Source organism: Netta rufina (genome assembly GCF_964035555.1).
Source record: "Netta rufina genome assembly, chromosome: 5".
NCBI classification, from domain to species: Eukaryota; Metazoa; Chordata; class Aves; order Anseriformes; family Anatidae; genus Netta; species Netta rufina.
The window spans coordinates 48,469,701-48,581,005 of record NC_140128.1 but is presented as its reverse complement, the minus strand read 5'-3'; the positions used below and the strand labels follow the sequence as shown (position 1 = coordinate 48,581,005).

Here is a 111,305-nt window from a genome sequence, read left to right as displayed (position 1 = left end):
ATTTTGATGTCTGCAGCCATAGCTGCTTTTTCTATCCAAGAATTGGATGGACATTTTCCTGACATTGCTGTGAGAATTAAGAATAGCAGAGCTTCATGGTTGCATGCTAGACCTGAGGACAGCAGGCTAACAACAGAATCTGTCAAAAGATTCCAGGGACCTTTGTATCGCCAGGCAATTGTAGTAGCCCCTATGCCATGTGCTGATGGTTTTGTGATTGACTGCAAGATCTCTTTGTTCTTTTCATCACAACACATCACAACAATGGCAGAAATTCTACAAAAATTTTTTTTTTTGATCATATCATCCCTAATGAAATTAGGATGTCACAGGCATCAGTAGATTCTAACAAAACACATTCATCTTTCAATTTATATTCACAGCAAAGCAATGCTACTCAAACTCAGCCTCACTATAGATTACATCATGCTAGAGAAAAATAAATGAAATACATGCCTAAATATATGGCAGCTCTTCAAGGGATCCATTACTTCAGGAATGAGGGCTGTCTGCTTAGAACACTGCGAGTGTAGTGACAAATTTCCAAGAATTGTGGAAAACTAATTCCTTTTTTTATGAAAAAGATTGGCAAGCTACTAACAATGAATAAAAACTAGCCAAAGAAAGCCAGATGGTTGCCACAGCGCCTTTAGAAACTTCTTGTAGAGCTCTGAAATCACAGCCACAGATGGTTGTGATGGCAGGAAGAAAATCCGGCTTTTGAAATCCAGAATAGATTGTGCATCTAGGCTTCCACTACTGCAGCAATAATTGTGGCTCTTTTAGGGTGCTGCTGATATCATGTGTGTGGCAGCTTGTAGTATCCTACAGTCCTTTGTAAAATGTTAGCAAAGAATTGGTAGATCAGATGTGGAACAGGTTGAAGTTGCCTTCTGTGTTTCACAGAATGGCTGAGGTTGCGTGGGCACCCTGGAGGTTTTCTTTTCCAACCCCCCTGCTCAAGCAGGGCCTCCTAGAGCAAGTTTCAGCACGTTAAGTCAGTGCACATGATACATAAAACATTGATCACCTATTTGTAAATTTTTACATATTCTTGTAAAATGGCTATCTATAGCCTGTTCTTTAAGGTTATTATTGGAAAACCACATTTTCATGCCTTCTCTCGCAATACCTCAAAATGGGAGGTTTTTATTTCCTTAGTTCCTGCAGTTCTTAAAATTCTTCGCATGTCTGACTCTCACACAAAGTGAATTCAGGGTGCTGTCTGAGCCAGTAGCACAGCCACAAATTTCCTCATTCCTGATATTGTTCCCTGTCCCAAGAAACAGCTCTCCTCTTGGTAGGTATCTGAGATGGTGCTCCCAGCCTACTGTCAGCTACCTCAGCACCTAGGCTTTGTTAGCTTCTCCTCCTTATTCCTTGCACATGAATTTACTTTTCTTCAGCTCTAGCCAGTCTAAGTACTTTGCAAAGCTGCTTATAAAATATTTGGTTGTGCTTACATGTTATTTTTACCTGGACAAAAATGACCTCAGTGTAGATATTGACAGTCTTTAATAATTTAAACTCCAAAACAGCAGGCTGAGGAATGAATAATTCCCTTAGGGCTCTGGATCTTCAAAATCACATTTATATTTATAAGGGCATTGGCTAGCAATGATTGAAAAGAATTGATGGTGATGATTTGAAAATATTTTCTAAAGTGAGTGGAAATATACTTTCAAGTCATCAGTATTAAATCTACCCTTTAACATCCTGAAACACCACTGTTCCACTTGACATATTTTAGTTCTTTCTTTACTTCCCCATTTCCCCTTAGAGTGGCCAGTAACAGTCCCTAGTTTGGTCCTATTGGTTCTTCTGCTTATCTTGTGATTCCCAGTTAATGTTGCTGGGGTAACTCCTCTTTCAGCTCCTGCAAAGAGAGAAATTGAGGAACATAAACAGCCATTACCTGCCTCAGTTATGTTCTGTGCTTTGATGAGAACCCAAGTTTTTGATAATGCCTCCAAGCCTTTAAGCAATTATTTTGGTCCTTGCCTCTTCAGTAATCACCGTCTCAACAGATCGGGCCCCATTATGACTTTAAAACCTACTAAACACCTTTCCCTCTCTGCTATTACTTCAAATTATGTCCTTGCTGATTCACCAGATGTGTAGCTTGCATGTTCCAGCACACAAGCCCACCACTGTGGCCCACCACTACCAGCCTTTGTGTCTCATGTCACTTCAGCTTCTAACTTCAGTGAATTTGTTCCATCCCCTTTCAGGTTTGTGAGCGCATTGGGGCTGCTGCTGTGGCATTCATTGCCTCCTTGAAGAAGTCATGTCAAGGAGGTTACGCCATCATTCCTGCATTTGCCTTGGGTGTGAGTACTCCTCTGTTGCTTTCTAGTTCTTCCAGAGAGAGAGACCACTGCTGTTCCTTCATCTCCTCCCTGTATCTTTTGCTCAGTTATCTTTATTATTTGCCTCATGCATTTAACTCTGTATTTTTCTAGGGACCCAGACATCTATGAGATACCCAGTCTTTCCTCTTGTATTTTGGATTCTGTTATGCTAATTCTGTCAGGAGACTATGCAGCTGGCCTAAATTTCAGCACTTGAATGACCATCGCACCCTGTACCCAAGGTTAAAGCTAGGTTTTCTGGGAGTTTCTCTCTGAATGTTTTCTTTCAGATCCCAGCCACAGAGCCACGGTAAATCACCACCACCCCCCTGCATTCAGATTGATCTAAGGCATGTTAGCAAATATTGCTGGAGTTTTGTTTATGTTTTGGTAATACAGTTTTGTTTCTTTTTAATTTTCATTCAGATTTTTCTAAGACAGCTTTTTTACTAGCTGTCACCAAATAAAATGAACAAAATGGAAAACCGTATTTCAGAATCAGAGACTGCAAGGGCCAAAGCTATCTCCTGGCCACCTTCCTTTTTCCCTGGCACCCATTGTTTGCAGCTCCAGAGCCTATTTAAAGTAAACCTGCCCCACAGCTGAGAAGTTGGTTGACGAACAGTAGAGTCATATTTACAAGAAAGCTGCTTAACGACAGTCCCGAGCAAAGGAAGAGAAAGAAGCCCTTTCCTGATTACCATGAGTTTAACTCCCGTATTGTAACCCTGTAAATTCTGTTATTCCCATCCCTCGGCAACTCGGGCTTCCGAGGGCGGTGAATGGCGGAGCTTTGTTGGTGGCTGTAGTGGTTGCCAGGGGACTGCCTGCGGACGCTGAATCACGCCATTTACAGTCAGCCTCGAGGAACATTTGGAAATGCTCGAGCTTCGAAATTTCCCTCTGTGGTCTGCGCTGCTGAGAGTCGAGTGCTTTGTGGCTGTGAAGAGTGCTTTAGAAACACACACCGTGATAACAGGGGCGTTAAAAATTCTGGTGCCTCTAGCTGCTTGTACACTGATGGTGCTTTAAAATGTGCTGGTGCTTCTTGCTCCTCCAATGCTTGTGTTTTGAGTTAGGAGCTGTCAGTGCGCAAGTGGTGTGAAAACAAGTTGTTGCAAGTCACATTACATGCTACAAATGTGTATTTTCCACACTTGTTTGCTGTAAGAGGCATGGTTCTGAAATACAATTGTATTTGTGTATTTGAATCTGAGCTTTCCTGGATGTATTAATTGGAATGTATTTTTTTTTGCCTGCTGTGTGAAGGCAGCAGTTTCAGGTGCCCCAGAAATGAGAACTCGGCCTGCAGTGGGAGCTTTCACAAGGGGTCTTTGATGAAAGCCAAGTAGCTAAAAGAGCTGACACCAGAAACCAGGTCACGGTTTGGAGAAAGCACCGCAGGCCGGGCTGGGGCTGACAGGGAGGGGACACAATTCCTGAGGGGAGAAAAAAAGCATTTGGCTTGGGGGCTAAGAGCGAGGGCGTCTCCTGGGCCTCCCGGCGCTCCAGGGCAGGCTCCGGGGCTCGGGCGCCACAGCCGGGCTGGCCCTGCCTCAGGCCGCGGCCCCCGCTCCCCGCAGCGCCCGGCCCCGGCCCCGGCCCTGGCCTGCAGCACCCGCGGCGGCCGGCGGGGGGGGCCGGTGCTGCGCCCAGGGAACGGGCCCGGGCCGGGGAACGCCACGGAGCGGGGCCGGGGCTGGTCCCGGGGCCGTGCCCCCGGGCCGAGCCGGCAGCGTGCGGCTCCCGGCCGAGTCCCGCGCCGGGTGAGAATCCGGGGCTGTTGTAACTGTGCTCCACGGCGCAGGACAACCCCTCCCTTAATTGTCTCACGGTTTGTGACCCCCATCTGACAAAGCAACTGTTCCTTGATTTTGAGGAGTTTCTGGAGGCTCCTACAAACGGGTCTGATTCAGGCTGTGAAAAGGAGGAAAATGTTCTAGCATTTGTATTCTGGCTTCTCTGAAGGGGTTGTGTATTTTTCAAATACTATTAAGTCTTTTTTCTTTTGACTATTCATTAACACAATCATCCTCCGCTGTAAGCGCCGCAACAGCTTTAAATTTTATTTAATGAAATATATTCACAAGACAGGAGATCACAAGGCTTGGAGAAGTTAAATTATAGCAGTCTGTCTCTCTGAAGTGTTGAGAAATAATTAATCATTCCCCTTCTCGACATACCTAAGCAGTTGTTACGCTTAAAAGCATGCTGCTTGTCCTTCTAGCTACAGCAATGTCCCTGCAGCCCCCTTCTTTTTGGGGGCGGAAAAGCTGAGACAACATGACTCCCACAACACGAGGTAAGCGTGATTTAACTGCTTGTACCCCCGGTACATCCTCTCAAGGACCGTGGAGAGAAGTGGTTGCACCAGGTTGTAAGGGGCGGCTCACAGAGGTCAGGTCTCTGGTATCGTGTTGGTCCACAAGGTTAAGGATCAAAACATGCCTTTATTATCATAAGCATGCTTAAATAGCACATTCACAAGCTAACTGAGGGCTGTTCCTGTATAATAAATAGGATCCATCCAAATGCAGACCTGGAGGTTTGGGCTGCCCCTGGTGTCTTTAATAAGGGCAGGGAGGTTTTCCTCCATGTATGCTTCCCCCTGTGGGGCTGGGCTAATGAAGCAGGCAGTGAGCAGGGGTAGTGCAGGCAGGAAGGTGCCATCTTCCCTCGGGCTGACCTCGCCTCAAAATGGCTGATGGGGGGTGACCAACTCGGGGCAACCCCTGCTCTCCAGCGTGGGGGAAGTTTCCCTTTTTCAGATGCCCACATGAGGTCTCACCACCCTCCCACTAATATATCTGTGATTTATTGCCATGTTTCCTGATTAACACTGACTCTACCTACACAGCTGCCTAAAATAAAGATTCTGGTGAAGCAAATCATTAAAACTGATCTTATGTGGGACAAGCAGGCTGCTGCAATGAACAACATTGTCTGTCACTCCGTAATGGATTGCTTACGAACTGCTCAGTTCCTACAGGCAAAACAACATCTGTCCCTCCTGACAGAACGGAGCTGCACACACGTGTGCCCACATCCCTTCTCGAAAACAGGGGTGGGAGATCCAGTGGTCAGTAAGAAAAAGAACTGCAGATATGATTTGCCTGATTTGGTAAGATCCAAAATGCGTTTTGTGAGCTTGCTGTGATTAAACAAGGCATAGCCAAAATGCACTTTGGAGGGATTGATGCACAGAGAAAGACTTGTGTGTGACAAATAGAACATGCTTGTTCTGGGGATAAATAAAAGGTGTAGTCATCCAGATACAACTAAGAAACAGAAAAACTCCATTAGAATTACAGGAGAACCTCAGATTATCTGGAATTATTATTTTTTAACAAAAATAAGGTAAGTTCTGCTCCTCCCCGCTCCCCCCCCTCCCGGGAAATAATTTGCCTGCTGAGCGATTGCTGCGGGTGCTGGGCAGCAGCGGGCCCAGGGGCTGCTAGCCACGGGCTGCAGCCACTAGCCAGGAGCCAGTAGCCACGGGCTGCCAGGCGCGGCCCCGCCGTGCTCAGCCCCGCCGAGCAGCGCTGTCCCCTTGGCAGCGCTATCCCTAACAAACCACCTGATGCTGCGTGGGGACAGCCGAGTGCTGCTTGCCCCTCGCTTCGTTTTACAGGCAGCGGGCGTGGGCTCGCGCACACCCCCCATTTTTTCCGAGATTTCCCCTTTTTGCTCGCTGGCGCTGAGCGGGCACTCAGCCGCCCCCGCACCCCCCAAGCGGCCACCTCAGGGCCGGGCGGGGGCACCCTCCGCCTCGCCTCCTCCCGCCCCCTCTCTCCCCCCATTGGCCCGCGCCGGCCGCTCGGCGGCTCCCATTGGCGGCGGGCGCCGCCCGTCACGGCGGCGGGGCTGTACTGGCCGGGGCGAGGCCGCGCCCCGCCGCAGGTAGCAGCGGGGCCGGGACGGGGCCGCGCCGCGCGGGCTCCGGGAGCGGCCCCGCAGGAGCCTCCGCGCCCACCCCCCGCGGGCGGCCGCTGCCTCCCCGCCTCAGCCCCCCGCCGCCATTTCCCGTCCCCGCTCCCCTTCGCCGCGCTCCGCCGGGCCGGGGGGCGATGAGGCGCGGCTCGCCGCCGCTGTAGGCGGGCGCTGCCCGGCGGCGGGGCCATGGGCTCGGCGCCTTTGTCTGCCGAGTGAGCCGGCCCCGCTGCCGCGCCCTCCCGGCGACATGGACGTGACCGTGTCCGAGCTCCTGGAGCTCTTCCTGCAGAGCCCGCTGGTCACCTGGGTGAGTCCGGGGGGCAGGCGGCCGCCGGGCGGCTCCCGAGGCACCTGCCTCAGCCGCGGCGCCGCTTTGCCCTCCTTCATCCTTTCCTCCCCGGCAGGTGAAAACCTTCGGCGCCCTGGCGAGCGGCAGCGAGGACAAGCTGGGCATGTACATGGAGCTGGCGGACGGCGTGCTGCTCAACAGGATCATGCTGCAGATGTGAGCGGGGCGCCGGGGGCGGGGGGGGCTGCCTGCCTTTCGGAGGGGAACAAAAAGAAAGGGGCGAAACGCAGCCCTCCGTCCCCACCGGGTTTGCTTTTGCTGCTTCAGCTCCCCCTGGTTTTGCAGGGTTTTAGGCGGCTGCCCGGTGCTGAGCGTGCTCGTGCCCCTCGGGGGAGGCTGTGCTGCAGGGTAAATAAGGAAACGAAAGCGCCTCATCGGGTGAAGCTTTACTGGGGAGGTTGCAGCTGAAACGTGTCTGTGTGGTCTTGTGAGATTTGGCGTTAAAAACAGGTTGGCAAAGGGAAAACTTCACTTTGGTAGCTGCTGTATCTCTCAGGCAGCGCTGTAGAGATATGTCTTGAGGAAACTTACAAGTTGGTTAAAAGCCTGAACTGAAAATAACTCTTTTCTGTTAACACTGAAATAAATTGTCGCTAAAGCACCCATTTTTAACCACATCCTTTCCTGCCGCTGCTCCGCTGCGCGCAGATCCTGGCTGTTTCTGTTTCATCTCTGTAATTGCTTCTAAATACTCTGAAATGCATCTGATAAAGAGCTGGCAGGGAAAGGTATTTGACTTGCAGGGGAGGAAGCTTCCAGCTTCACCCAGTTCTGGCACTGCCCTCTTCACAGAATGAAACCGAGTAAGGCTCACCCAGTGACTTGTGATGTTAGGCCAACTTCAAGCATGTAACTGAAGAGCGTGTATTAGGTATTAGGGTCTTTAAATGTATTTTTTTTTTTTTTTTAAGTAACAAAAAAGTATGAGAATCTATGCCCCACCTGCTCAAGTTGGCAAGTTCTGTTATCTTCTGGTACCTGGCTGCTCCAGCTCTAAAGACAATCGAGCTTTCTTCTGGTTTTGTTATTACTAACGGTGGAAATTCTGTACTGGAACTTGGACAGTGAAGCTTTGAAGGTGCAGATTCATGATTCAGAAAAGGACCCAGATCAGTCACCCCACTTGGGGTTGATGCAGTAGTGGTGTAAAATGGAGTAAAGTGCTAGTTGTAAAAAGAAGATGCAAATTCTAGCATTTCTGAGGAATAATTATGCTTCCAAAAGAGAACTTTCTGCAAATTGGAGCCTTGAGCATGAGCTCAAAACGCAGATTTGTACCTTTTCCAAAGTGTGGGAAACAGAACTTTGCACCAAACGCAGTGGTCATATATCAGAGCAAACCAACCAAAACGTCAAGGACCCACAGTGATTGTGAGTCTGCTGCAGATTTAACTAGACTGTCACCGTTCTCTAATGTGTGAAAGAATTAATTATTTCAAAACAAGGAAAATGAACTTAGTCACTCCCAATTTTGGTTACTAAATGGGCAGAAGATTTGTGATATTTAATAACTGTAAGATTCTGAAGCGAGTGATAGATTTGAGAAGTGCTTTATCGGTTGACATATACAATAAACAAACTTAAGTATTCTGTAATTGGCCAGTTGTAATATCTAAGGTGACATAAAGTTGTTCGGGTCTGTGGAGCAACTTAATGGTGCTGTGGGGACAGGGAGTGAGCAATAAAAGCTTCTTGAAATGAGGAATTTAAGTGTATCTACTAACAGTGCAGGGACGCTAGTTGGAGTTTTCTCAGTTATCATGTTGGTGAGAAATGCCCTGGCATGTTTACTTGCCTTAGGGAGTCAGGAAAGTAAGTTTGTTTCTTCCAGAAGATAGATCTCTGCCAGCAGTGCCACAGTGTTCTTGAGGGAAGCACAGGCAGGACTGAGTAGGAAACTGACCCATTATTCACAATTGAAGCTTTTTTTCCCCTTTTTAGGCAGCTTTGGCAGTGTTTCTAATGATGGCGGGGGAGCTTGAAATTAAGACATTTCTACTGAGAGCCTGAAGCTGTTTAACTAAGGAAAGATCCTGGCTGTATTTATGTATTCTGACTGAGCAGGGTGCTGTCTGTGACCTTCATTTGTTCTGACCTAACCTTTAGAACTTGCAATGCAATTACTCCTTACCTGTAGATTGGGAAGGCTTTTCAAGGAGTGTTTCTGCCTTGCAAAGCTTTCAGAATAAAAAAAAATAAATGTGTTTTTAAAATGCTTGCTCACCAGTTTGGCAAGCCTTGGTCCCTGAGGATGACTCTTAGTGCTTGGCTTGAGATTTGATCCTGGTGAAATTGTATTAATGAGGGCCTTTAAGAAATATGATAGAATTTGGTATGCCATGATACCCTTCATTGCCTGAAAGCACGTGTGCCTGCATACATGTGCGTGCATGCAGAGAGTCAAATAGCTGCCCTCATGTTGTGGGTAGCTGTATTTCTTGCCTGTGTGTTGTTTCAGTTTTAGTTATTCAGGTTACTCTGTTTGCCTACTTACTGCAGCACAAATAACACGGGCATATGACCCTACATCTAGACACCGGGTGTGATGCAGTGCTTTGCTGCAGACCAACAGGTTTCTTCTGATGAAGGTTTCAGAAGCCAAATTCTTTTGAATTTCCTTATTAAAACTAAAATGCTTGTTGTCCTCCAGCTAAGCAGAGTTGAAGTTTCATATGTGGCTAGAAAGTCTGGTGGCTCTGTGAAGAAATCCAGATATACCTGTTGAGAATGAGTTCACTCAAAAGCAGGGCTGTTTGAGGTGCAGGGAGGGCTGTACTAGTTCAGTCACTCTCCAGTTCCTGTTGTAATAGGTTGGATTTCTCCCAAGTCTGTCAACTTGGAATGGGTGGAGAAGATCCCAATGCTGTGATGTTGTGGCGTTGATGTTTTTTAGATAGTGGGTTCATATCAGCAAGGCGACCATGTCACTGGGGGGGTGGTAGGTGACGCTTGTCCCTCTTCCTGCCTGTTGGGTCCCTGCTGTGTGGAAGGAGTGAAAGCAGGGCTGTGTCTTCACCCTGTTCTCCTTAGAGATGAAGCAGGCTCTGGCCATGGCCTGGTCAGTAGACAGCCAGCTGCTGGGCTCTGCTGCATGGCTTTTTTAGATGACCCCTAATGGCATGAGACCCTTCTAAAAAGGTAGCTAGAGATTGCCTCGCTTTGAATTGTGGTGTTTATACAGGTAAATCCAGTAGGAAGAGGCATGCAGCAGCCTTTGGATTCCCGCTTGTATCTTAAAGACTTCACTTTTTCAAGGCATTTTTCCGTAAATGGGTGGTTTCCTCTTCCTGTGTTCAGTCCACGTGTCTACCCCAACGTGTTCGTGCATGGAGGCTGCGTTGACTTTGCACATTTACAGTGACAGGTTAACGCTCTGTGTGCGGAAATGCTTACGTGAATGTTCATAGCGGATCTGCTGTGTTTCTGGCAGATCTGTGTGTGTCAGGTAAATGAGCTTCTCTGTGGGCAAATTTTAAAGAACTATCTTAGGTGGTTGTGTATCACTTCCTGGTATGAAAGGAGCACGTGGTGACACTGAATAAACTGCCTTCAGCGTTACGGTTGCAGCTGTGGCATAATACCCCTGAGTGTAAGCAAATATTTACCCTGTTTAACTTCTTATTGGAAGCTCTATTTGGGAAATTATGTGAGGGGTTTATATGTGCAGGCACCTCAGCGCTCTAATATTGACTTGTTCTAATCCCTCTGACTGACTGTAGGTTCTGCGTTCCTATTAAAACGTTCAGGAAGCAGAAGTGTGTGTCAGGAATACATCTGATTAAACCATTTGTATTAAAACCACATAAAAGTTCACAATAATGGATTTCTTGATTTCATTTGCAGCTGCCTCGGTGTGAGGTAGTCACTCTGCCTTCTTTAATTTAGACCTCGTGACAGGAACAGCCAAGGGGCTGGTGCCTGCTTCTTGTGGTTTGCAGCAAGCAGCATGAGGAATGGGCAGCTAAAGATACACATCCGTTCAACTTAAAATCACATTTGAGCTTTCTTCCATTTCTCAGGCAATTTAGAATCCCCTTCAGCCTTCAGTGTCCTCGTTCCTCCTTAAGTTAGAGGAAGAAAGAGAATTATACGAGAATTGGGCTAACACAGGCCTGGTGCATTTGGGGTCAGCGAGCTCCCTGCGAAAGGAGGTGCAGGTGCTGGCTGGGGACACGGATGCGGGACACACCTGGCATTCTGATCTGTGCTGACATTTGATGACCCTTCAGCCTTTGAGGGCTTCCCCATTAATTACCTCAATTATTTGTCAGAAACTGCTCAAATAGGACTGTCATTTTGAATGCTAGAAACAAAATACATGTTTTTTTCCCTGATTTGTTGCTTTTAGTTGATTAATTAGTGGCTTAAGGGGGTGAGCATTCAGGCACTGGTGCTGACAGCCCCACATCCTCTGAGCTCACGGTTCAGCTCCCACCTCCCTGCCCTTCCTTTCCTCTTTTTCAGGCTTTTTATAGGGGTGAAGGCATACAGATCAGAGGACTTATTTGAAATGCTTGTGTATACAGTGAGGCCTGAGACCTTCCTTCTGGTGGTTTGGCTTGTTTTTTTTACTTGTTTGGTGAGAGCCGCCCATGGTCACGCCTGTCACACTGCCTCCGTCCTATTTAGTGAAGGTCTTTGATCGTGAGGAGTAGGTGGTTTTTAAAAAAACATCAGGGCTGCAATTTTTATTTTTGCATAAGGGAAAGATGAAACATCAGAACTGGAAAAAAGAAAATCTCATTGAGGTTGGTTTCACTGATTTCCTTCAGATACATTCAGACACTGATTCTTTTGGTTTATCTGGTTACTGCTGCCAAATATCCCTCTTCAGTTTTCAGTGTGACTGCTGGGAAGAGTTTCTGCCAATAAAGCTCATTTATGAAGGAGCGTCACTAACTGAACAAGGCTATAATATGTGCAGTGTGGTACCAGCAGCGCTGTGTATTCAAAGATAGAAATTTATTTAAGCACAGAATTTGCCTCTTGTTGTGTGATTTTAGCCAGGCACTTTTACCCATTTCGGACTTCGTTTCATCTTCCCACCTTCCCCTGCAGGTTGTGCAGTCTGTGGTGTTTTGAGTACGTTGCTGTCTCTGGCTTCTTAGCTCCTCTGTCTCGTGCACTGAAGCCATCTTTGCTTCTCTTGAGGTTGTGGCTGTGGGATGCTTTTGGCACCTCATTCCTTCCTAGGCTTTCTCTCACCATAAGCAGGACACCTCAGACCTGCTGTGTCAGCGTGTTGTCCATTCTGATCCAGGGTTTAAAATAATAATTTGAAGAAAAGGATGATTAAGAAGCAGTGGGATGTTGATTGATGAGAAGGAACTGTTGGTTTTCCCTGTGGAGACAATAAGCCATGTGGTGGTTTGAAGTATGCAGTGCTGGCCTTCCATAGCTTGTGCAAAAGGGTCCTTTCTGAAGGCATCTGCAGTATGAATTTAGCTATACAGCATATTCAGCAATCCCAAGAGTCGTTTTGACTTCTGTGTCTGTGAGGAGAAGGTGGGATGCCACCCGGGCTGCGCTTGGCTCCAGGTTAAGAGAACTCTGAGGTCAGGGCATTAAAAGCTCTTAGAGCAACTGATTACCTTTAATGAAGATGATAGGATTTGCCTCAGAATTGCTTCTGCGGGCCCTTGCTTGTGTTAGTTAAGGGATGACCAGCTTCAGTGCCAAAAGACAAGCAGGTCTCGTGTTGAAAGCAGGATTTTTCTGTCTTAGCTGCTTGTGAAAGCCAAGTCTATAACTGCTGAAGAAATAGCCTCTCCTTTGCTGTGTCTGGTGGGTGTGTTTTGTGACTTTTGCCATGTTTTGTGAGTGTTTGGGGAGCGTTGTTTTTAAACAAGCTTTTTCTGGCTCATCTTCCAGTCCTGCTGGTGCACCTTGGGGCTGGAGTTGTGGCTGGGGTGGCCCAGCAGGAGCTGCTGGGTGCACTGTCTGGCTTTGCATGGCATCTGAGGGGCAGGGGAAAGGCAAGGGGGGGGGGCTTGGAGGCTGAGGCAGCATTTTAGAAGAAATGAATTTCAGGGCTGGGGAAACTTAGGGGGAAGAGAAAGCAAACCTTAAGTGGTTGAGTCACCGGAACTGCTGTACAGAGGGGACTCAGAGTTAACTGCTTAGTGCTATCTCCAATATGTGTACGAAGTGTATTGTTGTGAAATTGTAGGATTTTATTGTTTAACAAAGTGCTTTTTAGCAGATAATGTGTGAAAACAGCAGCATTTTCTTTCCCCATTGTTCAGTACGGCAGCTGCTGCCAAATAGTTGAGGCTTTCTCTTCCTGGCTGTAGACCTGGCTCTGCTGTCTGCCTGTGGAACAGGGGAATTTCAGCTTGCCCTTCTCCTTGGCCAGCTTCTCTCTACTGAAAGTTTCTTCCCTTTTAGCTTCCTGGTTTGTTGTCATGACCTTGCCTAGAAAGGCTAAGCTTCCAGCTTCCTTCAGGATCGAATTCTGTCAACATCTGCTCAGAGAGCACTTGGAGACACCGTAATCTCCAAGCCATTTACACGTCCCTTGCTGTGTTGCTGAAGACCAGTATTGCCAAGCAATGTCTGTGTATGGCTTCCACACCTCTATCTGAGCATCAGTGAAATGGAATTGTTCACACTTCTGGTGTGTGAAAACCAGAAACTGTTTGGAAATCCTTAATACAGATTTTACTCTAAAAGCTTGCTAGGCTTGCCTCTGTTCTCTTTTTTCATACTTGGTTACAGTACCAATCAGCACCGCAAATCCTTTCCTGGTGTAAGGGCTGTGGAGAGCCCTGTCAGCTTACATCAGTAAACTGTTTGAACCCTGGTACATCAGCTCTGTCTCTGATTTTATCTGCTGCCAAGACAGTCTTCTTTCTGTCTCTGGAATCTCCCTCTCTATATTTATACATAAAGCACTGCTTTCACTAGAGGAGTGCTTTGGGATGATTGTGCATTTGAAAAGAAATGTAAAAGCTCTCTGACATACTCATGTAAACTTCGAAAGATAATTTTTAAAAATAAATATTGGATCAGTTCCTCTCTTATTTCCTTGTCAGTGCTAGAGTTCAATATTTGGCCCTGGAAGAGCTGTGAATGGCTTAATTAACAGCCAAAGCAGGGCTCTGGGAGGCAGGTGTTTGGATTGCATAGGAGTTTGCTGATAAGAGCCTTTATTATGGGTAAATGCTTGGCTTTGATCTGTGGTATTGGCAGATAAAGATTTTCAGGTTTTCTTGCCAACGTGTTAGGGTGCGCACAGAGGATCTGACGTACATATATTAATCATTTGCAGCCTTTTGCCTTTTTTAATGTCAGAAGTAAAATTGCCTTGGGTACAGTTTTGACTGACTTACACTAAAATCTGACAAAAACTTTAGATCTTTCCCTTATCTTCACACGACTTTTTTTTTCCCTTGTCCTAGAATCATATGCCTATCTGAGTCAATATTTATTTGAAATATAAAAACTTTGAAGCCTAGAAAAAGAAGACTTGAAGACTAGAATTAGAGCTGTTATTTATGGCACATGATATATGAGAGAGAATCTAACACGATGATTTGGATGTAGTAAAAGTGCAGTGCTCCTTTTTCCCTCCAGTTCCTTAGTGTGTATAATATACCTGCGTTTTACAGTTTGCAGGGTGATCATTGATCAGGGGTTAACACCCTCCTCTAGTCCTAAAACCCTAAAGCCAAGGTTTAGTTGTCTTCTCTAGGCTTCCCTTTCTTTGGATAAGATAAACCCATTATTAACAAATACTGTTTCAGTTTAGTGTGCACACACTAAATATACTCTATGCTTCAAGGAAATGTAGGGAAGGAAGGAAGCTGCCCTGAATTGCTGTGTGGGTTAACTTAAAGTAGGTGGCATGCAGGAAGACTTCCCAGTTACACATAGGTCCAAAGGTAATGAGCTTTCTGTGTCATGAATTAATATATACGTGTCACGCATACTTATGTCAGTTCACTTAATGAACAAGTATTTTAAGGGTCTTCCTAATAGTGCATTAAGGAGATGTTAAGTTTTAGAACCAAGAAAATGAATAATAATTGATTTTATTTTTCTTTTGCTCGTAGAGATCCTCGGCCAACCAACCAACGTGTTAACAAGCATGTGAATAATGACATCTATCTTCGGGTTCAAAACCTGACCATTTTAGTCAGAAACATTAAGACTTACTATCAGGTAAGATTCCTGCTCTTTGCTCCTTGGTCTGTGGTGATTGTTTTATTGTTTCAGTTAATGCAGGAGCTGGTGGCTTGAAAAGAAACTTGCCACGGGAAACAAGAGGAAGTTATGCTAGTGTGAAAGTATTTTCAGCCATGCTTTTCTTATCAAATAACACTGTGCCTACCTTCTGTATCCCCCATGGCTAGAGGCTGTGCTTCTGCCCACACTCTTATCTCTTATTTTTTTCACTTTTTTTGTCAAAAGAAGGTGTGCTTGGAGGCTGTGATACCTCTTGGTGATACATGTAGTAGAAAGACTCTTGTGAAGGTGGGAGAGCTTTACTGAAATTGATAGTGCTTTTGGGTATAAAATGTGTATAAAACAAGTAAATTTCTCTTAACAGGGTTGCCACCAAAATTCATTATGTGGGATTATCTTCAATGCTAGATTTATATACAAACACAAATTTATATATTAGGAAAAATGAATTTGATCTTATTTTCAAGACAGACTTCATGCACTGTAATTTTTGTTTTTGTTTTTTCCTTTTCCTCATCTTTAAGTGTTAAGCTAGTTGTAAGTTCTGGCCACCTTCTGCTTGATCAGAATTAAATGCAGTAACAACTGTAAATTCTCACAAATAGTGCACTTCTTAGGCGACACCCTTGAACTGACCGTCAGTGTTCCTCTACTGTAACAGTGTTCTCCTAAAGCCAGGGTGGTGACAGCTGAGCAGTTCTGTGGCCTGAGATATGTGTTGGGGTCTGCTGGAAAGCCATAGGAGTGAATTCAGTTGCTCTAAATAGAATTTCAGCATGCACACTGTTGTGTATATTTTGGCTCCTTGCTGAGAGAAGTAACTGTTCTGCTGTTGCCTTTTATACAAGTTTTGCCAAATTTGAATGTTGCATGGTATAAACCAGATGGGGGAAAAAAAAAAAAACAAGGATTGTTGAAATGCTCCTGTAAATATGTCTCAGTGGACATTTTGCCCTATAATGGGCAAAACTAAACTGAGTGTGCTAATCCTGGACACCTTGCTTTTTCTGTACATACAGAAGAGAGATTGTGTACTCTGTCTTCAAAATACAGAAAAGATGCAATGCTTAACCACAGTAGTGTCTTTTGATGCCACTGTCTTCCAGAGCCCCACCTACTGCTTCCCATGTTATTGCCACTCTGCTTCTGGATTTATTGCAGAAAGCCTAGTGGAGAGAGAGGGACTTGTGAAAAAGTCACGTGGATGACTCTTCATGCAAGTTCTAGCTGTATGAGGAAAACGGAGGGTGTGGCTTAGTTTTGAGCTGTGGGAGGACACTGTATTTCTGAAGACATCTAACCTGTGTCTCCGTTGTTGAGAATAGGAGAAGCTGATACAATGTGATGTCATTCCTAAGGCTTGTGACTTCTAATGGGAAATTCCATTTGGTCATAATCAGAAGCTGAAGCTTATTTTTTCAGTTTCTCTGCTACCCACTGAACAGTGTTGGTGTATACAGAGTCTACAGTGAAAAAGGACTAAATGTGGGGACAGTAGACACGACTAGGTTCTCTCCTTCCTTCCCCATCCACTCAAGATTTACATTCTGAGAATCTGGTTCTTCAGGTCTTGAAACTCTAAGGCTTTTTATTCATATGAGTTCTTTGTCTTGATAATCTGACCTCTTTTAATAGTATATGAAGAGAGAACAGATTCAGAAAAAAAAAGAAATGTGGTTCACAATTGTGTGATATGTTCTTTGGTATCTTGTTGACCTAGCTGTTGGGCTGTGTAATCATAATCCAATAAAGATAGGAACTGCTGAAATAGGTTAAGATGCAGAGTTTTCGATTAAAAACAGTAGTTGAGGCTTTCAGGAGGCAAGGAGTGATATGCCTCTTGTAGCCCAGAAATCAAGTACTGTCAGTCTTGCTGCCTGAAGACTACGTATACTATATGTGAACAGAGCAGTCATGAGAGCTGATCATTATTTGCATTTGCTCCTGAGAATGTGTGATTACAGCAGAGCTTCAAATAAAACTAGTCTTTCGGTGATGATGACACTGTATAAGAAATTTATTTGTCCTTGTCACTGTCAGATGTTCAGGGTCAATCCAAGATTTCAATGCCAATCTGAGGTTCCCTTTCTTGTGATGCTGTGTGCGGCCTTCAGCTCGCAGTAGTTTGGGAGGAGTTAACACCATCTATACTGTAACTGAGTTCTCTCTGTGATTGATGTAGAGTACATCACCTATGTACTAATGTTAGATATTTAGAGGGCTTCTATTGTTTTAGGATTTGAGATAGTTTTGATTAGTGTTTTTTCAACACGCAACTAAACTTTTTAATATATATGGCTTGGAATATCTATTGTTGGGCCTTTTCTAAATATTAGAGGTTTTTTTTTTAAACGGGTTGAAGTTGTGTGCATTGTTTGCAGTAATATTGATATATTAGACAAGGTTAAAGTGAAAATTCACACGTTGTGAATTTTTGTTGCAGACTAAAGTGGGAGGGAAAAGTTCCTGACAAACAATGGGAACATGAACTTGCTGCTTCCTCAAGGGAAGCGAGCTCTAAAAATACAGTGTTGGCCTTGACACTTTACATTCCCTTTCACTTAACGGACCCGAGTCAAGTTTATGGCTTAGTTACTGAATTTGGTAGGCTGGGTCTCCTAGAATGAGAAAATGTCTCTTCATGCTGTACAGAGGGACACTGGTAGGAACGAAGGAGTATTGGTCTCTGTGTGCTAGGCGGGAACAATCAGAGAGATGGCATTAATTCATGGTACTGGAATCCATGTATCTGAGGAAGGTGACATCAGTGGCTACTAAAATAAATCTGATGTTCAGAAGCTAAGTGACACTTCAGATCATAATTGCAATGAAGAAGCGCCTTTCCAGTTCAAATAACCTCTCATTTTTGGAAGCTTGATAGCTGAATTTGTTCATTAATAACTTCTTAGAATTACCTTGTCCGTTTTCACGTACACAAAACCTGATTGTTGATGGCTGTGAAGATAAATGTTAAGACTTTTAAAATGCGGATACAACATTGGTTGCTACAGTTGTATATATATTACATACATATAAGTATATATGCATGTATATACAATATATGTATATATACATATATAAAAATATATATACACATGTGTGTATTTATATATATATATATAAATATATATACATATATAAATATATATATTTATAGCCAGGTATGTAAGAATGGTTACTCTTGGTAACAGGCAATAACATCTCTGTATTTCTTGCTGTTTGAGCACTTGCACTTTGCAGGTTTGTTGCTGGTCTAAGAGCCTTCTCTTTGGAAATGAGGCAAATTACTCATTTTGCTGTGGGATTTCTTGAGAGTTCAAAGGAATCTGTCATTAACTGTGTTTAATAACTGCTAAAGCACTGGGCTGCTGGAGAAATGGCTGGCCATAAAACTTCTGGAGTTGGTGCTGTGCCTTAGCAAAGGGCTGAGCAAGGCAGAATGTGTCTGCTGCTCACAGTATGAGGTTTATGTGTCTCGTCTTGTTCAGACTGAATTGAGGCCCTTTAAGCCAAAATTGAGAACAGTTTTGTGTGGAACAGCACGGTAGAGTGAGAAACAGCCCCTGCCTGAGACTGCATTGAGGATGTTGGTTTAAAGCGTCACGAGAGAGCTGAGTGTACCGGAGAAGGGACACTTGCCCGCTTTTCACTGGGATGGATGTGCATCCTCAAAGGGTGAAACCTACCCCCATAATACTGCAGCTAACCTGTGTATGTGGAACTGACTGACCTGCTGCCTTGTGCTGGTAACATGATTGGGAACAGCGGTCTCATGCTGACACTGGCATGCCTGGCATGACAGAGGTGAAGTTACCTTGATATTCCTGAGCGCTCTCTTCACCTTGAAATGTTTCTGTTGTGGGCTTCCCTAAGGAGCCACTGCTCCAATTAAATTGGCTTGAAAACAGTTCAGGTGCAAGTATCACAAAACCTAGCAGTTTGGCCTCACTGAAATAAATGTGCTTGACCCAGGTTCACACTGAGTCGTGTCCTTAATTGCCCCGATACCTTCTGCTGCTTTTCTGGAGGTTGATTAATCCCAGCTGTGGCAACTGACTTCATTGTGGTGTGCAACTGTCGCTGCTTCTGGCAGAGTTTGTTAGCAATGCTTAAAAACAAAATAAACCCACAAACTGCAGCAGCCTGTGCAGGAGTTACTGTTGCTGGTTCTGTCCAGTCCAACAAGGAAAGGAGAAAGCTCGAAAATTGGGAGTGTTGGCCCATCTCTTTGCCATGCTGCAGAGAATGTGTAAAGCCTGCGGATGCTGGTACTCAAACTGTCTGTGTGTGAGGAGCTGTCCTGATCTCCACAGTGCTTGGAGAACATGCTCACACTCAGTTTTGGAAGAGACTTAGGCAGGCTGGGAGGGGAATCGTGAAGTGTCTGTGTTGTGCTTCCTCTACTTGTGTGTCAGTGCTTGGATTCAAGAGTTTGTTTTTTCTAGCAACTAAAAATCACTTTGATACCAGTTTGCTTAAAAAATAAAAGAAAGCTGAATTAACAGGATTGATGTCAGCTAGTTTCTTAGCCTTCAAAAATGCCGGTAATCCCTCTAACTGTATATGCTGTACTCTCAAGCAAAAATTCCTGCAATTTACATAAAAACTTGAAGCTAGTGGAGAAGAGAGGGGGGAAAAAAGAATGTGAAAATCGTCCTTTGGCTCAGCGCATTCATGGGTATGATGACCACAGACGGAGCATGTGGAGAAGAAATGCTACAGTGTGGTCATGGCCGTGTGTGTTGCCTGTAGTTCCTGTAGTTGTGGCCACTGATTGCTTAGCAGATTGATTCATGTTTCTAAATAGGTTGGAAATATATCTTTATTGAAAAATTAAAAAAAAAAAAAAAGCAAGCCTATTTGTAAGAGTTCTGAACTGAGATATGACTGAGGCCTGTGCCTCGATAAAGGCTTGAGTAAGAAACTCCTATCCCTTAGTATTTTTATTAAAGCGAGAGTATGGGGGAGTACGATGGAGACATTCACTGAAGTTTTAGACTTGCTATCACCTCAAATCCTACCCTCCATGCCTAAACTAACTTAGCTGGGCACAAAGAGAATGGTGAGCAATGATGCCATACTTCCTAAGGCGTGTCTCTCAGGCCGGTGTTCTGCTTTTACTTGTCTGCTCCATATTGCTATAAAACAAGTACAAGCAGCAGGGGTTTTTATCAGGTAAGTAACAATGTGCAGATGAATTAAAAGGAGTTAGCTGCCTGGAAGCTTGGCTGTCGCTGTGGGCTCTTTGGTACTGGGGCTGTAGTAGTGCTGTGACGGTAACCTCCATTGCAGAGGGGCAGTTCTGTCTTCAGGCTGGGTCAAAAGCTGTTCTCCCTGTGGGTCAGCTGAGGTCTCACAATACCAGTAGCTTCCAGATCAATAAACAACTGCTGCTTCTGTAGCTGAAGCACTGAGTCAGGTTGAGAGCTCTTGGTTGGGCTGCAGAGAGGAGTTGAAGCTTTGAGCTCCAGATTTGGGCACAAGTTTTGAACTGGCAACTGTATTGGAGCTATAAATAAAGTCCTGGAAGTGGCTATGTCCTTTTCTGTGAGCTGAAATCTTTCCCTACTAGGCAGGCTAATTCTAGTGGCCTAGGAATCCAGTCTTTAGCAAAGCAAACACGAAAATGCTAGAAATACACATAAATGCCCATTTTCTGAAGTGGAAAAACATCCCTCTCTCTGAGGGGAAGGATTCATGCTCACAGTGGCCTACTGAATTAGATGATAAAACTGAACTTGTATTTTTGCTAATCTTGCCCATTTGCTGTGTTAAATACAACGTGCCTGGGTGACTGCTTTTCTTTGATTCCTGTTCCCTAGAAATCTTAATTTAGTAACTTGGCAGTGTGTGGGGGGGGGAGCCTTTCATCATCTCAGGCTTTAAATTCCAAGATTATTAACCCAGAATGTCAAGAGCAAGACATGAAAAGCTTCACCAGATAAGCTCTTTCTAATTCAAATACTTTGCTGATCTCATGCACTCTTAAGTGTACATTCTCTCCCTTTTCTGTCTAGCCGAGTGGGCTGTATGCATACAGCCTCCTGAATCATGTCTGTGTGGGGAGCTGCATTGGTGCACCTACCACAGGTAGCATACAGGTTTCTGCGGCCTTATGTTGGCAGCTGCACATACAAACAATGATGAGGAGCCACTGAGGTGCTTTTTTTAATATAAGTGTACAGTAAGTAAGTTAGGATAACAAAGAAGTCAGTACTAAGACTCTGTGTTGGAGATGCTCAGTGTTTCACTAAGGCTGTAGGCTGAGACTGGGGAGATGCTGCCCCAGTTGCTGACGTGACCTGGAGTATGATGTTGTCAGCACCACGTTTGTTTCTGCTCCTATTTTTCGTTTAATTTTGCTAGTCAGTTTGAACATGCCACAGGCGCAGGCTCTTTGCATGTGTGTTTATGCAGTGCTTAGCTCCAAGAGGCCTTCTTGGTTCTGCAGCAACAAATATTTTTGGCTGGGTTTTCTGTTCTGCAGTAGCATGATCACAAAACGTGAAGGTTGTACACAGGGCTGGCATTGTGAAGTTGGGCAGTTATTGCAGTGGTGGGTGCTGGGCACGTGAATTACTACTAGCCATGGGGTGGGTGTCCTGGGGGATGCCAAACTGGTGATGTGGCCTCTCCGCCTTGTGCCTTTGCCTGGAAGCAGCAGCACTGCTCTTCTGCGAGTGGAACGTAGGACCCATCGCCAAGATTGTAACCTTTTTATGTAGGTCCTGCTATCAAGCATTTCAGAGAGAAAAGAACTGGCAGACAGAACCATTTCTTCCCTGGAGCTGAAATAAATTTCTGCAGAAGTCAGTTTGAAAGGTTCCCTGTGCTGTGAGAGCTACCATCTCAGGTGGTTAGTGGTACGCTGTTGGACGCCTCATTGGGATGACTGGCTGTGATTCTGGGATGCATTTCAGCTGATACATTTAATTGTGTCAGAAAGTTTAATGGAGGATTGAGCTTTAAAAGACACATCTTTCCCCCAGAGGCTCCGTGTGTATTTTAATACTGAATGAAACAGTGACCTCAAACAGATGGAAGAGAATAGGTTGGCGTTTAAACTACTTTATTGCCTGTAATTTCCTGGAGCTACGATATGGGAGAGGACAGAATAGGCTGTTGTTGCTTCCCTTAATAAGCTAGAAGGGTGTGAGCTCCTGGTGCAGACAAATGAAGAAACCTAGTTAAGGAGAGAGGAACAGTGTCCTAAAATAGAAATACATTTATTTGTGTGGTGGTCAGAACAGTGGGGCAGTGTTCACAGGTAGGGTTCAGAGTGTTGTCAAAGGCTGGTTGTCAAAGATGTGACTTGAAAGCATCATCTGTTAGTGCAGGCTGGCTGGGGAAGGGAAGGTGTCAGCTACTGGCACTACCTGCTTCTTGGTCTGGTCTCCAGGTTTTTAATGCATTTTTGCTGGCATAAAAGAACAGAGTGAAGATGACCCTATCATATACAGGACTGACCGCTGTAGAGGCATAAGTACAGGGGCAGAATCAAATGGAGGCAATCTGTAGAAGTTTCACAGTATGGAATAGCTCCATACAGCAGTATTTACTTTACACCTGCCCAAACTTAAAGCCAATGTCCCATTTTGTGTCAGCTGAAATTTTGCTGATGAGAACTGAGTTTGGTTTTTTTTTTATAGAGGCTGACAATTTCAGGTATGTTGGAAACTGGGCTGCTTGCCCTTTGATAATAGGTTTGAGATTTATTTTTGCTAAAAGATTGTAATGAAAATTAAATAGTGCATTATTGGTTTTGTTTCTGTAGTGGATTCGGTGTCATTTAGACCTTTTAAAAAAATATTGAAAGAGACGAGAAGATAAATTCCACAAAAATGTAAGGTATTGCAAAACAAATCCCCGAATTGCATGGCAGTTCCTTAAAAAAGGGATTTCTGCTTTTTAAGGGCAAGTAGCAAATCAAGGTGATTTATTTTCTTATATTTGCACATTCTGTCTGTAAAGGCATTCTTTAATCCAGGGTGGCTTTCACTGAGATTGTCACATGCCGCGCTGTGGCACACTGGCTTGTGTCCTCAGTCTTGCTCTTACACAGCCCTGTGTCTGGGGTAAGGTTTGGGGTCAAGGCTCGTTCCTGTCAGTTCCAGAGACATCTCTGACCCTGTTGAGCAAAGATGTCATTGCTCTGCATCTCAATCAGCAGGCCTGGGCTTTCTGTTCTAATTGCATGTAAACAGCTTTTGTTAGAAAGGTTTGTAACAAATGCACCTTACCACACACTGCTTTTCTTAATAGTTTTTTTATACTTTAAACAGTACTTTTCTACACTGTCTTGATCTGAGGCGGTTGCTTGTGCTGTGTTTGAAAGCAGCAGGGATCATCATTTTGAAGGAGCAATCATCAGTTTCAGAAATTAATGGGAGATCTCAGAGCATTTTATTCAAGTGCAGAGCTGCATTTCCTTCTGAAAACCAAGTTTGGGTTGCTTGCTAAAGGTCTGCTTGAGCTTTGTGTTGACCCTCAGGACTTCCAGCAAATGTGAGTGCTATAGGGCAGAGAAAACCTGTGGAGGCTGTGGAGTTGGCTGCAGGAATGGCTGCATCTGGCCTGCAGGGCTCCTTCTTGGTTCCGAGGCAGGAGCAGAACTGGCTGCTGGGGGACGTTTTAGCATGCTTGTCACCATGCTGAAGACAAACCACAGGAAAGGGTGTATTTCTTTCTTTACGCAGGGTGTACGGGCTTTACAGCAGCATAAAATAGGGAAGACATCTGCTTGTGAACACACTGAAATTGCAGTGCTGTCACTCGCTGCTGCATGCATCTTCCACTTGCAAATTATGTTTGTTTTCCTATAAGGAAGGATTTAAAAACAAACAAACAAACATCTCCTCTATAAAGAGTAGATAAAGCAGATTTTTTGGTTGTGCACTAGACTCATTTTCACAGCTATTTAAGTGAGCAATTTGAATATAAGCCACGCGAGAGCTGCTGCCTCTCCTGTTTCACATTATGATTGAGAGAGAGCTGAAGGGGAGTTAAGCTCTTAAATTCTGCTGGGTCCTCATATGGCCACTAAAAATGCCTAAATAAAAACCTGCTCAGCAGACTGAAATGGTCCCTGTGGAGCTGTCACTTGTCTGTTCTCTTTCATAATTAGCATAATTAAAAGTCTCTAGATGCTTATTTAATTTTATTTTTTTTTAGACTGAGAATGACATTGCTAGAGCCTGTTAGGTGATCAAGATAAGTGACAGGCATCTGCTCCTTTGGGGGTGACAGTGGGGAAGACTTGTAGCCTTTGTACAAAGGAAAATCTGGTATGAATCCCATTTAAGTATCTTGGGGTATTTAGTATTTTAAAAACTTTTAAACAACAATAGGTAATGGTTTTCCCCTAGAAAAATGTCACTTTTGATCACTGGCATTAAAGAATTAACTTTAAGAAGGTCTAATTAATCTGCTGTGAAGTTTAGAAGCAAAAGAAGAAAAAGAAGTTCTCTGTGGCACCCTAAGTAGTTTTTCTGTTGTTTTTTAATGGTGAATGGATATGTACTATATCCACTGGAAAGGTATCTGTAAGGGTGTCTGACATCATGGTCTGAACTTTTGGGTAGACCTGTGCGGTGTCAAGAGTTGGACTTGATGATCCTTAAGGGTCCCTTCCAACTCAGGATATTCTATGATTCTATGATTCTATGACATCAATTTCGTATGCAGAAAGCCCTGTTTGTTTGGTGTGCAGTGTGTTAGAAGAAAAGGGGAGGGTTGTACTGAGGTTAATGCCTGGTTTATTTTGGAGCAGCTGTGTTGCAGTAAAACTAAGTGGCTGGAGTCCCGGGGGAGGCATAAGCAATTACCACTAGAAACTGGAAGGAGGTGAATTTCTCTTTAAATTTTGATATTAAATGAAGAGTTTTTTTATATTAAATGCAGAATTGAAGGATCACTTCTCAGGATACAGATCACAAAGAAACAGGATCAGTCCTGAGAAGTTATCTTAAAAGTGAAGTACACTTCACTTGTTTTTAATAAGACTTCTAATTTGACTAGTCACCTTGAATCTCTCAATACTATAGTCACAATTCAAAGCAGAACTGCAGTTTAACTACAAGGAGTTTCCTTTTAATATAATCTGTTTCTTTTTTGCTCCTTGGATTTTGATCCTTCAAAAAGGGGGAAAAACAATCACCCTTTATATTGTTTTTAATACAAAAGAGCTGTGTCAGTATCTTTTTTTGTCTTTGTTTCCAAGATTTGTGGCAAATACTTATCTGAACAGCATGTGTATATGTCTTTATAGTTGTACAAGCAGAAGGTACGATTTGGTAGTGGAGGACTACAAAAGCTGCCATTATTAGAAGCCTTGCTTACACTTCAGTGCTCTGACGCTTAATCTGGCTCCCAGATTCCAGTCATGCAGAAGAAACAAAACCAGAGTGCTCCATTTTAATCTCAAGCTTGGGTGAGCTGCCCTGTGTTTCTTCCAGTATGCATTTCCTTTGTAGCCTGAGCCAAGATCTTGATTTGGAAAGGTGATTTTGATCTCCCCTTTTCACTTAGCCCTTTCTCTTTATAAATTACTGGGTCTGCATACTCAGAATTGAGGGATTCAAATTTCAGATATTTTGTTACTGCTTGAAGTCTCCTCTCAATAAGATTCAAAATCAGTTCGGCCTCTCCTTTTTTAAACCTTCTCAGTTGCAATTGCACTTTCTTTTTATGGCGTAGGACCCGATTATAAGCAGTACTGACTTGATGCAACTAGAGACGCTGAGCACCTTGCAGATCTTTAGGCGGTTTTGCTTTGATGCCCTTGGACGTTGTGAAACCAAAGCCGGCTGCCAGATCGAGGTTTGTTTTGGCTCTTCTCCTTGACAGCGTGCTGCAGCCTCTACCAACGTTAAGGTGCTTATTGCAATTTGCCAGTACTTGGAGACTGCAGTGTTTAGCAACCATCGGACGCCCACAGAAGGTCCCATCCTGACGTCTTCTCCCAGCCTTGAACTGCTCAGAGAGCTGCGTCCAGCTCAGGGCTGGGCTGGGCTGCCTCAGTGAAAGGCAGCAGGTTTTCTTGCTGAACCACTCTTTGTTTCCAGCACGCAGGCTTTGCAGTCAGAAGCATACTCTGCTGCCCATTTATAAAGGACAAATCGCTAGAAGTTGGTTTGATTTGTTTTTATAAACAAGTAGAAATGCGTTTGTAACCAATGGCTTCATCCCTTTTGATGCTCAAATTTATAACCCTTAGCATCCAATTCATTAAGATAAAACCAACTTGATCTTATTGATACAGAAGTCTCTGCAATCAGGCTGCTTTAATCTTAATTCCTCAAAGGCCTCTGTAATCCAAGAAAGTTAATAGGGAAGAATAATTTAGTTGACTACATGCTATGGAACAATGCTTAAAATACAAACGGGTTCCTGATTCCCTCTGCTTTTTGTAACAGATTATGATACAAGGCCCAGTTTACAATTTGAGTATAAGCTGGGATTTTGGCTGCTCCACCAACTGTATTTAATACACAGAGCTCTGAAGGAGGAGAGAAGCAGCTATATTAAATGCAGCACAGTTGTTTAAATGAGCTTTTTATAAAGTAGTTTTTTAACATACTGCTGCAGTACCATGAAAACATAGGCTATAGCTTGCCAGTTGGGTACATTGTACTTTCACGTGGGTGAATGTGCTGTTCTAGAGCAGTTTGCTGACCGGTGTGCCGATGGACGTCATCAGGTTAGCCCTAAATTTAAGCCACTACAGCCATTTTTTGGAGTCACGCTTTGGGCAGTTTGTGGTTTTGTGTGGTGTAGCTGCTGGAGAGGTGCAACTAAAATGTGTGTGTAAGCCAAGAAAAGGCGGGGAAACACTCAATCCTTGTCATTTTAGCCCAATGTTAAGCCATATTTAAAAACAAGAACAAAAGGAAAAACAAACTTTTATTGAAGATTTACACTGAAGTCTGCTTTTTTTGAGCGGTCTCCTTTTACTTTTTTCTCTTAAGTAAGAGTAACCGCACCGTGTGGGTATATGCTCTAGCCTCACAGTTGCTTTCTTGCCATTCTCTGTCTGCTGCTGCCAGTGATGGGGAGTGGTTGACAGCCTCAATATTATTTCTCTGGGCTGTGCACAACTATTGTTTTTCTTCACTGGGATGTTAAGGAACAGTTCCTGGCCTATACAGTACCAACGCATTGTGTACAACCAAGTGTACAAGTGTGGACATGACTTTCTCACCAGGGATGACTGTTTTACTGTCCAGTTGTCCTGAGAGCTATTGGGAAGTGCACCTGGGTCTAAAGGAAAGTGCTGAAACTGCAGAATATTTCATACCTATCAGCGCAGTTGTGAGATGTTTGAGGTGTCCAGTGCAACAGTTGTCTAATGTTTGAAATAGACATTTATGATTCTACAACAACAAAAAACTGCTACGAATAAATAGCATGTTTTTTAAAAAAAAAAATCCTTTTCATGTGCTGTTTGACTGTTGTCTTATTCCACTTTTAATTAGGACAGTGATTATTTTTCTTATTTTTCCTTATTTCCCACCCCTATCCTACTTTCCCACCCTTGAAGTGAGATGTTTAATTTGGTCTGAAATGTTTTCTTTGGTGCACTTCTAAGAAAAGCAAAAGAAGTGAGTTCCTGGTTTTACAAAGCAAGAAAGTGACATCAAAGTACCTTATTGTGTCTTATGTGAAATATGCTCAAAATAGCAAATAATGAAGTGGAACCACTGTCAGAAGAGGCTGGGAGCACCCTGCCCCCAGCATACCTGCACTGTGTATATTGATGACTACTTGGGAGAAGTAGTCATCTCTTCTCTATCTATTTCTTCTTTGCTGGGTGCATGACCAATATCAGTCTAACAACTTTGAAATTCTTGCTTTATTGGCAGTGTCTTTGTCTAACTTGCCTAAAGCACATCCCAATGAACTGAAATGTACAGCTTGCTTCCCAAGTTTCAGAAATTTGCAGCATAAGCCTTCAGTCTGATGATGCCTGTAAGAACTGGTTCTCTCCATCTGTCGAGTGGTGGGTATCTGGTGTTTGCAGGCAGGGTATGTGACATAAGGCAACAGAAAATTGGCCTTCAGGAGCAGTGACCTCCTCATCAGAGGCAGCATAACATGTTCGTGCAGGAAGGCTTACACCTTCCCTGCTTCAAGAGACCAGTGTTTGCTCCCTGTGCTGGTGTCCCGCTGCTTTGCAATATAAAAGGATCTCCCATTCCACTTTCATTTAATGGCTTGAATTTTTACGGGGAATTGGGCCATCCAGTGTTCCCCCTCCTCTTCCAAGTTTGGCTGGTGCAGCCAAGGTCAGCTGCTACAAGGCAGCTCCTCCCCACGTACACAAGTATAATAAGCTTCATAGTTTATCTTAGTAGGTACTGCGGGTATCTAGCTGGCTAGCATAAGACCTGCCATTCGATTATTCTGTGTATATGCAAAGTAGGCAAAAGCCATGCTGAAATTACAGTGCTGCTCTTTTTGCTCAATGCTCTGAAAAGTCTACTAAAAGGGTATCCTCTGTTCCTTCTACTTGTCTTAAACCTTCTGCTTGTCTTAAAGGATGTTGAAGATTTCTGTACTTTGGTGCAAATATTAAGGCCTCAGGGAACTTGCATGTTAATAAACAGGTAGAATTTAGCTCTTAAATGTTAACTGAGATCCACTCACTAAACTTAAAACAATTACGAGGCTGGAGAGAAGGAGAAGTTTTTTGTGGTGGTTTGAGCGCTCCCAGTTTGTTTAACCATCATCCACTCTGTGTGGTGCAGACCCTTTGAGTTCCTCCTCTTTGGCTTACACTGCTGCTGTATCAAAGAGAAATTATGAATTGAGCAAACTGGTTTCCTGGCACTTAAGAAGCCGAAGAAGTTTGTGGTTAGCAGAACAACTAGGCTGACTAATGTCATACACACGCAGCAGCATAAAATCATCTCTGTTTGCAGAGATGAGCCTTTTTTTTTTAAATGCATCATCTAAATAATGATTAAACAGAGAAAAATACCATTTTTAGAAGAATTCCTGCCCTTCTAAGGGATGAAATAGAAGAGGGAAGAGTTTAACTACTGCCTCTCACCTTTTAATGAGAAGTCATTAATTTTCCTTTGAGATTCAGAGCAAGTCTGTTCCAGTTCTCATCCCAAGACATATGCTGTATGCCCCCAAGGGTGAAAGCAGTTAAGTTACAAGGAGTATTATGCAGAGTAGAAATAAGCAACCTGCCGAAGTAATAACCTCCTAAGTCTTTGCATGAATCAGGGCTTTAAAGTGGTGACTGAAATACGAGGAATATGTCATCTTTGAGATTAACAAGACGGCTGCACTTGGGAGAGGAGGAATACATTTATTTTCATGTTCTGCAACACTGATCTTCATGCAGGAAGATTCAGACATGAGTAACCACTTAGGCTGCTGGCTCAGTTTGTGGGATAATACGGCTCTTCTGCTGAGGCAGAACAAGGCACGGGTTTAGCTGAGCATGCTTTATTATGCTGTAGCTATGATGTTGTGAAGTCTGATTTCCTGAATGCATTAGCTGCCTGAGATTTTTCTGAGACTTCTTCTGTTGCAGCACAGTCCATTAACCAGCCCCACCATTAACCTGCTTTCTAAATCTCGGAGATGACTGTTCTCTGTGTCCTGTTCTCTAGCTTCATCTCAGACAAGCAACCCTGGTGAAATGGTTTGTAGGATGTTTAACATCCTGTGGTACAGGAGCACCTCCTGCTATGGTGCAGTGGCTAGTCCTTGGCTACTGGATTTCCTGCCGGCTGATTCAGGAGGAGCTTGGGAACACTGTGATTCATTTTTGACAAACGGCTGTGAATCCATGTTTCATGCCTATCTGGACTTGAGAGCACAAACACTGTCTGCTGCATTAGCCACTGGACTGCTGCCTTCCTCAGTTACTCGTATGCATGTGAAGAGAAGCACATTTGATGAAGCAGACGCTTTACAAACACATCAAAATACACATTTTAACATGTAATTGCAAATTTATTTAATGAAAAGGTTACCCTTCACTAAAGATTCTGTATTAAGAGTTCAGAATTTAAAGTTCATGTTTGGTTACTAAATGCATTTCTTTAAAATAATATAAAAAAATCCAAGAGCTGTCCAAAGGGAAACTAAAGAGCTTACCCACCTAGCTCTGTGTAACTGAGACAGCTCTAATCTATAGCAAGGAGTGGTGAGTTTCAAAGCAGTGGAAACCACTTTGCATTGTGTGCATTCATAAAGAGGCGCTCATTAAAAATGCATTTTTAGTCACCACCTGTTATTTGTTTAATATGCTGTGTGCTTTGCTGCACTGTTGTATTTTTGTTGCTGCTCTTTTCCAAAGTGCATTATTCATCGCTTTGAACCATATGGGCAGAAATATATTCCGAACATCTGATTTCTGTAGTGGCCATTCCCAAAGGAAGGGCTCTAATGTCCGTGTTTGTGACTAACTAGCAAAGCCTTTCATGTCGTGTTTCTGTGAAGATTTCATACCTTCTGCATACCGAAGATGCAATTAGGAGACTTACATCTGTGATGCTACAAGGAGATAGCAAGGGGGGGCTGCGCTTGAGTATGTAGCAAAGGCCTCTTTACTTAAAGTGTTTAATCAAGACCTCTTTGGGGGACATTGGAGAGCTTTCAGCAGGTCCTGTGTGGCCCACAAGCTCTGCTTTCTTTCACAACCCCCAGCTGAGAATAAGCACGCGTTGGGCTTAGTTTGGAGCAAGGTATCTGCTGACCTGGCTCCTGTCTGCTACAGTGAGCCTTGTTTTTCCTTTGCTGGGAAGAAAATTCAGAGTTTCACCAAAACTTGTAAACGGTTCAGCTTTCCTGGCCCTTTACCAATAGGTTTACAGCTGTGTGCGTTGGGAGGAGTTGCTTCATGGGGAGCTGATTTAGGGAGAACAAGTTTAAAACATGAACCAACTCCCTCAGCTTCCCTACAACGCAGAGCCTTTGTTTGAGCTATGTCCCTAAGGGAACAACCAATACCTGGTACTGGTCTGTGGTCATGGAGCGTCAGCTACTACATTTGTGCTCTCCTCCTAAAACCAGGGTATTTTATCAGAGCAGAAACTGTTTTCTGAGTTACTCTTACTTGCTTTCCTTAATGGCTCCCAATGTTCTCCAATATGGAGGTAAAATGGGGAATAAAAAGTCTGACGAAACACGTTATACACACGGAGCAACTATGTCTGGCGTGTTTTGCAAGATACTCCCTCTGATGGGGAGGAGGGGGGCACAGCAAGGGAATAAGTGGGTGGCCAAGTTTCTTTTTCTCACAGTTTGATGTGAAATTCTATATAGTGTGTCCAGTGGGCAGGTTTCCTTCCCGTTCTTCCGCATTCTGCACGTATCTAAAACCCTACCACTGAACCTGGACTTTGGCAGCTCTGAGCTGAATTTTGTCAGCAGCACCATTTGAAGAAGCTTGCTTAGTTCCTGCCCACGCTGTGCAGAGCTGATTTCAAAAGGGCTGCTGCCTGTACCTCAGGAGAATGGCTTGCAGTCAAAATTCAGAAGGAACCGTGTATCTGCTCATCTGAAATGCAGCAAATGTTTTTTTTATTTTTGGTTTCAGTTGTATCACTGCTTAGAAATTGACATCAGTGACTGCACATCACTTCAGGGCATTTTTTTTTTTTTTTTTTAAATATTGTGCATTAATTTTCAATAGTGAATTTTGGAGACCCAGCAGACCTCTCTCATATTTACAGTAGCAGTAGAAATTGCATAGCTTAGTTCAAACTTCAGTGCCTGATCTTAGGACCCTGTATGTATCATGCATCTTACCGTTGTGGAGGTGCTGAACATCTGCAGCTTATGCCAAGATTTATGGGAACGGTGAATTCACATAGTGCTACCAAGGTGCCAGAGCATCTAGGCTTGCATTCAGGTACCATATCATAACTCTTGGTGTTTTTTGATTGTTTCCTAGGCCGTAAGCGTCTGCTCCTCCCTTTAAAATTAGTGGGAGCCTCGCGTTTTCTGAGTGCTCAGAAGTAAGACTCTTTAGTTCAGCAGTCCAGCTCCGAAGCATTAACTCTTGCAGTAGGTTTGAAGAGCACAAATTGTTTCACTGCCTCATGTCTGCTGGTGAGTGGCTGCACGAATTCCCATAGAGCTCCGGTTTCTGAGCAGCCATTCATCACTCAGCCAATTCACGATGCTCTCAGCAAAGAACAGGTTTGTCCAAGTAACTCAATGCTGCTGCCAGGGTATGTTTAAACAATGATGCAGAGCAATTTTAAGAAGTTACGTGGAAAGCTGTTAGTAAAACAGAACAAAAGAATCCTTACCGTACCACTTAACGTCAACATTTCGGAGCTTGTAATGGGCCTGGCATTGCTCGTTTCCCTGGTGTGTGGCTTGATCTCTTTGCCAAGGTTTTGTGCTTTGCTGAGGTGAAGCGTGGAAACCCTCTCTCTGCAGATAAAATGCTGCTTGTGCAACCTTTCTCTGATTTTTGTGCCCCTTAAAACTTCATCTGAAGCTGCCTCTAGGAGTCAGACTTTCTCTGGACCATCAAGAAGCCCCAGCGCACTGAATTTTGCTAGGCTTAGGTTTGCTGCTCAGGAGTTACAGCAATCAAAACTTTGGTGTAGCTTTTAAAATTCTAATAATTCTTCTTACAGCCTAACACAACCCGCGTGGGCTGGAAGACAGGAGGTGCTCCTGCTCTCTGCAGCCTGACGCTTGAATCCCTCTTGCCAGCAGCAGTCTTTCATCAGCGTTTTACCCTCCCCTGCTTTTCTTTCAGCTAGCTGAGAGGTCAGCCCGGCGGAGTGGCACTTCTGTTGTTTGTGATCGGGTGGATGGCGAGCACAAGTCACTCGATACATCAGATTGTGTTTCTTCTGATTATGTTGCTAAAAAAGTAAACCTGAGCTGTGGTGATGTAGGTAAGGGATCCACATGTGAGGGAGCTTGGAAACTGCCTAGAAACATGTGGGGCTGCCACCTTCACATGCCGCTGAAGGACTCTGAAGATTAAGAAGTATAATTGAAGAATGACACTATAGTGTGAAAGGCTTTTAGTTGTATGCATAATATTTTTGTCTTCATCCATTCAGCTTTATCTGGGTTTTAGCCTGAGTGGCTGCTGGTGTTTGCTGTGTTTAGTGGTTCTTGTTTTCTTTTGAAATGTTTTGATTGTTTTTAAGCTTTTCCTCAGTAAATGTGAAGTTGTGAAAGTTACATTTGCTTTCAGTTATGGGTGAGGCTTTTGTTATGAGCATGTGATCTGTGAGGTTGTCTTTCAGGAAAACACTGAACATCACAGCTCAAGAGGAAATTGTATTTTGTTGACACGGAAATCCCATGGTCAGAAGCCTTACAACTGGCATAGCAGGAGCATTAGAAGTTAATCTTCCCTGGATATTAATAATAACACAGCAGCACATTCTGTGACAGATGGCAGAAAGAAAGGACCTTCTAGGATGCAACTGCATCCTTCTTGTTTTTTTTTTTTTTTTTTTTTTTTTAAGATAACACAGGAATTCCTAGAGTGTTGTATGCCTTCAGCGTGCCATGACCACCTGCAAATATTGATGAAGAGAAGTCAAAAGCGAGGAGAGAAACTAAGCTTTCAAAAAGCACAGAAAGCACTTCATGCTGTTCTCCATCAGAGGCACGTAGTTGCTGCTGAACTCCCTGCTAGTGCTGCCCTGAGGGAGAGCCCTTGAGTGGAGGTCTGCAGTGTGAGGCAGGTGGGGGAGCAAAAAGGGCAAAGCTTTGCTGAACTCATCAGTGGTACCAGCTATGAGTTAGCTGCACGACTCACAGTAGATCACACAGATTATATTAAATGGTGCTAATCAGTTGTTTCAGATACCTAAAGGAGCATTGTTAAGGACTGACAGGACTGGAAGCTCTTCTTGCAGAAAGTGTTTGCTGTTGAGGACAAATGAGCACAGAACATCCAGAAGGGGAGTGAGGAGGGTGTCAGAGCTCCTCACGGCGCAGGGACCCTCTGTCTTCTTCCTGCCTGTTTTTTTTTTTTTTTTTTGCTATTAATTTTTACTGCAGCTACTTTCTCTGGTCTGTTTCTATTTTTGTTTGTTTGTTTCTGACAGCATTACAACCACATCCCAGTCCTAATGGTAAAACTGGCAGATGTGACCCAGTGGTTGTTAGGAGTATTTTCTTCCACAGAGCACTCAGGTTACATTGTGCAAACCACACTTGAAATTCTTTGCATCTTCTCCACCTCTACAATGCAAGAGGCATTGCAGGCCTCTGAAATCCTGTGTGTTACCTGCCAGTGGTAAGGTGACTGCTGGCTGTGAAGAGAAACACCCTGTAGGCTTGTGCATGCTAGAGCCGCTTGGTCTTTGAGCTGGAACTTCTCCCTCCACTGTCCCTAGGGAAAAAAACTTGAGGCTGTTGCTTGCAGCAGCAGATCTCCTAGCTAAGGGGTGGCTGGTGTTTGCTGAACTCACCAATATCAGGTAATGATGGTAATGCAGCGATATGTTGTGGTAATGACAGTGAGTGTAAATTCTTCTACTTTAAAATAATTGTAAAGCTCATAGCGTCACCTGCAGTAACACCCCTTAAAGTCTTCTAGGAGTATTTGACAAGGACATGCCTGAACCCAGAGGCCTCTCTCTCTCTCTCTCTCTCTCTCTACATGACTGGTATTTGAGTTTTTAGCGTTCCTGTTAACTGCTGGGTAACAGGAGTTTGCCTGCAATAGAGCTCTCTGTGAGCAGACACCATGCCGTTGCCAGAGATGAGTAAGAAGCGAACTCACATAAACAGATGAGGAGTGTTCATGAGGAACTTTGTTTTAGCCTGCAGACATGATCAGTAGCACCACCTTTCTTTCCCTCCCTGCACTTCTCCCAGCCACCTCCTTTGTCCCAGGGCATCTCACTGTCTGGTTGGGTGTCCTTGCAGGTGGGGACCGTGTGTCCCTGCAGTCTCTCTGTTGTCCCCCAAGGCCAGCCAAAAGCTTGCCGCCTCTGTAAATCCAGCATGTGCTTCTGTGCTGCTGTCTGCAGGGCCCACCTCTTGGCCATGCTGCCTTTCCATGTTGGAGCTAGACAGTAAACTGCTTGGCATGGTGACTGGGTTTGCATGATTTCTGAAACAATTCCTCCTATAAAGCAAAAAGTCACCAACGTAAGCTGCACAGGCATAAGAACGTTTAAGCTTTTTGGAAAGTCATGTTGGAAAATCTTTTTAAAAACGTAGGTGTTAAAAGTAGTTTAATTTAAACTTGATTTTCTTCTTTACGCTTACGTATGTGTTTTGGTGGTAGAGAGGAGTGTGAGAGAAGTGCTCGCAGACCAGTTGCTCAGTTTTCTCTCTGGAATTTCTCAAGTGCTGTCACAACTCTTTTCTTCACTGGGGAGAAAAATTGTCTTGGGATGACTGTTTTACCTGAGTTAGCCTGAAAGATTTCATGCCTGTCAAAGTGGACAATGTTAGCCAATTGTTAATTTTGTTAACCATTAACCTGTGTTTTATCACATAAAATCCCTGTAGGTCATCAATGAATGGTGTCGTTATATTTACTGATCCTCAGTGCCGGGTTTAATTTTCTTAGTTTCTCCAGCACCATCCATGGAAATTGTTTACCAATGTAACGTGAATTAAAATCTTGTTTATTCAGGGAGTATTATCCTGGAAAGGCTCAGCAGGCCTATGCTTGTTTCTAAACATTTAACCACTTTACATTCAGACAAGCATGAGGATGTTTTGGATGCAATAAAGGCCAGGCAAGGCACTTCTTACTTACAGTAAGAAATACTTTTCTGTGATACGACCTCAAGGCAATAAAGAGGCGTACTGGACAGTAGGCTCTTACTCAGCATTAATAGGAGTGGCAGAGTACAGCAGCCTGTTTTGGAGGGAGCTAATGGATAGACTGCAAATTGCTAGTGAGCTCCTGCTTCAAACAGGACAGTCTCGGATTCGTAGCAGCCAACCTGCATGCTTGTTGGGCTTTTATTACCCTTAGTCACTGATAAAATTTGACTGGTGTATTTGTGCTAAATTTGATTGTGTCTGCTAGGCCTTCTGTTTGCTACCAAAACCTTGTTCATAAGAAGCAGTTAGAAATCTTGAAAGTATTCCATTCTTTTATACTGCCTGCCTCCCTCCCATTCATTTTTGTAGCTTTACAGGTTTGATTTCTTATTTAAACTTTGGTTTTGATTTGATTTTTCAATACTTGTGCTACAGAACCTCAAAATGCTTCTTGTTACAAATGCTTCTTGGATTAGCAGCATTTTACAGAGCTTTTCCCAAGTTGCATCATTCTTTATCAGGCAGCATTTATACTAGTAAATAACCTCATGATTCTAGGACAAGTGCAAAATGTGTGTGTGCTTATGCTACATAGCTTCTGCCCATCATTCCCCTATAGGAAGGTAGTATTGCTCTGATGTGTAACTGGTATTCCCACTTGTGCCCTTCTCTAACTCCTTTCTTTCACTGTACTTCTGTGCTTCTGGCTGCTGCTTCCCTTGGGCACAGTCAGTGTCTCAGTGATGGTCACATCAGTGGGCGTGTTGGAGCTCTTGGTGCTTTGTCTTATATTGTGGTTGGAATACAGATTTCTGGATCTGAACACCTAAGTAATCCCTAAACTTGCTTTGTGTTTGCTCAAGTTAATATTTTTGCTTTTCTTCATGACAACATAGAAACTTTATTAACAGATTCGATGCATTTTATCTGAGCTATTACCATGTACCCAGTTAGGTGTTTACTGTGTCTCTTCCCTATGAACATAATAGGAAAAATACCCAAGATTTAGAAATACTTGCCATAAGAGAAGTGGTAGAAAACTTATCTTATACATAACCTTTATAGACATCCATTGGGTTGGTGTTTGTTTCTTGACTGGAAGTTTCATTTTAATATTGTAACTTTTGTTTTCATTCCAGTGAACAAAGAACAGTGGAGCAGAGCTTATCCCCAGGAGCTCTGCATGGCTAACGTAATTTGGTAGCAGGCTTCAGTGTTAAAAGCTGAAAAACACTTGATCAGTTTTAGAATTCAATATGAAAACTTTTGGCTTTATTATATCAGCAAAATGTCCTTAAACTGCGTTTGGGAAAATTGGCTTGCTTTTTATGTAAGTGACTGTGCCTGGTGCTGAGTTTCAGAGGATTCGGAAGTGCTTCAAGTCTGCTCTGATGGGCCGTGGTGTTTCTTTTTCATGTGTGTTAGGCTGAATTATTATGGCCCTTAGAGACCACCACAGATTAGCTGGAAGCGTGTAGAACAGATGGATTGCGTTTTAGCTGGTTATATTAGTAATGCCAAGTGACAGGCCTTTAACGCACCACATTCCTCATTCCCTGTTACTGCATAAACCACCCCAGGACAGCTCTAAGGTGGAATAAAATACATGTCAAGAGTAATTTGTCTGGACACTGTCATAAATATCTGAAGTCACTTGCACATGTTTTGAAGAGAGAAGCTGAGGATAAATCAATAAGCTTTTCATTTTCAGCAGGTAGGTAAATCAGTCAAAGTGCTGCTGGCAATAGGAGCTGGGGGAGACGGTGCTCCACAATTGGATTTTCTCTTCTCTGGGTCAAATCAATAATGCCTCTAGGCACAGCTACAGGGCTCTGTGTTGTATTAAAATGGGTGATTCATCTTGGAGTCAGCCACGCTAGGCTAGGAAGTCTGCCACCATGTAGCCGCTGAAGATTTTGCTTCATATTTTAGAAGCAAATGTACATATTTACATTCAGTTTGATTTAACAAAGAAAAATATTGCTTCCTCTGCAGCTGGGGATGTGGGGGTGGCAGCTTCCATCTTATTTATTCCACTGGGCTTGAAGTAAAACTATGTGTGTCCTAAAATGCTTTTTACATAAAGTACCTTTATTTAAATGCATACAGAACTCTTGTTGTGGGTTGTAAACAATGTGCACTGCAAAAGATTTGAATTGGTCTTAAAGCAAATGTTCTCATCAGGGCTTGCCTTGCTCTCTCAAGTGTGGAGAGATTTTGTTGTATGCTGCTCCGGAGTAGGTAATTTAACCAGTTCATAAAGCAGTGAGAGAGTGCACAGTGGATCACATCATAACCATGGAATAACCACTTATTGTCATTGTCTTCACCCATTGCTTGTTACTGTTTTGTCGTTGGCCTATTGATGCTTTGCATGTATGTGGCAAGGTCTCTAGGTTTGTACAGCTTGCAGTGGATGAGATTTTACTCTGGTCTGGGACCTCTGCGCTGCTTTAATACAAATACCAAAACCTGAGCCATAATAGTCCTTGATGTAAGAACTGGGTGGTTGATTGTGCCTGTTTTTTTGTTTGTTTTTAATTGTGTGCTGTCCAAATTGCAGGTGTTTATTGTTTTGATCTGAATAAAACGTGATCTTACTCCTCTGTTCAGTGTATTTTCATCAGTTGGTTAGTTACCCATGCACTGCACATGCTGAGAGTGGTTAAGACTAGGTAAGATTCCTCCACATTCCCTCCCACTGAGATGCCAGCCTATGACTGTGAGAACTGATCGTTTTCAGCAGATGAGGCAACAGTTATTTTACTGGCTTTTGGATTTCCACATGAAGGATCTTTAGAAGTGTTCTTTGTAGTTTGCTGTTTTTCAGGAAAAAAAAAAAAAAAAAAAGCCTTTTTAAGACAGCTAATCCCCTAGTCCATCACCCAGCGAATACAATTGTTGCAGAGATGAGCGAGGTTCTTAACCAAATTTTGTCACGTATATAACGTGTTGGCAGGGGAACAGCAGGTACTGAGTCACACACGTGGTATCATCAGGTGTGCTGGCATGGTAAGATGCACACAGAAAACGTCTCAACAAAAGATGGGTTTGTGTTTCACTTCCTTGTCATTACCCTGCTACAACTTGTTTCATCTTGTCTCATCTTTTGTGGGACCCTGTCATACAGTTCACTGTCTTGTTGTAAATCGTTTTCCTGACACCACTAATAACTCCTCAGATGATTACAGCAAAATAATAATAAAAAATATCTGAAGTGTGTATACAGTGGTAGATCATTTTTTCTTCTTTTAAAGCATAACTTGCCTGTTGTAGACTGCAAAGTAACTTGCTGTCTTTGTTGCATAAAAACAAAACTGGAAATTAAAAAATCTATTTAAGGAAAAAAACTCAAAACATATCTGAATTCACTCTTTAAAATATGTTTTAATGTTAAAATGTGTTTCTTGCCTGCCTGTTCACTGTTCGAGTTCTGTTTCCAGATGAGCTTAAATTTGACCCTGAGCACACCTTGTGTAGGAAGTGCTGACCCATCCCATATTCGTGGTAGTGTCCCATGCTGCCATCCCTGCCCGGCAGGCCCTGAACTGTGGACAGTCACAGGGAATTTAACAAAGCAGGTAGGGTCCCTCTCCAAGTGCCCTTTTGGGAGCTCAGATCCATGCTGAGGTTACTGGAGAAAGGTGGTGACAGCGCTGCATAGGTAGGGCTCTGCTGAACTTTCCCATTCCGTGGGTCTGAGTTGCAGTTGAAATTAAGCCTGTTTCTCTGGCCAGGGAATGTTTGCTTTTAGTGGTATAAATAAAGCTGTTGATGGTTTTTCCTCATGGGCATTTCAAGTAGGGAAGCACCATTTGGCTCCCAGTCAGCTGGGCAATTAGCATTTTATAGCCAAGCAATATACTTAAATGGAATGGCTTGGCTTGAGCATTGAATTACAATGGCCAGTCGGCTGCTGTTCTTCTTACATAATTTATTTGGGACTGCTCCTTGTTTAGGTTTCAGACAGAGGTTAATTTAATTCTGCATGAGAAGCTCGTAGTTACTTTACATTGACGCCGTGCTGTACTGTGGCACAGAGTCTCTGTAAAGCTTATATTTGCCTGGTGTCTGAGCCATGGGAAGGACAGTTTTACTCACTCCTCTCCTAGCAGTGCTTTCTTTGCTGGAACCACTGGCATGCTTTCACTGGCATTTAAAAACGCAGCCAAGAAAGATACCTTAAGACCATTTTCTTCCATGCTGTTGCACGTGTATTTTGAAGGAGCAAATGTGCATTACGGGCCCGGGAGGCTTTGTTCCTGCAGGATTACAAGGGGCCCATTTACCCCACTGTGGGTAAATAAAGTGTTAATACACGGCCAGGGTGACTTGAGAGTGAGAGTTGCCACTGCCTATCTGCTGATGACCCAAGGCAGACAGCACATACCCTGCGTGTGTGATCTTGGGAAGATAAAAACAGCAAGTAAAACATGCCTCAGCACTCCAGAGACAAATTGGAAGCTCTCTGACCGAGGCGATGAGGTTGCTGCAGTGTTTGCTCATGTTCTTAATAAGCCTAAGGGCTTCACTCAGCGCTTACAGTTTTATCAGGAATCTTGTATGTGTCTTGATTTTCTCCTAAAGTGCTCAACTTGTAGAGTCTGTGGGGGGGGAATTTCGGCTTTTTTTTTTTAAGCTCTCTTTTTAGCTAAGTGACCACAAATGTGAAGCAAGCGTACGCCAAGGCCTCAGAGGTCAGAAGGCTACTGCCAAGGACGCAGCATTTATATACGTGTTAACCTCATGATTCCTGGGGAACTTCAGAGTAGTTTTGAATCCTCAGGGTGCCGGTGTGGAGTGCCTCGCTGCTCTCAGCAGAACTCTGGCTTTGGCAGCCAGACTTGCTCCCTGTTGCTCCTGCCTGCTGGGTGTTTCAGCCTGCCTCCCTCCACGCCGCTGCGGGCAGGCCCAGCAGAGAGCAAGGACTGAAGAGGCAGCTTGACCTTCGCATGGGAAGGTGTCCCGCTTGATACAGGGTCATGTAACTCCCTGGGCAGAAACCTTTCTGGGCTTTTCCTACTGGGTTTGGGGGGTCTGGCTCAAGTAGCATGAGTTTTAGCTGCCAATATTTCTATGTTGTGATGGTAAGCAATGACCTAAACTAAAAGCATCAATTCCTGCAGCCATCACTGCTGACAAAAGAGCTGAGAGTTTGGACAAATCGTGTCAAGTTTAAAATATCCTCTTTGGAAGAGAATTTCAGGCACTGACAGGAGTTGTGCTAACGCCTAATCATGATCTGTTTTTGAATAGTGTTCCTTAAACCAGACTGCTGATAGCAACATTATTTTGTCATGGAAATCTCATTAACAGCAGTTTAAAAAAAAAAAAAAAGCAAACAGTAGTGTGGGAAAGATGATTCCTAACGTGCAGTTGTTGGCCTCCAAGCTGGTTAATGGCCTCAGTGTAAAGCTGACAACTCAAGCCCTAATTGTTTTAATAATTAGGGAAATTGTTACCATATGTTGTTGCTGTAACCTTTACCGTTTTAATCAAGCTTTCCTTGCACTGTAAAAATGATTAAAAGGTCTCTCACAGGAGAAATTAGAATTTTTGCTTGTATAGTTGTTCTCTGGAGTATTGTGGGGTTTTGTGGGCAATTTAAAGTGCTCGAAAACCTCGCTTTGCTCTGCAGCAGCTCCTGGCCATGCCGTGCATCTGAGGGGGAACAAATACATGGCATCCCTGTCTTTGCTCTTGTGACTCAGAGCTGTGTTGGATTCCACATGTAACAGCATCCTTTACATAATACAGTCGCTTGCTGCCCTTGGGGGGAGATGTCACATTTTATCTGCTATTTATTTCCCTGATTGGGCTCCAGCTGTGTGGCCGGGTTAGCCCAGTGGCTGGTGTAGGGGCTGGTTGGCTCTGTGGAGCGCCTTGATCTGTGGTGAGGGGTCACAGCGTGGTGGGGTTAAATGTGAGGGTTTAAGCAATGCGTCTGAGACACCATCACATTGCCCCAGCTACGGAATCACTACGTGTCAGCTGAGCCTTAGTAAATTTGTGTGGTTTTAGCCTGTATAAAATCAGGGGTATAATTCATCAGCATCGATGTAAGAGCTTTCAACTCACACACTTCAGCTCGCCCTTGTAGCCAGGTGGTGTGTTGGTAAATCTCACTTAACAGAGGGTAGTTCACTAAACTGAAGTAGCTTGATTTCCGTGATTCTTTCCCATTCTTGACAAATGAGGGCAGTGGCATCGACCTTCCTTTACAAAGCACTGAGACCTACCAACGAGCTGCACAAGGTAATGGTGTTATCGCAAATAATAATCTTAGGTGGAGGCGTTTAAATGATAAAGATAGTTATCTGTGTATTTTAAATATAAACAGATCAGCGTCTCACCTCTTGCAACAATTGGGATCTTTCAGTCTTGAATTAAGAAATCACTCCTCACTGCTCCAGGGCCGTTTCTGCTTACGTTCAGCTCCTGCCAGATGCGAGGTTCGGGCGGCCCCGGGGGCGTGCAGGCAACGTTATGTTGGATGGTATACTGCAATAATTTTACGGGAGGAGTGCATGGGAATGCTAACAGCAGAAAGGTTAGCCCTAATGTGCTTTGTGTCTGCGGGTTAAGTAGCTGGCGATCTGATGATTACACAAAGACAAACCGAATTCTTTATGCATTCCTGCCTCAGTGCCACTCCATGCGCTGGGTGACTGGAAACAAAATTCTCCCTTTTTTTTTTTTTTTTTTTTTTTTTTTGCCATGGAAATCGCTGGTTAAAGCCCAATACTTCGGCATATGCAAATTTTGAATTTGTTTAAAGCCTCGGTGCCCCACTGTATTGCCATAACAGATATTGCCACCCAGCTCTGCGTGCTTACCAGCGATATGGCTTGCAGCTGCTTGGATAACAGGTGCAAGCAGACTTCTGTTTAACATGCACAAACTATAAAATGCATTTGGCTGATGGCTAAACAAATGCCTGGTCCACATTAGCCAAACTTCACATTGCAGGAAGAACTGTAGAGCCTGCCTTCTGAGCTGTGCTGCTGAGATATTTCTACTTTATCCGGGAAGTTACTGCTGAGGAGTGTATCCTGAGCATGGATTGGAGGAGCAAAATTGATGTGTGTTATGTCCAAAACTTTTTTTAAAAAAAAGCATCCACTCTGATTACTTATCAGATGCTGCAGGCTCACTGGAATATTTCCTCTTTCAATCACGTTTAATTTTTCTTCCTACAATAACTTTGAAAGCAGAGAAATAACAACCCAGTAACTTGGAGAGGAAGTGTTTGGTGAATGGGTGATTGTTTTAGGAAATGTGTGTCTGTGCTTTGTGCCTGGCTGCAGTGTTTTTTCCTCTGGTGCTGAGGATTTCACGAGTTTTAAGGCATGAGCCCTCCCCATGGTTGTGGGGGAGTCTGGGATGTGGAGACGAGCGAGGAAAGGGCACCTGCCAAACATTTGGTAGAGTCATATGGGGAACCTTTGTTTCCTGAATCTCAGCACGGTGCTTTCACCACACAGCCATTTTCCTCCCAGTCTTTTTATGTGAAATATATACTTAACAGCATCATGTTTTATTCCAGTCATCATAAATGGGTGCTAGTAACCACAGGTTGAAGCTAGGAACCGTACTGCTGTGCTCTGTATGTTACTAAAAATTACTTGAGTGTGTGGCTGAACACAGCACGGTACAGAGTTCCCTTTGCAGTGTGTTTATTTGTCCACCTTTGGGCATTTTGCCTGCCCCAGGGCTTGTAGCTTTTCCTCTCTAAGCCTGCTCAGTCATTTCAGAGTAGCTTCAGGCAGCTGACATTTAAGCGATTCTGACTGAACAATGCACCTCCCTTCCCTTATCTCCCCCCAGGATAAAAGGACATTTAAATGAGGTTCACAACATTATTAAGCAAATGTGTTTTTTCTCCCCATTAAAAACAAAGGAAGCAAATCTAGGACTTTAAATCCATTTGCTCTGAGCAGTGCAAGAAGTCTGTTCAATAGCTTTCCCCCCACACCCACTTCCCAAGCCCATCATTAGAATCTCAGACCCATGAAATAATTTGACCAATTATTTGAATTACTCAAACTTCACAGACAGGCTTAGGTGCCTTTGATGAACCCGCTGCATTTGTACGCCTTGGAACATGACAACTGCTGTATGTTGAACATCAAATGAATACAGGTCATGCCTGGGGCAAAGGCATGACTGATGGGTGTGCCTGGCATGGCTGTGCATTTATTTTGATTAGTACCACGGGACCCTCCAAGTTTTCTCTCTCCTCCATTGTTAAAAGAGGCGATTAGTGTATGTTAGCTGTGCAACCTGATGCCATCTTCAAATAGGGATTTCTCTCTTAAGTGGGGCTTCCTCTTGTGACCTCTGAACTGCCAGTATATTAAAGGCTTTGTAATCGATGGAGCTCTATATTCTTTGTGGCGTGATTGATTGGGATTCCTTCCCACTGAACTTTGTTGTTCTCTTTTGTTTAGGAAGTCCTCCAGCAGCTGATTGTAATGAATTTACCAAATGTTCTAATGATTGGCAAAGATCCTCTTTCTGGTGAGTAGTTTGTTGGGTTCTTCACCTCCCCCCCATGCCAAATGAAATCTGTATTTGTTTTATTCTACTTATCTGTATATACAAGTGCAATATCTGACATGTTTGTGTATGTTTTGCAAATATACACCTATACACACGTGTGATAGCAAGTTCTCGCCAAAGCAACAACTGTTTGCTTGGAAGTCACGTCTCTTCGCTTGTTTCTGCAAGAGACCTAGAGCACAGTCTGCCGTAGAAGACCCATTTGTCCTCCTAGTTTCTATCTCTGCTGTAGCACAATACCAGCGCCAAGGACAGTGAATCTATTTTTACCAAAGAAGGAAAAATGAATGAACCCTGTCAGCAGTGACGGGGAATGACATGGTAACCAGCATCTCCAGAACAAACAAATGGCAGAAACCTTGGCAGAAAATTCCATTGTGCTGCTCTTGGCAGCTGTAGCGTATGTACATACACAAAGGGATTATATCAGAAAAGAATATTAACTTACAGATACCAGGTCACTGAAACTCACTCTTGACATTTTTGTGGTAAAATCAAGCTGAGAGTAAGGTACCACTTCTTCAAGCACAGTAAACTCTGAAATGCCAGTCTTAATTTTTCTGCACAGGCTCCTGTTACAGCTACAGAAAATACAAATGTAAGAGCTGTTGCTTTTTTCAGTCATATGGACAGTGAACAAAAGCTGGGGTGCTAGCTAGCATCAAGAGTGCTACTGAATAGAGACGTCTGGGCCAAAAAGGCAAACGCTGCTGGCTGTGTCAATGGGAAAGGCTGTCTGGCTTCTTGTAGTGGCTGGTCCTGAGTGACAGCTGGCAGGAGGCTCATAACAGTAACCACAGCATTGGTTCCTGGGGAAGCTGCACACTTGAAAGCTGTCGTGTACTTATGTATAATTTCCCACCGTTGACTTGGTGCTTGTCAGCGCCTTAAATCAATCTTTCTTTGAAGAAAACACCTGATGTGTCTCTTGTAGGAAAGCTATTGGCCAGCTCCTCTAATTACAACCAGACGTTTGCCTTACTTTCTGACATCGTTTGAAATGTGGTGTTCTCATTGGTTTTCTTATTTATCTGTCCCTGACTTACTGCTGACATTATTTAGTAGAACATGAGAAAGAGGATAAAGAATGTGAGAATATAACAGCGAGATGGCAGAAAATGATGGGATGTGTGTGTATTAAGAACATGAAGCTCTTGTTTAGCCATATCATATACTGCTTTTGAGAACCAGTTACAGCTTAGGCACTACACAGGTAGCTGTTGTGCAAAGGAAGACTTGAGATATGCTTGCTCCAAAGAACATAAGCAAGTAGACTTCTGGGGAGAGGATTTCAAAGGAAGCTTGTCTTAATGTTACCCTTAGAGGTAAAGGAGAATGTGCTGAAGAAATAGTTAGGGAAATAAAGAACGAGGGGAGTTCTCAGAAAGAGACCTGGCTCAGGGCTGATGGGAAGCCTGGAAAGAAGCAACAGGGAGGAGAGGTCTTTAGAACAGTTACTTAAAACAATAGAAAGCAACTCACAAGAAAACCTAATGCAGGAGTTGGCTGTGTTATGTGTATGTGAGTGGTCACTGTTGGATTGATGTCTTTGTTGCTGAGTGTTTTGCAGGGAAGAGTGAGAGGAAGGCAGTGACACATGGGAGGAAAAGAAAGTGAAATGAGATATTCTTTCTGTCAGTGAGAGAGCTAAAGGAGGGCTGCAGACTGAATAGAAATGTGAGGACAAAGCAGTCGTCAGCATGGGAAATGGTGCTTTTGGCATGAATACAGAGAAACCCCAGGGAAAGCTGACAGAGGAGTGAGGAGGCTGGGCATGACAGCAGTATGGGGAGAAGAGATGAGGCAGATATGAATTATCGGAGGCTAATGCTTAAAAGTGATGAGAATAGTAGAGGAAAAACCTCTTTCTGTCAGCGGTCCAATTCAGGACAGAGTTGGGGAGGTAGGGCAAGGAGGGTCCTGGAGGGAGCATCTGTAGAGGCAGTGCTGGGCTGGGGGCTGTGGGGACCAGCTGAATCTGGAGGCTGAAGTCAGGCAGGCAGACTGGCAGGGGTGGATCTCAGAGGCATTCATCAAATCCCAGTTTTTGCTTTCCCGATGTCATAAGTAAGGCAATCATGGCTTGAGTTGGAAGGGGCCTTAAAGATCATCTAACTCCAACCCCATATCTGAATGAAAGATACCTCTTGCCTAGAGGAAGAAAAAGTTATCATATAATCACATTCTTGGAATACATAGTATGTTGTTATGTACTGTTTGAACTGGGATGGCTCCTAATGACTGTATTAATTCCATAGATCCTGGACCAGAGAGCTGCTAAATCATTCCATATGATTTGATCTGTAATAATTTTAGTGACTTCTTCCTTGTAATGAGCCCACACAATGTTTTACTAAGCATGTTTTTCAGAGCTGTCTGTTCACCAGTGCAATCTGCAAATTTCACTTTGTCCTAAAACAGCCAAAAGTGGTGTTACATGTTTTAAATTATGAACTGCACAGCTCTAAAGCTGAGAATGCTGTTCTTGCTATGTAGCACCCATTTGGCACTCAACATTTGGGACTACTCAGGTCTTCTACAGCTGTATTTGGAACATGAGACTGTTGAAAAGACAGAGCCACTGCTGCTAAAAATGCTGTTGCAGCTGGGCGTTTGCACAGGAGATGGTGCATGTCTACTAGGTTTAGGGGCTTTACGAGCTTCCATGTACTCTAAATCGTTTTGTTCCAGGCTGTGGCAGGTTTGCCTGCTGCAGTTCATTTGTTCCATATGCATTACAATTACAAAAACTAGTTTGTGACAAGATGAAGTCTTTGACTATTTTCTAGAAAGCAAGGAGCTGAAAAGAAACCTGAAAGTTTAGTTAAAGAGTTTAGAAGACTTCCAGGAATCTGACTTGCAAAGTCATGCATCTGACATTACAGGACTTACTCCTCTCACTGTGCTGTGCAGTAGACAACTACTACCATTACAATTCCTCTCTGTTTTTGTCTTCCTCCAAGTTTTTTTCTTGAACAGTCTTTTCAGTTTGCTACTGCACCACCAATTCCTTGTGTTCAATATGAAAATCATCAGCATATTTTTCATCAGACATGGTTCTTTGGGGCAGGGGGCATTTAACTTCTTTCAGAACAAGAATGGAAATGAGGTCTTGTTTGCCTGATTTAGGCTCATTTCTGCCTCTTCAAAACAAAAACTTTGCTATTTAGACTATTTAGATCCCCTTTTCATTTTACATGCGAAGTTTGTGAATGAGCAAGCCCCAGATCCCTGCTAGTAAATATCTATAGAAACTGGTTTTCATTAAAATCCTAAAAGATGTGTGCTCCCACTGGAGTATTTTTTCATGTCTGGTTTCCTTCCTCATTTTGTTTCATAATCCTCCAGACACACAAAGGTTCATAAAGTATGAAGTTAATAACAAAACACTGCCTCAATAGCGTAAATTTAGAATTCAGGCTTTTCTTATCCAGGATGTTGCTACAGCTGGGAAAAACAGCAGTTGTGTGCTTCACCCCTTCCCAGCTTCTCCACAGATCCGCTGGCATGTAGCACTACACAAAATATCATTCCTCTTGCCTGTTGGAGGAAAGTTAACATTAGAAAGTACATGAAGAAGCTGCACAAACTCAAAATTTCTTGTGCTTGGGCTCCTTCTCTCTCTTTTTTTTTTCTTTTTCTGTTACATCTTTCCTTCTCCTACAACCCCCCTGTCATTTTTTCAGTCTCCTCTATCATCTCTGTACCTTCATCCTCATCCTTTGTTGTCTCCTAATCTCTTTGTCCGCCTTCTCCCTGAATCATGCCATCTGTTTCTCACCCTCTGTCTCCTGCAAGAGCAGAGGGGCCTCCAGGCCCGGTGGCACAGGGCGGCTCCTGGGGCACGCAGGTGGTGTTGGCTTTTTCCCCTTTCCAGACAACCCGCTGCCAGCAGCAGATGGGCTTTCTGCACGTCCCCAGGTTGCTGGCTCCATCGCAGGCCCAGATATGTAGCCTGCAAGCAGCTGCCCAGGAATTCTCAAAAAGGTGTTAAAAAGGAAGAGAAAAAAAAAAAAAAGACAAGCAACGCATCAATTTTTTTTGTTAGCACCTCTGTTTAGGTGCTAATTGAATGGCTTCAGCTTGTGGATATCTGCCTGTCGAGAGCTGCCCCAGACCTAAGTGCTTGCTTCCTAGGTTATAGGAGCATGCTCCTGGTAAGGTCAGCTAATAAGGCTGCCAAATGTTAGCTTTTAAACAGCAGCAAACTAATAAACTCATGATTGCCTTCAGTCTTTTACTTTCTCACTGCTTTCCATAAGCTGCAGTTGAGCTTTCCCTGCCAAAGGGACTTTTGTCTCCCTGGGGTTCTTTTTCTGACAGGAGAGCTCAAGTGAGGACGAGGTCTCTAAGTGGTGTTTGCAGGCAAGGTCAGTCCCTGATGGGAGAACAGGCTGACCTCGTTAAGTCACCCTGCTAACGGTATTTCACCTCACAGGGTCATGCAGCATCACCAGTGCACATCTGTCATCTCACAGAGAAGAAAACAAAACCTATTTCCTTCGTCCCAGACAGCGTGGTTTGAGTGGCTTAAGTAACTCACCTGGCTTTGGGATATATAGATGCACTTGTTGGACATAATTTCCTAAACCGAATAATTCCAAGCCACCGGGCTCACCTGGAGGACAGCTGTGATGCTATGGTGCATGGGTTGGGTTTGGGGACCCAAAGCTGGGGTTCGAGCACCTGTCTGGCATGATCTGGAGTCAGCAGGACCTGCTCCTTCAGTCTCCTGGAGCAGGTGTTGCAGTAAGTCTGGGAGAAACAGAGGGACACCGCAGTCACTCTCTCTCCTTCACTTAGCAACTTGCTCTGCATTTAATACCTAGTCTGGATCTGCCCAGAAACTGATGCAGAATGAAACCAAACGCTGAAACTTTAACAGAAGCTCCACTTTGGGGGGCAGGGTGGGGAATTCTGACCACACTTAGTGTCTCCTTCGGCTAGTGGTGTTGCTGCAGGGACTGTTCATGAAGTAACAGATCTCTTGTGTTTTTTTTGTGTGTGTGTATGAGGTACTGAAATGTTATTTGTATATTAGATTGTAAATTTTCAGAAGGGATTAAGTCAGGTATGTTGCTGGATGGGGGAGAGGGGTCAAGGAAGATTACATGCTTTTCAAAAATTCTGTAGGGAAAAGAACAATGAAGTTGTTGAAAAGGTGTTAAAAAAGTGAGGTACACCTAAAGCCTGTGCAGAGCACTTCTCTTTTAAAAGAATATGAGAAAACAAATTATTTCTGAAGCTGTCCGTGCGCAGTGCTGTGACTTTTTGGGCTGCAAGTAGGCCCTGTGGTGGCTGCGGTCAGTACGGGGCTATGGGGCTGCGGGTCGGTGCAAGGCAGGCCGCCCAGCCTTGGTCCCGCACGTGGTGCTGACAGGCTGCTGGCCCAGCCTGGGGGCATGGTGTTGGTGGGGGACACAGGGGCACTCAAAAGTCGCCATCTTGTCTGCTCAGCGCAGGGGATGAAGTGGGAATGTTTATCCCACAGTTATGTACCCTGTTGCAGGAAACAGTTGTATAGGGATGAGAGAGAACTGTATGTGGCCTATTTGTTTCTCTCCCCTTCCCCTGTGTGGATGAAGACTGGCTTTTCCTGAACATCTCATTTTGAACCTCGGTTCTTTTATAACTACATCATTAATTTTGATCTTCTGTGAAGCTCCTTGGCATCCACCTCCCTGCTTCTACCTTTGATATACATAATTTTCTTTACCGCCCAACAATCCACACACAAATTTTGTTGAAAGAAGATCTGGAGCTGGCTCAGAGCCACGCCAGTTCCCCAAGTGTGGCTTCCTCTCTCCTAACCTTAGGAGGTGGCGCGGGGCTGTCGGCCGTAGCAGGGTCCCCTGTGGTGAAAAACCTGCGTGTCCCTCCTCGCCCCCCACAGTTCCTGAGCATATGGCTAGCTGCCTCTCCTCCCTTCTGCAACGCTCATTTTTCATCCCTCTTAGCACATGGGGCTTGCGCTTCAAAGTGAGAACAGGCTTTGATGCAGAACAGAGGCAGCGTTAGTTGCTGAAGTATCTCTGCTAAGGAGAGGATTTATGTGCACAGAATGGCCTTCGCTTTTGGGGAACGCTGAGCAGTAACTTCAGACACAGAATTTAGGATGTGTTTGTCTTTTTAGAGCAACTGTCCTTTGCCTTCTGCCCAAGGTGTGTTTTGTTTTGGTTTGTTTTTCACCCTTGTCAATCACAAACCAAGGGACAAGCATTGGGCATATTATGCACAAACCATTTTAAGGAAAAAAAAATTTCCTGCATGAGTCAGAAAAAAAAACACTAAGAAAATGTAAGTAAGGGTAGCACATGGGGGGAAGTCTCGGTGGATTTGGGATTTTAAATAATCCATAAGAGTTGTACTGTTAAATGGAAAGTATGGTAACAGTATAATGGGCACATATAGCAACAGGCATTTGTTCAAAGAAGGTATTTCTCTTAAGGAGGATATTTTGGAGATGATGATTTGCAAGTACTTAATTTATGTTGCATATACATACTGATTCCCTTTTTTCCTCTCTAGGTAAAAGTATGGATGAAATTAAGAAGCTGCTGTTGTTGGTTCTGGGATGTGCTGTGCAGGTGAACATTTAAAGGCTTGAAAAATACTCTTTTTTGAATCTTTTCAATCTTTTGTTATTTCTGGACTGAGAAAATCCACCCAAAGATCACTGCTGTATGAAAAAATCCCCAGCTCAAGATAAGTTGTGAACTAAAATTGTGAAAAAACACAATAGGTGAATGAAGTAGATGCAGGGAAAAAGACAGCACAGGGAAATGAAGCACGGTTTGTGACAGAGTAACCTCAATGTTACCAACACTTAAATCAGATGCAGGATGTGTGCTCTTGCACCTAATTAGCCAACTTTGATAACAGAGTTTGAAAAGATAAGCTTCGAACAGTGTTCTTGATATCAAGATTGGTGGTTTATTTTTTTACTATTTGGAAATGCGTGTGGAGCAGTACACAGTGGATGCAAAACAAATAGATAAGCTAACAGTCTAAACATTTGTTTAATGAAGCCTGATTTTGTTTGCATAATCATTTGATTGGATATTATATGTAGAAAATCTAAGCTGAATAACTACTTTGTATATTCATGTGGGGATTTTTATGTGGCGTTTGTTAAAATAAATGGACAGGCAACGTATGTGGGAAAATCCCCAGAAACAGGCGACAGTTACCAGATAAAGAAATCAGTGTTCTGCCCACCAAACCTCCCTGGTAGTAAACAATAGATGCATGGTGGGCTAGCCTTTGCTTATAATTGACCTTGTTTGTAGGTCTGCCTAGTGTTTTTGTCATGCCTTAGGACACTTACCCTGCTCAGCTGTGTCAAGTCAATTATGTCAGAGTAACGCTGTCTTCATATGGCTGCTCTGAACTTCATCTCGGTGCTACATTGCAACACAAAGAACGGAAGTCTGATTTGGCAAGCTGCTGTGCATCCTCAGTCCCCATTTACAGTTCTGAGGTTCTTCCCAGTAAAATGAATGGCGAGACTCAGAAGCAAACCCCAAAGAAACACTGTAAATGACAGAAAAAGCAGTTTAAAAAACCTTAATGTTTAACTTTTCTATTGCCTTCCTGTAACAACTGTGCATTGTAATGTTATTAATGTACAGTTCCTGATATATTGATAGCAGATGTTTGACCTTAAAAACTTTTAGTGAAAGATTTACTAAACTGTTTGTCTGAGATGTCACTCATTTTTATCCAGAAGATTTCCCAACCCTACTTTTTATCTAAAGCACATGTTGATTTTGTCCAACAAGCAAAGTGAAGCATTGATGTGAATAGTATCTAAAGAGATGCATCTTTTTTCATTGCCAAAGCCATGCAAAATGCAGACAGGTTAAATGATGCACTGTAAATGTAGGTCTTGTACTCACCTGGTTTATGTTTGTGCAGCTCTGTTAATGAAGCTGTGATAATTTCCTCCAGCTGTTGCACCACCTCTTGGTCTCTTTGCATTTTTAACTTGTTTATAAAGAGCAAAACCAGACTTTTAACTTAGCCTTACTTGTACCAGCTATAAAATACTTGAAATAATTTACAGCATGATTCAGTGCATGCTCCATATGGAGCAACAAAGTGTTATACCTTCTAACATGGCAACATGTAGATCTTGAATATTTTGTCATTAGCAATGTAGCAATTTTTTTTTTTTTTTTGGGGGGGGGGCAGCTGGAAAATGTTGTAGTAAGTTTTAGGATGTAGCACTGTTTCAGGGAGTGTTTTCTTTTAACAGTGTGAAAGAAAAGAAGAGTTTATTGAAAGAATAAAACAGCTGGATATTGAAACCCAAGCTGCCATCGTGTCACACATTCAGGAGGTGGGATTCTCAGTATTTTCTATTTTGATTTTTTTTATCTTCTCCTTTCCTTGACTTGACACATCAATGTTTTTGCTTTAATATGTTGATGCTTGAAAGTTCATGCTGGATTCATGAGCTTCAGAGAAAAAATAATCGTTCTGTGGATACGATATTGTAATCAAATTGTAAGGTGAAAATGTCTACCATTTTTTAAAATGGTAGACATTTTTTTAAATGTTGTGCTTGCTGCTTATACGCTGTTTAGAAGATATTGTTGTAAGGATGTGTGTGTAATATTTTCAGAAATCATGTCTGGCTTAGGAGCTGAAGACCCGTTTACAGTAATGATGTGGGCACATAGTCCTTTAGTCCTGTGACAGATGAGACACAGATTCCTCAGAGGTGTGCTTGGGTCAGTGGGGCTCCAGCTCAGATGGTCTTTAAAATCATCTCTGATGCTGAAATTAGACATATACTTTGTTTTTAAAGAGAAGCCTGATTCAATGGCAGGTGTATTCATAGACTTCTAAGATTTCCGTAAAAGGAAGGACTACGTGTAGCTGTGAGGAATCAGCTTGCTTTGGAGATCCAAAGAGAAGCCGTAAGGAAATGCCCTCTGCTTGGGTGTGCCTCACTGGGAAATGGGCACTGGGTGAGGTCTGATGTCCTGAGGTGCAGGTGTAAAAAGCCTAATGCACTGAGATTTAAGGATCAAATAGTGGAAGTCTTAATTCAGGAACTTTTCCATTAACATTGAAAAAAAATAATCTGTGTAAAAAAAAAAAAAAAAAAAAAAAAAAAGATAAGCACATAAGCAGGAACATTCTTTAACTGATTGAGGTTGAGAGCCTTTCCACTTGCACTGCATTTCTGCTAAATGATTTATATGAAACCAGTGTGACTAAGGTATCAGTGAATAGAAACACTGCTAGCAAGAACCGGAGATATGTCAAATAGTCTGATTCTCTCAGCTCTATCAGCTGCAAATTGCAAATTCATTGGAAACAGAGCTTCTCAGTCTTAGCAATTCCTTCTAACTCCTGTAGTGACTGCTGCAGTGCTTGAAGTAAGACAGTTCCTAACACATTTGCCAATAGGACTTGTGCTTGCCTATACCTGACCACATCTAAAAATCATCAGTCTTTATAATTAAAAAAAATAAATAAATACTGGAAAATGCTGGGTAGTGTCAGAGTTAACCTAGTCAATGTCTGTTATTTCCAACCTGTTTTTGGTGAAATGTGGTATGTTTCTTAACAGATCAGTAGGAAAACCTGGGAGATGTGCCACATACAGCAAAAAAATATATATTAAAAATCAACCAGTGGAAACTTTTCTTTTTCCCCTTGTCCCTAGGTGACTCACAACCAGGAGAATGTCTTTGACTTGCAGTGGCTGGAGCTCCCAGACATGGCCCCAGAAGAACTGGAGTCTCTCTCCAGGAATATGGTTTTTCACCTCAAGAGGCTTATTGATGAGAGAGATGAGTGCACAGAGGTACCTTGACTTCTCTCTCTTTTATATAGTGCTGATGTAGAGCAGCACATGCAGGCTCTCTTCCTTCTGTTGTCTTGTTTTTGTTTTTGTTTTTTTTTAAACTGGGTTTCTATTTTTTCTATACCTTTGAACTACACCTCTCAAAATCTGTAGAAAGTTTCTTTTTCATTCACATATAAACACTGAAGTGTGGTGAAATTATTGGTAAGAAGAGTGCATGCAGTAAAGAGACCAAAGCATTTGAAGTTGACTTCGTTTTGAGATTTTTATCTCTGTATGTCAGCTCAACCATTCTTCTTTGTGATTGCTTGCCTATCTCTCCAGTGATATCTACCATCAAGGGTTCCAGTGTATTTGCTTGCTTTTTTTTTCTTTTTTTTTTTTCAGTGTGTTACAAGGTCTATCTGTTGCTGACTCATAAATTCATCTTACTTCATAAATACATCTTACTATCTCTGCAGGAGGCTTCTCCCCTTCTTTCTAGCCTGTTAATCTTCTGTCATGCATTTGACTTTGTGAACGTGTTAGTTATAAATTGTAACAACTAACAATTTTATGAGTTCTCCAACAAAGTAGGCTGCTTATTTTGAGCACTGGAAAGGAAATGTTTTAGTGGTCTGAGGATGGTGGAGATTGCTCATCTCTTCTGTGTGACCTTCCCACCTAACAGTTGAATTCTGTATAATGACAGGCTAATAGTTTTCTACATTTATACATCAATTTTAGATGCTTGAAAAACAATGTTTAATTATTACTATATTTATCCCACTACCCTACATGCTTCTCTGTATTTCCAGGTAATTGTAGATCTCACACAAGAGAGGGACTATCTACAGTCTCAGCAACCCCCAAGTCCTCTGAAAGCACCAACTCCAGATTCTTCACCAAACACAGCTAGCCCTCTTTCTAATGAAGACAAGCAACACATTGCAGTTGAGCTGGCAGACACAAAGGCTAAACTGAGAAGAATTCGACAGGAGCTGTGAGTCACCAGTGACTTTTACTTCTAGAGAGACTTGTGTATTAAGTCTTGGGCATCCTGAAAGTGCAGTTGCCTATCAGCTTCGGTATACTGACTTCTACAAGAGCTCTCAGTATCATGTCTTTCACAATTTTATTCATATTAGTAGGCAACCTATATGGATGTTCCATCTTTCTTAACTGTTTCTTTAAGTACAGGGTGATGGCTACTTTTTGTCTCTCATCTCTCTCTTCCCCATTTTAAAATGCTAGTGGTTACCTGCACTTTTAAATTATTAGTGAGAAGTCCAGAGGACAGTAAAGCTAGCTATGATGTCAGTAGCACCATTAAGCACCAGACTTAGAACAGTTGTACTTAATATTAAAAAAAAAAAAAAAAAAAGTTGCAGTTTCACATCTGTGATGTATGCGGTATCACAAGAAAACATACCTTACTTCTATGAAGTTGTCATGTCCTCAAGGAGGCTCTGTGTTCAGTATATACTAGGAGGTTTCTGTCCTTCTTTCCAGTTTCCCAGCAGGATCCATGCAATCAATATTGTTTCAGAACAACAACAAAAACATTCCTTACTAATTTTTTTCTAATCCTTTTCAGGGAAGAGAAGTCTGAGCAGCTTGTCGATTCTAAACATGAAGTTGAGCAGCTCACCCTAGAGCTGCAAAAAATAAAACAAGAGGTAAGGTGGGCTTAATTCACTGTGACAGACTTCCCTATTTAAAAATACCTCTTTCACTGTGAAACTAAAAATGGTGTTCTGTGTATTTTTAATTAGAAGAACTCGAGTTACTCCAGCAAGCTGTTTGACAATTATGACTGTGGCATAGCGATGATACACTTTCCACTTAACTGGTGAGAGCAGTCTCATCTGTTTAGCTTGCAAATAGCCTAGTAATGCTTGCAAATAGCCCAGTAATGCCTGAAGCTTTTGCAGCATCAGGCATTGGAAATGGCAAAGTCCTGGCAGGCTGAAGTACATCTCAGTCTTATAGAGACTATACTGGCTAGTAGGAGAATTTTCTTACTCCTGCACCAGGGGAATGTTATTTGCTTACTCTTAAAAACAAACAAACAAACAAAAACAACAACAAAAAACACCCGTAAGTTTAAAGAACATATTTTCAACTTGTATTTTTCTACCTGCTTATCCCTCATGTCTCTCAGAATATCCATCTGGCCTCAGATGCTCGCTCTGCCCGAGCATATAGAGATGAGCTGGACTCCCTGAGAGAGAAGGCAAACCGTGTGGAGAGACTTGAGATGGAACTTGTTCGGTGCAAAGAGAAACTTCATGATGTGGATTTTTACAAAGCTCGCATGGAGGCAAGTGAAAATCAGGACAAAGATTTGCTGAGTAATCCTTAATGTTTGGCTGTCCTTGTGTTACCAGTTCATGTGTCATTTGTCAGAGAGCTGACTGTAGCAAAACATGAGAGCAAGTGGAAATTTCATAACATATGTTATAGTTATTGACTTAGCAACATCAAAACTTCTTTCAGTGGTAGGAAAGACTTGGTGCACACAAAGAATAAATACCCATTACTTTTAATAAAGCCTGCTTAGTGCAGCATGACGTGGCTAAACAGGACAGACCTTTTCTGGATGCTTCTACAAGATCCAGACCTTCAGTCTAGCCTTGAAAATTTACTTAGGTAAAATGTCTGTGTTCCAGACTTGATCCTTTCACCAGCATCTTAAATGTCATATGTAAATGAGCTAAATGAATGTCTGGCTATTTTTCCGTAGGGCTCTGTAGCAGCTGCAGCTGTTTGTTAAAGTGGATGGGCATGACCTCAGATGACAAATTCTAGCCACCCCTTTTTTGCAGCTGTTGCTTGTAGTAGAAAGGGAAAACTTGGTTCTTCCCTAGTGCCCTGAGTAGGGTATCTCAGTGAGAAGTGTATGCCTGTATTCCAATAGTAATGACAGTTATTCATCTTAGTTACCTGCAGCTATGCCCATCCTGCAATTACTAGATAATTTAGGTTGGAAAGGACCTTGGAGATGATCTAGATAAACACATTGCTCACAGCATGGCTGACCTTAACTTTAGGTCAGATTGCTCTTATTTTTTTCCTTTCAGTCCTTTGAGCCCTCCTCACCTAAACTGTCCAAAATCCAGATGTGTAACACTTCAGCCAAATTCCAATAAATATCCAGACTTGCTAAACACATTGAGGTTCTGTAATTGATCCCCCCCCTTGACTATAATTAGATAAAATCCCAGGTCTGAGATAGAAGAGCAATGTTGAGACTCACGTTTGCCAGGCTGGGAACACGAATTATTTCTGCTCTATAAACCCTACTTTGTAGGTATTTCTTTTTCCTCTCTAACCTAAGGGGCCAGCTAGCTCTTGGTTCTTATGAATAGGTTCACAAAGATGGCTGGTTATTAGATGCAGTAATAGCCTGCAAAAGCTTGCCTCCATGCTCAGGAATTCCCAGTTTACACTAGAGGGTATGAAGCCCTGCCTCTCTCTGTCTTCCTCCCTCAAGCTGGCAAATCAGTCATGCATTAACCTGCCACAGTAGCTCTCAGGATAGTATCCTGATCGTTCTCTTTTGACTGTGCATTGAAGTTGCTTAGTTTCTAATGCAGTGTAGCTTAGTAATGTAGTGCAGCTCTGTTCTGTGATTTTATGATTCTACCTCCTGCTCAGAGACTTTTAGCTGGAGCTAGGAGAAGTTACGTTTTTAGCCTTGTCTTCATCTAAGGGCAGGGGCATAGTTATTTCTTTTCTGGAGTTCTCAGCCTCCTTGTTTGTCCTGGAGCCAGCAGTCTTCTGTTCTACTGTCTGCATGCTAATCTTGCTGTCATTCAGTAAAGAGACCTCTGCTTCAGTTCCTATTTTGTTCAATTTTTTTCGCTCCCTCTTTCCACCCCAGCAGTTTTTGGTGAAAGCGTTGAGTACTGGAGATGAGTGCTGTCTTTCCAAGGATACCTCTCTGAGATACGGGACAAAGAATATTTCCCATCAATATTGCACTTTTCTAAGTCTGGGGAACAACGTGGCCTATAGCAAAAGTTGTTGCTGCCATAGACACTGACCTCTTGTAATATGTGGCAGGATTGCACAGCTGTTTGTAGGCTGTTCTTTGGTCTAGGATAACCAGAGTGTTTCACATTCTCACCACTCCCTCTCTTGATCAAGCCTTGGCGCAGCCATCCACTGGCAGGTTTATGCAGTGGCAGCATGAGGCAAACTGCACTGGTTTCATGCTGGTTCATTCAGGGGGTTCTATGGGGCACTAGCCTGTCTTTGTTATGGTCACAGAGTAACCCAAAGGCTGTGCGTAGTAGCCAGTATCCAACTCTCCATGGTCCCTCAGTTTTCTGTCAGTCTCTCTCAAGTCTTGCACCTATCCAAAAAGAAGAACAAAGGCTGGGATTCTGTTCAGTGTCTGCTCAGATTCTTCTCAATCCCTCAAAAACCTTTAGGTTTACCATTCCAAGTTGTGTAAGATTTATACAGGGATGCATGATGCTGGAGATTTTTACCACTAGACTGTACAGTGCCAATTCATCTTGTGACATTTACTGGTTGGCCTCCAGAGCTCCAGGTCTTAAGATCTGAGCTAATTTCACACAGGCTCAGCAATGAGTAGGTGTGTAAAGGACAGTGTAGAACACTTTTCTATGCTAATATGATACCTTAAGGCTCATAGGGTCTTGACAAGGTTGTTAATAAGCAGTGCCAAATCAGTAAGTGAGATGAAAAGTGGTTTTAACTTTGTGCATCAGTGCAGAAAGCTATTAAATGGACGCTCTTTTCCTTCCTGCTGTTCAGATACACATTTGGTAGTTTGGGCAAATAATATGGAAGGTGCTCTGTGTATGATATTGTGATGAACTTTATGAATTGTGAGCAAGCTTTTAAGTCATTTCTGAAAGCATGTAATGCAAATCATTTCTGGCAGCAGTAAGAGATTTAAGGAGCTATTGCAGAAGGGAGTGCAAAAGGAAAAAGTCTTTTTCTATGTGAACCTAATGCCTGTAAGCACGTGCATTGTTTTCCTTCTCTATTTCTCTTCTTTCAGGTTTTTTCTGAAAATACCTTCTAGTTTAACCATTGTCCAAGGAACATGGAGATGAATATGCTCTAGATAGACATCTTCCTCCTGGGGTGGTTTAATGAGTTCATAACTGTGAATGTGGAGGAGCAGGCTTAATGCAGGGCTTCCTCCACAGAGGTGCTTCTCTTCAGCAGAAAGCTTCCCTCTGGCATTCCTCTCCATTGAACCTTGTGGTGCTCCAGAAGATCAGGCTATTTTCAGAGGCCAGAGAGTCTGCCTTGCCCATTGTTCTTCCTTCTCAGTGCAGCCACATTGCAACAAAGGATCATGGGAGGAATTTCTGTGAACATCTTAAAAAAGCAAAAACATCTCTTGTGTGTTTTCATATAGCTGTCCAAGGCAATGTTTGATTGTCACAAGATGATAACTGTATCATGGCTCAATAGGGGCAACCTCTGAACTGCCAAAGGGAGTGGTTTGAACTGTGTTTAATGGCTAGGTCTGGATGTGTGTGCAAATTCTCTAGTTTCAGATTTAAATGATCTGATTGCTACTTTAGTTTCTGAAAATGTCTTCCAGTAGCAACACACCCTGATTGTGCAACCACTTAGCCCCAGAGTTAATTGTAACCATATGAGCATGTGATGCTATTCTTAAAGCTATTTCAAGGCACAGTGATCCAGGATAGGAACACAATATATAATTTATTTCAGCAACATAATTACAAAAGCAGGATTATATATGTTGCATATTAAACCATCACAATTTAATATAAAGCAAAGTAGGCTTGAATCTCTTGCTTATTTAATTCAGTGTATTTTCAAAACAATTATTGCTGTTGACTTTAAAAACAACAACAACCCAGTTTAAAAAATAAATTAATAGCGGCAAAAAACAACACATAATTCTGGTGAAAGCATCATCACACAACCACCTGCTGAATTTTTGACTAACGAGTAATTTGTAGATGGACACAGTTTTAGGTGGACTGTCATATGCAGTGAGCTCTGTGACATGGTAGTGCTGACATGTTGTAGTTAGAACAGTTCTGCCTTCCAGGCTTTGAGATGGAACTCTACGAAGATCCCATGGAGTAATTATTTAAATTATATGAACTTTCCAATGTTAAGGCAACCTCAGATCATGGGTATACCAGTGAGCAATGTTGACCTCACCATAGCAGGCATTCCCACCAGGTTATTAATTTAAGATTTCATCAGAACTGCTTTGAACTGACGTGTCCACCCCTCCTGGGCACTCAATGGAAAGTGCTTGTCTTCCGTATATTGCAGCTCCCAGTGCTGTGTGGTTTGTACCGGAGCCTGGATGTGTGTGTGTACTTGGAAGATAGCTTGACTCTTCATGAGACTCTGAAATAACTAGTTCCTGCTTGGTAAGCTGTTTTGGGCATAGTTCTGAGGCTGTGTTTTTGAGGTCAGACTCAACCTTCCTGCTTAGGGTTGTGGTCAAGATTGAGTGTGACAATCTAGCAAAGTGAACTGGTGGTGTTGCCATTTCGTTACGGACATTCCAGCAGATTAAATGACATTCAGCACATTTTGTGTTGTGTACTTCCTCTGGTCTGTCATCTGTGTCAGCCTTTTCACCCACCCTGAAGTGGCTTGGTTAGATCAGATTTGGCCCTAAATGTTGTTTTTGTAAAATTAGTACTTCATTATTATTATTTTAGATAGTTGCAGACTCAGACATTTTAATTGTGGTAGTTGAACCGCTTCAAAAGCACTAACAGACTTGTCCTTCTTAATGCTGCTGTAGTGAGGAAATTATTCTACTTGTATTTTGCAAGTTTGTAGCTGACCCAGGGAGAGATCAAGGGCAATGTGGTATGCGTACGGTAGACTTCCATACTATGCCATCTACAGTGAAGATGCAGGAAACAACTGAGATTGCTATATAAGGCTCTTAAATCATGTTTTCCCTCTAGTATCAGGAGGCAAGGGGAGTAACTGTCACTAGACAGTCTTAACTTGTGCTTTGCAGCTTTTTTTTTTTTTTTTTTTTTTTTTTTTTAAGATAGCTGAGCCACATGAGGCTTTTTAAGTATGATTCTACCCCCCAAAAACGTGAAGGTTGTTGCTGGTTAAGCAGTGAAAGCAATTTGCTCATGCCTGGTGATCTTTCAGGCATCTACTTGGTTTGGATGTTTGTGGTCTGAGAGAGCAGACATGAACACTGATGTCAGCAGAGACTTTACATTTTGAAGACTGTAGTCCAGGAATAAACTTGTCAAGCCATAAGCATTTCATCCTGCCTGCGTAAACATTTTGTCGTCTTGCATGTTTAATTGAAGCAGAGGAAGGGAGTGGAGGAAGGGAACAAAGGGCAAAAGAAAATGTCTTTAGAAATTGAATGGTCTGCCTCAAACCCTATTGTAACGCTTCTGGGCAAAAATCCTTCCTGTACCCATTTAATCTTTTAAATGCTGATGTGTTCCTGCCACAGAAAATAGTATTTATGATTCAAGGCTTATGTAAGTATCATAAAGAGTAAAAGCAGTGAGGTGCATTATAACTTGAAATAACATATAATTTAATAAATGTGTTTAAAACATGAGCAAGGACACTGGCCAGATTTTATGCTTTGGACATTTCTTATTTCTGGAGCTAAGATATTTGAATGCACAGATCTTCATCTGTTGTTTTGCTAAGAGTGCTCTATAATTGTTTCTAATGCTGTGGCTGCAGCAGAGTTAAACTACTCAGTAAAGAGATCCAACAGCTTTAGTGGTAAATGACACGGCAATACTCGTGTGTTTATTTGGGAAGGCAGGGTGGGGGATGTTAAGTGATAAGTGTAAAACAACTTTTGTTTAACTGATTGGAAATTCTGTTCGTGAGAGAAACTTTGTTGAACAGACGTTTACATGTAAGTGTACTGAAGCAGAGATAAGGACATAGTGATACTGATGGATAGTGCTCCCCAACATGCTTTGAACACACTGTAGCATTTATTTAAAATAAATGTAATGTAATTTGTAACTGGGAAAACTGAGTCAGGGACTGCAGTGAGTTGGGTAGGGAAGTGGCATTATGACAGTGTAACTGATCTGAACAATTCTTCTGTCTTCTGTCTTTTTGATGCACCTCTTGATCTAGCCCTGTAAAAAGAAAAAGGAACTCTGTTAGTATCTAAAATTCAGGAAAGAACAGTAAGGAAAGCATTAAATTTACTTTCATTAGTCATTCGCAGATAATTAAACATGGAATCATCTCCCATTAAAATATCAGGTTAAGTCATTTTTATTAAACAAAGAAAAAAGTCATTTTTTTTCCTGTATTTTACAATGTCAATTTATGAAAGTCACTTGGTCTTTGAAAAGTCACTTAATGTAAAGAGATTAACAATGTTACTTTTTCTCTCTAGGAGTTAAGAGAGGACAACATCATATTAATTGAAACAAAGGCCATGCTAGAAGAACAGCTGACAATGGCAAGAGCTCGTGGTGATAAATTGCATGAATTAGAGAAGGAGAATTTGCAGTTGAAATCTAAACTTCATGATGTAGAGCTGGTATGCCCTCTTTTTTTCATTGTGCTATTTTTTCAAAGTTCTGTTTTTATGCTACGTCCCCCAAGTTGATGCCTGAGAAATCAGTGGAGACAGGCAGATAAATCAACAGTGCTGTTAAAGATGTCTGTAGTTTGAACTTTGTGTACGTGCATTCTTAAAATATTATAACATTAACAGTTTAAATATTGCCAGTGCTACGGTGTGAGACAGTTTGACAAATCTGATTTCGTGCAAGGAGATATATCACAATTTTAAAATGGAGATTGCTATCATATATACTGATAAAGTAGATGTTAGTATCTGTCAGTTAAGTAGAAATCTGTTAGATACAGAAAATTAAATCTACTGCAGCAATTGATCTTTTTTTGCTGGAAACAAAACCCACAGCAATCACAGCAATTTTAAGAATCCATTGCTGCTGTGATGAGAAACAAAATTTTGGAATTTTTTCTATGACATAAATTAGAGACATGGTCTAGACAAGCAGATCTAAGAAGTGGCAAATTGTGTACAAACAAGAAATGTTAGATTTTATAATCCCACTAATAATAAAAATACTTTTTCATCTCTCTCTTGTATTTTACTTTACAGTTCGCCTTTTGCCACTATGTTTTGAATTATTGTGGGTTTAACTGTATAAAAACAGGGTATATTGGAAATAAAGACATTGAAGGTGCTGTGTTTATTGACTTCCAAATAAAGGGTAACATGAAGCTTCAGCATTTCCAAAGTGGCTGGTGATTTTGCATGCTGCTTCTCTGGGTGACTTGATGAAATTTTGGGTAATATTTTCTCAAAATTTGAGACCCTTGAAGTATGGCTTCAGGTCTCACAAACGTAAATGACCAAAATAATTATTGGAAGCAATGGTAGCCTCATTTTCTGGATTTGTTTTCTGGATAATTGAAATACTCCAAATTATGAGGCCAGATACCTACTTGCTGATCCATATGACTGGATCCACATTTAATATGAGTCGAAGAAGCTCAGTAGAATTCAAGGTTATATTTTCAGTGTCTCCAGAGTGCCGATGCATTTTGAAGAGCTTAGCTCAGGATACATCTTGAAGCCAGCCAATCTTACCACTCCTGTTTTCTTACCAGTTTTCATTCATGTGTGTCTTGCACAGGATCGGGACACAGACAAGAAGAGAATTGAAGAACTTCTAGAAGAGAACATGGTCTTGGAGATTGCTCAGAAACAGAGCATGAACGAATCTGCACACCTAGGCTGGGAACTAGAACAGCTGTCTAAAAGCACAGATCTTGCAGATAGTGAGTACCAGCTGATGTAGCTGCTGTTGTGCTTCTGTTTGTGGTCTCTGAAAGAGTAGAGAGGTTACTTGATTGCAAAGGGAACAAGAGACTCCAAGATGGGTGGTTCATTTTGACAAGTTCCCTTGCTGAGCCACCTGACTTTGAACATAGTTTGGGGGAACTTATAAAATGCATTTCTCCTAGCTTCTTTTGCTTTCTTACAAAAACATTAAAATGTCTTTTATTTTGTTTGTCACTGAAAGAGTGACTTTAAGTTAAAATATAAAAAAATATATATATTAAAAAGCAAGGTTTGTAAATGACACAGCAGAAATGCCATACTGAACATGGGATATTTTTAACTGAATGGCTGTGAGGGAGTCTGTGATCTTTAGTATTCTTTAGTACAATTAGTACAGACAATTAGCACAGACAATTAGCTGGTCTTTAAGTTCCAGGAAGTAGTGGATGCTGAAGTCATTTATTTTTACTAGGTACTGAAAAATGTGTATGGGTAGAATAACTGGCTGATTATTTTTTTTGAATGGTTGATTTGATTTCTGTAACTACCACAAATGTAACTAATGCTCACTTCACTAGTCAGGCCTTATCATTGTTTTCCATGTCTAACATTCATTCTGTTTATAATACCAGCCTAAACAACAATGCTAAGGGGAACTTGGGAAATACAAAATATTTCATGCAGTCCAGTGTACAGATTTTATTGATTAATTAGTCACCTGATTCTGCGTATTTGTCTTTGTGTACCAGAACAGTTTAAATGAAGACAAAGGAATAAATTTGAGTAATCAGATGTTCAGTTTTACTTAAGTTTTCACTAGCTTTAGGAACTGCATCATCCTTTGTGTTTTCACAAATAATTCTTAGTGTTTTACTTTCTGCCTTGATTTATTTCCTCTTGTGGAAGTATGAAAGGCTATCAAAGTCTATTTTGCTATTAAAATAAAATATGCAGCTAGCATGTTTAAAGTGGCTTCAGGAGAGTTAGGAAAGTAAGTAGCTTTTAAGATGGTTATCTGTTCAGCTACTTCCCTATTTATTAAATGTTTTAATTATCATCTGTAGAAAGGGGTTCTATTTTAAATAAAGTGTTTACTTAACAGTCAAGCTGAAACGATAAGGATCTAACTGCAATTATCTTCATAAAAGTGAATCTTAAGGACCTGGAAAAGAACATATTTGTGAATTGATTAGAGCCACCTTCTGATTCTCATGTTTCAACAGCTAGAAAGTCTTTTGTGTTTGAGTTGAATGAATGTGCTTCGAGTCGCATACTGAAGCTAGAGAAGGATAATCAGAGCTTGCAGAACACAATCCAGGAGCTGAGAGATGCCTCCTTGACCTCCAGAGAGAGCAGTCTAAAGTTTGTGGAACTGGAAAAGGAAAATCAACAGCTTAGCAAAAAGGTAATCCTTGTTCACAGGAACAAACAGAGCTCTTGGGTTTTTGAACACAGTGTGTGCAGAGCTTTACAGCATTCCTGAATGATGAAGGATTGGAGGGAATTCACCAATGTTCTTCAGTAAGACTGTGGATGTTTTGGGGCCCTTCTAGTTAATCTTATTCTAAAGGTGGTATATTCTATCAACTTCTACTTCATTACTTAAGTACATCATTGTAAGCAAAAGTGATTCTTCCTATTTCATATAAGCAGTACTCATTTTCCAGTCAGACGGTACTGTCGATTTTGTCCCTTTTGTTGTCTTACGGCAGTCAGTAGCACTTGCTCTACCAGGTGAGAAAGCCCTGGCCACACTGAAATTATTTTGTTCGTTTGAAAGTTTTAATATTTCTATGCAAGTCAAATAAAACACACAGGTGAAATCAACTTAGTATATTTTTAAAGAAGTCTTATTTTCTGGCAGTAGTCCTGCATCAGTTCTTTCTCCTTGTCTTGTCCTTTTGGCTCTTATATATTCTCATTCTCTGCAAAGATCTGGCTGCTTTTAATCACTGGTAACAAATATGCATGTTGTCACTTTTTAAACATATTTTTATATATATATATATATGTCTGTGTTACACTCTGTTATTAACTTACTACAGTTAATTCAAAAGCCCATGTCTCTGTGAAACACAGTGCTTGGTTCACCTCCAACTGCTAGCTCCGTTGTTGTCTGGCTGTTGACTTGCATTCTGAATTCCGATGAATCAAGCCAAATGCCAGCAGGGAAAGGATGCTTGCTATTCTGAATAATTTCCTTGTCAACTTTTTCCACATTCCTACCTTTCCTAAATCACCCAGGATATAAACCCCATTTATCTCTCCCCCATTGCTGCTGTGTCCTGTGTGTATGACATCAATACAAGGATTCCAGTCCTCTCTGGCCTGCTTATGGGGCAAGAGAACGCTTTACCAGGGCAAGGGGAGAAAGAATATTTATATGAAATGCTGGTCGTGGATTACTAGATCAAAACTAGAAGAGTGTCAGATTCTCTGCCAAGGAGAACAGGGATCCGTCACTGAATCAATCCATCTCCTGGAGAGATTCTTTTGCCACCAAGTTGAGAGACCAGTTCTGCTTCTTGCCTTTCTTCTGTGCACAAAGAAAAATGCAGGAATTCAGTTCAGTGTACTCCTCCTTCCACACTCCCATTTATGACCTGTTGTATATGAATAATTCACTCCAGCTCTAATTTACATGCTTAAAATTTGAGATCAAGAAATATAAAGCAGTCAGCAGATACCTGTGGTATACAGTAATTTAAGTAATTTAAACAGCTGTGGTCAACCTTTGGCTTTGCCTCAGGCACATTCCTGTGGGCACCTCCAGTTATGGCACTGTTTTGGTGCCAACAGTTGTGATTCCAGCATTAGTCTGATGTTTTCAGTGATGATGAATGCATTGACATGGGAGGGTCATCTACACGGCTGGTAGTTAAATAAGACAACACCCAGTAGTGGGGAATGCCTGTGAGGTGCGAAGGGGCCGCTGTACGCATCAGACCAATGAGAGAAAATGGCAGTTAAAAATACTGCTATCGAGAGCAGCTGAAATGTGTGGAAGGGTGTAAATCAAGCTCTACTAGAGAGACAAAGAGTATGATGGGAGCTGACTTAAGTCTGTAAGTTCTGACTCAATACCACAGGCCACTCAAGTTGCTGACTAGCTTCACATCTCCCATTCAAGAAGCTTTGGAAAAAAAACCCACAGTATTATTCTGTACTCTGGGAGACATGCAGTTATGTCTCAGTGTGCAGAAACCTGATACATAAGTAAAAATAATCCTGATTTGAGGTGTTTGTTTGCATTTGCATTTTTAAATCTTTGTTTGCTCCACTATACTTCTGTATTTCTCTGACGTGTATTGTCTTAATTAGAGGGTATGGCTGCCCACGGGGGAAGTCTCTGTGACTAATGACAGAGTGGTTACTCTGCAGTAGGCAGAGGAGAGGGCAACAGTTCTCAAGGACTGTTAAAGACACTTCGTATGAACTCTGATTTCATTCTGGAGTTCACACAGAGCAAGAGAGAGAGTGATTTTCTCAATTTAGTGTGCCTTTATGCATGTATGTGTATTTTTTTTAAATAAACTTTCCTGAGATACACATAGTAAAGTCATTTAAGACAGTTAAATCATTTAAGAGTCAGATTTCATCCGCTGTCCAAGAGTTTCAAGAACTGTTACCAGAGTATGCTTTGCTATCTACTGCTTGCAAGGATCACGTTGCCAAACTAGATTATTTAAATAGTACAGGGGGAGATGATATGAAGGAAAAGTCCTCTACATCTGTTTATTTCTTTCTCTCAATGTTTTTTGAGAAACTCTTAACAGAAAATCATTTTCTTGGGCACAGTCTAGTAGCAGCCCAAGTATTTGTTTTCCCTGCACTTCTAACTCCTTGGACTGAAACAAGTTGTAAACGGTAGTTTCTTGCTTGTCTCCAGTATTCTAGGAGGTGCTAATGAAGACCAGCTATTGCTGAATTACTGAGTTTATGTTCCAGCCTTCTCTGAACGGCTCCTTTGAGACCAATGAACCTTAACATGGTCACATTTCTAAATGTTAAGCCATTCTTATCTTCAATCTGAGCGGCCCCTGCTTGTTTAAACACTTCCTGTAATGAGGCACATGTTGATATAGGCAGAGCCCAGCCTCTAGCTATTTCCCACTTGTGAGAATTATTGTTAATACCTTTTTCATTGACATTTTCACTGTTGGCAAAGTTTCTAATACCAACACACACAAAATAAAAGCCAATATTTATGCACAGCTGAAGGTTTTCACAGCACTTTACAAGGATAAGAAGGAGTATTTCCTGAAATGGGCAGCCTACCTCTCGGAATCTCTTGCTTCTAAATACTAAAGTGGTGCTACTTCGCTGTGCTCAGTTCATTATTTGTACAGCTTTCAAAGTGAGGGACTAGGAAGCCATCATTCATTGTAGGGCCCTTATTCACAGATCATTGAAATACAGCATTGTCACCTGCTGGGAAAATGGGACTGACAGACCACTGGGAGAGGGAAGGTAAACTTGGAAACTTCAATGCTTTTCCTCTGTTCTCGACTGTTTAAATCCTGTTGCTCAGTGAATTGCTGTAATAACAGTGTCCACTGTTTGAGTAAGGCCATCAGTGATGGAGAAGACAAGTCACTCAGAGAGGTGAGTACCAGAAACTGTAGCCACTGACAGGAGCAAAACAGTGCGCTCAGGCAGGTGAATTGTTTTCCACTGCTGTACCTTACTGTGAGAAAATTCAGCAGTCCCTTTCACCCTCTTAAGACTGGCAAGCAGCAGAAGATTTGTATCTGTCAGCCATAGTCCTCATTTCATTCCTTTCACTTCTTCAGAATACTTTAAAGTGTGAACTGTCATTGTATCAAGCTGTGACTGATACATTTTTGTGTGTTCTCTCCACACAGATTGAGAAGTTACAAAATCAAATTGAAAAAGAGAAGCAAAGTAATCAAGATCTGGAAACCTTGAGTGAAGAATTGATAAAAGAGAAAGAACAGCTACAAGTTGTCATGGAGACACTAAAAGCCGACAAAGACAGACAGGTGGAAACTTTACGAATGTAATCTAAAAGTATATGCTCAGTAGTGGTAATTTGCTGATGCCATTTAGAGCCTCTGGTTCTCTCAGGGATACAGGGCAATTTGAGAGCTATTACATGTAGGCTCAACTTGTTCAAATGTAGGTAAAATGTTTCTTTGTGCAAAAAAGCCCAATATGTTTTGGTAGCTACTACTTCTGTTGCCATAAGGGCATCTTCAGGCTGTTGGTTGTAAGAGCAGATCTCTTCTTCTTTGAGAAAAAAAAAGCCCTGGGTGCTACTAAACAGGCACTGACTGATTTTAGGATGTGCAAATAAAATCCTGTTTTATTGCAGAAGAATCTGCCACCAGTTGGATGTCCTGAATGCTTTTTTTTTTTTTTTTTTTTTTTTTTTTTTTTTTTTTTTAAGACCACTTAGTCTATTTTAAAAAGATGCTGTGAAAATATTTACATTTTCTGGACCGATATTTTAAATGTCCTTCAGCTTTTAATATTGTGTTGCAGTTCATGTGCAATGCTTTGAAACTACTCTGTTATAGGTTCATGCAAAGTATCATCTGCATTAAGTAGACCAATGGCTAAAGAAAATGCATATACAGATCGTTGGTGGCTGGGATGTGTATTTTCAATATTTATTGGAATTTACTCCAAGATTTGTGGGATGGAGGTTAAATACAAAATGTTTTATGTAGTGCTTTTCATCCTGAAGCATTCTTACACAGGCTTCTACCTGGGAAACTGCACTTTACCAACAAAGTCATACATTTCAGAGCACATACGAACTCTTTGAGTTTGCAGTTGATGAATGATTCACAGGTAGGGCAAGAAGTAAAAACAGAAGTCAGTCACTGGAAAAAGGCAGATTCTGAGTTTTCAGGCTCAACTCCTGCTTCATTTTTGGGGATGTTGTTTAGATAAGAATCAGATGCAAATTGCAGTCTAAATTGCAATTTCTTCATCTGGAATTTGGCCAGGAGGTAAATGTACTGCTTTTACAGAAAGTGTATCTTTAATGAGATCTATAACTGCTAGAAGAAAAACTTCTGGGGTTCTGAAGTGTTATCAGGGAAAATTTGTGTCTTCAGATCCCAGAGACAGGAATGTAAACCTAAACAGAAAGGTAACATTTATTAGGAATGATTCATAATGAAACATCCTCTCTGAGGTGTTCTCTGAAAGTCTATTGTCCACTTTTTATCTCTGCTTAGATCTTGCCTAGTAGGAAGAATACAAAACCAATTTTTAGTTCATTAGAGTACCAAGATACAAGAGGTAACAATTTTATCATTAGTTTGGATTGTTGGTAATCAGGGAAAACTGTTCTGAAATTTTTCTTGTGTTGAAGAGATGCTTTTGTTAATCAAGACTAAATTATAGTGTATGTTGTAAGGTGGATGAGTAGCATTTGTGTTTTTTTTTTTATCCTTTATGTAGATAAAGGACCTTAAACAAGAAAATGATCACCTTAATCAAGTGGTGTCATCTCTGAGACAAAGATCTCAAGTAAGCAGTGAGGCACGAGTGAAAGATATTGAAAAAGAAAACAAGATCCTCCATGAAACGGTTACAGAAACTAGTACCAAACTGAACAAGTTGGAATTTGAGAAGAAACAATTGCAGAAGGATTTGGACCAGGTTAAAGAAAAAGTGGAAAGAGTGGAAGAAATGGAAAAAGAGCTCCATCGTCTGGAGAGGGAGAATGAGCAACTCACAAAGAAGGCAGCAGCAATGAAAATAGTGACAGAGAAAGTCGAAGTTCTTGAGCAGGAAAATGGGAATCTGGAAGTGGAAAATAGGAAACTAAGAAAATCACTGGACACGTTACAGAATCTTTCTATCCGTCTTGGGGACTTGGAAAGGGATAACAAGCAATTAGATGAAGAAAATCTGGAGCTTAGGAGAGTGGTGGAGACAATGAGATTTACCAGCACAAAAATGGCACAAATAGAGGCAGAAAATAAAGATTTGCAGAGGGAGAAAGAGGACTTAAGGAAGAATGTAGAAATGTTAAAAGCGTTGAGCAAGAAGTCGGAGAGGCTGGAGCTAAGCTACCAGAGTATCAACTCTGAAAATCAGAGACTTCAGCAAATGCTGGAGAACAGCAACAAAAAGATCCAGGAGCTGGAAAAAGAAGTGCAGGGCATGGAGAATGAAAATCAGGTCCTTCAGAGAAACCTTGAGGAGCTAAAGATTTCTGCCAAACGGCTAGAGAGGTTAGAAAAGGAGAACAAAACCCTAGAACAAGAAGTATCTCAGCTTGAGAAGGACAAAAAAATGCTGGAGAAAGAAACAAAACGGCTTTGGCAACAAGTGGAGCTGAAAGATGCCATTTTGGATGACAGTACAGTAAAGCTGGCAGTTGCTGAGAAAGAAAACAAGACACTAGAAAAGGAAATTGCTCGATTCAGAGATTCATCCAATAAGCTGAAAGAATTCGAAAAGGACAATAAAGATCTCATAAAGCAAGCTACAATTGATAAAAGAACACTAGCTACATTGAGAGAGGTAAGCAAAATAATACTACTGGTTTCAGTACACTTCTGTTCTTTTTCAGCCCTGTGAAGTAGCAAAGAAAGTCATCTGTCCTATGACTGTTCCTTGACAGCCTTACTTGGCGTCACTGGATAGTGTTGCTTTGGAACATGGAACCTTCCAAAAACTACAACGTACCACTTTGTGTCCACAAACAGTGTCTCCAAATGACATCCATCTTCACGCAGAACAGGGTGTTAACACAGCTCCCATGTTGTAGCTGTAACCAATGACTTCGATGCTTTCTCAAATTCTGACTTCAAAATTGTTTGCTTACATGAGAGCTTCCGGTAAGGGAGATGGACTCTTAACCTTAGAAATGAGAGCACTTGTTGAGGACATATTAACATCCCAATTCTAAAACAGACATAGCTGGGACAAGACCTGTCCCAGGTGACCAAGCTGACCTTTTCAGTAACGGCTGTACCGAGCTTTGCTTTACATTTTCCTACAGAGTGAAAGCATCCTAAGCAGCTCTGTTGTTAAGCAGTAGCGATCTCTTCCAGCAGTCCTCTCCACTTCAGCATGCAGCATTCACAATTTTCTTAGTAGTCATCTTTTAAAAAACACACAGTTCACATTAGGACCTTGACAAACTGATGGTGCGTGTGTCAGAGCCTGCCACTTTGTAGATGGCCTATGAGCTGATACAGGTTATTGCAGCTTTCTCTTATGGCCTGCTGCTGTCCTAGCAGAAATGGGATTCCCTGTGAAAGAACGTTCAAATGAAAATTGTCAGTGCTACAGCAGCTCAGTGAAATGAGTAAGTTTAGTAAGGTTAATGCAATTACTTACTTGGAGATTTCCTTTGCGTTTAGTTTTTGAAGCAGTAGTGTAATTTCCAGGATGAAAAAAAATGTTATCAGAAGTATTTTAAACAGTCACAAGTTGTTTCTATCTAGTTTTCCTTAAAAATACATAGAATAATAGCTTTTCTGAGAAGAAATCTTTTTAATTTTTCCCTTCTCAGACATCTGCAGACTTCCAGTGATGCAGCACATGCATAAGCATATCTTCTCCTTTTCTGACTTATCTTCTACAGATTCTATAGAATGAGCTCATGGATACTCAAGAAGGGACCTGTTTTTAGACTATAAACTAACATTGACCTTAGCATTTTTCCTTGCCATTTAAACACGTTGGCTAAATTTGTGATAGCACAGAACTGTTGACTACTTACGGTTTGTTTACTTTTTTTGTATTTCTAGTATTACCTTTTTGTTTGTTTTGCTCTTGCTTCTGTTTGATATTCAGGATTATCTTTTCTTACTTGAAGTGCTTCAGTAATTTTGTTGTCCTTTCCCCACGCCTTGTTTAAGAAAACTTTTGAACAGAAATATGAACAGTGTAGATCTTCATGATACCTTTGCATTTCAGAAAATTTTGAACATCTGTAACATTGGAACTTGGCAATGCACCAAAAATGATCTGTCCTTTTTAAACAGGTTGGCTGGTACTATGTCTTTTAAGGTTATTTCCACACAAAGCACTTTTATGGCGTAAAAGCAAAGCATTGCCCATACCATCTTGTAGGGCTCTGTCAGATGCCCTTCCCATATGACTTCTCTTTCTAGTTCTGCTTAAGTTTCTTTAAGAAACCTAAATGAAACCAGAATGCACCCATACTTACGAGAGTAAGTACCAACTGGAGAACTGTAGTCTCCAGAGCTGTCCTGTCACATATGCAGCAATATAATTATGGTTTTATAATTTTGCCAGTGATTTTCCATATGTCAAAAAGTCAGAGTCAGTAGTGGAAATGTGTAAGTCCCTTGGTGACGAATCTTAACCATGTTATCTCAAGAAATTTCCATACTGAAGTCCTGTCACTTCTGTGTGTGTGTGTGCCAGCCTAGGCTGGACTTTTGGCAGGGCTTTTCATCCTAGTTTCTGGCTGGACTCAGAGAGGTGGGAACTCCCTCTGCTGGTGCTGTGTTCCCTGTCCTGTACACATCCCATCAGCTGGCAGGTGGGCAGGATGTCTCCTGTCCTGTACATGTCCCTTTTTTTTTTTTTTTTTTTTTTTGGCAGATGGGCAGGATGCACATGTTGGCAGAAATAATTCAGTACAGTGAGCGAGACAAAGGTCAAAGATAGCGTTCTTCAGATTTATTCTGAGTAAGCTATAAATAAAAGCAATCAGTTTAATCCAGCCTACAGCTGGCACTGATGAAGAATTTTAACTGAGCTTCTTGGGACTAGGATTTTATCCAATGACTTTTTAGTATCCTTTAAAAAAAATCTATTGTGCTAGATAATTATCACTATCCTTTGCAGAGGAACTAATCGTTTAGTCCTGTTACAGGATTTGGTTCTGGAGAAGCTGAAGAGTCAACAGTTGTCTAGTGAGCTGGACAAACTGAGCCAGGAACTGGAGAAGATAGGATTGAGCAAAGATCTGCTGCTACAAGATGACAATGGCAATGATGACACGTGAGGAAACTGAGCTCTTCTTGTCATTCTTTTGACTCTGCAGGCTTTTCCTCGGCCAAACTCTTAGGCCCTTTGTCTTTTGATTCAATTCTCATCTGTCTCACTTCAGTTACCCTTACTTATTTTGGACATAAAGCATATTTTTCTGTAGCAAGCTTGGCAGTACATTGCAAGCTTTGCCAACCCTTTTCTTGGTAGGAAGGAAGAAATGTCATTCTGTCTCCATATCTCCAGTATTATCACAGTACCCTTGTAGAGCAGCTGGGTAGCTATGCGTAGATTCCTCCTGGTATTCTCTTTACAGGTAAGAATAGTGCCTAAGAGTAGTCAGGCATTGGAATGGGTTGCCCAGGGAAGTGGTGGAGTCACCATTCCTGGGGTTGTTTAAGGAAAGTTAGGACCTGGTGCTTAGGGACATGGTTTAGTGGGTGACATTGGTAGTAGGGTGATGGTTGGACCAGATGATCTTGGAGGTCTTTTCCAGCACTAACAAGTCTATGGTTGTAACTGTCCGTTAGTTGGTGTTTGTCATGACTTCAAGTAATTGGTGATCCAACCACCTGTTAATATAAACATAGATGTTGCCTAAGAAATTATTGATCGCAAGCCTTAGAGCCATGAATGAAGAAACTCCAATGACATGTGTACAGGTCTTTTGGGTAAGAGCTAAATAGAGAAACATACCTATATTGCAGGAATCTTTAGGGACTATTGCTGACTTTTCTTCTTGTCCAAAATGTAAAAAAGAGACATGAGAAGAAATTTCTGCAGTGTAATTAAGGGAAAAAATAGAAAAAAAATATTGTTAAGTTATGTAGCTCTTAGATATCTCTATAGGACCGTGTTGGTTGTAACCCCTATTCAAATTCCTAAAGCAGCGTCTCTAGCTATAATATATCAGCAGAGATCTGCAGCAGTAGGTGAAATCGTGTTCCTGAAGCAAACACATGCAATGTAACGTATGATGGTATTTGGAATGGATGAAGGCAAAGTCTCCTTTATAGATGGTGGCTCATTTCACAGTGGTAGATATTGGAAAGCTATTCTCATGTCTTTCAGGAAATACAAGATTCTGGAGAGCAAAACTGAATCAGCACTAAAAACAACACTAGCTGTGAAAGAGGAAAAGATTGCAATGCTGGAAGCTCAAGTGAAAGACTCTCTGAACTTGAACCAGCAGTTACAGAATGATCTAAATATGGTAAGAGTTGTTCTGCATATTCACATGCATTTCATAACTGAGCAAGAACAAGTTGTCCGTACATTTTTCCCCCACCACATATGCACACTTCCCAAAAAAAACCTTTTTGGCCTAGCTGCTTTCTCTTGTCCCATTCAATATAATGGCACAACTTTCAGCAAAATTACTGGGCTGGGGTCTATGACAGAAGTTTTTAAAGGTAAGGACCACCTGCAGATCTCTGTTTCTCCATGTTTTTTCTTTATCACCGTAGTGTTGTTTTTCTGCCTTATGTTCCTCAGCCTATGCTTTCATTAACTGTGCTTTAAACTTCCCACCTAAAACCAGCCTGTTTTGTAGGTGACAGTGAGCATGAGTCAAAAGGCACCTGACTGGAAGCTAATGGACATTGATTTCTCTACCTGTCTGTGTCTCAGCTTCCCCGTTTGTGAAGTGAGGGGAACAATTCTTGAATCCCTTTAAGTGGCTACAGTGAAAGAGAAGAACTTCACATCCTACATTCATTCATGTAAAATCCCACTGTTAAATCAGTAGTGAAGGTTGTTCCTTGTTGGCTTATGCAGGTAAAGAAGGAATTTGATGCGCTTAAACAGACTCAACAGGATGGGCAGCATACTCAGAATTCACTGAGGTATTCTACAGAGAAACTCATTCCCAACCACCAGATGAATGAGAAATTGGAAACAGGACACCGAGAAGCTACCATGGAGCTGCTGAAACTGAAAGACAGGGCAATTGAACTGGAAAGGAATGTAAGCCTTCTATTTCCTGTTATCCCTCAGATTTCCCTTGTGACCATGAGTGGGTTGTTGGGACCTGGCTTTCTGAGTTTACAGGAATCTGGTGGGGTTTTCTGGAGCACCTAACAAATTCCTCTGGTATCTCTCAGGGCTATGTGGAACTTTAATGTCTTGTATAATATTTCCACTTGGACAAATCCTGGGTGTATCGTCTGTTCTGTCTCCATTTAACACTAGGAAGAGTCTGCTTTTTTATATTTATTGCAGAATGATTGTCACTAATTCTCATCTTTGATAGGACTATAAATGATCAGGACAGCCGTTTCAGTTCTTCCTGTTATCCTCTTCATATCCCAATCTCCCTTTCAGAATGCAGCTCTGCATACTGAGAAACAGTTGCTTAAAGAACAACTGAAGCATTTGGAAACACAGAATGTCTCCTTCAACAATCAGATCCTGACACTACAGAAGCAAAACATCTTCCTTCAGGAACACAATACTGCCTTGCAGACGCAGACAGCCAAACTCCAGGTCAGGACAACCTTGTACTCCTGTGCCAGGAGACTGGATTGCATTCTAGTAGCATGGAGAAGATAAGAGCTGACAAGAAAATATTTATATTGGTAGGCTAATGTAGTAATGTAAAGATGAGGTCCATAAGGTGGAGCTTAAATTGAGATCTAAATTTCTCCGAGCTAGGAGGGACATTGAGTCTACAGCTACTATATGGACTTTTATTTATTAAAAATTTAGTTATTTCAAAAGAAATTCTTAAAATTAATTAATGATGCAGCAAAATCTAGATGTGTTATTTCAGAAGCTACCATAAAATAAGATATATGCTGTTTATTCTGTTAATGCCGTGTCTATAAAAGAGCTTGGAAGAAATGGAAAGAGAACACAAGTCATATCCAAAGAGGCATTGCAAGAATGTGTTCTGATCACAAGTTTCAGATTTTCAGACAAAATATGTAATTTGAGAAAGAGAACAGTTTTAAAGATTAGCTCTCATGTTTATATTATGTGGATTTCCCTTTTTTCTTCAAGCTTTTCAGCTTGCATGTTCTCAGAGTGCTTGGTCTTTACTTAGCTCTCACTTGCAACTGAAGTTTACAAGCGACATATAAAACCAGTGCACCCACCTATCTACTGAAATCAGGCTTGTGCTGAAGTGCTGCCCCCATGCACAACAGTGCAGCTGATTTTGTTGAGTTTGGGTGAAATTACATTTTCATTACTGGTACGTAAATGTGGAGTAACTTGAGCTTTTGTACCTTATTGTTAGAGATACAGTTAAGATGCAAGTATTCCAGCTCATGTGGGTCTTTAGCCTCAAGTTCTTCTGCTAGTATAACAGTGTTGTTCTAGTTAGAAGGTTATCTTGTTATATATCAGACTGCTGCTAACATGTTGCGTACTATATATATATATATATATATATATATTTATACACACAGGCACACACACTATGGTGTATACTACAAGCAATACTGAAATAACGCCCAAGTGTCCATAAATGTGTTAACTCTATAAAACAATGTATGTATTCTTGATTAACTGTATGCAGGTGTAATGTGCTACTATACGTGTCTGTTGCTTGTACCAGTTGGTGTAAGTAACGTTTGATTTTTATTTGAGAAACTTTAGGTAGAAAATTCAACCCTCAGCTCCCAGAGTGCTTCACTAATGGCCCAGAATACTTTACTCCAAAATCAGCAGACAGCCAAGGAGAATGAGAATGAAAATCTGCTGAAGCAGAAGGAGCAGCTCAAAGCTGAATATGAATCATTGCTTCAAGACCATGAACACCTTGCTTCATTGCATGAACGGCAGTCTACAGAATATGAAATGCTGATAAACCAGCACAGCTGTCTGAAAACATTGCACAAAAACCTGGATCTGGAACACAAAGGTCTCGGAGAGAGGTATGCTCACTGTTCAGTGCAGTTGTGTAGCTGGAATGTACGTGTGTTACGATGTTAGTCGTAAGTGTTGGTCTCTAATTAGAAACAGAAACTACTGTTTTGTTAGAGTAAGTTGTTCCTTTGAAAAAGTGTTGTATTGTTCTTGCCATCATTAGGAGATCAGATGAAAATATTTGAAAAGCTGTGGATATCAGGCCTTTGAAGGTAGCAGACCACAGATGACTTAGTGAATGTGCTTGGGTCTTGGGGATGCTTAGTCAGAAGTAACTTAAATCCCTTTGCTACATTTAAGGATCTACATTATCATAACATACAGCCTTTAAAAGGTTTTCGTGTTCTACCAGGAGATATTTTTTGTAGTCATACAGTGAGATCTGTAAGTCAGCTGGGTAATAGTACCTAAGTACAAGCTTCTTGGCAAACAGTATAAATCATTGAGGATAGTGTGTGCGTTCAACCTCATGACAAAAGAGGCTCTCTGATGGAAGCTGTATTGGGCTGGTTCTGAGAGGGTGGTGTATTATTATTTCTTTTCTCTTGTTCTTACAGTCTAAAGCTTTTCCTTCAGGCCCTTCAGTTGAATTGTGAAATCAGACAATTTATATATTATTTAGTCACTAGTTACTGTTATTTTCTGACAGTTGTTCATGGATTAAACAACATAAATAATGTACCACAACATGAACGCCACTTTACTTTAAAACTTAAAAAAAAAAATAAGAATAATAAAAAAATCAGTGGTCTCCCTCAAAATATCTGTATTGAGATTCAGTTTCTGTGCAAGACCACAAGTTGGGTTCATAGCAAGTCAATGGTGATCTTTGAGAGTGGATGAAAACCTGGTGCTAAGTGTTTCTTTCTCAAGCACAAAGGAGTGGGCACTATAATGTGCAATAGATTTTTGATGAAGTATAGAAGTGAACCTGTTGTGGTTAAAGTGTCCATCAGGGCTGTGTGACAGGACAGCTGCTTGGCTGTCAACTAAGTGAGCTGTAAGTGATTACACAGACCTCGTTGCTGCTTACCAAGTCTCTCAGGCTGATTAATGGATCTCTTTGATGCAGGCATTGCTTAAGATTGTCGTGCTGCAGTGTGTAGAGGCATTTCACTGGAATCCTTCTTTCATTGATGAGTACCGACTATTACCACCTCCAGCCTAAGGAAAAAGTGGTTTTCTAAAAACAGGTTATCTCTAGTGATAAGTGGTCAGATCACCATCGTAAATGTTAACAGTTTGGACTTTGTTACTGAGATGTGACTGTCAGCGAGAGATGTCCCAGGGGAGCAGATGGTGACCTTTTGTGTACTCAGAGCAGGTTGATTTTGACAGTTTTAAGAGTGCAGTGTCCTCCTCAGCAGGTCAGTCTCAAAAGATACTTGTCAAGGTGATTTGTCCAAGGACAGCCTGTGTCTCCATGTCTCCATTTGGCTGTCAGGAAGAAGAGACAAGACACTTCTTTTTTTCTTCTTCCTTTTTTTTTTTTTTTTTAATAATGTGCTATATGCAGTTCATCTGGGTGAAAGGGACAGAGGGGAGGAAGTTAGAAGAACAGCTGTGAGAAAACTGCTTTTGTCTGCCACACCGGAGCATATAATTGCTAAGATGAAACCTCTCACATTTAACCTTCAGCTAGAATGCACTACCTGCTAAATTTTCCTAGTGCAGTGCATCTGAGAAGTTTGTTTTTGCAGTGTCAGAGACTGAAGTTCTCTGAGGTTTTGCTTGTCCCATCCCCAAGATACTAGTTTTCCTCAGTTGGTGACTGCTTGTAATCATGGTTCTGTTACTTAAGGCAAAATTACACTCCTGCACAGACTTGGGACTGCACCTCATGTCATAAAAAAGCAACTTCAGTTAGCTTTTGGACTCCCAACCCTGCGTAGGCTAATGTCAGTGAGGTTAGTGTAGGTCGTGCTGATGCATTCTAACCACAGTCAGAATATTTTCTGCACCTGAGCAAACTTCATTAAACCTCCGTTGGCTGTGTCTGCATAATACTAGCCCTGCAGTGTGGATTTAGTAATGAGTTGTGTGAAATGGCCTGTCCTAGCCCAGCAAACCACAGATATGTGGATTTGACTTAGAAAGGAAAAGAGAGTTAGTATGTTAGGACCGTTTACCATTAATAGCAGTTTCTTGACTGCGATGTTGGGCTGACTGTCTCAGCCAGCACAGAAAGGCTGGACTCTTTTGCCTGCATATTTTTAAATTGCTTTACATATTGTACATTACTAAGGGAAGGTAATAACTTACTAACTGCAATTGATTGGCAGATGCTTGAACATTTCTTTGTGGCTTACTCTGGAGAGCTCTATAATCCTGCAGAGGTACTGGAAAAATTCATCTCACTGGAAAAACAGAATTCCTGCTGTGCAAGGTTACGTGTTGCAGGGCTATGTTACCAATGCTGGCTGGTAATTATATTTATGGCTTTCCCTTGCTACTTGTTTTTTTATCACAGCTGAGCGTTTTTTTTAAAAAGTTTCCTCAGTCACAAACACCCAACAGTATTTTTTGCAAACAAAGCAGCTGAAAGAGTGAAAACCAAAAGGATTGAAGAGGAATATGATTTCTCAAGTCCAGAAATGGACTGTGTCAGAGCCAAAGTGCACATATAAGAACATGTTTTAACAAACCTTCCCATGTGCCTGGGACTGATGCTTAAAGAAACGGCAGGAGTGTGAGTGTTGAATAGCCTACAGGCTGGTGTACCTTTCCTGGTGGTAAAGCTTGTCAGGTAGCACAAATCCTGCTCAAACACTCCATACTGAATCTGGAATACAGATACATTTTGCTTGGGGATTTCATTAGGACTCCAGAGATGCAGAACCACTTGCATTTTTGCAGACAGGCTCATGTTTCTTACCTGTCCCTAGCATTTAGGGAAGCAGCTGTAGTCTACCTCAGGAGCTCTCATGCTCAAAGGCAACATGTAGATGTGGGCCAAGGTGGTAAAACTGGACCAGTATACTGCTTCCCTCTAAGTAGCCCTCATTAAAAACAGACTGCTTGGATAAAAATGAACAGAGTAGCCCTATCAGAGGGAAATGGTGAAAGAATTCACAACACAGTTTCTACAGAGGCAACCACAGTGATCTCTGCCAAGAGATAGTGGATTTTGTCTTCGAAGAGTCTGGATTGGCACACAGTTTCTTAAATCCTTCTGGAGCTGGATGTGAAATCTGCTGCTTTCAGGTTCTTCCATTTGTTGTACAGACATTGAATTTGAAATATCCTGCAGCTGAATGAAGGAAGAACAAATAAATAAGGTTAATTAAACTGCACTGCTGTCACTGGGAATGAATAGTAAAAAGCAGCTTTTGTCTGGGAGACAGGTACTTTGCTGTGTGGCCCTTTAATGGGCTGGAATTTGGGGCAGGCTGTAATCTGACCCTGGGATGAAGGGAATGGTAGCCTGAAAGAAAAGCAAGTTGGCAAGGGTCAGTGTGTTTGGTGCTGTCTGCTGCTTTTGTTTTTAAGTTGTAGTGGCTGCAGAGCAGCCATGCTCTGCATTCATCTCTGCTGAGATGTCAGCAGTGGCTGACTGGACAAGTGCAGGTGATGCTTATTTACTCTAGCTTGTTCAAGCATTGCTGTGTCTTCCACCCAGCTGCTGTTTTAGAGTTGCCCAAAATGATGCTTCTCTGTGACTGGTGCAGGTGTATCTGCCAGGAATATTTCAGGGCAATATCTCCTTATCATGCTCACAGAATAATGTGCTGGTGAGTTTAACTCCACTGCACCAGTGTCTCCAGTGGTTTTCGCTAGTGTGTGCACGTGGGCACAGAACCTGACAGAGGAACCCACCACAGGAAAAAATCTGGGAAGAGATTGCTCTTTTATAAAGTGGTCTCAATCCACCTTGTTCTGTGCAGCATTTTCTGAATGCAGGCAGCATCGCAGCTCCAAGGAGGCTGAGCCCACCTGATCTGTGCTGTGCCACAGTTAGTTCAGTAGTCCAGAGATGGAAATTCAACACGTAGTTGAAGGCATCTGCCCTCTCCACGCATACCTCCCTGTTCTCAAGGTTTTTTATATAAATTGTATGTACCTGGATAACAGTGGAGGCCCTGTGAGTGGTGGCCTGGACATGATCAGCAATCTTGCTCTTGGATTTCTCAAAAGTGAACACACAGAGTCACTCAAGCAGGTAGCTTAACCTCTGCCTGAAGGTGTTTCGCTGTCGCCTCTTGCTGATACGTCCTCACCATGTCTGGAGTATGCAGGAGATGATTACCTATGCAGTATGTTACTACCTATTCATATAACCCAGTAGGCATTAAGTTACTCATTTCCCTGCTTTCTTCTTGCTTTTTGGCTGATGCTTTCTGCTTTTCAGTCATGGTTTTGAAAGCTGTCACTGACAGTTATTTGTGAGTGGGATTCCAGTTCAATGGTGAAGTTTCTGCTTACCCTGGAGATTCGAATGCTTTTAACGAAATGGTCAGGATCTGGAAATTAATAAGGTTCTGACAATTGCATTTTGATTTGTTTAAAAATATATTTTTTTTTCCAAGAGCTTTCTGGTAGACTTGTAGGTTAAGCTGAGTTTCCATGCATACTGGGAAATTCTTCAGTCTTGGTAAATCTTTGACCACACAAATTTGTACAAAACCAAACAGAAAAGAAAAAATGTTGTTTGTCATATCACCTACTCAAAAATCTTAAACTAGAAGAAGAAAAACGTGTAAAACAGAGCAGAGATTATGCTACTTCTCTTTTGTAGATACAACAGTTTAATGAAACACAAGGCAGAATTGGAAGAGTTGGAAATAGTCCTAAAAAACGAGAGAGAGGTTCTGCAACAAGAGAGGAGATCAAATGCAATAACCACTGGGGAAAATCAGAAGCTGAGGGAGGAGTTGGACAGGTATGGCTCCCTTGCTAAATCCTTTTATATAAAAATGAGAAGTCAGTTCTGCAAAATACACTGCTGTTTTGCTGTGTTAGCTGTAGCTCCAGAATGCCTTCATTAATGTGTCTGTTAATGTTTCCTTATTTCTATATTGTTTATTTTTATTTAACTTGTTTTCGATTATCACCTTCATGGACAATGTCAACAAATACTGTTAACTGATGGCCTGATCCTGAGTCTTTTGCTTATTCAAAATAAGATCCCACTTGTGGTCCCATTCACAGGTGTTTATACCTGTGATGAGGTATTTCCAACATCTGTCTTTAAGTAGAACGACAAATACACAAAACTCAGTAATATCTAGAGTTGTGTGAAATGGTTCCTACCCATTTTTTTTCCTCACAAGACAAACTGTATCATGTCTTTTACACAATATGCTTTAGTTCTAGGAGTTGATGTAGCTGCTGATACTCTGCTGCCAAGAAAAAGCTGCTATTTGTTAATATTTGAAAGAGATTTAATTTTTGATATTAAAAATATGCTTAGTGGTTCATATGATTGCTGGTAACTGTTAACTCATGCCAAAACCCCTTATTGAGGTAGCACCCAAATTTACAAAATGTGACAGCAAAATGTACCCTCACATTCCTACTTGGCTCTAGCCGTTACCATTGGTTCAGAGACATTTTTGATACTACAAAGGTATTTTGAGAAAAAGTTTGGTACGCATAAGGGGTTAAAGTCGTATCAAATTCAAACAGTGCCAGATGGAATCACATTTAAAAATCTCACGTTCAGTTCAGTCACAAAGGTTTCAGATGCTGTCCCAGTTGTACTGTACCTTAGAACACCACTGAGCTCTGCAAACATGTTTCCTTGAGCTTCCTGTTTTCAACCCAGTTTCTCTAGAAACAAGGAAAGATGTTGCAAAATGTTATTTGCAAAGCTGTAAGGCTTAGCTGGTCTGTCAGCAGATACAGAACTTAACCATTTTAGTTTATGAATATTTAAAATTTTATGCCTTCATGATTGGTAGACATTTTTAGATTTACCAAAAGGTATAAAGGAATGCTGTAGTCTCATTTACAACATTACGATGTCATATTTATGCTCATATAAGACATTCTTGCTCGTATTTCATGAATCAAGAAAAGGAATGTGTTAGTTTTCTTCATTTGTGCCAAATAGAGCTGCCTTTGTATCAAAATGCTTTTAAGTGCACCATGCTTCAGAAGTTCATTATGTGTTCGTTACACATCAAGGAAATAGCAGATTTATTTTTCATCTATTTTAATCTATTTTCTTTTAATTCTATTGCAGATTTAAAATATTTTGTAATTCTATTACAACTTTTCAATAAAATCTCATTACTTGCTCAGAGTAAAAATGTTTTTAGGAGTCTTTGGAACTCAGTGTCTGATTCAGTTACAGCTGCACACTTACAGTGTAGTCTTTGAATGTGAGGTACTTTGTATGAAGTGTTCTTCATAAGTCTGCTGGCTTTTTTGTGTTTAGGGTGAATTTCTTGCACAGCCAACTAAAGGCAGAGTATGAAGGGCTGCATTCACACACTAAAGAGCTGAAAACCTCCTTGAACAACTCTCAGCTAGAGTTGAATCGTTGGCAGGCTCGCTATGATGAGCTGAAAGAACAGCACCAGTCCATGGATCTCTCTCTGACCAAGCTGGACAACCACTGTGAGGTGAGTAGCTATAGGTACTCCAGCTGCTGGAGTTCTGTTAGAGTGCTGACGTCCAGTGTGTGAAGTTCTTGGTAAATGATATATACAAAGCCAAGCCATGGGTTTGTAATGGCACCTTCATATACTTTAGAGTTTATCAATTTATATCCTAGGTTGCTGTGTTATTTGTGTTAGCTTAATTGTGGTGCACCTTCAGGGAAGCCAACTGCAGAGAAGAGATTCATCTGTCTGTCTTGTTTAATAGCTGCTATCACGTCTAAAGGGAAATCTGGAAGAAGAGAACCATCATCTTCTGAGTCAGATTCAGATGCTGAGCCAGCAGAATCAGATGTTACTGGAGCAGAACATGGAGAACAAGGAGCAATATCATGAAGAACAGAAACAGTACATGTAAGAAAACAGAATTGTGAAGCCTGAAGAAGTCTTTTAGACAAGCAGAATACTAATCATCTATCAGTAGAAGAAGGACAAGCAGGGGGATGATCAATCTACTTGATATATATCTAGAGAGGGGGACGTTTAAGAGATAGATGTGATGGGGAGGCGCTACAAAATTTCTTTGCGTTGCCTTACCACAAAAAGATGTTTAGGAGACACCTGTACAAGCACAGCTCTTTTCAAATAATATAGATGAACCCATGTGGAAAACTTAGCTTTCAAAGGTGGAATGCTAGACCCATTGATGTTTCTCAAATGGTTCTGAAGAACTTGGAAAATAGCTGAATTGCAGCAGAAATGTAGTCATATTAGAATATCATAAATCTACTGTTACTTTTTCAACTTTCATGCTTGTTGCACAAAAGTCACTGACTCAGCACCAAATTTGATAGGCTTTTGCATTTACCCTCTCTAAATAGTGAAATGAGCTCAATAGTGTTCTGAAGCTTATGTGGCAGGAAGGTATTTCAGTCTCGGTGGTCTTTTGCTGCTCTTGGTCTTCAGGGTTTTGTTTGTGCTGAATTTCATCCAGATAATTCAGAAAGTGCTTTTTTTATTTTTTCCTCACAGTGATAAATTAAATGCCTTAAAGAGACACAAGGAAAAACTTGAAGAGAAAATAATGGATCAGTACAAGTTTTATGATCCTGCTCCAAAAAAGTAAGTCCCATTTGGTTTCAGTTCTGCTATTGATTTTGTGAGGGCAAGAAAGGGCTCTCCGTAGTGGAAGATAATTGAAATTTCATCCTAATTAAGGACAAACAGTGTCAAATCCACTTCTTTCTTTACTCTCATTCCACAAACTGTTCCCAGAAGCTGCAGCCGTGCTTTAGATTGTTTTAATAGAGAGCACAGAGCCTTAACAATGGTCCTGCATTTTATTACTGGAATCTGAAATGGTGTTAGTTGGAAAAGAGTCACTTTGCCCTGCTGTACATCGTGTTGTCGCTAGTAGGCTGACCACAGTGATTTGAACTGGTACATGTCCGAAGAGATGAAGACTCATCCTTTCACTTTTTAGGAAGGTGAAATTTCTCTGGGATTGTTTTGTTTTAAATCTGCATTGCAGCACAGTAGTTAACCTACATAGATCCAAAGCTCAGTGATGGACTTGACTTAAGCCTGTAACTGAAAGAAGCAAAGGCTTGTGCATATCAGAAGGTATCAGTTTCTGTGCTTTCAATTCAGAATGATCCCAACAGAAATATATGAGAGTCCATTTTATCAGGAACTATGGCATATGAAACTGTTAGGTGAAATACTGTGCACAGATGTATAGATGGGGGTACTCGTGGGATTGTAGAGGAAGGGACTACAGGAGAGACTAAGAAGCTTCAGTGTTGATAGGTCATTCACTCCTAGTGCTAAAATGATTCTTGAGCTGGTGGTCAAGTAGGAATTGGAAGTTTTTGCTAAAGCCTTAGAATATCGTAGGTTGCTGCCACCAGCTCTGAATTCATGGAGGGTGTAAGATACTGGATACTCATAAGTAGTAATCTGTCATGCTTCTCAAAACTCCCACTAGGGGACAGTCTTGCTGTCTATTACAAAACAGCCTCTTACAGGTGTTTTGAAACTGCTTTATCACCAAAGCTGGATGAACATCCCAGGAAAATGCAGCGACCCTATATAGTGACTAAGCAGCAGTAGGACCTTCAAGAGCTGCTGTTCCGTAGAGTATATCAGTCCATCAGAGAGAAAACATATATATTAACAACAACAAAACAAAAAAAAAAAAAACAACCATAATTCCTCCCTAAACGGATCTAACTGATACCCTTAGCAAGAGGAAGAATTTGTCCTTAAAACAGTTTTCGTTACTTAGTCTGTTCTTGTAATAGACCTTTTCATACAGTTGAAATGTCTTGGTGTGGGTCCATATGTGTAATTTAGGTTTCTAGCAGAGAGAACAGTTGTTTTTCCTCAAAAAAAATCATGCTCAAGAAATACTTCTATAAAATTATTTTGACTTTGAGAGAGAATCGGATCAGAAGCTTCTGTGGAATTCAAGTTGTGGCTTTCCAACCAGTTAAAAGTAAAAGTATAGCAAGATGGCTTTAGCATAGCTGTAAACTTCTTAGTGTATTTCATGTAGTGTTTTTGAATCTCACTCACAAAACATTCTTCATTAGGAAAAACCACTGGGTTGGAGCCAGAGCCTTAGTCAAACTAATCAAGCCAAAGAAGGAGACTGCAAGGGAGCGGCTGAAACCAGCAGCAGAGAGTCCTCTGTGGCATCCTGAATCCCCAGAGACAGTAAATTCACCAACTGCTTCCCAAAGACTGAAACATCAACAGGAGTCTCAGGATAATACCTCTCAAGGGTCAAACTCTATGGAAGAGAGAGAAAACCCTGTGGGTTCTTCAAATAAAGGTAAACAATGCCCAGCCAGAATTAATGAGTATGTTTTTGATCTAAGGTACAGGATATGTTGATACCTCTGTGATACATCATATAATTGTTGTGTTTTTTTTGTGTTTTTTTTTTTTTTTTTAAGTAAACTAACACGATTGGTTTGTTTTACCTTCTTTTCCTTACAGCTTTTGTACATAGTTTCATAGTTAGTCTGAATGTATTGCAAGTTACTGAGTAAGCTGATGGAAATACTTGATTTATGGGGGCTTTGCAACAAAGCAGTTTAAAGTTGGTCCATGCAATTTTATAGCTTATTACAATTTGTTCTTCCAGTGGATAAAAGCTGATCCTACAGCCACTGCCAGGAGATGGCGCACATGCAAAAGAAATAACTTAGAAAATGCTAATTTATTGTAATCTCGTATTGTTTTGGAAGATGGTACAGTGTTTTGACTTGGAATAGAATTATTAATTTCTTAATGTAAAATGATTAAATGAATTTTGGAACACTAAGAGGAGCATAAGGAAGACAAAATTCTTTTTTTTTTGGTAGAGTTAGCTTTTAAAGTAAGTCAGGTATTACTAATTATGGGGAATTTAAAAGAAAGCTCAAAATAAATATCCTAAAGTGTTTATATAAGTTAATACAAAGCCCAAGCTTCATTTATGCTGTTGAGATCACTTCTGTGAGGCTCTATATACAGTGTTTTGTCTTCCAAGGGTACTTTTCAAGAAACAGTTTTGAACTTCATCCCTAAGTAGTAATTCCTCTATTCCCACTGGGAAGTGGGGGAGACAGAAGGAGAGCAGCTGAGGAGGAGAGAGCTGCTGTTACAAACTACTCCAAGTGTCTGTTGGGTTTAAGTTTTTTATTTGATTGGGTTTTACATTTCCTTTTCTCCATACTATATCTTCAAGATCTTTGATTTACTTCAATTAATGCATGTCCCAAATCATCCGTGTGGTTCCAGGATATGTTAGAAGTGTTTATTGTGCATCTGAAGTTCAACCTGGGAATTTGGACTTGGGTTTCTACAAAACAAGTCCCTCACCAAGTGCCAGAGATAACAAAGTCCCTAGGTTTTCATTCATCTTGATTTTATATGAAACATGCTTACATTGAGATGACGACCATCAGTACTAAGGCTTAGAAAACGTCTAGGAAATTTGAATGTATATAATGACCAAGTAGCACATAGACCTTTTTGATTTTCTCTTTTGATTAAAACATTTTGTGATCTAACAGTTATTTCTTAGTGGGGTTGCTTATATTTTATGCATATTTGTTAATCTATGCATTGAGGTGAGTCAGATTAACTATGACTAAGACATGTTAATCTGAGTCCTGTAAATGTGTTAGTCTGCATAGTCTAGTTCGTTTTTTATTTGCTGTGTAGTATTTAATCTTTATTAAGCTTTATTCACAAGGTTTTTTTTTCACTTTTTTTTCTTTTTCTTTTTGGGATACCTGGGTGATAACAATTTAGCTGCGCAGCGCAAAAAGATTGCCTTTTTCAGAAGCAAAAGCAAGGATAAAGAAAAGTCTCCTAAATCTCCACCGAATCATCAGTCTCTCTCTGATCGGCTCCGGTTCTGGTCTTCTTCCGACATCCCATCTTCTCCTAATGAACCTCTTTCTTTCTCGGAATTGGGAGATTTCTAACACCTTTTCTTTAGTATTTATTTTCATCTACTTCTGACAAATATTTTAAATGAAAAAAAAAATCCTACGTGCCTTAAAAGAACACGCACCTTAATAGAAACACTCAGCATGCCTTTACAGTACTCTAAACACAAGCACAGATTAGTGAACATGGACTTAAGTTATCCTGTAGAAGATGAATCACTATTGTACACTGTGGATCATTTCTTCAATGCAGCACAATTTTAGGGGACCTCATGGCATACAGTTTGCGTATGTATATTGGCTGTGGTGCATGTTATAAGTAAGTGCAATTGCTCTGCGCTTCCATATTTCCTTGCAATCACATACTTGCAGCATGTCCAGTTAGTGTTGAACTGATCTGCTGTTGCTATGCTTTCTACAGTGTTACAGTCCTATTAAAGTACAAGCCTAACATATAAGAAGTTTCAAATCCTGGAGATTTTTCCAATATTCTGTGCAACTATATGCTAAAAATGGCAATTTTTTAAAACATCGTTATCTTCTTCTAAATAACATATCTCTAAACGTAGAGTAAAAGCTACTGGGAAAATTATTCCCTGTAACATCTCTTCTTGTTTGCATCCTAATCTGCTATTTAGAGAGTTTTTACAAATCCAGCTATGAAATTCATCTTGGATTGAGCATAAAGTTAAGGTTTCTGCTGCTTCAGTCTGGAGAGATTTTTTGGAAGAGACAAGTAGGTTTGTTCTCCTGAGATGGGGAAAAGCCTTCATCATGGATCTGTTGCCTAGAATTCTTACTGCCTGATGGCTTCTACCTGGTCACTACCTGGTGGCTTCTGAAACGAACTTGTGGCTTCAGTCCCTGCTCCACGTCAGAAGCGCGTACATCCCAGGCAACATGCTCATGGGAGACCTCAGCACAGAGGCTGAAGGATCTGTCTCATCTCCATTCTCACTCCAAGAAGTGGCACAACCAAGGGCACTGGCAGAGAAGCCTGTTGCTGCCCATTTTGGGGTTTGTAAGAGTGTTAGTCTCCAGGGCAATTGATAATTCTGGCATATATGGAAGGTGTTAAGTGCATCTTCAAAATCAATGAGAAATGCAGATTTTCATTGCCAGACTTAATCCAGTAATTGCCCCATAGAAGTGCCATCAACTCCAATTCTGAGAGAAAGTACAGGCCCTGTGCTATGGAGCCCACACAGACTGTGGGGTACAATGTTGTTTCAGAAGTAAGCTTCCAAGAGTCATCTAATACGACAGTAACTTGGCCTGTTTTCTCTAATACAGCTTTGCTGCTACTCTGTGCTTTGAACTAACTGTCTGTTGTCTCTGCACGTTGTTGTTTTTGACCACTGCGCTCTGCTGTTTTCAGCATTCAATTAGTATTAATTGTGTACTCACTACAAATATATAGGAAACTAGAATCTTGCATCTCAGTAAAGCTGTTTCCCATAGTGAATTCCTTAAATTTTGTTCTATTATATGGGTGCCTTAAAGCATTACAACTATTGAAGTAACCCACCTCATCACTAGGAACAATGTGTTCAGCTTTCTGAATTTAAATAATATTCTAGTGGTTAGTTTTTTGTTGCTTTCATGTTACGATCCCATGAATTCCACCTGAAAGGCACTGTAGCAGAGCATCATAAAAGCAGCAGAGTTTTAACCTTGAAGAGACTGAGCTCTTGCCACAGCAAAAACTAAACCTGAAAGCAATTATCTTAGTGCGTGAATCATGATAGTTAATTTCCAAATCAACGTTTTTTCTCTTCAAACAAGAGTGCGCCTTCTGTCACTCTTTCCTCATTCCATTTTATTACTGAAGTAAGAGCTTATAAAATGTACCTGCGAGGAATAATATGATGGGAATTTCACACCTCAGTTATTTTTTCTGCATTCATGTCTTTACTCCTTTTCTTCCTCATTTCACAGTAACTGTTGCATGTATAATATCAACCCTCCCACTGGCACTAAGCAGCCCTTGTCACTCCCACACTTTACAGAGAGCACACACGATCGAAAAACTGGTGGCAGAAATTTCCTGTTCAATACTGAAGTGTTTATGGAAAAGCTTGCAAAGCTAGCGCCTCTGTTGTGCGTTTTTTGTGCCTGCTTGTCATGTTTATATGGGCAGATAAATACAAATCTCCTAGTGCTAGTTTTCATAGTCTCGTATTTATTTACCTCTCTCCCCCTCAGTGTTGGTGGACCTAAAGCAAAAGAGGAATTCCCATCATGGAGGCAGCAATGATAATGTTGAAATCTCAGCAGACTCTGTATCAAAGCACGGCTGTGTGGAGCTGGGTCCCAGGACTTACTCGACCTCTGCTATTCACCTGCACACTTCCACTCCCATCTCCAGGCTCCAGAGCAGACCGAAAGGTGTGTAGTGCATTTGATCTACCAGCTGTTTGTATAAGTCATGCTACTTTTTAGTTCCTACCTGGATGAAACATGGCTTTTATGGCATTTAAGTACAAAAACAGAGCCCACATATTTTCATTCCTGCGTTATCTGCGTAACGGTGATCAGATACAGGGTTTTCTTGCTCTTTTAATGCCATCAACTTGACATTTGGATGTTAGTCAGTTGTCCCACAGTTCCCTGCCCAGTGACTCATAGAAGTGGTTAGAGGGTGGCTGCTCTTCTAGTGCTGTCTCTATAAAACTCCCGTGATCACTTCGGTCTTTTAGTTTTTTATGCTGCTAAATCCATTGGAAACTGACCTGAAGGAATGACCTTTCTGTGTGCAATATCGCCTTCTAAATTTTATGTTCTTTTTAGGCTATAATTCAGAAGATAATCTAAGTGAACAGTCCCCTGAGGTAGAGTTTGCAAGCACCAGACAGCATGGTAAGCTTGTAGCATACACAAATGCTCTAAACTTCTACATTAAAACTTGTTTTATTGCATCCATGTGAGTTGTCCTGGAATGTTTTAGTTAAATAAACCTTATAGGATGAGTTGTAGTAATTCAAAACCATTTGGGGAATGTAGGTCTAAATACTTTTATTTTTCTCTTGAGAAGCTTATGATGGATGTTTTCCCAAAATAATTTTTCAAAAATAATGCTGACATTGAGACAAGTTGACTTGCCCCAGCAACAGGCTCTTCAACGCATGTCATACAGATTTGTTGCTGATTTTTCTGAACAATGTTTAATTCCTTTCTTAAGCAAGTGAATCAAATATATATATGTATATATATTGGGGAAAAAGGGAGCGCATGGTGAGAACAGAGGTGCAGCAGCAGCACTGTCTGCTCAAAGATTTTTAGAAGACTTCATTTGCAGCCCGGTTACCTGCTTCATCCAAAGAAACAAACTGAGAAGGAGACAGGCAACTTGCTACAAGCACTTATTTATTATCTATGTTACTTTTTTTATAGTTGCTGTAAAAGCATATTTCTTTGTGCAAAAGATCAAAGTGAGAAAAAATTAGGTGATCCTGAACGACTTGACTTGACAAACAGGAATGATTTCTACTGTGTCCAGACTGTCATCCTCTGTGTGTTATGTTGTTAATGTTTTCCAAGTGACTTAGTTGCACAGGTCCTATTTTCAGAAGGCAGGCTGCAGCCAACTTCTTTAGAAAATCAACAGAACTTCAGATCTGTTTGTTAAATGCTGGTTTCATGTTTTTCAGTATCCAGGCCAAACAGTCTAGAGAGCAGTCGAAATGCATCCAGCAGTAGTTCACCACTCAATTTGAAAGGTAAAGCTTTTACAGCTGAGTTCTAGCAAACAGGAAGTGAAATTACATGAAATTGTATGCAAAATGCTGTTTTCCTTCCAGTTGAATTTGAAGACGGTTGTTTTGAATTTGTAATGGTTATACAATCTGGACATGGCTGTCTTGGGAATCAAAACAATTCTGGCACGAAGTATTTTTCTAAGACTGATTCTGGCAAGGGATGGTTGTTTAAGGGAGGCAGTCTAGTTTTGCTTTAGTCTGACTGGCATCATATTGTGGGAAGTAACAGGCCACTCTTTAAATTCTTTGTACAGCAACACGTCTCTGCTTCTTACTCTGAACACAGCTTATGTAAGTAATCAGTGCACTCAAGACTTGCTAAACTTATTAGTCCTTGAAGGGTAAATGAGGTCTAGCATTCTGGAAAAATCTGCTTTTTGCTATCCCACTGCCAGGTTCAAGTAGTTGTACTTGTTTAACATAGGGGCCTAAAGAATATACTGAAAGACATTTGCTAGTGCTGATTTTTCAGAGTTTTGACTGCCTTGAGTTCCGTGAGAGAAGACAAATATTGCCTGTTGGGAAGTGTCCCTAGATCACAAAGTTCCCACTTCAGTAACTACTGAAATGAGGGGAAAATAGTGACTTCAATGATATTTATGGTTTTTCTCAGGTTCCTTAGATCATATCCATGGTCGAACTGAGAGCCTTAGCAGTGAAGATATGGTGCCAAGCAGAGAGGCACCAGCCTTGCTCCGAGACAACTATCCCTATCACTCTGCTTCTGCTGTCTTAGGCCCTAGCAACAGGCATGAGTCCTCCTTCCACAGGAATGGTTTGCTCTCTCATGATGCACCTCAGAAGAGTGCTTCATCTCAGTCTTACACAGGCAGGCAACGGTCTGCCTCACCTGGCAGTGAGATGGTAACCTTGGAAGAGTTCCTGGAAGAGAGCAGCAGGCTATCCCCACCAAGCGTAAGTAGTCATTCTGAGGTGCTGCAAAACTGATCAAAAACTGATGCATGCAGGGGCATGAGGTTTTATGAACACTAGGAAATATAAGAAGATCTTTGTATGTGTGGAACTTGCAGAGAGGTATCGAACCTTGCAAACTGACAATTTGAAGAATGAACCTGTTAAAACAACTAAGCCAAGATAAACTTTTGAGCAGTGTTTGCTGATTTATTTTGATGAAATGGCTATGGCAGGTCATGCAAATAACTCACTGCAAGTAGTATGTATTGGACTGCTTGGACTTTTTAAAAACAAACACTTGTGGTTAAGCTTTCATATTATAGCCTCAATTCTGAACTCCAGCTATTCTTATTTGTAAAAGGATGAATTTTCTGTGTGATTTTCAGCTGCTAAATCCATAATTACATATGAAACCTATAGTTTTCACCAGAAATGCAAAATGTGCAGTTATTAAAACCATTTCCTAAGCTGAAAATACCATCGTTGCATTTGAGAGTGTGTTCTTTTTGAAGGAAGTTTCCAGTGCTTTCACCGTGCTTTGTGTGCTGACTGGCACTGTTCTCTTGGTTCTGTGACTGCAAGAAAATGCCACACTCTGAATGCTTGGTCAGAAATGAAATACTTGTTTTCTAGATGGCATTTGTCTTGTACTGCTTAGACATGCTGTGCAGTAGTGAAGTGGTGCAGTATCAAGCATGTTACTATCTCAGGAACAATTCCCTGATAGTGTAAGTGAACAGGTATTTCTGTTCAATGAATACCTTGGTAACAGCACTGAAATCAGCAGAGCTGTTCTGTTTTATGACACCGGTAAATTATAGTCCTTGAAGTTTCAGAGCATTACTTAAATATGCTTCCTATTCACTAATTATCCAAATAAATTTCATAGCTTTTAGATGTGTTTAAAATTTGATTTGATTTTTTTTGTCTGTAACTACCTGACCATGTCTCCATTTTCATTCTTTCTGTCATCCTTGTTCCTTTTCAGCGTCGGCGCAGTTTAGGGAGTGAAATGATTTCATTGCACCAATTTCTGTTAGAAGCTGATGCACTGTATCCCTCTTGCTACTCCCTATGTCCTCCCCTCCGTCAGGAACCTTCGCAGTCACTCGAATCGGTCCTCAGTCATTCATGTCCCGACAGCATGAGGCACAGAACAGGCAGGGGAAATAGGAGATCCACTTCACTGTATATCCCCAGGGTATCCGTTGTTCTTGCTATGAAGGCAACAGCTTCCAACTTACCCCACAGCTTTTGCTAGCATATTAATACCTATAGAAGCGTATTGTAACTCTCAGCTATTACTTAAAAGACTAAGTTTGTGAGATCACTCGCATTACTTGCTCATAAAGTATTCCAGTGCTTGTACATAAACACACTTGATTTTGGAGAACAAGTAATTCTGTGATGTTAATGTGCTTAACAGCAGTTTAAAGTGAAGTAAAAATAACCTTAACATTGTAACATTTAGTTGAGCATAGAAATTTTCCAGCTGCATTTGAACTACTATCACTATTGATAGTGTTCACTTCTGGCAAATACGTTCTGTAACTGGAAGAAATGGTTGGTGCTTTAATGAAGTGAATATATTAAGCTTTAACGTGCTCCTTAGAGAAAAGAAATATGATTCATGAGCTTGTTTTAGTGCGTTTTTCATGAAGAGCATGTCCTTTAACTGTTCTGAGCATGCCTCCTACTAATAGTCCAGTGGCAGCTGATCAAACATCACCATTTTGATTTGCATGGACTATCCCAATGAAATATTCAATATACATTTTCTTTTACTGCCAGGTTAATTGTCTGACTTGAAATTTGCAAGCTAATCGTGGGCAAGCAATCATTTCTCAATTATTATAATGATTTTTTGGTACATTTCATTATGTTGTACGCGCAGCTTTTAACATATATAATATATTGACTGGGAGAGGTGACAGAAATCGATAGAGAAGCTATGAAAATTTCTTATAAAGCTAGCATATCTACCCAAGGTTTTTTTGTTTTGTTTTGTTTTTTTAATATCCCTGATATTACAGTAGTGTGTTATCCAGAGTAATTGTATTCTGGAAAATGACAGCCCGTCTTTTATATCTGCTGATACCAATGGCTGCTGTCATCCATATGACAGTGATGTTACAGTGACAGTGGCTGATGTCAAAAGAGCTGCTGCCCAGGTTACTAGTGGGGTGAAATTTTCTAAGTTTATGACAATTAATCTGGCAATCAGGGCTGTTGCAATTAATTATGATGAGCATGTTACTCCTTGATTTGAATTTATGTCCATTGTATGCATTTGTATCTTCCATTCCACGCTTCAATATAAAATCTGTGGTTTTATGTGGGTTTCTTGAAATACGTGGGAAGGAAGATTGTCTGAATGAAAAGCTGTGCATGATTCTGTGCTCAAGTCGTGTTGTCATTAATGTAGCATGTGCATGTTTTTTCACACCAGGATACCTCCAATAACAGAGATGATTTGCTGAGTGATTATTTTAAGAAAGCAAATGAGCCTTCAGCTACTGGGAACCTGCTGGTTCAACCGTCCAGAAAGGAAGCTGCTAAGATGCCCACTAGTCATGCTTCTCCAACTGTAAAGATGGCCATCACCAGTGAAGAAGGAAGAACGACTAAGCCCGGAAATTACATGAAGCCAAACCTCAGACAGGTCGAACCCGAGCCTCTGGCAAGCTCCCAGGGGTCCCTTAAGCTTCCTCACACACCACAGCACCAACCCACGAGTGGCATGCGGCAGACGGCACAGCCACAGCAGCCTGGAGCTGTGAGCAGGAGGAGTACGTCACTGAGCAGGGCGTTCAGCTTAGCCTCTGCAGACCTCCTCCGAGCCACCGGCCCGGAGACATACAGGCAGGAGAGCCCTCAAAGATCAGCAGCAGAGCTGCGTGGGGGCAAGGATGCCGTCAGTCAGACTTGTAGAGCTTCTGTGCCAACAAGCTCCCAGGCAACCTTAAGAGAGAGGCCCCAGTCCGCAAAGGTGGCAGGTTCCTTGCAGGGTGTTGATTCTCGTTGTCGGCAGCTTGACGCAAGGCGCCTTTCCCTGGCCCCACCAAAAGATGAGAGGCCACTCTCCTTCCATCAGTTTTCTGCCTCACCCACTGCTTCCACCAGCAATCTGAACATGCAGCAACAGGAGCGAGCGAACCCTGGGCAGCACTACTCACCCACACCACACACTCCCTCTAAAGTCAAACCTAAGCCAGCCCCTCGTACTGGGGAGGTGGCCACAGTGGCCTCTGTCAGAGCTGTTTCCAGCAGCACTGAGGGAAATGCTTCCCTAGGGCAAGGCCAGGGCGATGTCCTACTTACCAAGTGCCAGGGTAAGTTGCCAGAAGGCAGCTGTGGGACTATGGAGGAGCCCATGAGAGGAAGCAGCTCCAACAGCACTCCTGGATCTCCAGACCCCCAGGGGGATCAGCAGACGGTTTGGTATGAGTATGGCTGTGTGTAACCAATGGATGCAGCTAATAGTGTTTGTCATTGCTGATACCGGGTAGCATTTGTCTTGACACTGTGCCAGGTCTTAAAAGGCACTACCTGCATGCTGTTCTGAATGTTCTCTGGGTACTGTTTTCTAGTTGGACAAAGTATGATTAAGAGAAACAAGGAGCAAAACCCCAGCCCTTTTTTTTTACACTGTTGTGCCTGAAACAAAGTGGAAGCCTGACCTAATCCCACAGCAAGCTTGGAACCTGATTCTTACAGGTGCTGAGCATTCCTCACTCCAGGAGAAGCTTAGCAGGGTCCTCTGTCATTGTTGCATCTAGCAACCCTTCTACCTGCATTAAAGAAGAGTTTCACAGATGATTTGTTTGTGCTGAAACCAGCTCTGCTATTGATAAATAACTTAAACCATAGTGAAAAGGTCATATAAAAGCCAAACTTCTCCCCAGAAGACATAACCAGACACTTGGCTTAAGTAGCTTGATAGGAAAGCTGAAGATCAAAAGTGTGTGGCGTTAGCCATGGATCTGTTAAAATTAGTTCTTGTCACAGCCACATTGGTGATGCATAGAATTCAAGGGTCATATCTTAACCTTCCCCACTGTGACTGTCAAAAGACAGAGAGAAGGGTTAATGTTATCACCCCACTGCCTTCCCTACATAGCTGCAGCTCAGTGAGTTTTTGACTCTGAAAGCCAAGTGGTGCTGCCTTTTGAAACTTGTTTTATCTTTTATACACACACTGGAACTAATGCAGCCTTTTCAGGGGAGATGTCATTTCAATTGTAAAGGTGGCATCTCATGTACAAAAGTGACTTGTAAGTATGTATATAAGGAGCTCAAGTATTGTATAGGAATGCTGTGTAAATTGTATTATTACATCTGTGTGCATGACAGCCCTAAGTGATAGTGGGATTCAGTCTCTTAGAAATCCCTGTTGTGTCTCCCAAGAACTTTGCTCAGTATAGAAAGCAAAATAATTTTGTATACATGTGAAAGAAATATACTTTAAAAAATCTATTTATGTGCAGAGAACTTCCTTGTACGTTTCTGTCCAGGGTGTCATCAGTTGCTTATGTATATATGATCAGATGCATATCTTTAATTCTATTTCATGTTTGTAAAGCTCTTTTTCTTGGAATAGATTAAATCCTCCCTCCTCTTCTCCCCAGTAATATTTGTTTTGCTGGTTCTGATTTAATCTAGTGAAATCTAAAACTGATTCAGCTAAGGATGTTTTTGTTATCTAGTATGTAGTAATCCCATTCTGGAAACTACAAAATTGTTTATAATAAAGATTGAAATAAAGCAGATTGTTGTACTGTTTTTTCTTTCTTGGAAAATATATGAGATTCATCATGTTGGATGGAGAACTGTTTGCAATAGGTTTGTGTAAGCCTCACCATTGATTCATATCTCTGTGCAGCAGAGTTGCATTTGTTTCTACAATGTTGCCACAGAAGACATATCAGAAATCTTTGTTTGACCAAAGCCTTCTTATTGAAGACTTTAGTCAGACTAATCAGGCAAATTAAGTGGCTGTAGAATCAGACTATCAGATTTTTAAGCTTCTGTGACCACTTCAGATAGTGCTAGGTATGCTTCCATTTTCACCAAGTTTGTGCAAACTGCTTCATGCTTAACTCTCAGAGAGCCTTACAGAAGTAGGAAATTACTCATCTTTGAACATGAAAGAGAATGACAAAAGGAACTTTCTGCCTTTTCTGCTATATAAATGCAGACCACAGTTTAGCAACAGCGTTAAAATGATGTGTTATGCAGCAGTTTTTCAAACTACTGAGTGTCCTTGGTCAACTGAAATTCCTTTTCCAGAAATTCGCTCTCAACTTTCATACTCAGCCAGATCACTGAAGGCAAAAGACTGGTGTTTCTTCCTGGTTTCGGTTCCATTTTGGAGGCATGCACTTGACTGCCTGACAGGTTGGACTGCTGAAGAATTGACCTGTGAGTTGCCAGTTATTAGTAGAAGCAATTTGCTAGAAATACTTATGTAATCGCTTAAACCTTAATTGTTACTTTCTGAATTATTTACAGTTACTTGCTTTCTCAGTTGCAGTGAGTTTGAATAAAAATACATATTTTTGAATAGAAATAAAAATACTTATGTAGTACATTTCAAGTATGGGATAAGTTTAAGTACAGACACTATAACAGAACAACTGATCTTCAACATCACAGCCTCCTTTGGCTTCTTGTTGAAGCACATGGTGCTGTGGTGTTCAGGCCTTCCTGAGTACATGAAGAGAAGTTGTATTACAGGAGACAGTCCTGCTGTGGCATGTGTATACGTTTTGCATTCCACTCGAGTAATTCACTGTTTTTAACTATTCTTGGATAGACTCAGTGGGTCCCAGGTCAGAGTGCTGCCATCGCACACCATCAGGTAAGAGAATCCAACAGGAGGGAGGGAGAGCAAGGCCTGCCTGTGTTTGAGGTACTAGTGCTCTTTGCTTTCTTGGTGGGATAAATGGGTGTTTCTATGTCAAAGCTAATGTGGGAGAAAAGTTGGTTGTGTTAGAGCATGATCAGCAGATCCTTCTGTTGCTGGATGGAGGAGCAGGCCGGGTGGTGTGAGGTGGCGGGAGGTGCCAGGACAGGCTTCTGCGGGAGGGGCAGAGCTGCCAGAGCCACCTCAGGCTTCTTCTTTCCTTCAAGAAGAAAAGGGGGAACAGTCATAAAGTAGTGACAATGTGGTGTGCTGAGCCTCAGGGAACTGGGACTCCAGAGCCCCAGACTGAGCACACGAGGTGTCCCAGCCCCACAGGGCCGAGTGCTGGAGGAGGCTCTGACACTTCCTGACCGGCTGGCACAGGCCTGCTTGCTGCAGTGTGCTGCTAAATAATGCTGTGAATGGTTCTGGGTGCAACCATTCAAGTAATGTTGTCCAGTAGTGGAGTATCTCAGTTCATATATGTGGCTTGTGGATCCTGTAGATCATGTTTTCTATTAATGGATACATTTTTGCAGGGGATCCCACCCAGATAGGCAGTTGATAGCAGATAGGTTTCTGAGAAGGCCGTGCTGTTGGCAATAGCCCCTTCTCTGCAGTGCATTCAAATTGAAATCAGCAAATTTGTTTAACGCGAGGAAACAAAAATTGCACACTGCACATGACAACGGTATTTGCTTGAAGTACAAGGAACAGCTGCTGTGCAAAGTACTTGTGGGGAATCACATGTTCTGCAGTGATGGAGTACCTCCTTATCAAGAAATCTGAAGTTGGATCTTTTACAGTGCAACCTTGTCATGGAAACCTTCTTCCTATCAGATGTTCTTCAGCTGTTCCACAAAATTGGGATCTAATGGTGAAGGGAACAGCTTCTCTGATTTCAGTTAAATGGGAAGGCGTCCCTGCCCACGGCAGAGGGGTTGGAATTAGATGGTCCCTTCCACCCCAAACCATTTTGTGATTCTATGGATGTGAAATTGCCAGAAAAGAAATAACGGAATCTATCCGTGAAAATGGCTAACGAGTACTTTATTTAGAAAAATGACATACCACTGTAAACCATGAGGTTAGAAATCATTTCTGATCATCCAGATGTTTGGGGGGCATATTAAAAGTTCAGCCAAAGGTGAATGGAAGAAATGTTGCAGAAATTGTTGGTTCCTGTGAAATAACCTATAACCTGGATGCTAATCCCTTGTCCTCTTCACATCCATTGAACAAAAACCTTGTGGTGTAAAAGCCTGAACACAGTTGCAATGAAAGCATTTGAATTGTGGTTTTGATTTTTTAGATGGAAAAAAAAAAAAAAAAAAAAAAAAGAATCAGTTGCAGTAAGCTTCATGGAAAAAAATTGCCTCTCTTCCCATCAGGGTTGTGAAATATCAGGTCCTGACAGCAATGGAGATGCTAAAGGCAAGGTGGAAAACTTGGGAACATTACGTTGCTACGTCACCAATGCCAGGCAGAATTAACCTGGCCTAACAACGTAGTGTGAAATAGTTCGGTTTCTAAAAATAACAGATAAATTTCTCATTATGAAGGGTTGCTACACTGGAGGAATAGGATTTGCTATGAGGTCCATCTTTAACCCTGGTATTAGGGGCTGTCACGAGAACTAAGAGGGAATGGCATCAGATGGAAAATGGTGAGAAAAATTATTGTGATTTAAGAAAGTGTTGGCAGGCAGGAGTTTAAGGTGACTGGGATAAGTTCTGGAAAAGTAAATGATCTTTTTCCAGTCAAAAGGGTTTTTCCAAATGTAAAGGGAACAGTAGACAGCAGAGAGCTGCTATTTAAAAGGTTGTTGAATGGGAGAGCCTTTAAAAGGCTAATTTGGGCCCTAAAGACAGTGAACCATGAGCTGATGAAGTGTGACATAAAAAGCTGAGGTTAGTGCAGATTTGGAAGATGGTGAAGAATCCTGTTAAGGAGTAACAAGGCTAAGTGGGGAATGGTGGCAGGGTATCTGTGCTTACCCCTCCTCAGTCAGTGGAAGGAACAGTTTATTGACAGTTTATCAAGTTTATCTATATCTTATCTTCTCATATCTATATCTTCTCATCTCATCTTCTTTCCTTTTCTCTCTCTCTCTTTTTTTTTTCTTCTTTTTTTTTTTTTCTTTTTGGTTGGGGGCAGGGAGGGAATAGATTTCTGCTGAGAACAGGAGAACGAAAACGTGGTTATTCCACAGAAGCTAGAAACTTAAAACATATCCAAAACAAAATACCAAATGCTATGGAAACTAATGTCAGCTCACTGTATTATTCCCAGATGCTATTCTGATGATCAGCTCTAGTTAAAATACTTGCATATTTTTAGTGAAAGATTAGAAGTGAGGATTATGTGGCTCTGATGCTGAGGTTATGCCAAAGTATGTAGTGTGCGTGTTCTTACATACCAGATTGAGAAAGAGTAAGCATTGGCATTAGCCTGTGAAAAGCATGTATTGCACAAAGGGATATCTCGTGGTAATCTGAAAGAAAAAAGAAGAGTAAAGCTATTAGTGGAACTCATTGCTGCAGGCTATTGTGGAATCAAATAGATCAGTCTAATATCATGATGCTTTAATGCTTTTGATTTATGGTATGAAATCGTTTATGAGAGAACTAAACATCCTCTGCTTAAAAAAAATAAAATTAAATTAAAAAATAAAAATAACAACAAAAAACACTAGGTGACTTCTAAGAGGCTCCCCTTATTCTGCAACATCAAGCATTGGCTATCTTCAGAGCCAGGATAAAGCTGGGCTACCTCACTGGGAACAGTGGGCACCTCTCCCTGTGAAAATCCCTGAAATTTGCAAATCGAGAATCACCTTACCCACTTTGTTCAGTAGTTGGTATGCTCTAGAAGTGTAAGACAGATTAGTGGCAAGAAAAGCATATTGTGTGCTTGGGAACACACTGCTAAGAAAGAGCATGAGAGTTGAAGAAGGATATTCCAGATGGGGAAGCACGGCTCCCTGAAGGACTGCTGCGGAGTCTCGAGAGACTTGCATTGGAGGGATGAGGGAGTTTTCCATAGGAAATAGGAAAGTTTGTCTGGGAAGACTGAAGTGAGCATTTTGTAGTGCTTCTAGCCTGATTGTTTTACCATTCTACAGAGAGTTTTAAAGGTTATGGGATGTGAAAGGCTATGTTTCCTTGATGTTTTAAATATCTCCAGCCAAAATTATCTTCTCCTTAAACCCATGAAAAATGCTTCCTTGCAAATTTAGAAGAGGCTTCTTTTTTTTTTTTTTTTAATTCTAGTTATCCAAAGCCTGAAATTTGCTTGTGTGTGCACAGAGAGCCCATAACATACCTAATCCATAGATGCATGTGTTTCAGAGCCACTGGTTGCCCAGGGACAGACATTCAGCTGCAGCACCTCAACCTCCTACAGAGATAGAAAACTCCCTATCAGCTTGAGAGTGCTTCTGCAGGACCCTTCTGGCTATCTGTGATTGAAAGTAGAAGAAATGCTGAGAGTTTGGGAAATTACTGTGAAGGCAAAAACTTGGGAACTGTTTGTTTTTTGTTTTTTTGTGTGTTATTTTTTTTTTTTAACTGAAATTTTATCTGAAGAAGGATTGCTTGCTCAAAGCAGTGCAAAAGGCAGGTGGAGAAATAGGCAGGCAAAAGCCACGTGGGATAGACCATGTGGTGGTTTAGTTGGCATTTAACTAAAATTAAGATAAGGTTGGTAACCTTCGATTTCCTCGGTTGCTTGAATCCATTCATAGCCTTTTTGTCCATAAGTAAATGAAGCAAGAGGGCAGGATGCTTTAGAGATCTGTATTATCAGCATTGTTTATGGGGAAGAGCTGTACAGCTTAGGTGCTCCATTTCCATTATCCCTTCCAGCTCTCTAGTGAAGTTGTCGTTCCTCTGTGCAGACTGGTTTTAGGTAATTCTGGGCAAAGAGCATTAAATCAGTATCCGATGAAGGCACTAATATGTACACCACAGGTTGCAGCCTCGGTGCCTTCATTGACAAGGATCTCTGCAGTTCCTACTTTTTCTTATGTTTCCATGTATGTTTACTTGCACCTGGAGAGCAGGGGCCTAAAGGAAGTGGGAAATGTCTGTCTGATGGGTAACAGTATATTTTTAATGATTTTGCGTGCACTTAAAACCACTTCTGCCAACAACAACCACATGAGTGAGTGCTAGCAGGAAACTCTTTGCATGAAATGTGCAAACAAAGGAGCCCTCTTGCTAGATCCTGTCCTGCAGCTCAGATAGCGCAACCAGCTACTGCAAGCTGGCCAAGCCCATCTTATCTACAACAACTTTCCTTCCTTCATGGCTTTTCTTCTCCAACACTAGAGACCTTTCTGTTCTTTAACCCAGCGTTATCTTTAACTATTTCCTACCCCTTAATTCACTTTTTGTAACCTGTCTTCTTACAGGTCTAGCTCCAGCTTTTCTCTTCCATTGCTAAAGGCGTTAGTCATCTATCAGCCAGCTTTCACCTTTTTGCCACCTTTTCTTGCTGTTGTCTTTCTGTATTTCTCCATCCTTGTCAGACTTTCTTAGGCAGTCACATTCTCAAGACCAGAAGGATTTATTCCTGATCCTACCTCAGTTTCAGTTCTCAGTGCTTTCTGGTGCCTTCTTAGCTATTTCTCTGTCAATTGTCTCAAACATTGCCCACTCCGTACTGCTTCATGCTTTTTTTTTTTTTTGCCCAAATACTCCAGTGACATCAATTCAAGGGGCCTTTCTTCCCTCTAGTATACACTGCACTCACAGCCTTCTCACCGTATCTGTTCCCAACATCCTCCTGTAGCTCACTTTTATTGCTCTTTTGTCCTGTGTTTGTGACAATAGCCAAGTCCTGAGGCAGGAAATACACTATGTGCTGTAAACCATGGTGGGTATTTGTAGTTCAGAAGATGCATGTTTGCATAAAGTTTGGGGCCAAGTTCTTTTTACAACTTGTTTTCAAATTTCAAAATTTGCTTATTCTTAGTTACTGAGACATCTTTCAAAAGTTTCTTCATCAAGATGAATATAAGATTCTATCTGTAGCAGGATTTCAATGTAAAATCTTATAACAGTTTTTGAGCTGGTCTGGTAGACATTCTAGGGTCAGCATTTGTCTTTGATGGTTAAAATTCTATGAGAATTTGTTAGCTCTTTAAAAAAAAAAAAACTAATGGGGTGATAAATGCATTTAAGAAGGTCCATATCACTTTTTGCCTATTGAGGCAATACTCTTTCTATTTAGTCTTAAGTATTTTTAATTATATGATTTTCCACATAATTTTCATTGTTTTAGAATTTCCTTCCTTGCTTATTTTGGCTTCTTTAATTGAAAAAAAGCTTTGAATTCCTGAAGCTCAGTCCTATTATCCACACACAGCTCCCATGAACAAGGAGTCTTTTCCTTGTTTATTTAACCAGCCATATCAATGGGAACAGAGCCCCATTTGGAAGATCCTGAATTCCCTTCAGTCTCCCACCCTGTCCTATACAAGGAGCCCCTGTGAACACGTGCTTGTTCTCTTGTTATATAATCTGGCAAGTAAATTGTAGTGGATACTAACAGGACTTTATTTGGATCAAATTTCACCCACTTAGTTTTGTAACCAAAATCAAGAGAAATGTTGCTCGCTGTATTTAGCAGATTTAACCTGTTAGAGACTGGAAGAAGACAGAATACTCTCAAGCAAATTTAAAACTGAATATGAGATGAAAAGCAAAAAATAAGCTAATTAGTGACCCTGGTCTGTTGTTTTTAGTGTTATCTCTTTGTACCAATGTTTTTTTGGAGAGGAAAAGCCAGTATCTGGAGTACTGTGGGCTTTCATACTTTGTCTACTGTAGTTACTGAAGACCAGGGACTTTTTCTGCCCTATGAAATATTGGTTCAAGAACATTCAGGCCCTGTATTCCCCACAGCATTGAGGCACAGTTCTCCTCAAGCTTCCTGAACCTCATACAGTTGGCCTCAGCCCATCGGTTCAGCCTATCCAGATCCCTCTGCAGAGCCCTCCTAGCCTTGAGCAGACCAACACTGCTGCCCAACTCGGTGTCGTCTGGGGATTTACTGAGGGTGCTCTTGATTCCCTTGTCTAGATCATTGATAGAGAGAGAGATTAAAGAGAACTGGGCCCGGTACTGATCCCTGGGGTACAGCACTTGTGATTGGCCTCCAACTGGATTTAACTCCTTTCACAACAACCCTTTGGGCCTGGCCACCCAGCCATTTTTTCACCCAACAAATCTTATGCCCATCCAAGTCATGAGCAGCCAGCTTCTTCAGGAGAACAGCGTGGGAAACAGTGTCAAAAACTTTAATAAAGTTTAGGCAGACCACATCCACTGCCTTTCCTTCATCCACTCAGCAGGTCACCTTGTCATAGAAGGAGTTAAGCTTCACCAAGCAGGATGTGCTGTTCATGAATTCGTGCTGGGATCTACCCTGGGCCTGATCACCTGGTTGCCTAGTATGTGCTGTGTGATGGTCCTCAAGATGATATGCTTGATCTTGATGGTCTTGATCTGATGATCAAGATGACCTTTCCCTGTCACTGAAGTCAGACTGACAGGCCTATAATCTTCCAGGTCCTCCTTCTGGCCCTGCTTGTAGATGGGTGTCACATTTGCTAGCCATCAGTCAACTGGGACCTCCCTGGATAGCCAGGACTGCTGATAAATAACAGAAAGTGGCTTGGTGAGCACTTCTGCTAGCTCCCTCAGTACCCTTGTGTGGACCCCATCTGGCCCCATAGATTTGTGTACATCTAAATTAGCAGGTTGCTAACCATTTCCTCTTGGATTATGAGGGCTTCATTCTGCTCCTTGTCCCTATCTACCAGGGGACTGGGTACCTGAAGAACAACTGGTCTCGCAGCCAAAGACTGAGGCAAAGAAGGCAGAAAGTACCTCAGCCTTCATCACCCTGTCTCCCCTCATATTCAATAAAGGATAGCAATTCTCCGCAATCCTATTTTTGTTGTTAATGTATTTATAGAAGCATTTTTTATTGTCTTTAATGGCAGTAGCCAGATTAAGCTCTGTCTGGGCTTTGGCCCTTCTAATTTTCTCTCTTCATAGCCTTGTGACATCATAGTCCTCTTGAGTGGCCTGCTCCTTCTTCCAAAGGTCATAAACCCTCTTATTCTTGAGTTTCTTCCTAGTTCTCTGTTCAGCCAAGCTGTTTCCTTCCCCACTGGCTTATATTTTGACACGTGGGGCAGCCCACTCCTGCGCCTTCAAGATTTCCTTCTTGAAGAATGCCCAGCCTTCCTGGACTCCCTTATTCTTCAGGACTGCCTCCCAAGGGACTCCACCAACCCGTCTCCTACACAGGCTGAAGTCTGCCCTCCAGAAGTCCAGGGTGGCAGTTCTGCTAACCCCACTCCTTACTTTTACAAGAATCAAAAACTATTATTTCATGATCGCTGAGCCCAAGATGGCCTCCAGCCTCCACATCACCCATGAGTCCTTCTCTGTTCTCAAGCAGGTCCAGCAGGGCACTGTCCCTCGTTGGCTCTCTCACCAGCTGTGTCAGGAATTTATCTTCCACACACTCCAGAAACCTCAGACTGTTTCCTCCCTGCTATGTTGTATTTCCAGCAGACATCTGGCAAGTTGAAGTCCGCTACAAGAACAAGGGCTAGCAATCGTGAGACTTCTCCCAGCTGCTTACAGAATATTTCATCTGCCCGCAGACTTCCAAAAGAAAGCTAGGGGATCCCTTGAAGCTGGATGTTGAGAGGGAGGAGATCAGATCCTACCTGCCAGACAGCCTCTGGCACAGGGGCAAGGGGAGAGATCTGAGGCCCCTTTAGGAGCTGGAAAGGATAAGCTCCTAAATGATGGAGCTTATTTGGTGTTTGTGAGATGTGTGCTGGGCTATGGCATTTTCCACTGGGAACTCTTGGAGCTGAGATCACCACATGGGGCACGTTCTGGGGATAGATGGTTGCATCTTCCCCGAGCAGCTGGAGTGCACGCGAGGGGGCTGTGCATCTGCCCTGCAGGAATTTTCAAGGTGAAAACTGAGACCTGTAGGAAAAGTTAAAAATAACGTGTGATGCAGTAAAGAATGGGGCAAGAAAAGAAACAAAGAAAATAGAAGGAGGACAGATAAAGCGAAACGTGTGGGCTGCAGCTAAATATGCAGTGTTGTTCCCGCTTGCGCAGGCGGCTGACGCACAGCTCTGTGTTGTGTAGGCACCCCCCAGCAGCTCAGAGCTGGCCTGCAAGGGCTCCAGGGACAGTACCAGGACAGAAAGAAGAGCAGCAGCAAGTCCTTGTTTCTCAGCTACACAAAACGGATTGGTGCTGGGAGAGGGAGGTGAATTTAGCAAAATGGTGCCTGTGGATTAGCACTCAGAGAGGAGGGGAGAGGCCTCCTCTATTTTCCCTGCTATTGTCACAGAAATGGGTGCTTGAGAGGATTTAAATCAAACTTGCAGGGGAATGTTGGCCCTTGAAGGAGAAGCACAGGTGAGGTAACTGGGATAAAATGGAGCCAGCTCTGTCAGAAGGGGCCCCCACCAGCACACACTCAGAGAAGGAAGCTGATGGCTGGAAATAAGACCAGGGTGAGAAGAGGTCTGGAAAACCTGGCCTGTGAAGAATGGGGTTGTTTAGTCTATGAAAGAAAAGTCTAAGAGCATGAGTAATCCTTAGACATCTAAATAATTAATATAGAGAGAGGTAGCAATGGCCTGTGTTTTGTGTCCATTCCCAGAAGAACACAAATAAATGCATGAGAAACATGGAAGATTAAGATTTTGAAATCAGTGCAAGCCTTTTAAGAATAAGCGCAGACAGGCAACAGAGAGATTTCCAGATGAGTGGCAGAGTGTTCCTCAGTGGTAATTTAAGAGAACAAGATAAAGAGAAGCTAAAATAGACCAGTTCTGTTGGAAGGGACCTACAGAGACCATCTGGCCCAGCTGCCTGACCGCTTCAGGGCTAACCAAAGCTAAAGCAGATGAGGGCTTTGTCCAAATGCCTCTGGCATGGGGCACCAACCACCTCTCTAGGAAGCCTGCTCCAGCATTTGGCCACCCTCTGGGTAAGGAAGTCCCACTGCCCTGTCCCAGGTGCGGCACCCGGTGTTTCGCTTTGTGGAGCTTCGTGCTGCTGGTGGTTGCCCAGAGCTCCAACATCTCCAGGCCCCTCTGCAAGGCCTCTGGTGACGGTCCATCTTTTCCTCTGTTCATGCCTCAGAGATAGGAAGTGGTCTCACTCACCTTCTCAATGTGTTCTTTGTGGTACCTCTGACATTTATTGTGCATTGTAGCTCCATTATTTTTGAAGCCTGCTGCCTCTGGTTTTAACACATATGCAAGCCAAGAGTTACTCAATTCAGCGGACTTATTTAATCATCAGAAACGTTAAAATTATTCAACCAAAGCAAGCAAAAAGCAAAAATTGCCACTTGCACCAAATAATAGCAATTTGTCAGCTTTAATAGCTGCTGTATAATTTATAAAGATAAAAGGCTACAGTCATTTCTTTTCATTTTTAGAGTTTTAAATAGATCCCAAAGTGCAATCGCTGTGTGTGTGTGTGTTGGAGCCTGTGTTCTGCCTCCCAGGAAGTAACAGAGAAGGAGATGACCAGAGACACCAAATCCCTTTACTTCACTGATCTGTCTTACACCATCTACATGTTGAGAAAATCAAAACAGAATGACTGGATGGAAGAAAAGCAAACCAAGATTTTTCTGGAGTTGATTTTGCTCTAATTTTTGGAAAAGGATGTTTGCTGTTCCACTTGCAAGGCCTGCTTACCAGGTGAGTGGACCAAGTATTGCCTTTTAAGCACACTGTAATGGACATGTATGGTGTCTGATGGCCAAGGCTCTGCTGTCTGGATGTTCTGAGCCACCTGTATGTATCAAAAATCCATCTAACATGTCTTTGAGCACATTTGCACTTCTGTGTGACTGAGAACTGCAGCCCAGGTGGGAACTAGAAAAGAGGTGCTGCCGACAGTGACTTCCACTGCTTTACTGAAGAGTAGCACACCTATCGCTAAGGAAGTAACTGCACTTCATTTTCCTAATATCATCCGTTATAAATTCTTTGAGACTAATAAAAGAGCTGCAATATCTAAGGGTACGTAAGTGTGCATTACAGGGCACTGAAACAAAAGTTTTACTTTGCTTCCTGAAAGATCCCAATCCATGTAATTTTCTTATGACTAAATGCAGGCTGGGGAGAGCTCTGAGAGAGCTGATAAATTTGATACTAAGCCTTCACGTTCTTTAATACTGCACAGGTGATCAGTCTCTGGCCATGCTCCCAGGGGCCTGTGCCTGGCCCGTTCAGCCCGGTAAGCTGTCTGCATCTCTGCAGTCCTCCAAGCTGCAGAGCGAGCCTGCAGAGGACTGTTCAGTGCTTTTTGCAGCCTTTTCAGATCACATTCAAGAACTTTGCATTTTTTCTGCTGCATCCCTCCTCAAAAACTCACAGAGGCCCCTTAACCCTGCAGATAATTTTAGCTCTCTGCTCTGGCAGAGGCCCTGGCACAGGAAGGTTTCTGCCATCTGGTAGCCTGTCATACCTGAAGGGCCCTTTGCCTGTGTTTGGAACGAGGAGTTATTTTTGATGCTGGTTCTGACGTTAGCCATGGGTACTCCTGGAGGATTTCCAAGTTTTGTAATTGCCATTGTATCCTTGTTTTTTCCTCTTTTTATTTTTTAAAGTTTACCTGCGTATGTTCTTCTGTGTTTTCCACCAGGATAGAAATAGAGAACCCATTTTCTTGTTTTGGACTACCCAACACAAGACTCCTGTTTCCTGCCTTCTGGTCCCTTGCCACCCTTGGGGCGCTGTCACTCCCGTGCAGCAAGCAGACAGAACTCCTCAGGCGCTGTCCTGAGCACACAGAGTCACCGGTGTCCTTACAGCAGCACAGGAGAGCACCACATCAGGTGAGTTATGCATCAGTTCATGGTCTGAACAGGGAAAAAACTTTTTGTTTCCAGCTTCAGTGATGTAATTCATATCTGTTTTTATAGGAGCAGTGCCTTTCAGTGTGAGTGATGGACAGGTTAATGCACAGTCTGAGGGGCAGCTTTCCCCGATGCGGGAATAAGAGCAGCGGTACGAGTCAGCAGCATGCCAGCTTCTGCATCTGCTGCAGTCTTCCTGAATGACCTTGGACAAACTGTATAGTTTGTTTATGCCTCAGTCTCTCTTGCTGTGCAACAGGAAGGAAAAAGCACCCTCCCAGACCTTGCTCTTGCACATGTAGGGCAACAGCTCCCTTGTGCAGAGTTCAGCTTGGGCTGTGTTTGGCCATAACGAAGGTCTGATCTCAGTGAGAACTAGGAACAGCTTACTGTAAATAACACCAATAACAGCGCTGATGCTCTGTATACTTTGTAACGCTCTGTGTACTCTGTGAGAGTACACAGCCTGCACAAGGCAGCATCTGTGTGTGCTCAGATAAGTTGCACGCAGCAGCCGTTTTGCACCAGCTGCCGTGGTTGCAGCGCGGTGTCTGCCGGTTGTGCCAGCAGTGGTAGGCAGGGGTGTGAGCAGCTCCGTGTGCGTTCCCATCTCTGTGTTCAGTGTCTGCTTCTGGCACTGTCATCTCTTTCATTTATGAATGAGTGGGTGCGGGAGGAGAGGGCTGGGCTGGCTGACTCGACTCCTTTGCAGTTGTACTATAAAGAGCACAGGAGCTGGAACACAATCTCCTCCTCCTTCCCTGCACTGTTTCATCGGCAGCCTCGCTCACAGCTGGAGGAAGACAGCCTCGCCAGCAGCCTGAGCAGAAGCTGGGAGAAGGGAAGTCTTCTGCTCTTTGCTCTGCAGGAAAACCATCTTTGTATAAGCTGCTCACAGGTGAGTGTCATTTTTTACCTATTCATTCTTAAAAGCAAACAATTTTTCCATCATTGCTTATATAATGTTACGACTCCTGGAAAGGTGGCAGAACAGTTTTTTGGCTAGGTTGTTAAAAGTGAAGCAAAGCAAAACAAAGGAGGGATTCCAAGGACTCAACCAAAGCAACGTGTCCAAAAATTCACAACTTCAAAATAAATTTCCTTGGCAAGTTCCCACTAGTGGAAAACTTCAAATAGAAACTCTTCCAAAAAAAACTTTCTGGAGTTCCAATTAGGTGCAAGGAGAGCCAAATGGTGAAGTTGTATTGATGAGAGGGAATTGTTAAGATAAACTAAGAATCCGTCTCGTG

General features: G+C 41.8%; 1 protein-coding gene across 2 annotated transcripts; it reads left to right on the top strand.

The window, feature by feature from the left end:
* Positions 1–6,442: 6,442 nt before the first annotated feature.
* CCDC88C (coiled-coil domain containing 88C) lies at positions 6,443–97,957 on the top strand. 2 transcript variants are annotated; one of them, XM_084287864.1, is made up of 31 exons: positions 6,443–6,591; positions 6,689–6,789; positions 14,688–14,796; positions 44,004–44,073; positions 50,644–50,702; positions 52,373–52,456; positions 53,795–53,935; positions 54,733–54,917; positions 55,512–55,593; positions 56,079–56,237; positions 62,313–62,459; positions 63,589–63,733; positions 64,961–65,142; positions 68,603–68,740; positions 70,173–71,243; positions 73,576–73,703; positions 74,763–74,904; positions 75,468–75,656; positions 76,014–76,175; positions 77,292–77,569; positions 82,297–82,440; positions 83,941–84,127; positions 84,372–84,517; positions 85,136–85,225; positions 86,698–86,939; positions 90,754–90,936; positions 91,339–91,407; positions 92,199–92,267; positions 92,920–93,221; positions 94,210–94,422; positions 95,671–97,957. In XM_084287864.1, the coding sequence occupies exons 1-31, from the start codon at positions 6,532–6,534 to the stop codon at positions 96,682–96,684; spliced, it is 6,291 nt and encodes a 2,096-aa protein (XP_084143990.1). In that variant the 5' UTR covers positions 6,443–6,531; the 3' UTR covers positions 96,685–97,957. The 2 variants fall into 2 exon arrangements, with proteins under 2 accessions (XP_084143990.1, XP_084143989.1); XM_084287863.1 differs by lacking the exons at positions 6,443–6,591; positions 6,689–6,789; positions 14,688–14,796; ... (5 more) ...; positions 55,512–55,593; positions 56,079–56,237 and having other exon boundaries at positions 62,321–62,459; positions 93,043–93,221.
* The last annotated feature ends 13,348 nt before the right edge of the window (positions 97,958–111,305 follow it).

Excerpts from the sequence above, each read along its gene's own strand:
- CCDC88C (XM_084287864.1), top strand. The coding sequence starts at position 6,532 with ATGGACGTGACCGTGTCCGAGCTCCTGGAGCTCTTCCTGCAGAGCCCG. Across the intron at positions 56,238-62,312 it reads TTTACAAAGCTCGCATGGAG|GAGTTAAGAGAGGACAACAT; the intron begins GCAAGTGAAAAT and ends TTTTCTCTCTAG. Across the intron at positions 84,128-84,371 it reads AGCTGGACAACCACTGTGAG|CTGCTATCACGTCTAAAGGG; the intron begins GTGAGTAGCTAT and ends CTTGTTTAATAG.